Source organism: Odontesthes bonariensis, chromosome 16 (genome assembly GCF_027942865.1).
Source record: "Odontesthes bonariensis isolate fOdoBon6 chromosome 16, fOdoBon6.hap1, whole genome shotgun sequence".
NCBI lineage: Eukaryota > Metazoa > Chordata > Actinopteri > Atheriniformes > Atherinopsidae > Odontesthes > Odontesthes bonariensis.
The window spans coordinates 10,354,705-10,496,076 of record NC_134521.1 but is presented as its reverse complement, the minus strand read 5'-3'; the positions used below and the strand labels follow the sequence as shown (position 1 = coordinate 10,496,076).

The 141,372-nt window shown below is 41.9% G+C and overlaps 5 protein-coding genes and 1 long non-coding RNA gene across 13 annotated transcripts; 3 read left to right on the top strand and 3 right to left on the bottom strand.

Moving 5' to 3' along the window:
* Positions 1-13,539: 13,539 nt before the first annotated feature.
* Positions 13,540-23,613, top strand: il13ra2 (interleukin 13 receptor, alpha 2). Of its 3 annotated transcripts, none has more exons than XM_075487782.1 (10): positions 13,540-13,645; positions 13,762-13,871; positions 14,128-14,279; positions 14,987-15,143; positions 15,255-15,372; positions 15,822-16,042; positions 16,175-16,329; positions 16,638-16,785; positions 21,584-21,704; positions 21,807-23,613. In XM_075487782.1, the coding sequence occupies exons 2-10, from the start codon at positions 13,772-13,774 to the stop codon at positions 21,925-21,927; spliced, it is 1,293 nt and encodes a 430-aa protein (XP_075343897.1). In that variant the 5' UTR covers positions 13,540-13,645; positions 13,762-13,771; the 3' UTR covers positions 21,928-23,613. The 3 variants fall into 3 exon arrangements, with proteins under 3 accessions (XP_075343897.1, XP_075343899.1, XP_075343898.1); XM_075487783.1 differs by having other exon boundaries at positions 13,541-13,645; positions 15,822-16,006; XM_075487784.1 differs by lacking the exons at positions 21,584-21,704; positions 21,807-23,613 and adding an exon at positions 17,713-20,651.
* An 11,157-nt stretch (positions 23,614-34,770) lies between these two features.
* Positions 34,771-45,882, bottom strand: LOC142402218 (transmembrane protein 47-like). Its single transcript, XM_075487781.1, has 3 exons — positions 45,552-45,882; positions 41,600-41,740; positions 34,771-35,593 (listed from the first exon to the last, which is right to left on the bottom strand). The coding sequence occupies exons 1-3, from the start codon at positions 45,766-45,768 to the stop codon at positions 35,412-35,414; spliced, it is 540 nt and encodes a 179-aa protein (XP_075343896.1). The 5' UTR covers positions 45,769-45,882; the 3' UTR covers positions 34,771-35,411.
* Positions 45,883-56,098: 10,216 nt separating this feature from the next.
* LOC142402216 (neuronal migration protein doublecortin-like) lies at positions 56,099-82,796 on the top strand. 2 transcript variants are annotated; one of them, XM_075487779.1, is made up of 7 exons: positions 56,099-56,320; positions 61,003-61,428; positions 65,365-65,705; positions 74,398-74,518; positions 76,642-76,731; positions 79,714-79,811; positions 79,946-82,796. In XM_075487779.1, exons 2-7 carry the CDS (start codon positions 61,065-61,067, stop codon positions 80,000-80,002), a joined length of 1,071 nt encoding a protein of 356 aa, XP_075343894.1. In that variant the 5' UTR covers positions 56,099-56,320; positions 61,003-61,064; the 3' UTR covers positions 80,003-82,796. The 2 variants fall into 2 exon arrangements, with proteins under 2 accessions (XP_075343894.1, XP_075343895.1); XM_075487780.1 differs by having other exon boundaries at positions 56,117-56,320; positions 74,398-74,500.
* LOC142402217 (uncharacterized) lies at positions 82,403-86,945 on the bottom strand. The gene is made up of 5 exons (XR_012773315.1): positions 86,861-86,945; positions 85,561-85,717; positions 85,241-85,453; positions 83,803-83,881; positions 82,403-83,682 (listed from the first exon to the last, which is right to left on the bottom strand). It is a non-coding gene; the product is annotated as an uncharacterized LOC142402217 (long non-coding RNA).
* LOC142402213 (calpain-5-like) lies at positions 85,656-103,796 on the top strand. Of its 2 annotated transcripts, none has more exons than XM_075487773.1 (13): positions 85,656-85,860; positions 88,297-88,485; positions 88,647-88,778; positions 94,656-94,864; positions 95,828-96,020; positions 96,109-96,299; positions 97,478-97,555; positions 97,645-97,840; positions 97,919-98,041; positions 100,519-100,721; positions 101,086-101,207; positions 101,311-101,447; positions 102,996-103,796. In XM_075487773.1, the coding sequence occupies exons 2-13, from the start codon at positions 88,321-88,323 to the stop codon at positions 103,176-103,178; spliced, it is 1,932 nt and encodes a 643-aa protein (XP_075343888.1). In that variant the 5' UTR covers positions 85,656-85,860; positions 88,297-88,320; the 3' UTR covers positions 103,179-103,796. The 2 variants fall into 2 exon arrangements, with proteins under 2 accessions (XP_075343888.1, XP_075343889.1); XM_075487774.1 differs by lacking the exon at positions 85,656-85,860 and adding an exon at positions 87,057-87,180.
* On the bottom strand, positions 103,613-140,804 carry LOC142402214 (serine/threonine-protein kinase PAK 3). 4 transcript variants are annotated; one of them, XM_075487775.1, is made up of 16 exons: positions 140,601-140,804; positions 123,465-123,658; positions 123,285-123,385; positions 121,339-121,492; positions 121,210-121,247; positions 116,338-116,400; positions 114,293-114,463; positions 114,027-114,201; positions 113,533-113,596; positions 111,962-112,010; positions 111,750-111,862; positions 111,023-111,140; positions 110,076-110,175; positions 109,728-109,924; positions 107,430-107,567; positions 103,613-106,279 (listed from the first exon to the last, which is right to left on the bottom strand). In XM_075487775.1, exons 2-16 carry the CDS (start codon positions 123,634-123,636, stop codon positions 106,190-106,192), a joined length of 1,743 nt encoding a protein of 580 aa, XP_075343890.1. In that variant the 5' UTR covers positions 123,637-123,658; positions 140,601-140,804; the 3' UTR covers positions 103,613-106,189. The 4 variants fall into 4 exon arrangements, with proteins under 4 accessions (XP_075343890.1, XP_075343891.1, XP_075343892.1 ...); XM_075487776.1 differs by having other exon boundaries at positions 114,293-114,448; XM_075487777.1 differs by lacking the exon at positions 116,338-116,400.
* Between the last annotated feature and the right edge of the window lie 568 nt (positions 140,805-141,372).

Below are 141,372 nucleotides of genomic sequence, written 5' to 3'. Positions count from 1 at the left end.
TTTCTGTCCTTTCTTTAAGGAGTCTTCTGGAACAGTTCTCCAGGCTTCTTGAAGGACATCCCAAAGCTCTTCTTTGGATGTGGGCTGCCTTTTGTTCCGTTCTCTGCCAACATGATCCCACACTGCTTCAGTAATGATGAGGTCCGGGCTCTGGGGAGGATTCATCCCTCCATCAGACCTGCTGCCACTGATTTTCAGTCCACTTCTTGTGTCATTTGGCACAGCTCAGCCTTTTCTCCCTGTTTCCCTTCCTTAAGAACGGCTTCTTGACAGCCACCCTTCCATGGAGCCCATTTCTGATGAGGCTTGGGCCAACAGCAGATGGATCAGCTGAAGGTCCAGATGCATCTCTCAGGTCTATGCTGGATTTTTTCCCTCTTTCTTAAGGACATCACTTTCAGTCACTCTTCATCTGGTATTATCACGCTCCGAACTGGAGGACTCAAATGCACGACTCAGACAGACAGATTTCCAAAATCGGTGTCGGTTTAATCAATCCAAGGTCTGGTACACGGGCAGGCAAGAGCATACAAGGCAAAGGTACAAAATCTTTGGTCGTAAAACATGAAAACTAGACTTAAATGCTTGAACAAATGACGAGACGAACACACAACGAACAAGACAAAGGCTGGTGTATAAATGTTGTAAGCAGAGGGGAAGACAATGATGCACAGGTGAAAAGAATTAGGATGACGACAGTAAGACTGTGACAGGAAGTGACTACCAAAATAAAGCAGGAACAAAGAACACAGTAGGCTGTGTTCGAAACCGCATACTACATACTACATACTTTCATACTGCATACAGCATACTCATCGATCAGACAGTATGCAGAGAGTTTACCCACAATGCATTTCGCTCCTGCCCGGGCCGAAATCAGCCGGCCTGAAGCTGATTTCGCTTAAGCTCTAAACTCTGTAAACTTTAGCAACATTTGAAACATTTTCAGGCGAGAAAGTAATCGTTTAGATCCCCAACGTGTTGAAAACCTGACAAAATACCGGATATTTACAATTTTGTTCCCACGAATTGGGCGCTACTAAAGCTAGCCGTAGTGAGCAACGCACTTCCGGTTATTAACACAAAATAAAATACCCGTTGCCTTTTATCATAGGGAAAGCCATTACGATACAATTGGTGCTTTTGTTTTGAAAACAGGAAGTGAACCTACCCTGGTTGTAGCTAGCTTGAAACTGCTGTTTTGACAGGAAATGACGATCGGCGACGTCAAGTTACGTTGCATCTTGGGTAGTTTGAGTATGAGTAGTAACCTCATGATGCATACCCAACATTTCGGCGAATCTAGTATGCATCTGGGAACTTCTCACTTACTAAAACTCGCTTACTAACTCAAAAAGTTAGTGTGAGTAGTAGGAGAAGTATGCTGTTTCGAACACAGCTGTAGACCTGGCATCACAGGTATAGATAGGTTTTTTTTTTTAGCCTTACCACTTAGCTTCCTAATGTACAGAGCATACCATGTGGAGATACCATTTTTATAGATACAATTAAATAAATGGGAACACAGTATGTGTCTTTGCAACAGACTGCTGTACAACACTGATTTATCCCTTCAGTTGGGTGCCTTTTTTCATGTTTAAGTGCTTCATATGTCAGTGTTAAGAGACTCATCTAACAAAAAAATCTAATTGCTCTGAAAATGGTGGGGTCCAAGGACTGGACTAAACATTTGTGAAGAAAGTCTGACGCCTTGATAGAAAGAAATGAGGGGTGGCTCAAGACTTTTTCTAATTGAAGCTTTGGAAAAAGTCCAACATAAGAGATCTAATCTATTACATTCATTCTCTTTCTTGGTGCTTTGGGATTTTCCATAGCTTCACTGCCACTCCCTTTCTTCCCACACTGTTAATGAAATGTGACATCTCTGCTCTGGTCCAATGGTATTCCTGCTATTCTGTGTCTTTTTAATCCTTTTTAAATCTCACTTCTACTGACATCATTGTAGAGTCTGATTGCACTCCTTCACACGTGTTAGGTGGAGCAATCTGCCTCTGAAGAAGCTCTGCGGTTCATTATTCAGACGAATTTTCAGGTACTGGAAAGATGTCATTATCTCAACGTTCCTTTCCTGGATTTGTTCTAGATTTGCATGCAATCCGCTACACATTTTCAGTTTTGTTTTTTCTCCTGCTGTCTCTGACTTCTGGTGCCTTACTTGCAGCTTGTGTTGACTATCCGAAACACGCGGCTTATTTAGGAACTCGAAACTGGAAAACATTCATTTTGCCTGGCTAAAAAGATTCATTGGTTCATTCAAAGAGAGAAAAAGATGTATAGTTCAAACACCGACCTTCTGGTTCAGCTCTAGGCAACTGCTCTTCCCCCTGAGCAACAGCCGGTACATTATGGGAATGCAGTATCTAGAGTCTAAAGTTAGATAGATAACTACAAAGGAGTAGTCAAACCTGCAAAGCAAAACAAAACTGTCTTTCTCTTCGCTTGCAGATGATTTACACTCCAATAATTTAACAAACGCCATGAGAAAATTCTGGAGAACAGACAATCATAAAAGTCATCTCGTAGGACGACTTATTGAAAACATTGTCACTGACGCGTAGCGGCAAGTAATTGTGCCAAAATCTTATCTGGCATGATTCATTGAAGGATGTTGAAACAGCAGAAGAGATTATTTATGACAAAGCAGCTCCAGCAGTTACGACAAGTCAATACTACGGTGGCCGACACGTGCAAACATTTTGCAAACGGCGAAACAAATCCAACAGTAAAACGCTGCAAGAGAAAAATGCGGCAATCACAAAAACGACCGGAGCACACGCGCTGCAACCCCCAAAACACATGCAAGAGAGAAACGCTGCAAACTTCAAAACACATGCAAGAAAAAAACGTGGTGCAAACTTCAAAACACAACGGAAGTTCGCCAGGCCACTAGGCGGTCTCGACCTGTGGGATAGGGGATCGACTTTGGGAGATCTACCATATTATTGAAAGAGAAGAAAGTCAAAAGGTACGTTGTCACTTATGTCTTTTTTAAACACTTGGCCGTAATCTTTTACCTTATTATAGCGACATTACTCCGCTGCTCTTCTATAATAAAGTAAAGGATTACAGCCAAGTGTTTAAAAAAGACATAAATGACAACGTACCTTTTGACTTAATTCTCTTTCATTTATATGGTAGATCTCCCAAAGTCGATCCCCTATCCCACAGGTCGAGACCGCCTAGTGGCCTGGCGAACTTCTGTTGTGTTTTGAAGTTTGCGGCACGTTTTTCTCTTGCATGTGTTTTGGGGTTTGCAGCGTTTCTCTCTTGCATGTGTTTTGGATTTTGCTGCCCGTTTCTCTCTTGCATGTGTTTTGGATTTTGCTGCCCGTTTCTCTCTTGCATGTGTTTTGGGGGGTTGCAGCGCGTGTGCTCCGGTCGTTTTTGTGATTGCCGCATTTTTCTCTTGCAGCGTTTTACTGTTGGATTTGTTTCGGCGTTTGCACGTGTCGGCCACCGTACAATCAGTGTTGGTCAAGCTACTTTTAAAAAGTAATTAGTTATAGTTTCAGTTACTGCTCCCAAAAAGTAATTGAGTTAGTAACTCAGTTACCACATTGTAAAAGTAATTAGTTACTCAGCAAAGTAACTGTGGCGTTATTTTTTGTGTTCTATAACGCTATTATGTTCTATAACATCTTTAACATCAAATATGTTTATATTAACTGATTGAATTCATTCAAGGTAAACACAAGAAACTTGTGCTAAAGGAAAAAAAAATAAATGGACCAGACTTAGTGAATATTTCCCTATACTCCCTATATAGAAGATATAAAAACACTAAATACAGTAATTTAGAACATTCGGTATTTATTTTAACTCAATAGATTGCAGCCTGCCATATGATGCATAGAAATAAATTATTAAATAAATTCTGACCCCAAAAATCGGGTGCATTTGGGCTTGGGCTTGGGTTAGCTGCAGAAGCAACAAGTGCTTCATTTTCGCATGGGTTGATGTAAGGTGCTTAATTAGATTTGAGTAACTTGAGGCAGATGTGGATACAGTTTTTTTCTCTGGGCATAGCATGCATATTACATACATATTCTTGCCTTTTATCTCCACGGTGTCACGCCCATGGACTCATGTTTTTAGTTTTATGTTTTAGGTTACGTTTTTGTGCTTCGGTTCACGTCTTGGTTTTCAGTTTTGCCATTGCTTTTCCCCTCACGTCACGTACCAGTTCATTAGTTCATTCACTGCACCTGTTTATTCCCCACCAGCTGCACCTTGTGCCCAATCACTCTCACTATATTTAGTTCTCAGTCCTTTGTGTTTCTTTGTGAGATTCTTACCTTACCTACCTGACCTGCCTGTCTTGCTTCCCGTTGTTACTCATGTTCCCCGTCATCTTCTAGTTAAGGATTTATTCATTTATTGCCATGCCAAGTTCCTTGTTTATTTTTTCCACAGTAGTTTTTTGAAACCGGCTCAGCCGCGCTTTTTGTTTGTACTTTGTTGTTTTTGTTAATAAACCCAGTTTTCTATTTTGAAGTCCGCATCCGTGTCCTACCTTCACCTTCCAGACACACGGGTGAGAAGTAGTGCCAGTAATTCCAGTTAAAAAACGCTACCTGTGAACTTCCCTAGCTTGTCGCCGTTGTCTTGTGCATGTTTAGCGCGTGCAGTGAGACACACAGCCAATCATCATCGCATTTGCAACAGTGTCATCATCCCCACCCCTGCTCTCTACAGGCACCTGATGTGTAGCCTAAAGCCTACAACCAAATTGTAGTAACGCACCACTTTATATTCTCAGTAACGATAACGGCGTTGTAACGATGGGGAAAGTAATTAATTAGATTACTCCGTTACTGGGAAAATAATGCCGTTATCCTTAAACGTCATTACTCCCAACACTGCGTACAATACACTGGAAAAAATGCCCCTACAAAAATAAGTAAGAAAAACAACAAATACAAGACGTTTTTGATTGAGATAAGCAAAGAAAATCTGCCAATGGAACTAATGAAAATCGGCTTGTCAAGATTTCTTTAAATAAGATGTGATATCTAGGACTTTTGAGATAAAAGTGATCTTGAAATTAGCTTAAAAACGTCTTCAAATGTAAAAAAAAAAAGCTTGTTTCATATGATATGTGACTCAAAACAATTTGTTTTAAATACTTTTTCACTTAACAAGATATTCAAGATGTACTGTCTTCAAACAAGTCCCTATATCTGGCTGAAATAGCACTTGTTAGGCAATTGTGTCTTATATTAAGTGTAATGAGATATTTTGACTAGAAATAAGACAAATATACTTGGTGTAGTGGCTATCTTACGTTCTTTTCTTCTTTCTTTGTTTCTTACTCTTAACCACTCTTGAGAAATGACATGAGACCACGTTACTCGTTGAGCTGGCTGTGTGCCGACACAGACGGTAAAACAACTGTGTTGCTCCGCCACATTCTCATTTATTTTTACACATGGTTAACAACAAAACTTCACTTCCTGCGTTCTCTACGTAAACAGCATTCAACGTAAACTGCATTCAGCGTCAACGGAAACACAGATGGCTCTAAATTCAAAGCATACGTGAACTTATTCCTCCAACAACATCAGCACAAATCAGTGCAACTAACGAAACAATAATAAATGGCGCTTACACTTGGTAAGACTTTTTTCCAGTGTACTGTTAAATGAAACAGAGATGAATATCCTCTTTATAGTGATTTTGAATAGGTACAAGACAGATGTGACAGTATGGCAGTGTGCATGGATAGGAGCCTGACGCCTGTGAGAAGAAGTCCAGATCTTGGCCAACCTGCAGTTTTATTTGCAAGAGGTCAAAAATGGGAACTGGTTACCTTAAAGCACTGGAAAAAAATCAAAGTCTTACCAAGTATATTTGTCTCATTTCTAGTCAAAATATCTCATTACACTTAATATAAGACACAACTGCCTAACAAGTACTATTTCAGCTAGATACGGGGACTGGTTTGAAGACAATACATCTTGAACTATAAGCCGGACTATAAGCCGACTCCGCAGACCTGTGACAACACCACATCTATGCTAAATGAACAGAACAAATATTTTGCTCGGTTTGAAGCACATAATAGCACACCTGTACAGAAATATCCCATCTCTCCTGGCGACCAGGCACTGATGCTGTCCACAGACAGTGTGAGGCGATCTTTCAACAAGATCAACGCCCGAAAAGCTCCTGGCCCTGACAACATACCGGGCCGGGTGTTAAAGGACTGTGCAGGGGAACTAGCAGCTGTCTTCACAGACATTTTCAATATCTCGCTGAGTCAGACCATCGTCCCCACCTGTACCGAAGAAGGCATCACCCTCCTCTCTGAATGACTATCGGCCAGTAACACTCACCCCCATCATCATGAAGTGCTTTGAAAGACTAGTCATGCAACACATCAAATCCGTCCTTCCTGCCACTCTGGATCCTTTCCAATTTGCATATCAGCCAAATCGTTCCACCGATGATGCTATCTCAACTACCCTACACACAGCTCTCACTCATTTAGACACTAAGGACTCTTATGTCAGAATGCTATTTATTGATTTCAGCTCGGCATTTAACACTATCATTCCCCAACAACTTATTCAGAGACTGGACAGTCTAGGGCTCAGTGCCTCAATGTGCAACTGGCTGTTAGACTTTCTGACTGGAAGACCACAGGCAGTACGGGTCGGCAGCAACTCATCCAGTACAATCGTGTTAAACACAGGGGCACCCCAAGGATGCGTGTTGAGCCCCCTTCTATTCACTCTGCTGACATATGACTGCACTCCAACAAACAGCTCCAACTTCTTCTTCAAGTTTGCGGACGATACAACTGTGGTGGGTCTCATAAACAAAAACGACGAGACAAACTACAGGAGTGAAGTGAGCCGCCTGGTCCAGTGGTGTGGTCACAACAATCTTTCTCTGAATGTGGAAAAAACAAAGGAGATAGTTGTGGACTTGAGGAAGCTGCCCCCCCAGCATGCTCCTCTAACCATCAACGGTACTGCTGTGGAGAGAGTGAGTAGCACCAGGTTCCTGGGTGCAGACATCTCGGAGGACCTGTTCTGGAATATGAACACTGCATCACCGGCCAAGAAGGCCCACCAGAGCCTCCGAGCCAGAACCAGTAGACTGAGGGACAGCTTCGTTCACCAGGCAGTCAGGAGGATCAACTCCCTCCCTGCTCTGCCTTTCTAACCTCATCTTAAAACACACGTCTGAATCAATGACTCTACATAACTCACAAATTCAACACCGAACTCATTAAGAACTGTTTGCACTGATCTCTGTACAAATCTGAACATTCAATTTGCACTACTGTTATACTTGCACTACTCCAAATCCACTGCTTACCATAATTTTAGTCGTAGAATACATCAAGAACCTTAACATTTACTTTGCACATATATATTTGCACATAAACATACTTATTTTACTTACTTCTACATATGCCACTTTACTTCTGATGTCAATATCAGAGACTTTGTATATATATATATCCACATTGTGCTGTCACTCTTTTTACCGGTTACCATAGTTTATTTCTGCCTTGTATTAAAGTGTTAAGTTAAAGTGACCATCCGGGATTTTGGACACAGGACCTCATTTCCAAGTCAGCAAGGGTGTAAGAAATGTGTCCAGGTGTTTTTTTTTACATTCCATGCAGTCCTTGTGAAATCTCGTGTTCCTGTTGCTAAGCTAGCGCAAGTGAACGGCTATGCTCTAGCCTGCCCCGAAAACACTCTAAACCTATTTATTTAACACTGAAAGCAACTCAATTATCATGGCAGGTTATCGATGCAAATATATGTGTTGATGGGGGCGTTTAGGAAGTTAACCAACCTTGCAATTGTGTTTGATCACCATCAATCTCTCTTGCGGCTCCCTGTTGATGACAGTGTGGTTACATCACAACTGAAGACAGCGAGGTAAAATTCCGCTGACCCCGAGAAAATAGTCCCTCAACATTCTAAAATCCAGGCAGTGCTAGGTCGGTTTTATTTCAAACCTCATTATATGAAGACAAACATTTACATTCGGAGCCTGGCATAATTACGGTTTTGTTTTGAATGTTGTTTAAACTGGATAAGACTGTTTTTGGGACAGGCTAGAGCATAGCCGTTCACTTTCGCTAGCTTAGCAACAGGGATATGGGATTTCACAAGGACTGCATGGAATGCAAAAAAAACGTTCTGGACACATTTCTTACACCCTGGCTGACTCGGAAATGAGGTCCTGTGTCCAAAATCCCGGATGGTCACTTTAAGTTAAAGGTGGTGTATGAGATCTTGGAAAAACGGTTCCTGCAAGCTATATTTTTGAAAAAACACAACCTTGCCTCTCCCTTCAGCCCACCCCTCGAAACCACGCCTTCAAAACACATGAACAAGTCACGAGTCTGTGAACGCGCAGGGGGGAGGGGTGAGGGGGGCTGTCGGTTGATTGGCGTGTCAGAATCCAATAGAAGTAACTCTCATCATTACTTCTATTGGTCAGACATTTCCTCTTGCTACACCCTCTACAATGGACTAAAATATATATATATTTTTTTCAAACATTCTATTTTAGTGGGTGCAATGGGGTTGTGAGGAGGTTTTTACACAATAAGATAAAAAATGCTCCAGAAAACATCTCATACCCCACCTTTAAATGCTACCGCTGCGCTGCACTATTGAGTTTGAGAGAAACGTAATTTCAAGCCTGTGTATGTCCTGTATGTATACAGATTTGACAATAAAGTTTACTTTGACTTGACTTTGAATATCTTGTTAAAAGTCTTGAAAACAAATTGTTTTGAGTCAGATTTCATATGAAAAAACTTTTTTTTTACATTTGAAGAGGTTTTTAAGCTAATTTCAAGATCACTTTGATCTCAAAAGTCCCAAATATAACATCTTATTTCAAGAAATCTTGACAAGCCGATTTTCACTAGTTCCATTGGCAGATTTTTTTCTTTTGCTTATCTCAAGCAAAAACGTCTCGTATTTGCTGTTTTTCTTACTTATTTTTGGAGGGGCATTTTTTCCAGTGAGCCATGTAGGTTGGAGAGGGGTCCCAATCATTTATCAGCACCTCATTACTCTTTGGAAAGGCTTGCCACACCAGCCAGGAGTGCAGCTCATCAGGTGACCCTGATGTGCACATTTCACACCTCAAGCGAGACCTCCAGTGACCTCTTTTCTTTTTTTTTTCAGTGACTTGCTGCAGAAGGAGACAGGTTAGCTCATATTAATCTTACTGTAACTTCAACCCCAACTGCTGGCAGGGCTCATGTTACAACACTAGGTGTGAGTCATCACAATGAACAATACAAGCCAGACAACACAATCCTGGGAAGCACCTGTGTTTATGACACTGGACTCAAACATTTCCAGAGTATACTGATAAGGATCTGTGGGGAAGTCTAAGCACCAGTTGTAATGATATAAGATCCCAAATGACCATGTTTCTAACTAAGTCTGCACATAGCTGCTGGTATTCCTCAGAAGTGCAAATGGAGAACTGATCCAGTTGGTGAATATCAGGAAATCTAGATGTTACTGGGTATGTGCTGGGCCTCCATCAGCATATCATCCAATGACTGTTATGTGTTGAGGTACAGTTGACTTTTCTGGCACTTCTTTTGAATGATGGTGGTGATTCAACCTCATCGTTCCAAGTGAGTTCCAGTTGTTTCTTGAACTAGTGAGTTAATGGATCGGTTAAAAGCGGAGGACAAATTTTGTGTGTATGCATGTTTGCATGACCAATAAATCTAATCTTAATCTTAATCTTAATGCTGGCATTCTCATGCCAACGCCACAGTTGAGAGGAATCCTTTGACATATTGTGCCAGTGATGGAAAAAAGATCAAATAAATAGCTGATTACTTCATGACGAGTTTTTATACCTACCCACTGAACACAACACGTACTAAACACACACACTTTTAATAGCACAATTAAAGGTCTAATTTTTGTCAAAGCAAAAACAAGATTGATGATTCAATTCGATTATGTTTTAATAAGGGCTGGGCAACGATTAAAATTTTAAATTTTTAATCACATGATTTCCCTGATTAATCACGATTAATCGCATTTGTACGCAAAATCCAAAAATTAATTCAAAAGTAGTGTATAGCTTTTAGCATTTAATTTTATTTTAAATGTGCTGCCATATAAATGAAAGTGCCATAACATTTGTTGTGCAAACACACTTTTAACATCAGCATCTTTCTGTAGTTTTTATGTCGAAGCCTCGCTCCACTGTCTGTTTCCTTGAATGACTTGCTGCTATCAGTTGTGTGTTTTGCCTTTAAGTGATATTTTAGACTGGAACTACTACGCTGAGAAGACAATTCAACTTGGCAGTGTTTACAGATGACTTTGGTTCTGTCGACTCTGCCGCCTGGAAGAACTTTAAAATGAAAATGGCCGAGTAAAAGTTCCGTACCCTTCTCCATGTTTGGTGGATCCGCCGATTACTTTCTTTTCCGGTTCCACAGCAGACAGCAACAGACTTTTACAATAATAAAAGCCTGTGAGCAACAGACTTTTACAATAATAAAATAAATAATAAAACAGGGGTGGCTTTTCTGAACTAGTTCAAGTTCAGTTCATACATGCTCAAAGTGAACAGTTCACGTTCAAAGTTCACAATTTTAGTTCTGAACTAGTTCAAAGTTCAGTTCATTTTACTTTTTTCGTGAGACATTCAAATAAATACTTTTTTTCACACTACGAGCTAGAAATCACTCTACGTTCTTTGAAACTGCTCATTGTAGACATTTGCTCATGACACTGCAATTGTGGGTTTCTTACCAGGTGATGAAACTTGCAGCAGTACAGACAAGGTAGACCAGTTCTATACTTAGTGCAATGAAATCTACCAGCATTTAATTAAAAAAGAATATATAATATGAAATGCCGTCGGGGTCTTGGTTTGCAAGAGTGTAAAATTGTTTAAATGTTCAAAAGGAGAATCGGTGTCTGTCTCCGTGCCATCACTTCCACTAGCCTTTTTTTTTTAAATTGCATCTCTCTCTCTCTCTCTCTCTCTCTCTCTCTCTCTCTCGCTCGCTCCTCCAGCCCTCCGCGCTCTCGTCGTTGCCTGCTACGCGGCGTTGTTATGCCTACCCCGCTCTGCTGCAATTCATCACGGGTAAAGTCGTGCGGAAGCCAGTATGTTATTCAACTATTCTCAGCCGGACACTACGTTGCCCGCAATGCATCGCGCACACAATGTCAAAACCATTTCTGTCTGGTGATACATGATTTAAGCGGCACCAGCGAGAAAACAGGAGGGAAGAACTTTCTCTCGTTGCGTTTCAAAAGAGAAAACAGATGTCACTCAGTTTTCAATGGAAAACAAATTCCAACGTTCATTTACAGTGATGTCTGCCGTTCATGACACATAATGTGAACTAATTCACGTTCAAGTTCTTTATTAAAAAATGTGTTGCGTTCAGTTCAACGTTCACGAAAAAATGAGCGTGTTCAATGAACGCGTTCTTTTGAACTCGTTCACGCACAACACTGGTGGCGTAGTGGGTTGAGCAGGCGCCCCATGTACAGAGGCTACAGTCCTCGCTGCAGCTGGCCCCGGTTCGAGTCTCACATCGGACAGCCCTGTGCTGCATGTCATTCCCCCTCTCTCTGCTTCCTGTCTCTCTAAACTTTCCTATCCATTAAAAGCCCCCCAATTAAAAAATAAAAATAAAAAAAAAACCTGCGTTAATGCGCGATAAAACAATTATCGGCGTTAAATACTTAACGAGTTAACGCGATAATAACGAGTTAACTCGCCCAGCCCTAGTTTTAATATATTCATATTTCACACTGTTGGTACCACATTGAAGTGTTTATGATGAGACCAGAGCAGCATCACAAAAAAACAGCCACTGGTAAGAATAAGGTAAAATTCAGTAAGAATTAAGCAGATTATCTAAACTCTTTTGAGCTGAATTAGGCAAACACAGACTATTATTAGCTTTCTTGATGTTGTGCTGCGCCCAAACTAATATCTAAGCCAAAGCCTTTTTGTCCCGCAGCAGACAGCAACACAGTTGGAGAAACTGTGGTGGAAGGGGTGAGACGAAGTCTCGTCAGGGGGAACAATGGTTAAACATATTTACATATTTGCACCAGCAGCAGAGCCACAACAGGACTTCGAGCCAGGTGACTGACCAGGTGTCCATCTGTACTTTTGGAAGGCGGGCCCGTGACCCATCAAGACGATGGTGGAACCATCCCACGATATTCATCCACATGTGCACAACGAGGCACCAAAATGATGGATGGCGAAGCTTAACATTTGAAGAATGTTTTCCACCAAGCAGCCGCCAAACCTTCAACAGTCTATAAGAAAATGTGCCTGAATTCTCTCCTGAACTGTCCTAAAAGGAGATTAATTAGGCAAAAGGGGAGTGTTAAGGAACCCTTCATGGAAGTAAAGTGCTAACAACCTCTTCTTCCAAACTAAATCTGGCAGATCAGACTGTTGACTTGATAAATTGTTGAGAAAATTGTCAGTTCATGACACTTCATGGTATCATGACTGGCCTGTCCCTATCATGTTGGTGAGCTGCTGAACATGTTAGGAAAGGCATGGAGTTGAGATACTGCAGGTGGGCTTCTTTTGAGGCTCCGTCTTGGGCAAGTAGAGAAGTTGGAGTTGGGGAGGAGGCGGGACGTGTATTGCAAGGTCTAGTAGGAGAATGACAGCAGAAGTGAGACTTAAATATAATAAAAGTGATTGGCTTCGTGAGAAATGAGGCAGGACGCAGTGATATCATTATAATGATAACTGGTTCAACAGCATGGGAAAGAAGGGTGTGGCAGGGACACAGTGGGAAAAGCCCAGGCGGAAAGAAAGTGAGATAAGTGGATAAATGATGTCACGGACCACTGCAGGTAGAAAGGGAACAGATCTTTAAAAAAGTCAGGAAATACAGAAACAATCTGATGTTAGTTGAGAGACTTTGTGTCACCATCCGTCTCTGGCTGTCTGTTAAATCTGCTGCATCACTGACTGCCGGTGTCATGCCCAGAAGTGTCTCTAAAATTCAAATAATCAAATTTCATAGTTTTAGGTTCATTTTTATATTATTTAATCTGAGCTATACTGAGTAAAGATTGATATTCATAGAAAATGAACCGTTACTACAAAAGTGTCAATCACGGCCCTTACTTTGGAATATTTGTACAATTATATAATGATAGGTGAAAGATATGCTCTAAACTTAGCACTGTAACTTTATTGGATAAATGTAACAGTCCAAACCTGAACCGATTTACGCGCGCTCCAGCGAATGGGGATGCACTTCTCGGCATAACACCTGTTCAGGCTTGGATCTCTGAGAAAATATCATTCATTTTGAATTCATATTTGTTTCGTTAGAGCTTTATGAGACTGCTAAAGACCGGGTGTCAGCATGTATTAGGTGGAAGTTATTCATCTTTCCACGTGTTCGGACACGAGCTTAACCAACTTTTCTGCACCCATTTGTCCTGCTCTCTCAGATAGCACCAGACTCCTCCCCTTATACAGCACATTGCTCTAAATATTCAAAAGAATGAAAAAAGGAAAAATGTTTAAATTTGGCTGCCCTCCCACGCTGTCTCAGTCTCACAAACTCTATCTGGACCTGAAGGAATACGCCTCTCCGACTGCAGTAAGCATTACATGTTTTGTCGGTTTCGTACAATTAATGATCTTTTCCCCGAATAATAATCCCCCCCTTTTTGATTATTCTAACATCTTATTCTATCCGTATTTTCGTTTTTCCAGTCTTGATTCTATGCTACAGATGGCGAACAAACTCCGACTGTCTTACCCTCGCATAATGATGCTGCTTCTCACAACCTGGAGGGAGAGCTTGCTTTGCAGTGGACTCGAAGGTTGGTGAGGTCACCTTAGTTTATATAAACGAGTTTTTCAGATATGCATCTCTGAATTTGTTCAAACTCCGGTGATCAGAAATGATACTAACAACACAATATGAAATGTGGAAAAGAAGCATAGTCTCCGGTGTTGCGGTGGACTTTAACTGGACTTCACTGTGTGTCCCGTTCAGTTGTATTTTTTATGTACATTCCCCTTTTGTCTCTGTCTCTATATATGTTTTATATATATATTTGTCCTCTTCCTTTGCAGTTCATCCTCCTGAGGACCTTGCAGTATTGGACCCTGGGCATCTTGGACTTCTGGAGATTACTTGGAGCCCCCCGAGGAGCTTAATCAACATGACAGAGTGCATAATAATGTATCATTTGGATTACTACAACACATACAGGGACAAATGGGATGTAAGTGTTGACTGTTTTATTCACATTTTAGACGAAGGCTCTCGACCTGCTTTACCTGTTACCAAAAGCATGAATTAGCTCACGTCATGCTTATGGTGTGATAAACACCACGTTGTGTCATTTTTAACAATGTAGACATAGAATGAAAAGATAATAACTTTAAAAGTTGTATTTTCAGTGATTTAAAATGATTGCCACTTCACTTTTTTTACCCTCATTTGGATTGTGCACAATCCTACAGTTCCTGAAATAGATTAAAAAAAAAAAAAGGCTTCTCAAAGGACTGTAAAATGCTGCAGGCTGTTTCTGCCCTTTGGGAATATTGTAAAACTTGGCAGTTCTTAAGATTTGTTTCAGCTAGACCCCTCACACTAAAGGTGATTCAGTTCATCTCTGTTGTTCAACTTGTAAACATAGATGTTGTTTTTGCATGAAAAAGAGCACAGATTATAGTCGTGTGATGCTGCTGATATCACTTCTGTTTGGAATTATTACAGTTGAGGATTAAACTTGTTCTTTTTTTTGTATAATGAAATATTTTATGAATAAGGCTGGGAAGGAGACATGAGATATGAAAGTCTATCTAGTGTGCAAGCTGTTTGCTTATTCAGATTTTCTTAAACCCTGCTTGTATAACGAGCTCTCTTACAGTTATTAAGTCATTTTGATATTAACGTACAACCACGTGTTTGTGTTTGGTTTGGCAGGCCGTCAGGACAGTTTTCAGGACCTACAGCGCTCAATTTAATCTGATGAAAGATGTTAACGTACGAGTTTACACCGTGCTGGATGGGCCTTGTACCAACAACACGACGATCAAGAGCACAAATTACACCGAACTGATTCAGAAACCTCCCAGCGCAGGTCAGTGCTTATAAGATTTGTGATGGAACCAAAACCAAAATAAAGTATCATCTTAGCTGTTGTGGAAGATGAATGAACATCTGCTGATTGGTTTTATTCACACACATCTAGTTCAGGATACCGCAGTCCTGGATTTTATCTGTGTGTTCCATAACATGGAGTTTATGGAGTGCAAGTGGAAAAGAAGCCCGAAAACACCAGCCAACTCACAGCGAAGCCTATATTTCTGGTAAGCCGCATCTCCAAAGAAGGCTATTTCTATATGCTACGTTGGTCTTAGGCCAAAATATCCTTACAACTGCTAATTTCTCAAACACATTAAAGCTTGTTCTTTTTTCTAGAATACATTTTAATGCATGTGTTATGGAGTAAACTAGAAATCTAAATGCATCTGAACTCTTTGGGAACCCTTTGAGGAAACATCACGCTGACATGCATTAGCTGTTTTTTTAAAGTTTTTAAAGTTTTTTTCTGTCTTGTCACTCAAATGCTTTGATCAATTGCACGAAAAGCGTTTATTTTATTTCAACTCATTATCAGACACTCGTTAAACTTTCGACAAGCTGTTACCATAACAGCGGCTGTCATCTATATTTTTACAAGCTATCATTCTTGAACCAGATATGAGAAACGGTGTCAACAATAATGATATATTTATGTTGTCTGTCTCTTCCCCAGGCATAAATCTCTGGAGCGTGCCGCGGAATGCCCGAAATATATAATGGCGGGTGGAGTCAGGAGCGGCTGCACCTTCTCAGAAAAATCTCTCCCTCTATTCACTGATATCAACTTCTGCGTAAACGGCTCCTCCCTTGAGGGGCACCTGAAGCCAACTTTCATCACCCTGCAGATCCAGAACCATGGTATGTATGTAGAGGGGTACATGCCTGCTCCGTTAGGTTAGTGCTCTGATTTGGACTCCATTATTGTGCTGTTTATTGCTCAGCTGTGACTTCACTGAAACTTGTTTTCCTCCCTTCATCCCGTAACAATCTGTAACCATTTCTTTATGGTTTTTATCGCTTTTCCAGTGAAGGCTGCAGCCACCGAGGTGCTGCATCTGCGAGCAGGTCCTGACAGGCAGCTGGAACTAACCTGGGAGGAACCTGCAGGCAATGTTCCTGGACACTGTCTGGAGTGGGAGGTGGAACACAGTCAGGAGGGACCTGATGGAGAAATAGTCTCGGTATGGTTTTATCTGTCTTGTAATGTTTTCTTAAGACTAAGGGTACCAGGTAAATTAGGTAAAGACGTGAAAAAACATGTCATGTAAATTTTTATGATGAAATATCATGACTCACTCACTCTGTTACCTGATGAAACTTCCACATTTATTGTCCTGCTAAAATAATGGTTTAAGTGAGATTTAATGTGCTGCAAAGTGGCAGGAAAACACACAGATTAACGCTGCTTAACGTCAGTTTAAAACGTTGGACTTTGTCTATTAAGCCTTGATCTTTTAATAACTTTCGCGCTTATTTTTCTTACCAACAGAAGCGAATTACCACCAAACAGACCAGCCTAACTCTGCCCTCCAGCCCAAGGAAAAAGACCAGCTGCTTCAGGGTTCGGTCAAAACTGAACAACTACTGCGTCGATAAAGGCTTTTGGAGCGACTGGAGCCACCAAATATGCTCCCCAGGTAGGGATGTTGCAAAACTGCCATAAAAAGACTGCCTTTTAAGCTGCTGCACATGTGCAGATTGTCAGCGAAGGCTGAAAATATAACCCTGACTCCAAAGAAGTTGGAATGCTTTGTAAAAATGTGAAAACAAGAGTTTTAAATCTCATGAAATATTTTATTAGAACGCAGAAAAATGACATCATCATGTTTTGGCTTCATGAAAAAGCATTAGCTCACCTTGCATTTGAAGGCAGCTTAGCTCATCAGCAGCAACATCTCCAAAAGAAGTTGTGACAGAGCCATGTTTACCAGTGAGAAGCATCTCCTCTTCTTTTGACAGTAGCCTGTAAACATCTGGGAACTAAGGAGACCAGCTGCTGGACCTTTTGAGACAGGGATGTGGGTCCATTCTCGTCTGGTTTAGAATTCGAGCTGCTCAACAGTTCAGTCCAGCACCTGGACTCTTCTACAGCAAAGTCCGGCCGTTGTAATAGATGCAGTATGCAGATTAGCATTTTCTTGCTGAAATATACGGCATATGTTGCTCTAAATACCCTGTGATGGACCGGCGACCTGTCCAGTATGTGCCCTGCCTCTTGCCCAATGACAGCTGGGATAGGCTCCAGCCCCGTCCCCCCCGCAACTCTAAATTGGATTAAGCGGGTCTAGAAAATGCTTTAAACCCTGTATAACCTTTCAGTGTTGATTGTGCCTTTCCTGATGTGCAAGTTTCCAGTTTCAAAGGCATTAATGCACCCGTATACCATTAGAGATGCAGGATTCTACACTTGAGTGCTAATGGTTGCTCTCCTTTTTAGTCTGGAGGATGGCGGTGTTTCTGAAATAATTTTCACACATTGTATTAAATACAGTTTAATAATACTGTATTAAACCATCCATCCATTATCTACCGCTGGTCCGGGGATCGGGTTGCGGGGGCAGCAGCTTGAACAGAGAAGCCCAGACGTCCCTGTCCCCGACACTTCCTCCAGCTCCTCCGGTGGCATCCCGCGGTGTTCCAGGTCCGCAGAGAAACATAGTCTCTCCAACGTGTCCTGGGTCTTCCCCGGGGTCTCCTCCCAGTGGGACGGGCCCGGAACACCTCACCAGGGAGGCGTCCAGGAGGCATCCTAACCAGATGCCCGAGCCACCTCATCTGACTCCTCTCGATGCGGAGGAGCAGCGGTTCTATTCCGAGCCCCTCCCGGATGACCGAGCTTCTCACCCTATCTCTAAGGGAGAGCCCAGACACCCTGCGGAGAAAGCCTTTCGGTCACTACCCACAGCTCGTGACCATAGGTGAGGGTAGGAACATAGATTGACCGGTAAATCGAGAGCTTCGCCTTCTGGCTCAGCTCCTTCTTCACCACGACGGGCCGGTGCAGAGCCCGCATCACTGCAGACGCCGCACCGATCCGCCTGTCAATCTCCTGCTCCATTCGTCCCTCACTCGTGAACAAGACCCCGAGATACTTGAACTCCTCCACTTGGGGAAGATCTCATTCCCAACCCGAAGAGGGCATTCCACCCTTTTCCGGTCGAGGACCATGGTCTCGGATTTGGATGTGCTGATTCTCATCCCAGCCGCTTCACACTCGGCTGCGAACCGCTCCAGTGAGAGCTGAAGGTCACGGCCCGACGACGCTAACAAAACCACATCATCCGCAAAAAGCAGAGACCCGAATCTGAGGTCGCCAAACCCCTTAACGCCCTGGCTGTACCTAGAAATTCTGTCCATAAAAATTGTGAACAGAATCGGTGTCAAAGGGCAGCCCTGACGGAGTCCAACCCTCACCGGAAACATGTCCGACGTACTGCCGGCAATACGGACCAGACTCTGACACCGGTCATACAGAGACCGAACAGCCTCTGTAAAGGGGCCCGGCACTCCATACTCCCGGAGCACCCCCCACAGGACTCCCCGAGGGACACGTTTTCCTTTTCCAAGTCCACAAAACACATGTAGACTGGTTGGGGGGTTCCCATGCACCCTCTAGGACCCTGCTGAGGGTGTAGAGCTGGTCCACTGTTCCACGGCCAGGACGAAACCCACACTGCTCCTCCTGAATACGAGATTCCACTATCCGATGGATCCTCCTCTCCAGTACCCCCGAACAGACCTTACCAGGGAGGCTGAGACTTTATTAAACCCCGATGGGAAATTCTAAAGCTATAGCTTCAATTAAACATCAGTGATTAAGCTTTTTTACACACGTGTGGCTTCTTCTTTGCACGATAGAGCTTTCGCCTGCTGTTGTGGATGGCTCAGTGTTCACTGACAATGATTTCTGAGTGATTTCCACGACAACTGTGTCTGTTTTTAATGCAGTGCTGCACGTTACTGAGCTGTTTCCAATCAACCTCATTAGATGCAACATCTTCTTCCAGCTGTTTCTCTTTAGTACTACTTACTCTTCCAACCTTTTTATTGCCCTTTTTCCTGGTTTTTAAAAACATTTCGCTGCCATCCAATTCAAGATGAGCTAATATTTTTCATGAAATAGTAAAATGTCTCACTTTAGACGATTTCTTCGCTTGCTTTTTAGAGTTTTTATAACATGTCGGGTATAAATTCCTCAGATATTTGTGTTTAGTTTGAATGTGGGACATCAGTTTTAAACAGTTTAAAGTGTATTTCCAGTGGATGAAGAATGTTCAAAACTAAGCATTAAAGCCTCTTTTTTTGTTCAAAGTCAAACCAACAAGTTGTCAAGAGTCGTCATACCAATTTTTTTAGGATTTCCACCTGAAGGCCGAAGGATCATCTTCTGTTCAGGATGTCAAATAAAATGTAGACTTTTAACTAAATGCACTAATGTAACGTTGAATCTAAAATGCGACGTGTAACTTCTCAGGGTAAATTATATGCTAAAATCTTTATTTTACATTTTGTACTTGGATTTAAATGACTAAGTCACTTTATTATGATGTGACTTTCACGTATATTCTGAATTGTTTGCAAAGTTAAGGTGAGAAATGTGTATGAATGCAGCCTGAACCACTGATAGTATTGAATCTGGCCCAGTGGGAAACATTTTGACTTCGAAACGCAGAGATGACTCATAACAGTCATGCAATCCTCAACATTCGGGGTAAATATTGACAGTTGGTCTCCAGGGCTGCAGTGCAGAATCTTTACAACACTTTATTGTGCTTTATGTGTCACTGTGTTATTACAACAGTATTCATTTGACAAAGTCAGTTACACAGACAGTGTTTTATTTTCTTTGGGACTGTATGAGTGTTGATTGATTGCTTTGAGCTGTATGTAAGACACGATGAAGCCGTCGATTTTAGCTGCAGCGTGCACACTGCACTTTATGGATACTTGAAAGCCGCTTTAAGGCCAACGTTTCATTTTTACCTCCCAAAGGGTTAATGGTCACTGATGAGTTTTTCAGTCTTCTCTTAAACTTTTTTACTGAATGTCCATTAACAGCAGCAGCAAAACGTATTGAGGGATGTTTTCATTAGGCTTCTCCAACTACTTTTAGATTTAACTTTTTAATCAGATGGTTTATGAAATGCTTTGTAGTACCCCTTTATTTTGTGACTGAGTACATTTTCTGTTGATTAAAACATTTTCTAAGCTAACATTGCAAAGTCATTATAATATTCTGTATTATGTAAATTAACTGTTTAATCAGAACAGAAAATGCCAAGCTCACGCTGCAAACATATGGCAACATCTATAGAAATCAACAGTGATATATGAAAATGGAAATGCATGCACTGCTTTGCTCATTATCACACAGATAATCATACATTTCTCAAATATGTAGAACATGCTGACAAACTTTACTATACAGTAAAATCCACAGACTGTAATATGATGTAATCCAATCCAACACAGTAAAAAAGCAGTAAATAAAGTATTTAATTAACATTGTGTTATGGAGATGTTCTTCTTATGAGTGCCATTCAAGTCGTACCTATAAAAGTTCAAAGTTTCAACCTTGAAAAATGAACCGGGCTGGTGGATTTCTTTAGATGGATTTCCGGCACCGTGTGTGTCAGAGACACATCTGAGGGGATTCAGTGTGTCACCTGCAAGCAATTTGAACAATATCAGAGTGAAAAAAGCTTTGTTCATCTGAGTTATTTTGTTGTTCAGTTCTTGCAGAATGGATGTCTTCTCAGTACAGGTTGATTAAAAGTCATCTCAGGGTACCTCACATGCCTCTAAGGTCTATATTCTAAGCTAATTTAGCATTTTATACAGTTAATTTATTTAAAAGATCTGGTTGTCTTCTCACTGTAGTTTATTGCTCATTTCTTTTCATTAAAGGGGAACTGCGGTATTTTCAACATTAAGCCTCTTTTCTGAGTCGTCTGCAATGTTTTAGAACCCCCCTCACCGCTTTTTTGATGTTTACTGCTGTCTCCGGTATTTGCCTAATTTTGATTCTTCTCAACCTGCTTCAGAATGGCAAGTCATGTGCATGTCCTAAAAGGTCCGTAAAAGCACAATAAACGTCCGTTTTCAAAATCATCAACTCACCGGAGTGGTTACTGGTGTGCACTGGTAATCCATATCAATTTTTGTTGCGAAAAGTTGCTTCTGTCGTGTTTTATTTGGCAGCTCGTTCATGCTCGCACTATTTTCTTAGCGGTGGCGGAGTAATATCAACGAACATCCAGTACAAAATGTCAAATAATGTTTACAGCAGTAAACATCAAAAAAGCGGTGAGGCGGGTTCTAAAACATTGCAGACGACTCATAAAAGAGGCTTAATGTTGAAAATACCGCAGTTCCCCTTTAAGAGATATGGAAAGCAACTGTAAACTAACCTGATTTTCTTTCTGTGTCTTTTAGTTTCAGAGATTTTCACCACACCTGAGCCAGAACTGGACATGAAACCTCTTTACATCTACATTGCTGTTGCCATCATCACCACACTGGTGCTGTCTCTGTGTGTGTGGTTAGCTGTCAAAATGTGAGTTAATACACACTTATGTATCCACATATACTCAGTTAAAAGAAATAAACATATATATATCCAGTTAATATCTTTCTTCAAACTGTGCTCCTATTGCAGGAGGAACTCGAGACAAGAGAAGAAGCTGTACTCTCTGCTCACGCTGTTCACCAGAAACACAATTCTCTCACACACAGAACCCTGCAAAGGAAAGGAAATGTGCCCTGGCACAATCATCTGAGAGCATTTTACTGTTGCACTGACTCCACCATGCTCATTTTTCAGGGTTTGTGCACAGTCCGTGAGGCTAAAACCACTCGACTGGTCACAGTGTGTTATCTACACAGATATCTAACAACCACTATGTCATTTTTAGCAGTGACGGCTGAGTTCTTCTCAAATTGATTGATTGATTTCTTTTTTAAATTTATTTAGTCATTTTTATCATTATTATTATTAGTTAGTAGTAGTATTTTTATTAGAATTGGTATTATTATTGTTGTTGTTAATATACAATCATTGTAAATATTAATCTTTTTTTTTTAGCTACTTGACTAATTTGAATTTACCCCATTGGGGGATGAATTAAGTATTTTTCTATTCTATTCTATTCTATTCTATTCTATTCTATTCTATTCTATTCCGACATTCTAGACTTGCTGTTTCCTTTTGTATTTACATTCTAGACATTCTACTAATTTGAATTTCCCCCATTGTGGGATGAATTAAGTATTTTTCTATTTCTATTCTAGAATGTAAATACAAAAGGAAACAGCAAGTCTAGAATGTCGGAATAGAATAGAATAGAATAGAATAGAATAGAATAGAATAGAATAGAATAGAATATTTCCCATTGGGGGAAATTCAAATTAGTCAAGTAGCTCAAACAATTATAAATACTTACAATGATTGTATATGAGACAACAACAATAATTATAATAACACTAATACTACTACTAATAATAATAAATGACTAAATAAATAAATTTGAGAAGAACATGTCGGCAGTCGCTGTTAAAAAGCCTCATGGCTGTGGGGACAGATTCTATGCGAATGCTTGAATTTAACTCTTGTGCACACATTACGCGGAACTGTTCTGGAGAAAAGTCCAGCCCTTTTTTTTGGCTGATTGTTTACTTTGTGACGCAGGACTTACCAGCTGATTTCCTCAGCAGAGAGTGCATATTTTTGTTTTTAATGTTTTACAATTTGCCAGATCTCTTGCCAGATGATTCAGTGAAGACGGGTTATATACATGTTGTGCAGTAATAATATGCTATATACAGAATATGGGCTATTTTTTGTTTGATTTGTTTACTTTGTGCCTACTTTGTGCTGTCAGTTCAGATAGCCAAGATTTGTTTTACATGGAAAAGCAGAAGCCAGGTATTACATCATCTTAATATGCGGTTTTGTGACTCACCTATCTAGTATTTCCCTTTGAATTGCCTCATGAACGAATTGTGCTCTACAAATAAACCTGCCTCGCCTATTTCGGCTGCAGCTGAATGTTTTATATGTATAAAAGACAGGAGGTTGTCAGTGTTTTTCATGCCACATCTTTGCCAATTTTTGTTTTGTTGTTTGAAATAAAAGTTAAACAAGGCTAGACAATGTTATGTGCAACAATGTGCAGCTTTTCTGAATCTCAGAATTATTACAAAGTGTGAATAAAACATGTTTTATACATTTATTGACCTTACTTAGTCAATTCTGGTACAGATTAAGAGTGTTCATATTTGCTCTTATACTACCTTTTATGAAGATATAATGTAGAAAATGTACTTTCTGGTGTTCACGGGTGTTTTTTTAGTGTAAGTTGTGTTCATCTCTGTATCTCATAGATGGAATTAGACATGGTTGATAAGTTGTATAATATTATAAGCATCTGACAGCTATAATAAAAACACAATTTGATGAAACTGAACACTTTTTTCTCTGTTGCATATATGCAGAAAGAAATGGAGCGGCACAGCTGTGTGTTAAAATAACCAGAATTGTATTTGTACTGTTGAATACAGCAAGGTAACACACTGGCACATTGGGTGTGCCAAATTTATTGAGAGTTACACCTCCATAAACATTCAAAAGAATGTATCTCTCGAATACAACATCAACACAAAACATATCCACACGTTGTGTGCGTTCTCATCGGTGATAGTCAACATAGTTCACAGCTAAACATTCACACATGTGACGTGCACTCAAATAAATCAATAACAAAGTAATACAAAAAGCACACTTTGTTCTCAAAAAAAACAAAACACAGACACTGCGTGCCCAATGAGATGAACATAGTGAAATATAACACACTCATGCATGTACTCATGCGCTCTCACAGAGCCATAACGTATCCACATTACGCACGATCAACAAAGCTATTTAACCATCTGAACACAAGCAGCAGAGTAAAGAACACAACGATGTTGCTGCTTACCTGTGCGCACTGCGCAGCTCTCAGTTTAAAGGGGAAGACATCGTGGTTTGGCCTTGAATGCATTTATTATTTAATCAGAAATAATGCTTCGCCAGGTTGCCAGGTGCACACCCGTGGCTACGCCATTGAGATAACATCTAGACATATTAGAGGAAAAGACAATGTTTTAGGGCCGCATCGTGGTGAGGTGGTTAGCACCGTCGCAAGATAGAGGGTTCCTGGTTCGAAGCCTTTCTGCATGTTCCCCCCGTGTGTGCATGGCTTCCTCCCACCGTCCAAAAACATGCACGTCGGGTTAATTAGTGACTCTAAATTGACTCTTGGTGTGAGTGTGGATGGTTGTTTGACTCTGTGATGGACTGACCTGTCCAGGGTGGACCCCGCCTGGGATAGCCTCCAGCTTCCAGCCCCCCGCGGTCCTGAGTTGGATTAAGCGGGTATGGAAAATGGATGGAAAGGTGGACTTCAGAACCAGTCTCAATGTTATGTCAAGTTTGTTAAATGTAGTTATGTTCATGTTCAGTGTTTTTATGTTCAAAAACTTCCTGTTTTATTTTGTATTCACCACTTCCCTCTCGTTTCAGGTCACTTGCCCATCCCGCACATGTCACCGGTCTGATGTCTTCCCCTGATTCCTGATTGTTTCCACCTGTTCCCCCTCTGTTTAAATAGTCTGCGTCTCCTTTGGTCTTTGTCAGTTCACCTCTTTCCAAGTCAAGTGTGACCTTCCAGTCTTCAGGATTGATCGTGTTTTCAAGTCAAGTTAGAATTATTATCGCCTCCTTAAGAGCGTCTTTTGTTGTTTTTGGAAATAAATACTTTTGTTGGATTATCTCGTCTCCTGAGTTGTGCAATTGAATCCATCTGGACACTCGATTAATATATGAATCGATAATAGTTAATGAACGAGTGGCCACGGGATGGATAGACGGACTAAGTTTTAGCTTATAGGACCTATAATCAACCATTATTCTGATGTGTAGATGGTTGTTTAATTTTGTGCTCTATTTTTAATGAAGTGTTTAGTTTAAAATCCAGTGAGCTGTTGTATTGCACGTTTTTTTTTTTAATGGCAAGAAAATACATGAAATCACATGTGTACCGCAGCTCATAATATTGTCAAAACTTGCCGCTATATTGCAGAGTTAAATGTCTCCCCAGGGTTTGTTCTGAAGACAAAACAATTAAAGAACTAATTTCCTTTGACTAAGCAGATCTTAATAGTTTAGGATAATTACATCTCAAATGAAAATGTTTATTAAAAAATAGCACATTGTCAGGGTGGGGTGGTGAGGTAGGACACGGACTTTCAAAAAGAAAACTTATTATTTGTTTTATTTCACAAAACAAAAGGACAAAACAAAAGCGCGGCAGAGCCGGATGACAAAAACTAAACTATGACAAAACAAACAAATGGCATGGCATGGAATAAATACTTAGTTTCAGTTCGTGGCATAAAGGGACAAAATCAGGAACAAGTTAGGTGTGTAAGGATCTCACAAAGAAACAGGGGAACCTGGAAACTAAATAGAGGGCTGGGAGTGATTGGAGACAGGGTGCAGCTGGTGACAATGACTAACAGGTGCAGTGAATGAACTCATGACCAAAGTGAGGGGAAAAACAATGACATGACTCTAACTCAAAACAAAGACATGAACTGAAAACCAAAACGTACCTAAAACATAAAACTTAAAACATGGGCAGAGTCCCGTGGGCGTGACACACATTTATGACCTCGTGTGGCTTTATGGTTTTATTTAATCAATTATAAACCAAAATTGATCCATGTTTGTGTAGTTGTGTGGTGCATTAATTTCCAACCAAATAAAAAAGGTGGGGGGGTGGCTCTGTATATCAACTCATCCTTGAGGTGTACAGTTTAGAAGTGGTTGATAACACAATGAAATTATAACTGTGGAAGTAGTAAATGAGAAAACAAAAAATGTACTTGTGAGCTGTGTCTATAGAGCACCAGGATCTAGTGTAGAGACATTTACTGACATCATAACAGAGCTGTTTGATCAAAACCATGCTAAATAAGTGTTTTTATGTGGGGATTTCAACATCGATATGGAAAACTGGTGAACTCAACTGTTTTTACGATTTTACAAATGCAATGTATAGTCTGGGTCTTTTTCCAAGGATGTCTAAGCCAACAAGAATCACATCTCAGAGTGATGACTTCTACCAAGAGGGATGCGATAGACGAACCATGGATGACTAAAGGGTTAAGAAATGCCTGCAAAAAGAAAAACTACTTATAGAAATGTTACTTAAAACTAAGGACAGGGGAAGCTGAAGATAGGTATAAGAAATATAAAAATAAATCAGTAGACATAATAAAAAAGCATAAAAAGGAATATTATGGTAAATTACTTAATGAGAATAGAAAAAAACATGAGAGCAACATGGAGAGTAATTAATAGTGTAATAAATAAACATAAAGAGAAACCAATTATTCCAAATTATTTCGAGAAGGACAATGTAAGTGTTCATGATAATACTAAAATAGTGAACAGCTTTAATGACTTCTTTGTGAATGTGGGACCTAGTTTAGCCGCTAACGTTCCAACAGCAAAGGGTGACGATGCAGATAGAGGTTTAATTATGGACATAGAACCTAGAGAATCTTTGATAGATTCCGATTCAGGTTCTAAGTCAGTGGGAGAAAGCATTCCGACAACAGAATAGCTATTGATGCTAGCGTAGCTGCTATGACTAGCGTCATTGATCATACGTTCTGAACATTTAGATAACAAATATAACACAATGAACATCAGCTGCACTATGTTATAAGCTGCAGGTTTCAAAGCATGAGAAAAAAAATCGCGGGTTATAGCTGGAGATCACAGTATTTGTAATACAATAGTGGTTTTGGGTCTAACATCTGCGAGCATTAGCCAAGATCATGGTAAAGTGACAAACCTGGCTAAATAATTGAGTAAATAATTAAATAAGTAAATGAATGACTTCGCTTTAGGTTCTATCTACTCTGATTCTATCTACGTCAATGCTAGCTCCAGACCAGTCTTAACTCATTCAATGCCTTCGACGGTTGCTTCCGTCAATTGCGTTTTTTAACGGAGCGGGCTGAGGAACAATCTAGCGGAGTTTGTCACTAAATCTTAGGCTTGTAAACACTAAACAGAGAATATACTGGCAAAATTACCCGCAAGGTGGCAGCAGTGCCACTTTGCACAAAAAAAAGCTTGTTTTCTCAATTTTTTGGTCAAAAACAGCTGTTTTTGGTGAAACCAACCTATGTTCTACTGTCTATTACTAAAGGACTGAAAATGGTAGAAACAAACTTTTTTTTCCTGATGAAAGAAGAAAGTCTACTCTTTCTTTTGGTAATTTCGGTGTGTACATAGTCATAAGACACACTTTTCTGTGGGTCTTGGAAAATCAGTCAAAATACTGTAAAACACTTGGCAGTATGGGTCTCTCTGCACTGAAAATGGCTGGCAGCCAATGAGTTAATGAAGAATACCCTGGACTAATAAGTTTAATACATTTTACCTTTCATTCTGCCTAGCCAAAGGGATTTAGGAAAAGTCATAAATGATTAAACTACTAGTCATACCCATCCAGTTGTTCCACTTGTCGACTCCATATTGATCGTCCAAAGCCTCTGTCTTGGACTGCTAGGCACTGCCATTGCCCTGTGCCTTGCACAATGCCATCTGGTGGATGCGCCGTGAATAGAGGGCTGTGCCGCTGTTCACATTCAAATCGGCATGCATTTGTTTGTGCATCTTGCAGCACAGTAGGAGTGTGTCAAAATTACGCCATGGACACGAGAGCAAAAAATGGATCCACAAATGCCAGACTGCACACACAAAGTCAAGCATATTTATTTTAAAATCTCGAAAATATATTTACAAATTGTATGTATATTTATATACATATATACATTTATTTGTGTGTCACATTTTTTTATTTATATTAATTACATATACATTTATAAATTCGTTCATATTTATATTCATTTTTACTCACATATATCTCAATCAATTTGACCCAAAATTTCCCCCATAAACTTAAATCTCAGAGCCCGTAAAGTTGTTCTTTTTGCGCCTTGATGCCATTCTCATGACTCAACACTCAACACTTCCTGGCACAGGAGCGAGGAAGCACAGCCTTATATGGTATAATTTAGGGCGTGGAGTATGCAAATCTACTATCCTCGTGCACGTGAACTTAGATACGCACGAGTGGGATTCATCATTTACGCAGGTCGTTTACACACTTTTTCTTAAGTTAAAGGGATAGTTCGCCTCTTTTGACATGAAGCTGTATGACATCCCATATTAGCAATATCATTTATGAACATTTTCTTACCCCCTGCTGCGTCCTGTGAGCCGAGTTCCAGCCTCATTTTGGCGTCCACGAAGGTAGTCCGTCTAGTTGGCTGGGGCCCTTGATATCAATGCGTCCAATGTAAACTGTGCAGACCGAAGAGCAGACCGAGCACTCCCCTGCTTCCGAGCAGCAAACACCGCAACAGGTGCGGCTATCGCTAAGTGACTTGACGCATTGATATGAAGGGAGGCAAAAATAGTGCCAAGCGATGTGAAGTCTGACTTTTTCATCGAGAACGATTTTGTGATAAAAAATGTATTACTCTTTTGAACGCATATTGTTTTGAGAAGCAAGACGCTTTATTTTTCTAGCCCCAGCCAACTAGCCGGACTACCTTCGTCAACGCCAAAACGAGGTTGGAACTCGGCTCACAGGACGCAGCAGGGGGTAAGAAAATGTTCATAAATGATATTACTAGTATGGGATGTCATACAGCTTCATGTCAAAAGAGGCGAACTATCCCTTTAAGAGCGTTTGTTGAATCTGACGTGGCGTGTTCGTACAAGACCTTCTTACGAAAAAAGTAAGAGAAATTTAGAATAAAAATACGAAAATCGTCTTGCATGAGGCCCATTGTTCTTACCGCCCACAAAGTGCTGGGCTGGTGGAAAGAACAAATGGGACAATCAAACTAAGGCTCAGGAAAACACTGGAGCAAACGGGGAAACCATGGCCAGACTGTTTGACCTAGTCAAGCTGTCCATGCGAATCACACCCACAGGGAACGGTTTAACTCCATTTGAAATAGTCCAAGTCAGACCGTTTCGATTACCTGTGTTTGCAGCAGACGCAGTTATTTCTCCACAGGAACGACATGCCAAACCAAGAGATTGGGTCCTGATAAAAGTCATAAAGCGGAAGTGTTGGTCAAGTCCACGCTGAAAGATAGACGCATGTCACGTTCATGGGGTTTTCCCCATGTTTTTAGTTCTGTGTTTTATCATGTTTTAGGTCATGGCACGCCTTAGTTTTTAAGGCCCCGTTTACACGATAGGAAGACGCAGATATTTTCCTGCGGTTTGGCCTCTCATTTACACCAAAACCCCGTTTTTATCACAGAAAACGATTATTTCTAAAACCTCCGGCCAAAGTGGAGATTTCTGATAACGCCGGTTATGTGTTGCCGTGTCAACTGGGAGAAACTGCGTTTTAGGTTCTTAAATGTCACATTATGCGCCAGAAAATGCTTAACGTCATGCGAGCGCCTTATGTTTACAGTTTGTTTGGCTACTGATCAGGATTATCATGGATGGTGTTAAAGTTCTACAAATTTTTACGTTTGTGCAAACGATTCTGGCCTTATTGCATTTGCAACAACTGCTCTACATGGAGGAGCAGAGGCGAAGGATTGCACGGAGGTTAGCCGCCAATAGGTTTGGCATAGTTATTATGGCGCTTGACGGCGTATTTATGCGGGTTGATGTAAATGACAAGTTTTTTGAAAACTATGTTGTGTGCACGATGTTATTATTGAAAACGGAGGGTGGGAAATATTCGTTTCTCTAAATACCCGGCTATGTGTAAATGTGGCCTTAGTTCATGTTTAGTTAAGTTTCGCCATGTTTTGCCATTGTTTTTTCCTCAGTCCCCATGTTCAGGTCATTAGTTTCATTCACTTCACCTGTCCATTGTCATCAGCTGCACTCACTCACCAATCACCCTCCAGTCCAGTCAAAGTCCAGTCTTTCCTTTGCCATAGTCATGTTTTGTTTCATCACAGTTTAGTTTTGGTATACGACTCAGCCGCGATTTATGTCGCCCTTCTTGTTGGAAATAAACCAAGTTTTGTCCTTGAAGTATCTGCATCCGTATCCTTCCACGCCTTGCACCCACCCTTACCTGACAACGTACAGCCTTAAAAGCTTGTTCAGCCAGTGCAGTGTAATGGCCCCCTTCTGTTACTCTGCTCTGCCTGCTCTTGCACTTTGTCCTTAACCTTTACAAAAAAACGGGGACAACAGTGGTCATCTGAGCAAGGAAAACGGGTTGCAGAGCCTTTAAATAGCCTTCTATGCAGTTGACATGGACATAAAACAGTGAGGACATTAAACAGTCCACAATCCTGGTAGAGCTCTGAGGTCAACAGATCAGTTTTTGCTGGAAGTGCCCAGGTCAGAATCCAAACCCTGGGGTGACCGAGCCTTTTCCGTCGCTGCCCCCAGGCTCTGGAATAAGCTCCCCGTCCAGCTGCGTCTTATTTCTGACCTGGGCCTCTTCAAATCTAGGCTAAAAACCTACTTATTTATGATTGCTTTTAATACCCAGTAGTATGATGGCACTTTTACCTTATTTTATCTCATTTGATTTTGTTATATTTTATTGCTTTCACTGTTCTTTTATTGTTTTTATTTGTTTTTACTTATTCTTCTCTTTATTTATTACCTGCTGTAAAGCACTTTGGTACACCGAAAGGATTGTCTGTAAAGGGCTGTATAAATAAAGTACATTTACATTTACATAAAAGGATCTGTGAACACCAGAACCGGAGCGTTTAGACAAAAGGTTCAGTGCAGGGAGAAGGACATAAAGTTTGATTGAGCTTTTTAAGTGGGTGAAAATAAGACAAGATTGTCATCTTGAGCATATTCTGCAGTCAGACTAGACAAAGACGAATGAATGTGAGTTGGGCGGGTTATGTTTTCTGTGAACGTGATAAGAACAGTGTAGGTGAAGCATAGAAGCGAAGATGTGACAATATGTGGGCAACATGATTGAAGAGGCGTTGAAGAGATCGCATTGATAGATGAAACCACGGGATTACCTGTGGAAATACAAAATACTGACTGACAAGATGGCTACGAGTTAACCTGATTCCACGTTACACAAAGGTGTATTTTAAAGAGAGGGTGTAACGACACAACTCCTCAAACAAAGAGCTGCTGAGGATGAAAAATCCTAAGAATGGCACAGCATGCCTCCAGACATTTGAGCTGTTATCCTTCATGTTGAGTCTGCCTTCAAAAACACACTGACTCACAAGAAAAGCAAATGTTATAAAAGGTTAGCGCTGACTTATCGAGAGGGAGCTGTATTATCTCATACAAAAAAAAAATCTAAAGTTATCTTCATTGTTGCAGAACAGCAAATAGTAAAGTGATAAGCTGTGAAAATGTTGATGTTATTCACTCTTGGAGAGCAGGGTAACCTGCTTGAAAAACAGGGGTTTTGCACCGACTTTTGATGCCCTCTTGTGTCCAGATAATCTACTGCACATCATGAATACAAAGAATGACATTATACATCTGTCTGACAGGATCTCCCACTCCAACATTGTCCAATAAAGTCGCATCAAAACGTTGCAAACGATGCTTGAAGATGATCAGATTCAGGATTCAGCGACTGCTGAACAGCGCGCCCCTTCTCCTTTGCACTCATTACCCTACATTCATTCTATTATGATGTATTTAATGTATGGGAAATGACTAACTCTGCCCCATTACCACACAATAAATATCCAAAAATTAGGATACCGTCTTGTTGGGAAAATGACCATCTGGCTCCGGGGTGACGGCAGCTTTCAGTGTTTGATCTAACACTCATTCACACCTCACAAGGTCAGCCGAGCAGCTGAGTGCTTCCCACACCACGCTGCCAGGTTCGTGCTGTTCATAAGCATGCGCCTATTCTTAGCTGCCTCCTTTTTGTTTAAAGAATTGGCTCAGAGCACTTTCATAAATATTCAGAAAGCCAAAATATACCATATAATCAGATTATGTGTTCCTACAAGCCTGTAGACACACAAAGGAAGTCCTCAATCTGTATAACAGCTGAATGGGTACTGTTCTGCATCTTGACGAAACACGCTGAGGCAAAATGGAAGATAATACATGTTCAGAAATGTGTTCAAGCACAAGTTACTTGACTGATATATTCACACTTTGTGTTCCACAATGATCGGGACGGCGGGCTAAAAGAAACTCGGGGAGCTGCAGGGCTGCAGAGGAGTGATAGTGGAGGAGAAACGAGCAGCGTTTTTGGGTTAATGTGTAATTTTGGTGGAGCCAATCTTGATAGAGGATTGGTAGGAGGGTAATGTATAGCCCAGGTGTTGCACTCCAGTTCATTTATCTGCTGACTCCCATGTGCAGAGGACTTCCACTTGAGGAGCACCAGAACTTGACAACTTCAGGTTTGCACTTTGAATTTCTTGAGTTTTTTATTTAGTACATTTGTGCATAAACTTATCAATGAAACAATCTCTTTTGTTTTTTTTATTCCTCAGGTGCAACGGTGCCAGAGCTTGTGCTTTCCTCTGTCCCCTGGGCTCAGTAACTGGAATCTGTCCCTGCAGAGTGAACGTGTGCAGGGCCTGGCTGGTTACTGCACCCAGGGGTCAGGCTACTCTCCACACACCAGATCATCTTCAAGGCAATCGACTTTAAACAAATGTGATAAAATGTCTGTCCTTGAAACTTGAGGAAAATACTTTGTCTTGCTTTGGTTTTGCTTCATTATCTGACACACTGTAGGAGTCGAGCTTATCTTCTGCTGACAGGGCAAAAGCTGTGGTCACATTCAAAGTATTCAAAGATGAATCCTTAATTTCATCGTACTTTCTATGAGAGATGCAGAGGTAAGCAGTGGTAAGTTAGTCAAATGAGTCTTTGTTCATAATCTATGATGTAGGTTTGATGTAAATCATTACAAACAGTTTGGTTTGGTCGTTTCAGGTCGGTCTCCCTGCACTCTGGTGCTCTTCTTGTGGCAGCGTTAGGGTTAGAATTAAGACAATCTTTGCATCTGCCATGCTTAAACTCGTGTGCCAAGCATTTGTTTTGCAGCATATCTTAATAAAATCAATAATAATAAATCACCATTCTGATAAAACCATGAATATTATGGTTCGTCTGAGAAAGAATCACAACTTCACAGCACATTTTGACCACTAGGGGGAGGAAGATGACCACTAACGAGGCTGTGGTTAAATGAGCCTAACGCGTAAACAGCAGCCACGGCACCGGGGAATTTAGCAACTGCCTCCACCAGAACACCCAAACAATGCCTTTGGGGAGACATTTCATGTAGCTGCTCATATCTCTTTACGAAGCACAAGGATGCAATGCCAGTGGAGATGGAAATGTGCGGGTGGAGTGCTGAGCCCACTGGCATTTCCACATTTGACCTTTGAAACACATCAAAACTAGAGATTGACTATATTCTACAAGCTTCTGCTGAATAAAAGTCGAGAAAAACAAGCTTTGGATAGTAAATATGCATATTATAATGATCATCTAAGACACTATAGCATGTGAATCCCTTCATCTATGAAAAGGTCCTGAGTAAATGTTTTACTTGCTAACTCTCCAAATGCTCTCAATGTGTACTCCTCTAATATTTAACTAAAACAACCTGTCTTACATGTACTGTGTGTGGGACAGAAAGGTAACACGATCCCATCTATGTCATGTTTTAGAAGCTAAACGTGAAGGTGACATTAAAAAAAACCCTTAACCTTTGACTTGTGAGTCACGTTTCAAACATTCCACACAGCTATCATATGATCACTAACCTCGAACATTCAAAATACAACGCCGAACGACTCGCAGAGCCCATTTATCAGGTGCAAATGGAGCAATAATTTGTGTTCTTTTCCCTGGGAGCTGTTTGTTCTGGTGTAAATTCTGTTCACAGCTGCTGAGCTTTCACGCTGCTGCTGCTGTGGGAAATGCTTCTCCCTTCCTGCAGATTCTTTAACCGGCGGCAGCAGCAGCTCCAACTCTGTGGGGCAGAGAAAGCGTAGGAAGACAGACTTAAACCAGCCAACTCCAGCGTGGCAACACCCGTGAATTTCATGCGTACCTTTCAAAATGTCCCACACTTAAACAAAGTGGAAAAACTGAATAAAAGAGGAGTTTTCTTACTTTTTAAATATCACAAAGAGCAGCTGTAATGTTAAACTCATCACTAGTAATTGTGATATATGTGCATTAACAAACGTGACCCCTAATAATATAAACTGTGCAAGCCAACTATCAGACAACTGTAAAATATGACTGCAAAATGCCTCTTGTGGTCACCAACACAATGTTACTCATGTTTCATATAATGCTAGCTGGAAACCTGGAGGTATCCCTTTAAATAGCCTGGCCACGGTCTCCTCTGAGGAATGTGCACTCTGGATAATGAAAGTGGTTTGGATTTTTGTCTCACTGCTGTCCAGTCTAAAGAGGCGGGGGGGGGGGGGGGGGGGGGGGGGGGGGTCCTTTACATTCTGTCAAAGGTCAGTTTATAAGCCACAAACTGCCAAATCCAAGTACCGCAAACAACAATTAACACTCCCAATGCTCCCAAAACTAATGTTATTTATTCTGAAAGGTCCTTCGTGTAGATAGAAATACTTTGTACACATTTACATTGAATTTCCAACCCAGCAACACACTCGATAGCATATATAAAAGTTGGCTAATTTACACTTACTAAATATATTTAAGCTGAAATATAGGGAGTGAGTTCAGGTTTTCAATTGTTCTGAAGCAGAAAATGTTGCTATAAATACGTTAACAACAAGCTGATCATCGTGAAAAAGGTACAAAAACATCGAGAAAAAAAAGGAAATGTGGAGATGGATCAGCCCTGTTAAACATTCAGCCACTGCATGTTCAGGACTGTGCCGCTTCTCACTAACAATAGACCATCCCGGTTGGGTGGAAACGTCCAGCAATGGTGGCTCAAGCCTGTCCAGAAAGCTCTGCGCTTTAGAGCTGCCACCTCGACCCAGATACCAGAAAGGCGGAGGGAAAGGCAGCGGTGAGTGGATGTGGGCAGAGGGAGGAGGGGGCGGACATTCTACTCACATGGCCCTGTCCTAAATAAGGACTTCACAACCTGCCTAAAAATAACTGAGAGAGAGCAAGGCAGCAGGAGAAGCTGAGAAACAGGGTCTGTGTGTTTATGTGTGCACTTCCAGCAGCTGGGCTGGAAACCGACTAGTACATCGCATCCTCGTAAATGTCCGTCCGCAGGCAGAAGAGGATCCCTCCGCCCAACATGAAGATGGTGGCTCCCCAGCCGAGCCCGTAGCCCCAGTTGAACTCATGATACGTCTGCAGCACCGTCCCGTCGATGAACTTGATCGGGTAGAGGACCAGAGCGCAGGCCTGCAGGACCACTGCAAACAGAGAGACAGTATCATGAGAAGCTGATTCTGCATCAGAGACAGAGCTCTGCACTCATATAAACAAAGAACCTGAGACGGGTGTTACTCACTGACCATGTGATTAAATCAGCTGAGGAAATAATCTGCTGAGCAATCAGTGATGAAAGGAATCCACCATAAAAAAACCCCACTTCAGCACCTTTAATACTGTTCATATGTTCAGTCCCACTTTAATAACACAACTGCAGTATTTTAATGAATATTTTTTAACAGTCTAATCTGCTGATTTGAACAAAAACTATGTATGAATACAACTCCTTTCTCTACCAGTGGAGCCAGAAGGTTAGTACACCAGGTAAAATGGAAAAAATACCCAAAGGCAGCCATTTTCCTTCTAAATATTTGGAAATTTAGTACAAACAAAGGGTGAAGCATGTTAAAACTGAGCAATAGTATTGTTTTAAGAGGAAAAAACCAACTTTTTCTTTAAAATTTTGAATATTTCTGAAAACATTACAACATTTAGTGATGATGTGGTTACTCTAAAACTGCAAAGCTTACAATTAAACCTTTAATATAATATATATAATATAAAATTAATATAAAATAAATATTTTTTAATAGTCTATTCTCAACACTTCCTGGCACAGGAGCGAGGAAGCACAGCCTTATATGGTATAATTTAGGGCGTGGAGTCTGCAAATCTACTATCCTCGTGCACGTGAACTTAGATACGCACGAGTGGGATTCATCATTTACGCAGGTCGTTTACACACTTTTTCCGAAGTTAAAGGGATAGTTCGCCTCTTTTGACATGAAGCTGTATGACATCCCATATTAGCCGAGTTCCAGCCTTGTTTTGGCATTGGCTAAGGTAGTCCGGCTAGTTGGCTGGGGTTTAAAAAATAAAGCGTCTTGCTTCTCAAAACAATATGCGTTCAAAAGAGTAATACATTTGCATCACAAAATCGTTCTCCAGGAAAAAGTCAGACCTCACAATCGCTTGGCCCCATTTTCTCTCCCTTCGTATCACTGCGTGCTGCCGACAGCCGCGCCTGTTACGGTGTTTGCTGCTCGGCCTGCACTTCGGTCTTTATTTATTTTTTATATTTATTATTTATTTGATTAGGACAATGCACATTAATCAACATATCAGCAGAGCATCAATGTAAATATGCCAGAATTAGCTCAGTTGCTAAATTTAATTTGTTGTCCTAAGGCAGGTATCATGAAAAAAACATACAGACAATACACCATGACAAATGGATATAACATGCAGAAATCTGACATTAAAAAAACAACGACAACAAAAAAAAAAAACGTCTGCACGGTCTACACAGCAGGCAGTGATACGAAGGGAGAGAAAATAGGGCCAAGCGATTGTGAGGTCTGACTTTTTCCTGGAGAACGATTTTGTGATGCAAATGTATTACTCTTTTGAACGCATATTGTTTTGAGAAGCAAAACGCTTTATTTCTGTGGCCCCAGCCAACTAGCCGGACTACTTTCATCAACGCCAAAACGAGGCTGGAACTCGGCTCACAGGATGCAGCAGGGGGTAAGAAAATGTTCATAAATGATATTGCTAATATGGGATGTCATACAGCTTCATGTCAAAAGAAGCGAACTATCCCTTTAAGAGCATGCATTTGGGCAGCAGCACTTTGTCATCTAGAAGTAAAGCCTGAGCAGCTCTTAAACTGTGTGAAGTTTGGATGAAATGCAAACAGTAGTCATCGTACAAAGAGGGAGGTTTTAATGTTTCCATCCTCTGTGCAGCACCACGAGCTCCTGGAGTGAAAGGATCAAAGGCGTGTTGCAGTCACCTCTCAAGCCAACAGCTTCAGTTCCCTTTTGTGTGTCCAAGCTGACTCTTGAGGAAAGGTCTTTGTGTAAATATGGCTCTACCTTTCCCTTTTTACAGGACGGAGCAGTGGGGCGGGAGGAATGAGTGACGGTAGCCTGAGACTGTGGCTGTGTTGATGGAGGCCAGACGGAGCTCGCTGTCCACTGAGGTCATATTTCTGGACAGAAAATAAATACCATACAGTCACGGTCTCACTGCCAAGGGGCATTTAACAGTCCAGCCCTTCTGCTGCTGCTCCACTGAAGACTGCGAGTCTGCACGGAGACCTTTTTCTTGCAAGGGTCTTAAAGCAATTACACACAGGAAAGGATAACACAGCATTCCCACGCTTCTCAGTAAATGGGTAACAGTCGAAGCCGCAGCCGCTGAGCCGACTACAGAGGTCCTTTGTGGCTGATGTTTTCATTCACAGAACAAGACAAACATTCCTTACAATTTCTCTTAAACATTCTTAAATAGCAGATTGTTACTTAATGCAGATTTTTACAGTAATACAAACTATCTGCACTTTAAAACTGAATGATCCAAACTTTAAGTCTTTCCATGTGCAATGAGCCTGCAACAAAGGGACACAGAACAGGGAATCTACTTGGACTACATTGCTTTGTACAAAGTATACAAAAACTCACTGAATTGAACTCACAGCAGTACAAAAGTAACGTATGAGTTGATGAAACTATACATTTTATTGTTTCTGGGGATATGATGGCACACAAGCTACAAGTTACAAGTCTATACTGAAGGCAGACCGGGACCTGGACTCAGAGCCATGCTATTAAAATTAAAGCAAATTGTGGTTTGAAAATATTCAAATAGGTGAGTTCAGATCAGACCAATAAGTCACAGATCTCACTCAAAATATTACAAAAAAAAAAGTTTGCTATTAGTTAATACATTTCCCAGTATCATAAAAATGATTAAAAGTTTTATTTTGAATAAATTATATATAAATATAAGAAGTACACAGTCCTAATAATCCCATAATAATATATGTTTTACAAGAGAAGGAGTTTTTAAGTACTTATTCCATCCAAATAAATCCTAATATTCAGAAAGAAAAAGCTTTGGCACAGTTAACCCAGTAAGCAGTATTTATAGGACCATACTGCCGAATCAGTTTGCACACCCAGACCTGAACACGTGCACCTGCCCATGCTTTCTAAACCTCTAATAAACCCACACAGCCCTATAGATAGGAGCCTCAATGACAGATAGTGTGCAGCTTCATTCAGTCTCACTTGGTTCCTGTTTATAGTCTGACTCAGGCTCAACAATCACAGAAACACCGAGCTCTGACATCAAGAGCAAACGGAAGAGCGATCTTGCTCTTTCTTTTTAAAACAAAGACAGACAAATACTTTGGGTAGAAATGGTACACTGTCCTTCACCGTGAACGCAGTCGCTCCGAGGGCTGAGCGATTTTATCGATACTGCGATATATATCGACATTTTGTTTCCCGATTTTTCAGCCGTGAGTATCGATACTCTTTTTTTTTTTGTCAAGCTAAAAAAGCTGTCAAAGAATCTTCAGAACAGGCCACTTTCTGCAATTATTAACTCTCCATTGTTCATTGTGGTACTGCACTTTATTTACCTTTCAAAGGCTTGCAAGCTACAGTTTGAACTGTTTAAGTAAATTAAACTAATTTTCTCACCACATCTTTGATTTAGTTTGTCCAGCATTTGCAAGCTGTAGACTGTCCCTTTAAAATCTTCTCAGAAAATTATGTAAGTGTATCGAATCTTATCGAATCATTGGCTGAATATCGTGCATCGTATCGTGACATTCGTGTATCGCTACAGCCCTAATAAACATTGTGAAAGAGCCACAGCGAATGGGAAATGTCCAACATTGGACGGGCTGACCGGCATCGTCATGATGCTCCTCTCAGTCCAGCTAACTAACACTGAGACGTTACTGGGTTTAACAAAAAGGCATCTCAGAGAGGATGATCTCCTTAAAGGGATAGTTCGCCTCTTTTGACATGAAGCTGTATGACATCCCATATTAGCAATATCATTTATGAACATTTTCTTACCCCCCGCTGCGTCCTGTGAGCCGAGTTCCAGCCTCGTTTTGGCGTTGACAAAAGTAGTTTGGCTAGTTGGCTGGGGCTTAAAAAATAAAGCGTTTTGCTCCTTAAAATAATATGCGTTCAAGAGAGTAATACATTTGCATCACAAAATCGTTCGGCTCTATTTTCTCTCCCTTCGTATCACTGCGTGCTGCCGCCTGCTGACAGCCGCGCCTGTTACGGTGTTTGCTGCTTGGAAGCAGGGGACTGCTCGGTCTGCACGGTCTACACAGCAGGCAGTGATACGAAGGGAGAGAAAATAGTGCCAAGCGATTGTGAGGTCTGACTTTTTCCTGGAGAACGATTTTGTGATGCAAATGTATTACTCTTTTGAACGCATATTGTTTTGAGAAGCAAAACGCTTTATTTTTTACACCCCAGCCAACTAGCCGGACTACCTTCGTCAACGCCAAAACGAGGCTGGAACTCGGCTCACAGGACGCAGCAGGGGGTAAGTATTAGCAATATGTTCATAAACAATATTGCTAATATGGGATGTCATACAGCTTCATGTCAAAAGAGGCGAACTATCCCTTTAAAGATATATGCGGGTAAAGGCTTGCTGTAACAGCTCAAAAACCAGCATCTGTTGTGATGTGGGGGAGCATTAGTGCAGATAGCATCTGTGAAGGCACCATTAACAATATACAGAGGTTTTGGAGCAACATCTGCTTTTACATATCTTTTTTAGAGAAGATCTTGGTTGTTTCTACTGTTGTTTTCTGTGTTCTGTTAAAGCTTTGAATGTGTACTGTGAAATGTGGGGTTAACATGATTGGAAAATCCTTATTTTGTCTTATTTTTGTAACATTTTGCAACAGTTGTGTCTCTTTGACATTGCTTTCTGCTAATGAGAGGAGTGATACTATCTGTCTGTTAAACATGTAGCTTGCTTATCTCTGTCTGAAGGTAATCTGCTCACCCTGAACCTCACAAACAGATGTATATATATCCTGTTTTTATTAATCCAGACATAAACATACCAGGAAATATGTCTCTGTTTCAAGTCTTCATGCAGAATAATTTTTTTTTTAAAATCTGGTTTAAAGGCACAGTGCAAAACTGTAGAAGATATTAATTTGTTTTGCACAGGACGTCTGTTTCTCATATAATTACATTTTATTGTGGAAACTGGCAGAACTGTGGCTGAGCGGTTAGTGTTTCATCACTGTTAAAAAAAACAGCAAACATATAATGCCACTACAGTACTTGGAGGAATGTGTCTTGACCATTCAACTTAATTACATGTTTTATAGTTAGATCCTCCCATCTTGGTGTTGAAATTCGGTTTTACCCAAAGGACTTTGTCACAAGGAATTCAAAAGAAGCGTTCCAACTATGAGGCGATGATGGGCGAGGGAGTCTGTGGTGGCTTTTCTTCCCTCTCAGTGATTTCACTAAGTTGGTAAGTCTGCATATTCTGCGGCTGCTTTTTCTTGGCTTGAGAGCCAAGCAGCTTTCCAGATCCACACCACAGAAAAATGAGCTCAACCGGCAGGCCTCATTCAGCCATTTCTGCAATGCATGTACTCACTGAAAAAATCTAAATCTTACCAAGTATATTTGTCTCATTGAGTATCTCCTTACACTTGATATAAGACACAATTGCCTAAGAAGTACCATTTCAGCAAGATATAGGGACTTGTTTTAATACAATACATCTTGAATATCTTCTTAAGTGAAAAAGTCTTGAAAACATCTTGTTTTGAGTCATATTTCACATGAAACAAGCTTTTTTTTTTTCATTTGAAGAGGTTTTTAAACTAATTTCAAGATCACTTTTAACTCAAAAGTCCTAAATATCACATTTTAAGAAATCCTGACAAGCCAATTTTCACTAGTTCCATTGGCAGATTTTTTTGCTTATTTCAAGCAAAAATCGTCTCGTATTTGTTGTTTTTTTTACTTATTTTTGGAGGGGCATTTTTTCCAGTGCTTAATGTGAGCAAAAAAACATGGCCGTGTGGAAACTCTTGTGGTGAACGAGTGAGGCTCTCTGTTTCCATATGTGCTCGTCCACCATGTGCTGCAGCACTGGGATTAAAGGAGGCTGTGGGGGGGGGAAAGGTGACGTACCTGCAGTGAAGAGGAACACAGCCACGACGCGGTAGTGTTGTCTCTGGGTCCCCCTGCACAGGGAAATGAAGGCCACCAAAAAGGCCACCAGAGTTGCGACTGCACCGACCCCCAGCAGCACCAGGGTGGCGATTTGCCAATCTGCGGGACAGGACACGAGCAGGTTAGAGAGGAGCATCCCGCCTCAAAAACACTGAGAAAAGAGCTAATCTTTCACACAGAAGTGAAGGAGAACAAATTCAAGTCTCCTTCATGGAGACGAGTAACAAGAAGCTGCTTTGTGAGAAAGTCCCAGAAATTAGATTAGAAAGGAACTTTGTGCCTGAATACACATTATTGCACAAAGAATCTATACAGTACTGAGCCTCAGCACAAGTTTAAGTATTTAAACTCTATTTTAGTCCTTTTTGTTACTTGTTTCAATGTTTTTTTTTAATCATTCAATGTCTTCCTTTTAGGACTTTGTGAAAAGTTTCAATGTACAGTGCAAAAGTCCCTCGTTTCTTTAGATGTGGGGAGGAAAACAGTAAAACAGGGGCAGCAATTTATTAAAACCCAAAAACATAAATATAAATACAGAATATGAGGCAGAAACAGAGTTTGTTCAGTTCTGAGCAGCTTTAAAGGGAATATCTGCTCTGAGCTCCTTTATTCTCCAACAGCCTGAACCCTCTCAGACGAGTTTTCTGTCCTTTCTTTAAGGAGTCCTCAGGAATAGTTCTCCAGGCTTCTTGAAGGACATCCCAAAGCTCTTCTTTGGATGTGGGCTCCCTTTTGTTCCGTTCTTTGTAAGGATGATCCCACACTGCTTCAGTAATGTTGAGCTCCGGGCTCTGGGGAGGATTCATCCCTCCATCAGACCTGCTGCCACTGATTTTCAGCCCACTTCTTGTGTCCTTTGGCACAGCTCAGCCTTTTCTCCCTGTTTCCCTTCCTTAAGAACGGCTTCTTGACAGCCACCCTTCCATGGAGCCCATTTCTGATGAGGCTTGGGCCAACAGCAGATGGATCAGCTGAAGGTCCAGATGCATCTCTCAGGCCTTTGCTGGATTTTTTCCTCTTAAGGACATCACTTTCAGATCCTGTTCATCTGCTGTAGATAGTTTTTTTTTTTTTTTTAAGGCTGACACTTCTTCCTTTGCCCTCCATTTGTTCAGTTACCTTTTTTCTTAACAACATGGTGCACCCCATGCTAGGATTTGCCCGGCTTTAGGCCAAAAGCTCCACAGGAATAACCTTGCGGCTGTAGAAATACTCCTTTATGTCAAACTGTGCTATCTTTATTCATCTTTCGCAGATAAAACTAAAGAAATGGGACCTGCTAGTAAGCTGCTAGTAACAAACTGTAAAGACCTTTTTTTTTTTTTTTGCTAAGATGATTGTTATGTGTAGGCAGAACACTGGTTCATCCCAAACAAACACCACGGCCGCTGCGTTCTACTGAATAGAGCCTGAATGGTTTCTATTGGAATTTATTGGACAGAACTGAGAATGTGTCACAACAACAACAACAACAAACAAAAAAACATGTTATTGGTTGTAGTTCTGCAAGATCTGAGGAAGATTAAAGAAAGGCCTGCTCATCTCTCGCTGCTCAAACAAAGTGAGTAATAAAGGATGAAGGGTCCTGGTCAGGCCTGTAAGCAGCGTTCCTTTGTGGAGGTGGAAGGACATAACAAAAGGACAAACTTCAATGCAGCACTCCACTAATCAGACCCCAGTGGTGAGGTGGGCCGACAGAAGCCATTTCTCACTAAAAGGCACGGGACATCCTCCTGGGAATGTGCAAAAAAGCCATCTGAATGAAGCAAAACCCTCCGATCTAATGCAACTAAAGACTGTCCTATTTGGCTGTTATTCCCAAAGCTTAAGGGTTACAATGACCCACAGCATACTGCCTAAAAAAAACAGGAGTGCCTTTGGGAAAACTACATAAATGTCTGAGAGTAACCCAGCTTGAGCACAGAAAATGAAAATGTCTGTGTTGTGAAGCTCCATTTCCAGCCTTGTTGAGCTTGTTTCTGCCAACACAAGCATCAGAGGACACACAGCTGTTAGAGGTGCTCTCACCAAGCACAAAGGGGGTCTTTGAATCACTCCAAAAAACTGCTTTGACTTCGTCTCTTTGGAATATTGTGTGTGGATTAATGATCTGAAACATAAAGCTTTCAGTGTCTCTGTGCGGCACACAAACTGCCGGTGCTGAGCTGTTCCATGCGGCGTGGAAATCAACCTGTTTAGCACCGTCTCCCTGAGGGTTCCAGCTCCTGAGGTGTGAGTCTCTAATTGTGACTTTCCAGCTTTTTATTCCATCTTCTTTCAACCACAAGTGGCTTTTCACCACAACATTTACACTGTTTATTCCAAACAAACTGGAAAAGTTAAACTCTTCATTTAACTCGCCTGGAAAGACCTCCACAGTTGTTAAAACGGCATATTTCAAACCTCGATTTAAACAAAGTTCTGTTGATGTTTTGTGCCGGGTGTGTCTGTCTGTGGCGTTCTGGGCTCCTGAAAAAACCATTTCATCACTGATATCTGAGCTCAATTCGATCCAGTCTTCAGGACGTTTCTTTTGTTTGCCATCTTTAGTCCAATCTGTGGTTTTAATTCCACAAAAACAGTGTTGTCACGTTGCAGAAATGTTTTTACAGCACTCTCAGAGGCGGCTGTCGTGATTTTATTACTTCAATTATCTGAACGTTACTCTAAAAATAAACTGGAACTCAAATATCTTTGGATAAGCACAAGAACACGCAGATAATCAGTCTTCTCCCTCGGCTAACTGCACCTTTAACCCTCAACGCCCCCCCTCCGCTGCTGTTTTAATGAGCTCTGCACACACTCAAAGCAATGACCCGCCTCCTATTCACCCCGAAACATTCCACAATATCAGAGAGCGGTCAGCCACCTCACCAGAGCGGCGAAACCCCCCTTTTCAGTTGTGAAAGTGCAAAAAGATAACAAAAAAAAAAATGTTTCACCAAGTGACCATGAATGCTATAAAGTTCTCTTTTATCCTTCAAGTCTCTGAGACTAACTTCAATCTAAAAAAAAAAAACAACCGACTGCACCAATCACTGAGCAAATACTTCCGAATCGGCTGCTTTTCAGGTGGATTTGCTTTGCTGGTGGGGAATATTTTTATATTCTGCTATAATTTCCTAAAAGCAAACGGTAAGATGGTCTTTGGAAAAATGAAACCCACTCACCAGCCCTCTCTGGTTTAAAACAAAGCTCAATCGGCTCATTCCTGCTCTTATGGCAGCTGGCGAGGCTCAGCATCACAATGTACTTTTCTCAGAGTGACTCTATGTCATTTCTCTGGTATGAACAAAGGAAATTTCAGCAGCACAAGAGAGCCTCAGCTGCTGGCCTACAAGCCAACTACAGTAAAACGAATCCCTCCTGTGGGATGAGGATGGCCGGGGGTGCCAGACGGGGTGGGACGCAGCTAAGTGGTTTTACTCCACAATTTGTGCATGAATTATTCCAATTTATGGTGCTCCTTTACAGCAGATGCATGCTAATGCATTAATAATGACAATCCAAGCATAAAAAGACAACAACAGGGCAGCCAGAGGGGCCATTTTTGTCTCTATTTAATACTTTTAATTCTATGCTTTAGGAATATTTTGTCGATTGTATTTACATGTCGGATAAGAGTATTTTTTTAAAGTTTAAGAGTAGTATTTCTTCCACTACTGGCAGCCAGTGGGACGATTATTACAGTTGAATAAACCATTTTCAATGTATTTGAAACCTTAACAGACCCTGAAAAATCCGCCAATCTCAACCTTTTAGTACAGCTGTCCGTGAACCATGTCAGACATCAGCACTGTGCAACAACAGGTCTGAACGCGTGATTCTGTCTCCATCTCTGTGTGTTCAACAACATGAAAATATCAGGACAAACAAGGAGCAAATAAACAAACAAGCCGCCATCTCCTACCAGATGTGAGGGTGGAGAAGCAGCTCCACTGAGCCTCCTCTGTGGGATCCCGAGCCTCGGACTGGCTGCAGGTCTCCCACAGAGACAGGGAGAAGTGTTCGGCGGTGACCCACGCTGGACTCAGCAGAGCCACCACGTCCAAACACAGCGCCAGAAAGACGCACAGCAGAGCGATCAGCTTGAAGGGTCGGAACACGTACACCTCGTTCACGGACATCTTCTCATTACACGGTCCAAGGCTGCGGGTCAGTCACTGTCAGGAGAGCTCGCTGAAGGTCCGACTGCGTCTTCTCCCACCATAACCCTCAATGCTGTGTGTGCGCGCGTGTGCGTGTTCTGCTGGGAGAGGTGAATGAGAGACATCCGGCTGGGTCTGATTTTCAGAATAAGCGCTCTTCTCATGTTGAGCCACAAGCAATGCATGTACTAATATAATATAATATAATATAATATAATATGAGATCAAATAAAATAAAATAAGATAAAATAAAATACAATAAAATAAAATAATTTAATATAATATAATATAATATAATATAATAATATGAGATAAAATAAAATAAAATAAAATAAAATAAAATAAGATCAAATAAAATACAATACAATTAAATTAAATTAAATACAAATAAAATAAAAAAAATAAAATAAAATAAAATAAAATAAAATAAAATAAAATAATTTAATATAGTATAATATAATATAATATAATATAATATAATATAATATAATATAATATAATATAATATAATATGAAATAATCTATGGAGAGGAAATGGGTGGACAACCAATTCGTATGTTGTTCAACATATCATACAATGATTTTTCATACAACTGTTTCTTGCTCCTAAATTCTTGGACTTTGGAGTATTTGGAGTATTAGTCCTACAGAGTAGCCCTCCAAACCATATCCCAGATAACAAATTATTTTTTTTTTTCAGACATTGCCCCCATTTGAGGTTTTCTTTTGGCCCTCATTGTTGACTCGGGGTTAATCTGGCTGCTCATACTCAGCCAGAGATCCAACAAACGTGGCCCAGATCCACATATTCTCATACATGTTGGGTGTTTGTGCTAGTCTGGCCCTCACAACACTTGCTTTTACTTTTGTTAAAGCCAACGTAAGACAGTTGCGCCACATCTGGCAGTTACACACATCTTATAACCAAGTTAGGCCCAGTGCCAAAACTTACCCAAAAGTAGGCCAAATTGGGTGCTTATACTCTGAAAGGAAAGTCAAGGAACCAGATTTGTTTAAACTTTTGGAATATTCCGCATGTTTTCACATGCCTCAGATGCAAGTTAGTCTGCAGACAATATTCCCAAAGACGCATATATGAAGCTGTACATATTAAACCTATTAAAGGATTGAGTAGAAAAAAAATCCAAGATTTAATTTTGGACAAGAATGCAACGCTGGAAGATCAAAGGGCCAGTCCTGATTTTTGGCATGAAGTGTCATGAATTACTCTTTGATGTGTGGGTTGATGTATGGACACGGTCTCATGTCTCATGCTTTAACAGACTCTGTAAATGGAGAATAACCACACTGAAACCACAAGAAAGTAACCACTGCGAGCTCCTGATGATGAAGGCTTGAACACAAACTGTATTGTTGTTATGATCCAGCAGATGGCAGTCATGCGACATTTTTACTCTCCTGTGTATTGACTTATTCCTTCCCCAACACTGTATTATTTGTGGGCTTATTATTTATTAAAGGGTGACATTTTGGGAGGAATATCAGGCTTAGCTGCAGCATATTTTGTGGATAATTTAACACACAAAAAAACTGCCCTCACATTTCAACATTATTGGACTGTCTGTTATCATGCTGGTGTTTACCGTTAATCCGATTTTTGCTTCTCACAAAGCCAGTGAGTGGGCTGAGCTCAGTCACACATTTACCTCTTTTTGAGAAATCACCCTTTTTTATGATCCAATTCTTAATAAATGCTGAGTTTAGTATCAACTATGAACAGCCACAGATTTAATAAATCCCTGAATTTCATTGACAAGTATTAAATTAGACTAGACTTGTACACAGCGTGGTGCTCTCTGTGGTTCTGCTTAGGTTCATGTGTCTTGTGAATTATTTCCATCCTCTGGAGAAACACGTGGCTGCAGGTTATGGCGTTTTTCAGTGAAGGAATTTATCTCTTTTGACTGTGTTGGGAAACTTGTTCGACTTTTGGAAAGTTTTCACAAGCAGCTTTTGCACCACAGTGACAGATTGTGTTTGGAAAAAGTTCAGTAACTGTAGAGAATCAGCAGGATGTGGGACAGAGTAAAACTCCTCCCTATAATCGTGTCTCCAGTTATAGGCCTACGTTTATGCTTATTAACGTTTGTTTGTTACGACTTACGTCAACCACCAACATGCTTAAGAAAATTTCAAGATAGAAAAAAATCTAGTAATTTAGTAGAGATGCTAAACTGCCCTCATATCAAAAGATTTGTAACATTTCATATGATTAAAGAGCTCTTTTATATAGTACATCCGTCTCAGTCGAATCGTATCCTGACAGAAGAGAAGGCTCGTCACAGTGATCTAACTCACGTTTCGCTTTCATTTTTTAATGATAGTTTTTCACCCTGATCCACCGTAAATGAGGCCTTGTCTCACCAGATGTTTTTACTCCCATTTCTTCTCTTTAGATAACAGTTGTTTTGTGGGTAAACAGCATAGAAGTGTGAATCGAACCTGGCCTGCTGCCGTAAAAACCCTGTTTTCTGCGTGCAGAACAGGTGTCTTGGAAACCCGACAGAGGGTTTGTGTTTTATTGTGTGAATCAGAAAAGCAGGGAACACAGAAACCGGCTTTCTATGAAACCACTGTGGTTTATTATTTTAAGTTCTTTTCAACAAGTAAATACTGGTTAGAGTCGTCCATTAAAGTACAAACAAGGCTGACTTGAACACTTTGAATTGCACCTCTGCTGCCTTCTTGCCCAGTCCCCCCCCACCCCCCTTTTTTTTTAATTCTACCCCTATCACTTGGAGCCTGGATTAGAGGTTTTCAGTGTATCTGACATAATGAGAGTTTCAGACTAATGCCACCCTTCTCAGTCCTAATGGTGCTGCCAAGCTGCCAGCAGGGCATCTGAGCAGCAAAAAGGCGTATCTGTGGACAGAGCATTGCTGGTTTCCTTTAAAGGCCCCTCCTCCCCGACAGAACAGGCACAGTGCTCTGTCATCCTCCTCCAAAAGCCCCTCATTAGAAAATCTGCCGAGCAGACAAAGCTACTTGAGACACAATGGTGACTCCCCACATGGTGATTTAAATGAGCATATAAAGGCAATCCAGGTCATGTACTACTTTTTTTTTAGATTCTCTCTCCCTAATTGTGACTTGTCCACTGAGCCATTCTCCGACACGACCCCCTGTTTAGCTTAAATCACGTCTTAAACACAAAGATAATATTATTCAGGCTCCCACATGACAGCATACAGTTCAGTCACGTGGATGGTTGACATGTTTCCTCTTTTATAAAAGCAACAAATCAAATAAACTGAAGAGAACGTAATGGGGTGGACTGCGTATGAAAAAGAGTTTCTGAAAACACGGTGAGCTTCTGTGTGAGCTACCTTTCTCGTGTAACGCTCATCACAGACTTCATGAAGAGTCTACCGTTGATTAGGCTCAGAATAAGCCTCTCCAGATTTTTTTTCCTGCCCATGAATAAGCTGCCATGGCAACTGATGAGGCCTTGTTTAATGATGCTAACATTACAACGGGGGTCTGTCCTGCTCTTCTCTAACACCACCATCACATCGTCAGGAGTCACGCTGCCATCAGGCTCTGCGAGCACGAAACCCCCCCACCGGGATGAGGAAGGTTAACTGCTCTGATTTACTTCAGCCACATGTGATTGTTCTGCTCCGGACTTTTATTTGACTACTTTCCAAAATGTTAAGAGAAGCCAATTTTACTTGTGGAGTCGACCTAAAATCTAAAATCTGAACAGGATGCAGGTGTTTTATGTGAGATGTTTACAGTTTTTCCTGTTATAATTTACTCTGTCAGGATGCTGATATAAAAAGCAATAAGCTGCTCAGGGGGACTGCAGTAAAAAATACAGATGTGGTGATTTGAAAAGGCAATTATATCTGTTACCTATAGGAGCAGAGTCCTTCCAGGATTTTATGTTCCCCATCTCCATGTAATTTTAATGGAAACATAAAAAAAATATGTCCTCTGGCTCTGTATCTGCTTAATATCACATCAGCTGTTGTGAGATGTCATCCAGGAGGTTGGAGTTATGGGTCCATAACAGTTTTAAAGTCACATTCCAATAAAAAAAAGGGACTGTCGTTATAAAATATCTTACATGAGTTGAGTCCAATCTGACAGAAAGGGGAACAAGGGACTCAGTGTGGTTCATTTTTTTTGGTTGTCTTATAACTACAATTCCATTTGCAGGGGGATACAAGCCATTTCTGGACCCTGATGATAGCCATACAGTAAACCACCCTAAACTCACATTCTACACTTATTCACCCAAATACAAACAACAGATGTTTCTGGAGGAATTATAAACAACGAGGACTTACAGTCCTTCCAAAGAAGCCCAAAAAGATTAATAAAACCTCCCCAAGTTATTATTATTTGCATGACATAACACAGAAAACTTGGTTCATTACATGACTTTGGCTTTTCATACTGTGGTATTCCCACTTTTCCTCAATAGAACGGTTCCTCACATTGCCATATGTAAGTGCCATAACATTTGTTGTGCAAACACACTTTTAACATCAGCATCTTTCTGTAGTTTATATGTAGAAGCCTCGCTCCACTGTCTGTTTTCTTGAATGACTTGCTGCTATCAGTTGTGTGTTTTGCCTTTAAGTGATATTTTAGACTGGAACTACTACGCTGAGAAGACAATTCAACTTGGCAGTGTTTACAGATGACTTTAGTTCTGTCGACTCCGCCGTCTGGAAGAACTTTAAAATGAAAATGGCCGAGTAAAAGTTCCGTACCCTTCTCCATGTTTGGTGGATCTGCCGATTACTTTCTTTTCCGGTTCCACAGCAGACAGCAACAGACTTTTACAATAATAAAATAAATGATAAAACGGGTGCTTTGTGGCGTAGTGGGTTGAGCAGGCGCCCCATGTACAAGAGGCTATAGTCCTCGCTGCAGCTGGCCCCGGTTCGAGTCCCACATCAGACGGTCCTGTGCTGCATGTCGTTGCCCCTCTTTCTGCTTCCTGTCTCTCTGAACTTTCTTATCCATTAAAGGCACACAAGCCCCCCAAAAATAAATGAAAAAAACAAACAAAAAAAGAAAAACCTGCATTGACGCGCGATAAAACGTTCATCAGCGTTAAATAATCAACGAGTTAACGCGATAATAACGAGTTAACTCGCCCAGCCCTAGTGTTTAGAGAAAACTTTTAGATACTTAAGTATCAAGCAAGTGATGAACACATAATCAGTTTCATTTCAGATGTGTTAGCTGGACCCACAACACTTCCATAACTGTATTAATACACTGATTGTCCATTTTTTTGATCATTTCATTGATATAAACCCTCAGGTTAACCCTACAAACCCTCATGCAGTGCACACACTGAACCATCTCACTGATCATTGTTTTCTGGACTTCCTGTCACCAGAGCACAAGAATTTTCTCACCTATTGCCCTCGACCTGTCAACCTGTTACAGTGCCCCCCTTTGTCTTGTAGGAGCCAGAAACAGCCTTTGAGGGCATCTCGGAGCAGCTGGGTTTGAAGTGCCTTGCTCAAGGTCATGTTGACAGTTAGTGCAGAGGGACAGCGACGCCGCGTCTCCTTCGCTTCCTGCACTCAGATTTAGCAGCTTACCAGGGGATTTAAAATGATGGCTTTAAAGTTTCAAATAAATTCTTAAGACTTGTCTTGCTGCGCAGACTTTAAAATGACAGTTGCAGATTAGTGAGAACTGCTGAGGGGAAGATTTTCACTGTTTCGCAGCTTCGTCGTGTCACGATTTCAGCCAACTAAGTCTGATCTGAACGATGACTAAGCTGTTCTTCACCACGTGGGTTTAAAACTTTGTGAGACCAACTCGGTTGTTACATGATGTAAGATGGAGTCACGCTTTCTTTTTTTAGTAAAAACGTCCAAACTCTTTACTTTATAGTGACTCCATCAGCTCGACTGGCCGGAATACAAAACCAGTCAAACGGGCCTTATTTATGCTGATTTCCCTGAATTAAACAGGAAAAGATTTGTTGAGGAGAATCTCCGCTGTTTGGGGATCTATATATGGGAAACCCTGCTTGGCTTTGCAGTCTCTCTGCAGCCCCACTGTGTTTCTGGATGTCCACCTGTCTCTCAGTGGCTCGGCCACTTTGGGCCTGTCTGCCAGCTTGTGGACATCTGTTTACTTCCTCCTCCATCAGTCGTCATGGCTGCAAACCCCCCACTATCCCCACTGCAGCCCCTCCTTTTGCCGGCCGGCCCTCCCCGCCCTTCTCTCGTGTTTCCCCCCCAGACACCAGCTGTGAACCACTAATGCTTATCCTGCAGTCCACCTTAGGCAGTCCTGTCATAACCACAGTGAGCAGGCCAATGGTCTAATATTCCCCCGTATGCACTAGTTTGGTGTTACAAAGACTTGAAACTGGGTTTATGTCCAAACCCGTGAATAAAAACAAGATAGCTTCCAGAAATTGTGCATATGTTTGAATGGAGGAGAGATAGGCAAATGCTGCTTCAGATACATCCATTATATTTGACTACCACACTGCTGTACAGCTATTCTTCGAGCTACTAATGACCATTTGATGCAGAGTAATGCAGGAGGTTGCTCTGTACTGCTGCTTCTTGACCTCAGTTCTGCATTTAATACTATAGATTATATCATGTTGGTTGATAGCTTGATCTAACTGAATTAAATTGGGTTTTTTTTGTCTGGTAAGTTATCATATTCTGTTGCATTACTGCAAGAAAACCATCTGAGTAGACAACGAGGGAGGTGCTGTCAGATGTAATCAGTTCCTCTTAACATAGAATTTAATTATGAAGGATGTTGAGTCCCGACACCGGAGTTTGAAACCAGTCTCAGATGTTTATGTTTATGCATTTAGACGCTTTTATCCGAACCGACTTACATATCAGGATATAATATTACAGCTAACATCAAAGCTAACAATAAGCTACATAGAAGGAAAAACCCCAGTCAGGCTCTGTCAGAGGTGACAATGCAGGCATAGAGATTTATATTGTTATCTATTTTCTCTTCACTTGCTGTTTACTTTTGATTTCAGTTGCTGTTTGGTTAGGTTAAGGCAACAAAACGACTTGGTTTGGGTTGGTAAAAAATGATGGTTTGACTTTCAATACAAACATTCACGGCAATAACCCTCTGCACTGATTTTCTTTGCAGTGTCCTAGAATGAGAAGGAGCTTGTTTCTTAATGATATGCCATCCCAAAATCTACACTACTCCGGGTTACAGTTATGTCACAGTACAAGGTGATAAAAGCCCAGGAAAATATTAGAAAAACTGGTTTAAAGGCGCCATTCTTGTTTTGGTTTTTTTAAAGTATTTTTTGGGCTTTTTGGGCCTTTATTAGATAGGACAGTGGAGAGAGACAGGAAGCAGGGGGCAGAGAGAGGGGGAACAACATGCAGCAAAGGGCCGTCCAATTCAGGACTCAAACCGGGGCCAGCTGCAGCGAGGACTATAGCCTCTTGTACACAGGGCGCCTGCTCAACCCACTACGCCACGGACCACCCCGTAGAACAGTGTCTATGCACAAAGTAGGCAAAGAAATCAAAAACCTCCGCTTGTCTTGTACACACGGATACACTGAGACAAACTGAGCCCAACAGTCCTTGATGTTTCAAAGTGACGCTACCTCAAAATGACATTTTGGGATTCAGTAGTTGTTTCTTTACTGATTTTATCTCATCAGTGAAAACAACTCGCTTAAGGTTGGGCCTTTAAAGAACTCCATGAAGGTAAGACATTGAAAACAGCATAGGTGACGCTGCAATAACACATCAGAATATCAACTTCCTGGTTTAATGATCTTTTCGCCAAACCAGACGTCCTACAAGCGGCACAAAAGAAACAAAAGGATTCGTGTTAATTAGCTCAAATACAAAGGTTTTTTGTTTGTAATGTGATCTAAAATGTAAGCCTAACAGGGATTGGGATGAGAACTAATCCTGCAGGAGATGCAGGCCGATGGTGAACAGTCGTTGTTGGTTGGCACATCAAAGGATCAGCCGGATAAATATGAAGAGAACCGGTTTTAGACGGATCTGAAGTCCCTCACCCTGTGGTTTAACCTGAAACCAGACCAGAATTCACCTCAACAGAACACGCAGCAGAGCCCTCACAAAGTGTCACACAATGATTTCCCAACAACAAGGAATTACGTGACCAGATTTAGAGCCGCCGTGTACATCTTCACTCTTGGCATGATGCTCCAAGAAACACAGCACCTTGCCGAGAGCCAAAATCCAAATCTGCTCCTCTCCCATAAACCAGCGCCTGCACTGACACTTTCCTTTCTCTCGCCTCTGTCAGGCTGCTCACAGCGGACAGTGGCTCTCAGAGAGCTCCCTGAGGGAGGTGTGGAGCAGCCAGTGATCAGAGTGAATTAGAGTTATGTGTGACATGCAAAGGAGAGGCTCCAGAATGTGACAACAGCTGAGTTTTAGTGGAGTGTAGATTTTCCGCCTGAGGGGAGTAAAGTAGATGATAAAGAAGCTGCAGCCTGCTGTGAAAAGGCTTCTTTTGTTGCCTCAGCCCTGGTATCCATCGGTCTCTTTTCCTTTAAAGCTGTGGGATTCTCGCTGATGTCAATGATAAGTAAATAACTATATCTAGAAGGTTTAAAGAATACAACAACTCACACGTCCTGAAATCTGTGCCGTTCAGGCCTCATTCAGAAGATGAACTTTCTGGAACTTTACTCATTTACTTCGTGGCTCGGTCTTTGAGGCCCAGAAGTCGTTTCAGCTCAACAATGGAGTTCATTAGCTTTGTGATGTTTTGCCTCGTGTTACGCTTGTTCTTAGCACATTTTAGCAGGATGGGAGTGTCATGTGACACGTCTGAGGTGCTACATCTCACCTTTCCTCTCACCTATTAACCCGACTCAGAGTATCAGTGACACTGATACTGCACCCAGCTTTTTTTTCTCATTAAAACAAACCTCTGCAGGTATGAGGTGACCCAAGTTCTGTGAACTATCCTGACCCAGAGGAGCAGAAAACAAGATGGACGCAGTGTGTAAATCTTTTCAAATTTGTTGCTGTGCTTTCAGAGGGTTGCACTAAAAAGCAAGTCCAACAAAGCCAGGCCTCCTTTTCATCAGAAGGCTCCACTCAGAGGTGCTACTGCTGCGGTTGTGATGTTTTCTTCCTCCTTTGCACGTCCACATATTTTGACTTTGACACAGACGTTAACTTTCAATCCTTTTGGCCCCGATGACATTCAGATGTTGTCTCGTGCTGGTTGTGCTGTCTCAGATATCATCAGGATAATAACTGGTGACAGGATTCATTCCTAAATCCTAGTTAGGTACCTAACTTACTGCACGTACTCTAGCACTAGTTATGCTCTCAGCTGTTTGGTTTTCGAAGGAAATGCACTTATGATTTCTTGTGACCTGAAGTTCTTTTGCCTACCGATGTGGAACACACTTATTGTAAGTCGCTTTGGATAAAAGCGTCTGCAAAATGATCGTAATGTAATGTAATGTAATGTAAACTCTGAGAATAAACCACTCTGACCAAGGTATGAGTCCAGTTTCTGTTACCGTGGTGATCCAGCCAGGTTAACGGCACTTAAAACTCTCTCAGACTGAAAAGTTATGTTGTTTCTAGACGTTTTTTCTAAAATGTAGTCATGCTTTTGGTGTGTATCGTCTCCATAGTGATGCAAAAATCAACCAAACATCAGTTTCATTTTGGTAGCAGTCTACTTTCCCACCATTAGATATTTTATCACTTCCGTTGTCAATTTGTGCAAACATGAAATTACCTTCTGAAAAGTAGAATTCAAGACAGAATACAAGAATGATGCTTTGATGCTGTGGGAATTACTTTCAGACTACAGTGCACGTGTTCTGTCAAAAGAAACAATGAGGAAAGGGGCTGAGCATGTCCCCGTTATTTGAACATGGGTAATCTTGATGTCCTATCCGAGCTTTAACTGGGATGCAACTGATACGGTCCAGTGACAATGAAATGCTGCTTTAAGGGAAAGAGAAAGAAAAGTCAAACACAAGCGCTGAGGTAATCGAGCTTTTATCTGCTCCAAACAAAGAGCTCCGGACTGTGGTTTGTCTGAAAGGAGCACACTCATGATGGTTTTGCCTCAGCCAATGACAGAGTTTCTCACACAGAAAGCCACAATCCTACAGGCTGAAATAAAGTTGGCTGCAGACATCCACACAGAAATCTAAGAAAGGATCATTTACAAACATCTCTTGACAGATAGTCCAGTCTCATTGTCTTTCAGCCATACATCATCTCCTTTAATTCACGCGGGTCTTTGCTGATCAAACAGGCCACCTTTGGTGACCCTGCTATCAGCTCCACCCCGGCCCCGGATGCCTCCCACCCATGCTGCTACAGTGGGCGGGTCCGCTACTCTTTAGGACCCAGTGGCTCCTCAACCGAAGCAGACAGCGACTCGGCTCTCAGACTGAAGCAGACAAAGGCGAGGGGAGAGACGGCGTGCCGCTATCCTGCAGCATCGACTCGCACACACTCTCATCCACTCCCCCACACACACTCCCTTCACTCCGCAAGCAGCGACGCAGGTGAGTCTGCTACTGGCTGTGATTGTGCTCAGATTTACTAATTAGGATGGGCATGAAGTCCGCGTGGCTTTGGCTCTGAGTGGGTAAATTGAGATGTAATTGAGGTTGATGTGTCTTTAGGAGGTGATATTATTATTTTTCTTTAGATTTGCGTTTGGGCAGGTGGGTTGTGAGTAGGTGTGCGCACACCCAACCCACCCTCCCCCCCCCCCACTTTTCTCCCCCCTTTGGAAGAACTTGCATTTTAAACAGTTGCTCTGCCATGTGGCTGCGCTCATCCATCATAAATGAGAAAAGAAACTTTGTATCCCACTTTTGCGGGCAATGGTTTGACACCATCTCTGCGCGGATGGGTGTGAAAGATGAGATTAATTTATAACCTGCATAAGGAAGGCTGGAGAGTCCCACTGCGGTGCTGGTTTGTCTGAAGTGTGTGGTCACCGGGCTGTTGTGTGGGTGGCTCAGTCAGGAGCACAGAACCAGCCAAAAATATCAATGACACCACGCAGTGGTACCGCAGTGCTGCTTAATGGCGCCTTTTACTGTAGTGGGGCTCATTTTCATTAATTGATACCATCGGTCAGCCACACAAAGAGGTGATCTTGTGTGTTTTAAAGGCTGTCCTGCAGTTTAAAACCCGAAACGCCTCGACATGCTCCACTGAGAGGATGCACTTGATGAACAGGAGCCGGAGCCTGAGCCGGCTGCTGCAGGGGCAGCACTGATGGTGATGTCACTCTGAAGGCAGGCACCCTGTTTGAGACAATGGACTGTCCTAGTTGTTACTCCACTGGGGAAGGGTCACTGTTAGCTCTGCCTATTAGTGCAGCAGATGGGCTTAAAACCTGGTCTTTGTCAGCTGAGGAGCACCCTTTGCGCAGAAGTCCCACCCCTCCCAGTTTGCCTGTCATAAAACACCCCAGTCAGCAGCTCAGCCACGGGGCCTGAGTGATCGGAGGGCCCTGCCACATGGATGGGCGGCGACTGCAAATGTCCCCCTGTTTAAGTGTGTAGTCGTCCACACAGTGTTGTATGTTCATATGCATTATATAGGATATTAAACAAGGGGGGAAATTGATGGATTACAGACACCGGGCATTGTGTCATTGATTTGTTTAAGTGGTATACAAAGAGTTAAGAGTATTTTATGTGTTCAAAGCAGGAGCAGATGATGTGTTTGACTTGGTTATCATGGTACCACAATGGATTAAACATGCAATTACTGGCCTTACGGCTTTGTTTTGATGATTATTGTAAAAATTACTCCATAAAACATCAAATCAAATTTATTTGTATAGCACATTTCATGTACAAAACAATTCAAAGTGCTTCACATAAAATAAAAGCATTGCAGCAGGGAGTGTAAGAAGCATTAAAAATACATAAAAGAATATAAAGAGGAACGAATAAAATAATCAAAACATGAGGAGAAAGGTGAGGCTGCAACCCATCAGGTGACTTATTCTCCAACAAGTGTTGGAACTCACTTCAGAGCAGTGAACCGTGTTCTGCTGTTATGCATAAACTTTGAAACAGGAAGTGAAAAAGCTCCACACAATTTTCATATTTTTGTCTCTCATTTCGGCACAGTTCAGATCTGAGGGAAATTTAAAATGGTCATTTGGCCCTCAGTGTCATAGATGGGATTCAGTGGCCTAAAGGGCCAAATGTGGCCTGTAGGGGAGACCATGCACAGTTGAACTTTCTCTCTCAACATTTACTTATTCGTGGGGTGTTGTTCACCCCATGAATAAGGCGATGGGATTTCAAGTGGAGTGGGGTTCCAATCATTGCATGGATAACTTCCTCTTTAATGTGGTGGATGGGTGTGGGTGTTTGATGGGTGTGTGTCAGTGTTTTGGTTTGATCAGCTGGAGGGACATGGGTCAGTGACTTCTTGTGGCTTCTAGGTACTTAAATGTGGTAATAAGGTGGGAGTTGAACATGAAAAGCTTTCATCAAAAGCTGATGCAGACTTTGCATTAGTCCACCTCGCAGCATAGGTGGCTTATTGTTTATTGATGGAACAGGTGCGTCTTTTGCATAATTTCTAGGGAAGAGGGAAGAACCTTCTATCCTTTACCCAAATCTGCACTTAAATGTAGTTTCAAATAATGGGGATGATGAGATAAGTCCTTTTGTCCTAGTAAATATTTAACACTGCTCTGAGATTCCAGTATTTTTTTGCATTTTTCATGTAACTGAGCCCAGAGTGAGATCTGAAACCCCTGGCGTATTACAGACCACACAGCCTTTGCATATTTTACAAAGAGCTGAATATTGACTTAACTACATTTGTTCCAATATGTTGTTCTAAAATGACAATCTCCCAGAAGTTTGTGAAAATGTCAAAGGCAAATTCATGACTTGTGCTCTGGAACATGACTGTTTTTGTTGGTGTACATCAAAATAAATGTTCTGTCTTGTCATATTTTACCAAGCTGGGGGGTTTTGTATTCAATGTTTTCTTTGGCCTTTAAGCTCTGTCTGGTTTGGTTTAAGCACCTAAAAGTCCTTGGTTAGGTTTTGGCATGAACCATCAGAGTAGAAAAAACTACATAGTGTGCATTAGAATAAACTTGTTCACGGCATTGAATGTTAGAAATCTCCTTTTTTGTGCTTAGTTGGTGATGAATGTCACCCCATCTGCAAAAGACACCAATGTGGACTGAAATAAAGGCTCATTTCTTTGAGTCGTGCTGGGTCTATCAGAACAAATGAATTGTTTCTTGTCTCATTCTCATGTTAACAAATGGCCTCAATCAAGGAATAATTTTATGAACCCTTTTGTTTAGTTGTTGGCCATTTGCCAATTACTGAATCATCTGATTAAAACGGTTGTTAACAGCTGCTTGTAGGCGGAATACAGAAGAAGAGACGGTTTCATCATACGTGCTGCCACATGCATCAATTTGGCCAAAACTGATGTAACAATCTGAGATTACATCATTTAAATGGATGTATCCAATGATAATTACATTCTGACAATGTTTATCCCATCTCTGAGTATGATCCCATTTTTAGATGCTTAAATTCACATCACTGGATCCCCCAACTGAATCAAAACTTGATTTAAAACTTTTATTTGACTTTTTTGAGTAAATTAGCTGTTCTCTGGCTACAAACTAGGCGAATCTTATCTTATTTGGGGGAGTCTCTAAAGCTAAACTGATAACACCATTATATTCAAAACAATACGTGTTCACTTATATATTAACTGAAAAGTTTTCCCAGAAAAAAAACATGAACACGTGCACATATGGCACACTCTTTGAAGTGGTTAAGTTTGAGTCACAAGCAGAACTTTGGCTGCAGCCTAAAGGCCTGTGATCTAAACCAGCCCTTTAGTTTGACTGAATATGATTAATTTCCCACCTTTTTAAAGGGGCACTAGGTAGCATTTTCACCTAAAATTATAGCCTTCAGGAGTTTACCAAAGGTTAAACAAGTCAATGGTAAGCGAATGAAGCCTGTCTCGCTCCCAACAGGGGTCTGTATGCTGAAAATCCCATATGTAACTTCGGCAGGAGGGACCCGCTTCTGAAGTGTCGTGATGCGCGAGAAGAGTCGTTTGTGTTTACGGCACTTAGCTAGGTACTGTATGCTAGCTGTAGTTGTAGGCTATGTGTTCGCTTGCGTTGAAGAGCCAACACCAAGCGTTTCATATTCTGCCTTTCACAGACTGAATATGAAACGTTCGATGTTGGCACTTCCCATCTTTGTGAAATTTCTCCAAGCGTGATCTTGTTCATCTACCATAGTGATCTGCGTTTTAGATCGTAAAGAGACAGGTGATGATGGTGCTCTAATTCCTCCTGAGTTCGAGACGTAGCCTAGCTTCAGAAATACACGTACTGACCTGATTAGAATAAGAATAGCGTTTTGATCCGAACAAGAAATGTTATCTACACATGAAAATGGATTCATTTGTTCGGATTGTGATTGTAATCGGAATAGTGTAGAGCTAGTCTGCGTTTATTGCGGCGTGTGTTGGTAGTGCCTGCGCGCATCTGTCTAAGATGTAACTTTTGTATGTGTCTGCTAATACAAAGGAATCACTCCACGAATACACCATGATGAGGGAAGAATCCCATTCAAGATCAGCAACAGTCCATCCATACATCCATTATGTGCCGCTTGTCTGGGGATCGGGTCGCGGGGGCAGCAGCCTGAGCAGAGAAACCCAGACGTCCCTGTCCCCGGCCACTTCCTCCAGCAACAGTATTATAGCATATTATCTTGAGTTCTCTCTTCAGAAAATCTCTGATTATAGTATCTTACGTGGGCAGTCTACACTTGTGAATCAGATGACCTAACTGCACTGACTAAATAACACAACAGCAGCATTCGCCACGATGTTTAGTTAGTGGATGTGTATAATACAAAGGTGGGCATTTTTACGACAGTGTAGAATTTCAGGTTGACCAATAGAGATCGCTATACTGCCGCTAAACTACCTTGTATCCCTTTAACACAGTTAAATCATTACTATCAGAGCAGATTCATGCAGTAATCCAGCCTAAAGTGAAATGAAAAGAACAGTTTCTTTGTATTTGTATTAGAAAATGAGTGATTTCCCTTCTGGTTATTATTTTATTGATGTATTTTGGTTTGTGCCTCTGGGTGAAATGTTCGAATGCTGTGATTGTGCGTTGCTTAAGTAGCTTTCCTTCTCTTCCCAGACTCTCCGGAGCTGGTCCCCACCACCTCACATCTGTCACAACCACCACACCTTTCAGTGATCATGGAGCTAGACTTTGGACATTTTGACGAGCGGGACAAGGCGTCCCGTACTGCGCGGGCTGGACGCATGAATGGACTCCCCAGCCCCACCCACAGTGCCCACTGCAGTTTCTACCGCACACGCACTCTGCAGGCTCTCACCAATGAGAAGAAAGCCAAAAAGGTGCGCTTCTACCGCAACGGGGACCGCTACTTCAAGGGCATCGTGTACGCTATCGCCAACGACCGGTTTCGCACCTTTGACTCTCTGTTGGCCGACCTCACACGCTCGCTCTCCGATCACATCAACTTGCCACAGGGCGTCCGCTTCATCTTCACCATCGATGGATCACGCAAGATCGCATCCTTGGACGAGCTGGAGGAAGGTATGCATGTTTAAGCAGGACACACAACGCATTTTGCATTCCCTTCAGAGTGGAAAGTTAAAACTATGCCATCGTTTCCCAACCCTGGTCCTCGAGGCCCTGCATGTTTTTCCATGATTCCCTGCTCCAGCACACCTGATTCAAATGAATGGGTCGTCCTCAGCCTTCTGCAGAGCTTAACGACCGGACCCAATTATTTGAATCAGGTGTGCTGGAGCAGGGAATCATGGGCTGTGTTCGAAACCGCATACTACATACTTCCATACTGCATACTCATCGATCAGACAGTATGCAGAGCGTTTACCCACAATGCACTTCGCTCCTGCCCGAGCCAAAATATTTACAATTTTGTTCCGACGAATTCGGCACTACTAAAATTAGCCATAGTGAGCAACGCACTTCCGGTTATTTTCACAAAAAAAAATACCCGTTGCCTTTTATCATAGGGAAAGCCATTACGATACAATTGGTGCTTTAGTTTTGAAAACAGAAAGTGAACCTACCCTCGTTGTAGCTAGCTTGAAACTGCCGTTTTGACAGGAAATGACGATCGGCGACGTCACGTTACGTTGCATCTTGGGTAGTTTGAGTATGAGCAGTAACCTCATGATGCATGCCCAACATTTCGGTGAATCTAGTATGCATCCGGGAACTTCTCGCTTACTCAAACTCGCATACTAACTCAAAAGTTAGTAGGAGAATGCGGTTTCGAACACAGCCATGGAAAACATGCAGGGCCTCGAGGACCAGGGTTGGGAAACACTGCACCATGCTGCAATGCAACATACCACACAGGATCAAAAGGGACAAATAGTGTCTTTAGAATAGGCCTCTCATGATTTCCAGTTGGTGGGAAAACTACTGAAGTGCAGAGATATCATGAGACACCATGTTAAAGAGGTTTCTGTGCTCTGAAGATTTAAAATCTGTTAAATGTAGATTCCTCTAAAATCCCAAAGAACCTCGATTCTTTATTCCTCAGCGTGGAGCACTGATCAGTTGAAATGACCACTTATTCTTTTAAAGGAAATCAACTGAAACTAAACCTTTTGGCTTTATTTTTTATTCAAAGTGAAAAACATTTGTTTTGATTCAACTCTCTGAGATCTTTTACACCCAGATAATTTTCGCTCTCTTACTGCTTGGGTATCTTATCGACCGATGGATGCAGTGGTTTAAATGATGGATTGAGCCCCATGAGAAGCAGCCATGCGCTGTTGTGGCCTATATTTGGCATCAGACAGCAAGTTGGAAGAAAAATGGATTTCTTTGGCCCAAATTCAAGCTGTGAAAGTTGTCGGAGATGATTTGTGGTTTTTGAGAAGCATCAGAAACCTTTATATGGACCTGCATGTAGAAACGTCATGTTTCAGTGGAACTATTACTCATATGCAGGGAAATTAAGCTTTTATTAGAAAAGCTAAATAAGAGCTGAAAAGCTTTTATGAGAGCAGAAATATTTATTTAGAAAACTGCTCATTAGTTTACGTGATCTGTAAAGAATTAATTTTGTGGGATGAGCTGGACAAACTAGATAAACTTCAGCTTAACTCGTCTAAAACGAGCTGATCGTCTCCGCTTCTTGAGCTGCTTAGGAAAGATGGGAGTGCGGGTGGGTGGGTTCGGGGCAGCACTGAGCACCGTGGTTGGTGGGAGGGGGCATTTCTTTGTGCTTCCTCTGTAATTAATCGCTCAATCACCTCCTCACAGTGTAATCCAGTTTTGTGCTGCTTTTTTTTTGTCTTTGCTGTAATTTCTTCACATTTGGCTTAATTGTTGCCGTCTGGATGTCCTTTCTTGCCAGTATTACTCTTTCTTTCCTTCCGTCCTCCTGCTGCCTTTGTCTTCAGCATCTACCTGTCAGCACAGAACCGGCGCAGCCTGCAGATAAAACATGATGAATGCGAATGATTACTGAAGTAATAACAACAAAAATGTTTATAAAGATTCAATTTACAATCTGAATGTTGGATGTTTTAATTCACTGAAATAATGACTTCAGTCAGTGGAGTATGTCTTCATGACCAAAGTCTTGAATCTAACAAGGCAGCTGTTGTCAGAACAGCCTTCAGGCTGCGTGCTGATTGTTCTTGTTCTCATTGTGTAAATGTAAGAAAGCCGATGTTAGATGCTTTAAACTGAATCTCTGACAGCGTGAGGATGTCTCTGCTGTGCTGCTTTTACTGTCGGTGCACGTTGGAAAGCAGATATTGTTCAACAACTAGGACTGTGGTCTCATGGGAGAATCTTGAAGTTTCTTTTCATCCCTTCAAGACATGCAGGTGTTATGTGGGGGGGTGTATGTATTAGACATGGATATTTAAAGGATTGTTGGTAAAAGTGAGAAGAAATTCCAGTTTCATACAACAGCTCATTGTCTGTTAGCTGGACGATCGTTTTAATAATCCAAATCTAAGGTTATGTCAATCAAAATGAGCTATTGAAATGCTGAAATGAGCAGCAATCAACTGATTAATCCAAATGTAGCTGTTTGCATCCTGAAGCCATAGTCCACGTAAAACTGATGGCAACGGTCAAATACTGAAAGAAGCCTCAAAATTATTCTGTCAAACGGCAACAAAATCTTTAATCAAATGGGTTTTAACTATTGAGTGAATGCAGCAACTCGATTTAAGCAAATCTTAAATGCAACATTGAGTTTATATCCTTCCAAAACCTGTTTGCACCGTGACCTTTTTAACAGATGCAGCTGTACAAATGAGAGACGAGCCTCACTGAAAACGTCCCAGCGCTCTGACGGTTCTGCAGGAAAGTCGGGCTTGCTCCTAATGTGGTTTGCAGGAACACTCTGTGTCCAAGTGACGACAGCTAGTCAGATCCAGGATGGGTCTCTGGTGTCGGTCAGTCTCACTTCTGCAGCTGGTAACTGGCCTGTTTCCAGTCCATTCTCAACAGAAAAGTACAATGATTGTTGAAAACGTGGTCCTGAACCAGCTATCTCATGCACATAGGTGTTCTGAGTGTCACTGGTCCAATGGGGGTGTCCCGCCGTCCCCTCCTCTCTCTGTACATGCTAGCATGTTAGACGTGAATGTGCTGGCTAATTTAAGGCGTGTCCATATCATGGACAGTAAGGAAAACCATCTGGGTTTCTGTGAATACAGTTCAGCCTCCACAGCAGTGGAGAGCTTCCAGGCAGCGGCTGAAGCACAGCAGAGAGGAAGGTGTAGGGCCTGCAAGTTTTAAAGCCAAATGTACCTTCCTCTAAAAGGAAACCAAGTTATACTTAAACTTGAAGTTGCACATTTTTTAATTACTTTAAAAAAAAACGAACCAAAAATGAAAGCAGGGAAAATCCAAGCTGGACTTGCTCAACGACTAAATGCGTCAACAGGATGAATAAATGGAAGCGTGTTAATATACAGGTAAAAAAAATGGTAAATGTATAACTGAATGCAGCAAAAGTCAGTGATATACATGACTCCTTACACATTTAATGTATAAGTTACCCTTTTTCTTTGGGGTTCAAGAACATGGGTACAATGTGCAAGTCTGGCACATCTTACAAACTAGTTCCGTCATCAGAAGGAAACTTAATATTCATTTGAGTTCACACAGTTTCTTTCTTTTTCCTTGTATCTAACCAACAGAGAGGAGCGCAGTAGTTTCAGTTTTGAGTCCTCTCGGTGCTCCTGCTGCTACCTCCAGTATGAAGGGGATCAGTGGGTTCGGAGAAATCTGCTGGTGCACTTCAAAACTTCAGCAGACAAAACTGACACCAACGGCAGTAAAAGCTGGTTTCATCATGGTGAAACGAATGTTAGCCCATTGAATTAAAGGATGTGATAGTATCCCCACAATTTCTCCCACTGGTCATCGTAGTTTGTTGCAGAGCGGACAGGCACTCTGAGACTCTCCGGTGTCGAATAGCTAAGTGGAATAAAGCGCACTAACCCAATTTTGTTGCCTCCACAGGGGAAAGCTATGTTTGTGCATCGGAGAACTTCTACAAGAAAGTCGACTACACAAAGAACGTCAACCCGAACTGGTCTGTGAATGTAAAGGCCTCGGCCAGCCAGAAGAACATGCAGTCCTTCGCTGCCAAGGCTGCCGGCGAGTCCAGAGAGGGAAAGGACTTTATCCGACCCAAGCTCGTCACGGTGATGCGCAGCGGCGTGAAACCCCGCAAAGCCGTCCGCGTCCTGCTCAACAAGAAAACGGCGCACTCCTTCGAGCAGGTGCTCACGGACATCACGGAGGCCATTAAGCTGGAGAGTGGCGTGGTCAAGAGGATCTACACTCTTGATGGCAAGCAGGTAAGTCCAAAGCCCGAAATATCAGCTGAAAGGCGTCGGACCACGTGTGCTGCTCCAAATCTGAATGATCTGTGTCATGATGTGCATATGGAAACTATGACCTACCAAAATTCAAATGCATCGAGCTCCTGTTGGCTTTTTCTGCATGAATTTGTTTAAGAGGAATAAAGTGGAATAAAGATGTTATAGTGAGGTATGTAAACATGGCTGCACAACAGGAAACTGTGTGGTTGGGCCGAGAACAGTTTGCCATTCATTAAACAGTACACACAGGCAGGTATCATCGCGATGAAGGCCGAGACAAAGTTATTCGCATGGAAATTATTTAAAAAAAAAATAGAGATGAAACCCCCACAGAACAACTACTGTTTGCTTCTGACCTCAGTCAACAGGGATGTGGTATGTCTTTAGTCTGACTTCTTCTCCTGTCATGTGGTTCAGGCCATCAGTGTCCTCTCCGGCAGTCTTTGTTGTGGAGTTAGTGCCATTGGTTTGTCTGATTCCTTTGGTCATTAAAGGCCTCAAAAGTCCTGGGAAATGAAATCTTCTTTTCACTGCCCCGCTTTGTTGTGGGAGATTGTTTTGTCTGCTTTTGTTACTCCTGAGATTTAGTAAAAAAAAATGTGAGAATTCAGAGCAGCTGCTCTGTCGGTGTGAAGGTTTTACACACTGAGGTTTTACACACTTTAACTTTTCTACCGTCGAGGTTTAAAGTACAAACATTTGTTGTTCAGTGAAGCAGAAGCCAAAGAATAAAGGGCAAAATGTCTTAGAAATAAGGAATACTACATGATTGGTCCCTGCATTGTACAGACAGCGCCGATGGTCATATTTGGAGAGAAAATGGATGAATCGAACCTTTAACTTTGGACGCGACTTGCTTTTAACACAGTTAAATGCAGACTGTTGGAGCCGGCATTCGGCTTCTGTCAAGGCAGCTAATTTCTGCTGCTAAAAGTTCACCGAGCTCAGACACGGCTACTGTGAGACTCTTTAGTTTCAGCTGAATTTACAAATGATCCCCATCCAGTAGAGGCGCATGGCTTTAACTTTGCATGAAAATCATCCCCTTGGGAAAGCTATTGTTTATTTAGCACACAGCTAAAACAACGTGATGATTTATTCATGTTCACAATTTCTTACGGTAGTCTCAAAGCACAACGGCAGCCATCGAGCGGGGTCACCCGGCGGGAAGGCTGTGGAAGGTCTGGGAGGTGCAGCGTCAGAATCTCCTGATACTTTCCTGTGCAGCAGTAACCTTTTAATGAATTCTTGTTGCCTCGTTAGATGAAGTCTTGTAGATAAGTTCTCCTGACTATTGTGAATCAATCACGAACAAATGAAGAGAGGCTGGGATGAAGCGCTGGTGGCAGATGTGGACATCTGTTCTTCTTTGATCCGGTTAAACGCTCAAGCATCGGGGAGAACCCGATCCTTTTAGGTGTTGTGCTACTTAATGTTTCTTTTTTATTAATGCTGGAAGCGCATGTGTCTGGGAGGAGGGGAGGTAATCTGAAATGATAGATGGGGGAGAATTTGATTTTAATGCCCTCTCCCGAGGGGGCAGTCTGCTTGCCCCGTGGTCTTAAAATTGGTTTTTCTTCCAAAATCCTTGATTTCAGGTAGTAATCTCTTCATGTCATGTTGTGCTATTTTCTATTCTTTTTTTTTTTTTTTGTCTTTTGGTCATGCATTTTTAATGAAGAGATTCCACAAAGGAAATTTAATCGTCACCACATTACAAATGCTCGTCTTGGAGCACGTTGAGTGAGAAGTCGTCACTGTGTGTTGGAGATAGATCGTTTCCTGACTCACGCTGACTCCTGGTTTCACTGCAATGCACAGAAATGTAAGAAAAATATCCCGGAACAATATTGTGGCGTCTTTGTGTGCAGAGGCACACTGCAGCTGCTCTGTGGTGGAGGTGATATGGTAGAAGCAATATTGATGCAGTGCCTGCCCCTCCCCGACTCTTTTTTTGCCGATCCTCCTCTTCCTCATTCTGCTGTGATAGCTGCTGGGACTGGTTGCTAGGAGACCACATCCCAGGCACAAAGAGAGCCCAGCTGGTGTGGACTGGTCTGTCAGATAGCACATCCTGTAGTGAGTGGGAGAGTTTACTATCAATGCAAAGCCTTTGGTGTTTAAAAGGAGGAAAAAAAAAAAAAAAAAATCATTTTTTTTTTTTTTTTTTTTTACCTGTGTGCATTCCACCACTGGATGTGAATCTGAAGCATTATGGGATGTAGCTCGGGTGTGGGGGAGGGAGGGGTTTGGGATCTGTTTGTCACAGAGATAAAATGGTGATAAGCTGTGTCAGAATTGACTTTCTAGGATTTCTAAAATGGCTACTTTTCATGCGTGCTGCTCTTCTCGGTGCCGCATAGGCAGGCAAACCCTCCTCTCTCAGCCAGAGTTGTGAACAAAATCGTTCCCGTTTTCCTCTCGTGGTTTCAGTTCGGTGGGAGAAGGGTGGGGCCCCTCGATTCAGGATATCCATTCTTACAGCAAATTGGGATCGTTTTATTTTCGCTAATGGGAGTAATTATTCCCCGAGTCTTTAGAAAGCTGCAGAATCTGCTCTTCCTGCCTTTTAAAAGGCTTCTTCTTTAATTGCTCAGCCGTTTTTGTACTTATTCCTCCTTGATTGAGGTGGCTGCAGGGGGAGAATAGCTCAGCTTTTCTTTCTTGTTCATGTAAATTGCACTTCGAAAAAGGGTTTTTCTCCTAATGGAGGAAAATCTAATATCATTAGTGGAACATGTGGAAGTTAAGGAATGTGTGCTGCATCAGACGCTGGTTTTAAAGTAGATGCTGTTTATCAGGACAAAGCCTTGGGAGGTAAAATAAGTGCTCGTGTATCCTTCAGACACAAGGTCACGCTGTTCTTTCCAGAACAAAAGGTTCAGATTCAGCGTTAATAACAGTGGATACAACTTCTTCAGTAAAGAAGGAAACCTGCATGTAGGTTCAGTCTAAAATACATCCGTTAACTGACAAGAAAAGCCTCATTTCCCCCCCCCCTGTTATCAGGGCTTTTGCAGTCTGCCTGCTCCTTGCCATGCTGCAGAAGCGGTTGTCATGGCAATAAGCTCCACCGTGATGTATTCGGTTTGTGACAATGACTTGTAATGCGCTGAGTGTGCTTTTTACAGAGTCTTACCTGCCCTGCCCCCTGTTCCTTATCTGTCAAGAGCCCACTGCCTCCGCATCTGACTCACATATGCACGCCCACACACGTGCACGTCCACACATGCACACAGAGACGCTGAAAAAGGAGGCAGACGATCAGTCTCTCAGAGGGGTGTGGTCCCCCCATGATGAAGCATCTCATGAGGGCATGGAAGCCTGCATGAGATCCTTACTGCCTGAGTCCCTGAACACCACATCAACCAGTGAGCCTGACCTGGAGGAAGCACCATTCAGTGAAGCTGAGGCCACATCAGTCAGCCAAATGGAAAGCTTGCTTCCTTGGTGTTGGGGAGGGAGGGGGGGTTAAACCAGCACCAGGCACCAGCTGCTCGCCATGACTCTGCAGATATCGCTGTCTAAGTGGGTGATCTGTGCCCCAGATGCATAAATGCTCTGCTGCTGTACGGAGGTTATGGATGAGTCACACATGCAACTTTTTTTATTTTTTTTGTCCTGATATTCTATCCATAAATAGAAATATTGCTACAAAAGCAGATTTTTTTTTTTTTTTCTTTTAAAATACACGAAACCTTTAGTTGAAATGAAGAGCGTGGAGACGTTGCTGTTCCTGGAGGAATATTCCGTGCGGTGCACATCACTTCTGTTGATGGAGTCTGTGTTTCTACAGTGAACAGAGCAGTGTGGGTGTATCCCTGTTGGCTGCAAAGCAGGATCTTAACTAGCTCTTTTTTTTTTTCATCGCTTTCCTTTTTAATGCTGGGACTACATGGTACAACACCTCCTACTGTAGCTCAGGTTGTATTTAAAATGCTCTGTGCTCAGAGTAACAAAAAGGAAACGCATTATATTACATCGGTGCTGAAGGGCAGCGTTGAATACCAGTGATGATTCCCAAGAACCAGCATCTTTCTGAGCTGTATGTTAGTGTTTGTAACCTTGTGGTTTGATGGTTAAACCAACTCATGGTTCAACAAGCTCACTCTTACAGAATCATACTATACTCAGGTTTTATACTCAGGTTTTACATGTTTAAGGGACAGTGTTGCATCACCCTGATGAAACACCTGTGGGCCTGTGTGTGATGACCCAGAGTCTGGCCGAAGCAACTCAACTCTGAATAATTTAGCTGGGGTATCGCAGCATATATAGCTGCTGGTGGGTTGGCGTGGTGTTTTTTTTTTTTTTTTTTTTTTTTTTTTTTAAAAGGGGTCATGTGGTTCTGACAGCTGGTGAGGCACAGATTAGGGATAGGCTTGTTGGGACATTGGCTGGTTGGCTCCTGGAGTCTGAAAAGAGCCAGTTTTTCTCTGCCTTCTGAAAGACCCAAATACATACACTAATACGCCTAATCTGTGTATTGCCTCTGCAGTTTAGTGCAGAGGCAATACACAGATTAGGCGTATTTTGATCATCTTAAAGTTTAAAGGCATCAGGACTTCTCATATCGGCCTTCTCACGGATGCCATTGCTCGGTGGATAAAGCCGACCTTTACAGATCGAGAGAGGATGCTTCTTACGCTACATCCAAATTTTCCCAAGCTGGCTTGCTGTTTTCTTCACCCCCGCCGTGTTTCAAAGGGGACTCTGACATTTTACATTTCATCCAGCTGAATGCAAAGCCAAGCTGTTTCCCCACAACATGTCTGCCAACTGAAGACAGGCCAAACCTCACTGATGATTGGTTACTGTTTCTATTGATCCATGCTGGAGAATCCCACAGGAGAGGCAACAAAACAATGCCTGCCGACGTCATCAATCAAGAGATTGATAACATGTAAATGCACTTTACTTTTATAGTGTTTTTCTTGTCTAGTTGAACAATCAAAGCGCTTTTTTTTTAACCGCTAACGGGTTAAATAAAATTTTGGGTAGTGCAGCTACCGGGTTAATTTGTTTAACAAAATAACTGAAATTACACCTTTTTTTTTTTTTTTTTAACTTGAAAACCTTTTTTAAAATGAGCTTTGCAAGCGCTAATTGTTGAGGATGCGCACAAGGAATGCTCCAAACAAAGAGGCAGCCGGGATAAACATGTGTATCCATGAGCAAAAACAGGTATATTTCTGGCCTAAGAATGAATTAATAGAATCCTTGGACAACAAGCAACACTTTGCAGCCCTTTTTTCTAGGTTTACATGAAGCTTGTGACACAGTGAATCCTACAATGTTAAAAGTTATTCAGACCTATTAGTGTAGGACTGTCTGAGGGCTCAATGCTAGGACCACTGCCATTCATCACATATATTCATATGAATTTACTTCAAATAGTCTATTCTCTCTTTTTTGTTACATTTCTCTTGGCTGCGCTGCCTCCCTACATGTCTGTGGATTATCATAAAGAGAGGAGGATGGATTTAGTCTATAAATAAATAATCAGGAACTCTTGTGAGTATTATATATTTTATTTACATATAAATATTAGATGATAAATATATTGCCTCCCATAATTCATTATTAGTAGGCTAATTGATGAACATCCTGCCACTGAATAGGTGTTAAAAAAAAAAATTGGAAGGAAACCTGCAGAAACCTGGTACAGTTTAATTGGCATGAGTGGCAGAAAGTAGGCAGAGAGGGGGAAAACTGCAGCAAAGAGCCCCAGACTGGGACTCAAACCCGGGTCCCTGGCCTCTGTGCACGGGGGGGAACTAGCTCAGCACGCCGAACACGCCATCTTTTAGCTTCTGAATGAGGCTCTTGGCAGATAATATTTTGTTGTAACAACCAGAGAAGCTTAAATCTCGGTGTCATGGGAGAAAGTTTGGATTTGGAAGTGAACAAGTTTCTTTTTGCAACGATACTGACGCTCAGACCTTCTCAATGTTTAAACCTGCACGTCATCTTTGTCTTGAAGTTTACTGCCTGTGTTTAGGTTTTACAATAACTGTTTGACCGACTCATATGTTGCAGCAGTTGTGTGTGTGCAGCTCATCCAGACTCCTAACTTTGATTAGCGATCTGGTTTATAAAGATTAAGGTAGCAGTCTGCTAGATAAACACTTAATACCTTTAATCTGCTCTGTACTTAAAGCTATTAAAACATGAACTACTGTCTGCCCTCCTGCTCCATCCCAGCCCATTTCTGTCTCCTCTCCACCCGCTGGCCCTGGAGGGAAAAGAGCACTTCCCATTGCTTATGATTAACTGCCAGGTGCCCTCGTTACTGCACAACAGTTTAACCCAATGACAGGAACATGTATCTAATCTCATGATGGCAAACGCAAGAATACCCGAACGTATTGCCTGTGAATTAGGCTTCCGGGGGGGGGGGGGACCAATTAGATTTTGATCCCTGGAGACAAAGTAAAATCTCAGCTCCTCAGTGGAGCTCTCAGGCCTGTGTTCAGGGAGTTTTGTAGGGTAAAGAGTCTTCAGGGTACAGCTGTTGGATGCCACGCCAGCGAGTCACCACCGCACACTTTTAGCCCGTCCAGCAGGATTGAGAACCAACATGGCAGCTGCCTGGGGTGGGGTGCTCTCAAATTATCTGCAGCTCATAGTTTGGATGTGCATCACAAAGGAAACCGTGATGCATATTGACTGCACTGGCATGTGTCCCAACGCAAGAGTTATCTATCTGGCTGTGGACCTCTGTCGGACCAGCAGTGGTTTGGTTACAGTAATAGCTCTGTACCGTACAAGTCTTTATCACAGGAGTCGATGCGAAGGAACACATTTCAACAGGTGTTGAAAGGCGAGCTGGATATCTGACTTAGATGCTGCAGCAGAAGGAGCGAAGCAGCTTTCAGCCTGAATGGCTTTAATAGGCACGTCTGAGTTGTATAATGGAGAGCGGAGGAGAAGGTGTGGCCAGAAGACATCTGTCTACTTGGTTGCCCATATTGTTTCAACAGCTGCTACGGAGTGAAAAGACCCTGTGGAAGGAAGTCAACTCGTTTAAACATTGGATTGAAAATGTAGCATTGTTCTGCCTTTTCTGTGTCTTTTGTGTGTGTGTTTTGTTGCATGAGCCTACGGCAGCTAAAGGCATGTTTTCAGGATGAGTAAATGGTGGCAGCTTGCTCCAACACTGAAGCTTTAGACCCTAAGCATTAAGGACATAATGATTTAATTTCTTTTAAATGTAATCAATCTCAGGTTTTGGAGGATATTATTTGTCGAGTTCTCTTTGATATTTATCTGAGGATATTCCAGATGTAATGTTTTGGAGGATATGCTCACGACACGGCAGATGTTGAATGGATTTTTAAGTTTTATACAGAAATTCATGGTTCTTATACAAATTTCTTATTGGTATTTCAGTGATTCCAAACTAGGGTCAGGCTGCTTATACTTTAAAGGGTATGTGGGGGAAACCTATCTAATTTGATCACAATAGTGTTTAAAAACGTGCCAAGTGAGCCGAAAAAGTCTCAATTTAGTTTACAGCTATGATCCAAAGAACTGGAACAACAATTAAAAGAATAAATGGTTGAACATGCTAAAGTGATAAAACGCCGTTCTATGGTGACTGTCCTTTTTGGCTAAGGGTTGAAACGTTTCAAATAATTAAATAAATGTTCGATTTAGATAATTAATAGAAAGCTTAAAATAGAGGATAAATGGTCAGAGCTGTCAAATCAAGTGTTGTGCTTGTAAAGTCTTGACATTTCCGATGAGAATGGTTAAATATTACAGATGTTTAGCGTGTTGATTTTGAAATTGTGCAAAATTCTAGCATCAAGATGATCCTGATGCTTGAATTTAGCACAGGGCACTCTTCGTTTGCTTTCATCCATGCATTCATCTCCAGCAGACTCGATTACTGTAACGCTCTTTTAACTGGACTTCCCAAAAAGAGCATTAAACATCTGCAGCTCATCCAGAACGCTGCTGCTAGAGTTTTAACCCGGACTAAGAGATGTTAACACATCACACCAGTTTTAAAATCTTTACTCTGGCTTCCAGTCAGTCACAGAATAGATTTTAAAAGCCTGCTGATGGTTTACAATCTGTGATCTGTTCAGAGAATATAAACCCAGCAGAGCTCTTAGATCCAAGGACTCAGGTCAGCTGGTCCAGTCCAGAGTCCAGACTAAACATGGAGAAGCAGCATTTAGCTGTTATGCTGCAAATAAGTGGAACAAACTGCCAGTGGAGATTCAACTTTCACCAAATGGAGACATTTTTAAATCCAGGTTAAAAACATTTCTTTTCTCATGTGTCTATGCATGAAATATCTTTTAAATTATCTAGACTGTTGCCTGATTTTAAATTCATTTAAATGATTTTATTTGTTTCTCTTTATATTATTTTATGTATTTTTAATGCTTCTTCCACTCCCTGCTGCAATGCTTTTATTTTATGTGAAGCACTTTGAACTGTTTGTACATGAAATGTGCTACATAAATAAATTTGATTTGATTTACTTTTGGAAATGTAGGAAGAGTACATTCCAAATCCAACTTGATTTGATCTGATTCTCTATTTGATGTAATGCCTTTTGAAAGTAAATGAGAGGCGAGATCATTAATGCCTGAATCCTGTCTTATTGCAGCAGTATGATGTCACATTGAATTGAAGTGTTTTGTCTTCTCAGGTAACCTGCCTTCAAGATTTCTTTGGCGACGACGACGTCTTCATCGCATGTGGACCAGAGAAATTCCGCTATGCACAGGATGACTTCTCTCTGGATGAGAATGGTGGGCTTGACAGTATTGGTCAGTCATTTACAAAGTAAACATTAAGTACAACACCGCTGCTGTAGATCCAGTAATTTATCCTGACGTCTGAGAAACTGAGCATAAAGGAGCGCTTTTGAACGGCTCAAATGTTGATGTATAAGACTGAGTGACAGGAAAATGTACCTGTGCACGAAGAGAGGCGGACAAAAGAAGCTGTGAAAGATGGAGTTAGAAGTCTGTTATCAGCAGCCGGCAGCAGGGAAAGAAGAAGGTGGAAGTGGAAGAGCCATTAATCTGTCCAGTTACAGGTTTAGGCCAGCTGATCTGTTGGTGCTGATACTGCTGAGAAGTCGGGGAGAGGAATTGTAAAGCTGGCCCACTCCCTGAGTCTCCCAGCTCCCTATAAACCTATTTTTAACAACCCACTTTCATCGAAAGTCCTCTCTTTAAAAACACGCAGTATTTTCTACGTCTTTCAGTCCGAACACGGCATTGAAGCAGGGCCGAGTCGTCATTACGTCCCCTCTGTTCTTTGTCTTTGCCACGGGGATGCCAGTAACTTTATAATGATGTGCATCCTTTCCCCTTCTGCATGCTCCCCCATGGACCGAAGCTAAATTGTTTCATTCAGTCTGTAATAACCTCGGGGGCCTTTGCCAAATGAAATGTCTGAGTCTGGAGCATCCCCACATCTCTCAGCTGGACTCGGTGTAACTGAGGACGGAGCTTTTACCTGCGGTACATCAAATGGACGTCGGTTCGACTGTGTATGATGCGTGATCAATAATTCAGAATCTTATTTCCTGAGTTTTTGTGTATTAATATGCCTTTATTCAACTGTGCTACAGGTCTGTCTAAAGCTGAATCTTTTCCAACCAGCTTTTAATTAATAAAAAAAAAAAAAATTCACCCATTTAGAGCAAATTTAGAAAGTAAGGACACAAATCTGGAAGATTTTCTAAATTGAGTGTTAGAATTGCTATTTGGGTGAATATAATCTGGGATTCCCATGAGTGTCTTTAAACTTAAATAAGCCTAAAATTTAAAGAGCAGTTAGCCTGTTAGCATCTTCTTCAGCCTCTGACATCAAATGACGTAAACCAGCTTCTGTTAGTGTTTGTTTGCCATGAAACGCAGTACTTTTCAGGTGCTTATTCCAACTCTACAGTAAGTCCTAGACAAAACAACGTGAGGAATTTCTTTGATTTCTAGAGAAACGGTGACTGTGGCTCCTCTACAGCTGAGTGTTTGGACTTTTAAACACTGGCTGCACCGTTTATATTTTACTTGACTGATCTTAAGATTCCCAGAAAATGGGGCTTGTTGATTTCTCTGTTTTAGGGTGAGTTTTAAAGTGTTGGAAGGGCCTGTGTTTCCCTTTATCTGGTCAGTGATGTAACGGTGAAGCTTTATCTGCAACACGCATTGATCTGGCTGAGCTGTGGTCAAATTCAAAGTGTGTGAAAGATGAGTTGAAACATAAACCCATGGTGTGTTTTTAAGGAGTTGAGATTTTACATGGACAGAAAAAAGACGTTTTCACTGTGGTTCTTCTGTCTGGATGGAGAAAAACATCGATATCTTCCTTGCTCTGAAGTTTGTTTCAGATTTAAAGTGTTATTTGAGGGCAAGAAAGAATCTGCTGGCTATTTCCAGGCCACAGAGTAGACCGGATAGACTGCCAGACTCGAGTGTCGTCAAAGGAGCGGCGGTGGCATAACATGCAAACAATGGCGCGAGACTGTACGTCCGTATCTATCAGTGTGTGAAGGTTATAGAGACGAGAGGGAAATGGTGCGATCCCAGGAGATGGAGGGAGGACAGAAAGTATAATTAGCATCTAAAGAGGCAGAGGGGGGAGGGATGGGGAGGCAGGAGAGAGCCTGACGGTACAAACAGAAGGGAAGATGCAGAGGGAGGAGCTGCAGTGTCTGGAGTCTGTCGACTCTGATTAATACGCTGACCCAGAATGTGCAACACACAGAAAAGTCCTGTTCTTATCTTGCCTTGTTCCTTTTATATGGAGCTTTGCCACACTGCGTTCTGTAGTCAGACTTCCTGATCAATGTTTCACTCGTAATTGACATGATTTGACATTTGCAGTTTGTAGAAAAAGAGGTTTTTACGATTTCTAACTTTCTTTGTGCATTTTTCTACAGAATGCAGGGTGATGAAGGCCCCCAAAGCCCAGCGTGGCTTAGTAAAGAGTCCTGGTCCGATCAAGCGCAGCAAGTCTCCTGCCGAATCAAGTGAGTCTGTTGTCGATTAACCTACTTTGTTGCCTCTCCTTGTGTTGCTGTGAACCAACTAAAGTACAACAGAAAGATGACGGCAGAGGGATGCAGCCCAACTCGACCTTTAACCTGAGGGGGGATGGTTGTCTTTTAGGATCAATAATGTATGATGGAGGGTGGCTACCCGACGAGCTAAAGGAAAATGACAGTTTTTTGTTTTGTTAGAGGTTAGTGTCCGGTTTTATTAAACTAACTACTTTAATCTAATAACTCCCACCGTAAAGGGTTTTTCTGAACTCATGAAACGGTGTCACACTCGAGCTCAGACCTCCGATCACTATATTTTTCGTGGTTTATGTTTGTATAAGCATTTATGCTTTACATGCTATGCTGACTAGCACCTATACAGTAACCGTGCCGTTTGCCAGGTAATCAACTGAAAATGACACAAGTATAAAACAAAAGCACAACATTAATTACACGGACATATTATCCACTGTATAATCTGCATACATAAACATATTTATGGTATTTAACGCAAGTTTTAATCATTTTTTTATAAAGATATCTGAACTCACCAGCTCAGCTTCACCAGTCAAAACAACGACATCCATAAAAAGGAAGATCTGGCAAGTTACTGCATCTGCCCCAAATAAAAACGGGGGTAAATTCTAACACAAGAGGTCACTATGAAATCACCACAAAAGTAACAAATGGTAGAAAATAAACCAACATGTTTGAAAAATGGGAGAAGTTCACACAGTTAGTCTGACTGAAGTTAACACGTGTTGCTTAAAGTCGGCCATATTTTCCATATTTTCATATTATCCCTGCGTGGTCTCAGTAAAACACATGAAAACCTTTCTCTCTGACAAATGGAGACGGTTCAAATCAAGCCTTCGTTTGATTATGGATAGTAATCTGGGGTTCGGTGTTTAACAATCGGGCTGTTTAACATTTGATAATATCCAGGAGTCGACGAAACCGTTTGAGATTCCGCCGATGCTTTAAAATATCTTTTCTACATATTTTTAAAACGGCTTGGAAAAAAAACCGTGCCGTGATTGGATTGCTTATCTGAGTTTACACAGCGAAGGGAAAAAGAAACTTCTGTTTTCACAACAGCTTTGAACATGGAGGACGAGACGCAGCAGGACCATCCCTCTAATTCCATTTCCCTGAATGCGCCCACTCGATATTCCCCCACTCGACACCTCTTTGCTTCTTAGTTTCTCCCACCAGAGATTTTGCTTCAATGCGTCATTTTAAACCAGAATGGACTAAATCTGCCATGGGACCCAGCTGCAATGGCTCATCATTGGTTGATTGAAGCCTGCCACTTTGATTACTTCTGTTAGAAGAGCCTCACATCTGTGCCATGCCCTCTTCAGATGTCGCAGGTGCAAATTAAAATGCAGTGTCGGGTGTTTCCTCGCTCACACGTCCTCCGACATGCCTCCTTTCTCCTCAATCTCCTCGCATTTTAGGACATCCTTCACTTATCTTATTTGTGATTTCCGGGTCACAGGCAGGAGGACGCTGGAGTGAGAAGATGAGGAGGCTAAAATTAGCCGAAAAAGACCCAGCAGGGGTAAATGAAGAGGGATGATGCTCTCAGATCTGGTGATTACACGTGAACTGTGTCCTACATGCACAGTAGGGCACAGTTCACATGTAATGCAACTTTGGAACAGCACACAACAGGCTGGGTAGTCTCCTGGCATCTTTAGTTTTTCATGAATTTGATCACTGATTATGGAGGAGGCTCCTGGCCTCTAAGGCAGCAGAAGGTCAGCCAAATATACCGGAGAGGCGCCTGTTTGTTGAGCGTTAACTACCTCTGTGGAAGCCGAGAGGTCAGCAGGGAGATAAAGGGGTCGCAGCACAGGAAATGTGTGCGACACGCCCGTGTTTACCTGCTGCCGCTTAATAAATAATACTGATGCGTGATCAATAATTCAGAATCTTATTTCCTGAGTTTTTGTGTATTAATATGCCTTTATTCAGCTGTGCTACGGGTCCGTCTAAAGCTGCATCTTTTCCAACCAGCTTTTAATTAATAAAAAAGAAATGAATTTAACACATTTAGAGCATATTTAGAAAGTAAGGACACAAATCTGGAAGATCGTCTACATTGAGTGTTAGAATTGCTATTTAGGTGAATATAATCTGAGTTTCCCATGAGATTTATTTAAACTTAAATAAGCCTAAAATTTAAAGAGCAATTAGCCTGTTAGCATCTTCTTCAGCCTCTGACATCAAATGACGTAAACCAGCTTCTTAGTGTTTGTTTGCCATGAAACGCTGTACTTTTCAGGTGCTTATTCCAACTCTACAGTAAGTTCGAGACAACAACGTGAGGAATTTCTTTGATTTCTAGAGAAACGGTGACTGTGGCTCCTCTACGGCTGAGTTTTTGGACTTTTAAACACTGGCTGCACCGTTTATATTTTATTTGACTGATCTTAAGATTCCCAGAAAATGGGGCTTGTTGATTTCTCTGTTTTAGGGTGAGTTTTAAAGTGTTGGAAAGGCCTGTATTTCCCTTTTTTATCTGGTCAGTGATGTAACAGTGAAGCTTTATCCACTTTTATTTTACTCTCATTGGCTTAAACTTTACACTGGCCATCTGGTTTATAGTCTTCAGAATTCCTTTCATCTCATATAGACAAAAAACTCTTTTAAACCACTTAAGGCACACAGCTACATCAGCTCACACTGCTCTAAGATGTAAACACAATGTTCCACACAGAGGGAATCCTAGCAACGTGGCTAGATGCAGAGCCAGTGAATAAAATGTCATCTAACAAAAACAGAATTCATCAGCCTCGTAGACCTCGGACTAACAGTGTTGCCTCTGCGCTGGAGCCAAGGAAGGCCCCAGTTTTACAGAGTTGCACACCGTCTAATCCACACTCCTGTTTACCTCTTTCACTCCTGTTTCCCTCCTCCTTCCTCATCCCTGTTTTGTCTCCTCCGCTCTGCTTGCAACCTCAGCCAACGGGACCGGCTCCAGCAGCCAGCTCTCCACCCCAATTTCCAAGCATTCCCCCACCTCCACCCCTACCAGCCCAGGCCTGAACAGCAAGCAGAAGGTACCCAAACCTTTCTTCCTGCTCTGAACTTGTTGCCCCTTGTCTTTTCTTTTCTTTTTTTCTTTCTTCTCCCAACAGTTTTATCCTCCTGAGTGTGAGTTTGCAGATGTAACCGAGCTGCTCTGTGTTTGCAGGATCTCTACCTGCCCTTATCTCTGGATGATGACGACTCTCTCGGCGAGTCGATGTAGGCTCCTCCCCACCCTGCGGCCAGGCTCCCTCCTGGCCTGAAACACGGAGGTTTTACACCTCTCCTGCTTTCCTCCTTCGGTCTAGGTGCCACCTCTTGAGGAGATCCACTCTTTATCTCTTTTTAAGGCCTTGACACCATTTGCTGCTTGAGAATAACACGAACGGTTTTGAATTCTGCTTCAACCACCTTAACTATCTCACTGATGTTCAGATGTGTTTCTATGTGGAGGATGGACGTTCTTTTTTTTTTTTTTTTTTTCTAAATAGGGTGCACAGTTCACCGATAAAGATTTCATGGGGAAAAAACACTTTTGTTTAAAACATTTTGATAAAGCATGCACTCTCAATTTGATATTTCACTCACAGAATTCCAAGCAGCAAATGGATATTTTTAGGGGCTTTAGCCAAACTGACTCAACTTTTTTATCACTTACCGTATTTGTGAAGTTCCTCCATGTCCTACTGTCCTTCTGCCCGGTAGTTAAAGGTGTGAAAGGTAATGGTTCTTTGTGAGGGGAAGTCTACTAAGCCACATTAAGTCTTTCTAACCCGCTGTAAATACTGTGTATGGCCTTCCACTCCCAACATCTCTGCTCAGTGTCCATTGCTGTGCTTCCATAATGTCACTACAATGTCTAACATTTGCTCAACATGATACAGGGTACGGTCAAAGTAAAAGGAAAATGCCAAATGAAGCCTCTAAAGGGTTAGGATGTGTGGGATGCAGCATCTGACTGAGGAGCATTATTAGTCACAGGAGTATTGCATAAAACTGCCTGTCAAAAATATCCTTACAGACCTTTTAGTCCATGTGGTAGAAATAATCGGCATTGATCTTGTCTCAGATTCCAGGAAATTATTTTTGAAGAAAAGCATCCCACGACTCTTTCTGTTGGCGTTTCCTCTGCTTTGACCCTCCACATCAACAGTAGGCTATCGGTGGCACATACCCTCCGTGTTTTCATAAACTGCAGTGCATGATGTCGATGAATCATAATGAAACTTTTTGTCTTGTAAAAAGCTGAACTGAAGGACTTAACGGTGCAAAAAAAAGCAAAAAAAAGAAGGCAACCAAAGGAAAAACAAATAGGCCCTTTTTGTTTTAAAAAACTAAAGCAACACATATTCAGTATACAGTTTTTTATCGACTCCCTTTTAAGCCCATTTTTCACCAACTCCCTTCTATCCATTATCGGTGGTGATGTCACCACAACTTGTGGTGATACTTTATAGTCTATGAGATTAGTTTCTCAAAGCCAAAGTATGTTTTTGACCAAGAATGACGTTAAGAGGGTGGGGTGGGGGTGGGGGTGTAAATTGTATTAGTTATGAACATTCTGGACGAGGCACACATGGAGTTTTATGCATGTCACTTTTACCATCAAGCTAATATCGAGATTAAATCATCTTCATCTGAGACGGTTAGTTGTCATGGCGATAAACAGTAGTGGGATTTCTCCTCTTTTGCATGGCTTGGCATAGTTTTGCGATATGGGGGGGTGGTGATGAAAACTTAACTTTTGCCTAAATCTATGTGTGGGTTTTAAATTTTTATAAAGTTTATTAATTTATATTCTTTTATAGTTGAACTACTTTTAAAACACAAGCTCTAAACACTTTTTTTTTTTTTTCCAAGCTTCTGTGCAACTTTGTAATCCTTGTATTCCTTTTTTCTAGCCTCACGACTTGCATCGTGTCTCTAACGAATCTACTGATGGGAGTTTTCTCAGATTTTTCTTTTTTTTTTTTTTTTTCTCAGGGATTCGACCCTGAGAAGTCTCTGAATTTGACACTGAAGCACATAGCAGGGAGCTATTTATTCAGACACTTTACCGTCTACTTGCCAGCATTACGATGCGTGACCACAATTAATTTCCCAATGTACTGATACGACGCTGCACATGTGGCGTTCTTTAAATTAAGATCTATGCATTTGGATTGTTTTTTTTTCTGTAGGAATGGCCTTTTTGAACCCGATAACTTGTCTAGCATGACTAGAAAGAAGCTCCAAGTGAAATATTCATGCAGTTATTCCATTGTGATGAAGTGTCGGTGTGAAAGTTGTGCGTCTTTTAGAATGATGAGGTGTGCCCCCTCGCTTTGAACAGCTGTGTTCGCTCAGCCACTTCATGCTCAAGACAACCCATCACAAATGATCTGGTGCTGTGAGCTCCATCCTTATCCAGCAGGGGTCGCTGTTACACCAGCACAGCAGCAGGGACACTTAACCCACCATTTTGTAGAGGGAAGAAAAAAAAAATCCATTTTCTGTCTTTCAAACAGCCACTTCTGTAAAACCTTACACACTTATAATGTCGTTTAAAAAAAAAATAAATCTACAGCTTATTAGTGCTGCAGTATATAAAACAGGAAACGTTGGTTGTCTTGTGTACCCCTGCTGCCGCCACATATGATGGATGGTGCGATTCATCACCTTTCTTTTAGATTACCGTCTTTTGATAAGAAAAACAAACATGAAATGGGTCCTTAAAGGTTTGCTCTTTGTTAATGGCTGTTTGTAATACATTTTTTTAATGTCCTGAACGATGAGGCTCCCCAACACACACACTTTGTTTTGTAGAGATACAGGATACTTTGTCACGGTGTAAATACGCCCCTCCGTCCTGTCTTCTTTCATTTGTATGCCTTTCTAATCGAATGAATGACTTTTTATTTCTCTGAAATTTACGATGTCCTTTTTAGTGGAATTTTTGCAATGTCACAGTGGCTTGTTTTAGTGCTTCATTCAGTGTATTAACCGGTATCCTTTTGCAATTAAACAATTGTATTTCACCTCTGATCTTGAGTTTATTGTGTTATCCACTTAAAGATTGTCCTCTACACCAGCAGATCCGACCAGAATGACTAATCTAAGCGAGTAAAGAGTCTTAAATTGGTTCCGAAAGAAATATTGGGACCAAAAACAAAGAGAATAAAGGATGAATAAAGCAGAGAACTGCTTATTCATCACATTTGTGGTTCAAGAAGCTGATAAATGGGTTGCTTAAAAGTTATGGCAGGTTAAAATGATTAGAAAATCCTCATTTTGGAGAGAAGAAACTATATGCCAATGATGGATAAATAGATTGTGAAGAACCTAAATGTTTGGAGTTGCTATAAATAATTCCTAATTGGTTAAAATGGTTCAAGTAGCTGAATGTGGTCCATAAATGGGTGTGAAGTTGAAGAGGCCAGTTTCTGCCTTTTACAAGTGTGGAACGGTTGGAGCCACAGGAGTCGGCCCCTGAGAGTTTTTGATAATTAAATTAGGATTATGAACAGTAGGCTGCTGGATGTCTGACAGGGGAGCTGACGACAACTCAGGGTGAGCACAAAAGAGCAAGTTCTCACCATCTAAGATGACTCAAACCTGGAACATTTAAAAGCAGCTTAAACCGACGCTGTTCAGTGGAATTTTCACAGGGACTTTACTTTGTCTCCAATGTCTCAACGGAAGAAAACCACCCATCTTGCTGTGCGTCACTGCCAGCATGGTCATGATGTAAGGCTCCGCTGTCTGTGTGTATTCCCGGTAGTCCTAAACTGCACAGTCATCCGAGTATTTCTGGAGAAGACGGGACTCTGAGGTGTACAAAGGGAAGAGAAGTGGGAAGATTACAGTCCCCTGGGGTGCTCCGGTGCTGCTGACCACCTTCTCACCAGCTATGAGTCGGTACAACTGAGCAAAAAGCACAAAACACTTCATCATTATTTTACAGTAACCTTGAAAAACGTATTGAATACAAATGAATCCATGTGTGATTCATGGCAGCACTTCCTCTCTGCAGCATAAAAACACCTTTTCATTGTTTCTGTTGTGGGAAGTCTCCTCCTCTGAGTTCTGTTGCATCGTATCTGTGAGCTCTCTGCTGCAGGACCTGGGAATATAAAGATGCTGCTTTACCAAAGACGCTGTTTATAAAGTGTAAGTGTATGGACGTTGTGCCCCCTGCTGGCTGTAGTGTGCATGTGCTGCAACTTGCCACTTCTCCTAAAGACCCAAGAAAGAGTTGAAGGGGTGCTCCACTAAAATCTCTACTATTAAAAATGACTTTGTGAATGTTTAACTCTATGAAGAATGTCGTTCTTTGTTTGCCAAGTATTCCAGGATGACGTAAAGTCCTTCGACTGTTTGTAGAAAAGTCGAGATGTTATAAACATCAGCTGTGAAAAGTCATCTTCTGTAACTGCTGATCTCAAGAGGTCTGGTTATTGTCTGCATTGCTTAAATTGCTCAGTCTGAACAAAGAAAGAAAGAAATCTCCATTTAAGTAGCTTATTCGGCCTTTTATAAACAAATGATACGACCATATAAACTGATATACTTGTGTAAAATAGAGTATTTTTGGAGGAGGTAGCATCATGGGGGGGGGAGCTTATATTCAAAGTACTGAGAACAGCTTCAATAATGAGTCTAAGGAAATCTGACACAGAAGATCATATTTGTGAAGTTTTAATATCTATATTAGTTCACATCGATGTCAGGTGTTTCATTTTGTTCCCATCAGATTCAAACGCAGCAGCTGATATACACCACTGGTTTTTCAATATAATAAGTCATTAAATTAAGCCACTTATATACAATAACTCTTAATAACACAGTGTGCTGACTGACATCTGACTTAAGTTGTAAAGTAAAAGTCAAAGATGTCTTATTATCTTCAGGAGGCAGTTTGATGCTCAGCAAGCAGCTGAAAACAAACAGAATACGTCTGATATCTAAGAGGCTGATGGCAGTCTGTGTGTCAGAAGAAGGCGTCGGCTGTCAGACAGGAGCAGCAAGACCTCGGCTGGGTTCGTCCACAATGGACCGGGCCCTTTTAAATCCCCGCATCTAATCAGGCCCATCAAATTACTCAGTAATTAAGCAGCACCCTTTGACCAAGCCCTGCAACCTGTTCCAGTTTTTAATGGCTTCTTAGTTGTATTTTCCAAGTAGAAATTCAGATTTAATGGACCAAACCAAGAACCACAAAAGAAAAACATGATAAAAAATGTTCCAAAATAGAGGACCCTCTAACAGGCGGGCGGTTTTCTGACGAACTGATCAAAGCAGGAAACATTCTTAATAGTGGTGACCTCATGCACCATCAGACACTTCACACAGCAGTTCAGTGACTCAGGAAAATGTTGCATTAAGCCTTCCTGTTGCAGGGAATGCTGCTGTCTCATACTGTACAGCTGAAACTCACTTTTTCTCATGTTTTTGCTTCTGCTTAACTCCTGCGTGGATTTACCTGGATCATTGTTGGCTCTCTAAAAACATTCTTCCTCGGTTCTCTGGTTTGTCTTTCACGCAGGAGTTAGCTGAGGTTCTGTTAGTGTTGTGCTTCTGTGTTCTCCAACAGCTAAGCCCAGACCTCTGAGTGCTTGCCAACTCCTCTTCTTCCCACAGTTCACTGACTTTGAGAGGATGTGCCTTATTAGCTGTATGCATTCAGTGTGATGGACTGCTGGTGCAAACATGACAAAGTGACACAATGTGAGCATTAAATTTCAGTTTTCATGGTGACAAAAGAAATGTGGGCAGGAAGGACAGGTTTTTAACTTGTTTCACCTCTGAAGGTGTTCAGTTTCAGCCTCCCCTTCCCTCCCTGCCTGCAGTGACCATATCAGCCTCTGCACAACACCTCCTGCTGCAGGGACCAGCTCGTCAGACCGGTTTTTAGGGCCGTGTCTGTGTGTTGATGTTTGGGGAAGCCCTCGCAGCCGAGCTGTGACACAGGAGAAACGGCATTTGGCTCTGAGCAAAAGTGTGGTGAACACGCTGTGGATCATTTTCACACACTTTACACGAGCTTAACAGGACTTTGAATGAGTTTGAGCTCATCCCTACAGAGTTGAGACATCTTGCCAGGTGAGTGCTGCCTTTAACATTTCATGATCTTTGCTTGTAACATTCAGACACGTGTTGCTTCACTTTGGTTTCATTTCCTTGTGAATTTACAATAACTTAATGACAATGACCTCATTAGTTTTATAAGCAACACTCCTGCTCTCTGTGGTCATTTAATGTTGTGATTTCTCAGCTTCTGGTAAGCATAAACCTTCCTATGAGCAGGTAGATCAGAACACTATAAACAGCCTCTAACATCACTGTCATGTAAGAGCATGTATGCTGGAAATTTGGGGAATGTTATCTGCCATCACCTTTACGCATGCTGCACAGATCAGAGAATATAAAGAGGGTACAAACATTTTACAGGCCTGAATTATGCTTGTTATTATAAACACTGAAACCCTACACTGGAAAAAATGCCCCTACAAAAATAAGTAAGAAAAACAACAAATACAAGACGTTTTTGCTTGAAATAAGCAAAAAAATCTGCCAATGGAACTAGTGAAAATCGGCTTGTCCAGATTTCTTTAAATAAGATGCGATATTTAGGACTTTTGAGATAAAAGTGATCTTGAAATTAGCTTAAAAACCTCTTCAAATGTAAAAAAAAGCTTGTTTCATATGAAATCTTACTCAAAACAATTTGTTTTCAAGACTTTTTCATTTAACAAGATATTAAAGATGTATTGTCTTCAAACAAGTCCCTATATCTGGCTGAAATAGTACTTGTTAGGCAGTTGTGTCTTATATTAAGTGTAATGAGATATTTTGACAAGAAATGAGACAAATATACTCGGTAAGACTTTGATTTTTTCCAGTGCAGAGAATATAAAGAGGGTACAAACATTTTACAGGCCTGAATTATGCTTTTACTTCATTAATGTAACTCAGTCTTGTTTCAAAGAGAACATTAAAGCACAAGTGATGTAAATATATTATATTCCAATTAAAAAACCCTGACTAAAAGTAACCTATCTGACTCATCTCAAAGAAAAACACTGAAACCCTAAACACAAACCTTGCCCACAGCCAGATGATAGTTTGCTTTCTCACAGACGTAATCTGGTCGCCATGCAACCGTTCAGGTATTCAGATGTTACTGTGACAGGGAGCTGAGGACGAATGCAGACGGGGTGTGGCTGTAAAAGGTGCACATGTAAAAGTAGGCCACTGGTGTGTGAGAGGGCGAGGCGAGCAGGTACAAGACCTGGAAACTTCCTTATTGTGGAGCAACAGGGAAGAGGTGTCCTACGGCTGCCTGAGAGGCTGAGACTTTCCTTCTTTCCTCATGTTTTTGAGTGACCGTTCCTCTCTATGAGCTCGTTCTGTCTGCGCTTTGTACGTATAAAGTTCTTCACTTTTAATCTTGATGCTTTCACTAAACGCTTGACTTCCAAATGAATAGACTTACGTGTTGGTTTCTTCCTGTAAATTACATTAGATGTGACCTGATGTGTTGTTCTGGGCTAAAACTAAAAACATCAGGATGTATCCAAAATGATTGTGTTGGCTCAAACTGTCCAAACAGAGTCTCAGTGTGACGGGACTCAAAGTTTGAGTTACTCCCCAGAGAAAACTGCTGTGTTGCTCATCATGGCTTTTTATCACAATTACAGTGAAAACCCTTTAAAAAATAACCTAAACATTAATCAATTTACTCTTTCAAAAACAATGCTCTCACACTGTGTTGCCTGCTGTAAATTGTAAAGAAAATGACTTTTTTATACGTTTTCTACATGTAAAAGGATAGTCAGTTAGAAAATGGCTGCACACAGTCTGTGTGATATTTAGCTATTTTAAGAGAGGCTGTTTCCATTAAACAGTAAGCAGCAGCGGTTTTCAGAGTGAGACTGCGGCTTCATCTGAAACAAAGTGTGGAAAAGGACTCCCCCTCACTCCCCCTCACTCCCCCTTCAGATTACTTGCTTAATTTCTGGATGCCTGTGGGATCATTATTCTCTTTGACTCCGAGCAGCTGAGCCATGTCTGACGTATGTTTAGATCCCACTAAATACATAACATAGTCCAAAAGTGTTCATTACTTTACACATTACATGTTACATTTCCAGAAAACATACAGTATCAACGTCTTTTTTTACACCAAATCCTATTAAATCAGGTGTTTCTCAGAGTTTCTGTAATAACTCCTCTGTAACATAACTTTTAACCTAACTCTGAAAAACCTCGTGGACACAATGTTTACAGCTAAATTTGGGTGAGGATGGATGCTTCATTCATTTCTCAAACCCCCTGTATGCTCGTCAGTGACCACAGACTCTCCAGAGGAGCTCTGGGTCACAGGTCAGTCTGCTGTGATGTGGAAATGAAGCAGAGCGGAGATTTACAGCGAACTCATTAGCGGATTGTTCCCAAATAATGGTCAGAGTTTGGACGGAAAAGCCTGTGCGTGGATATAAAAGCTGAACTGGTCTGCTGCCTGTCTCTAATCTGCAGCTGTGAGGCTTCAGCGACCCGACCATGTTTTCCTCGGCTGTTCCGTACAAAAACCAACACTATGATGACCTGAAGAAGAACTGCGTCAAGGACAAGACGCTGTTTGAGGATCCAGAGTTCCCAGCCATCAATTCATCTCTGTTTTTCAGGAAGCCGCCTCCTGGTTTGGTGGAATGGAAACGACCTGGGGTGAGTGGCACTCCATCAGGGAATCGAATCACTGGCAAAATACGAACGTAGTGACATCATACCCTACACGCGCATTTAGATCCTGACAAAACTCTCTCATTTCATCAGAAATGTAATTGTGTTTTTAATTTTTCTGTGATGACTTCTTTGCCGTGTTGTAGGAAATAAGTGAATCCCCTCAGCTGTTTGTGGAAGGCATCAGTTCCCACGATTTGAACCAGGGCAGTGTGGGAAACTGCTGGTTCGTTGCCGCCTGCTCCTGCTTGGCATTAAAGCCGAACCTCTGGCAGAAGGTGAGTCTGTTGGTCTTCCTCGTCTGAATCTGTAAATGTTCTACTCGGTCTTGATAACGACATTTTTTTGGGCCGCAGCTCAAATACAAATAAAACGATTGGCACGCTGAAGTATCAGCGTAAACGTTAAAGAATCCAGTAAAACGTACAGTCAAACTCAACAACAAAGCTGCTTCGTTAGTCTTAGAATAAAGATGCAAATCATAGGAAATCATTTAACATGTTACAAACACTGCAAAATATATCAGACAGACGAGTTTTATTGAACAACTTGTTCACAGTTTTGTAAATGTATTTGTAAATGTAAATGTATTTTATTTATACAGCCCTTTACAGACAATCCTTACAATGTACCAAAGTGCTTTACAGCAGGTAATAAACAAAGAGAAGAATAAGTAAAAACAAATAAAAACAATAAAAGAACAGTGAAAGCAATAAAATACAACAAAATCGAATAAGATAAAATAAGATAAAAGTGCCATCATACTACTGGGTATTAAAAGCAATCCTAAATAAGTAGGTTTTTAGCCTAGATTTGAAGAGGCCCAGGTCAGAAATAAGACGCAGCTGGACGGGGAGCTTATTCCAGAGCCTGGGGGCAGCGGCGGAAAAGGCTCGGTCACCCCAAGGTTTGTATTCTGACCTGGGCACTTCCAGCAGAAACTGATCTGAATCAGTTTCACATCAGAATCAGAATCTCTTTATTCGCCAAATGTACAGTGTACACAGGAATTTGACCTGGTGGAACATTGAATAAAAGTTAACACAGCAGGGACAAGGAAGAAAATATATACAGTTGAGGTGGGATGTGTACAGAATGATGCGACTGGGTGAGAGTGCTGCTGTCTTTGGGAAAGGTGGAGGGGGTGAAGGCCTGTTCAGGTGTCTGGTGGTTTTGGTCTTGATGGACCTGAACCTGCAGCCTGATGGGAGGTTTGTAAACAGGGAGTGAGCTGGGTGTGATGGGTCCCCCGGTATCTGGGGATCTGCCATCGTGCAGAACAGACGGGCTCCTGTTTAAGGCCCGTTAGACGGCTGGTTGTTCGCACGATGTGCTCCGGTCTGTTCTTGGTGTGGGCGGAGGTTGCAGGATACCCAGGGGTGGAGCAGTGATTTTAAATGTGGGGGTGTTACAGGGGAGGCACATGAGCGCCACATCAAGCGCATAGACACGACGCTGAAGTTGGCATCCGATTCGCCAGCCTCCGATTCGCGAATTAAATGGATGGGCATAAAGGGCCATTTCACTGCATTTTTTGCATTTTGATCGCCCTAAACTAGGTCCTGTATGGAAACTACAATAGTTACACTGCTCAAATCTGGATAGAATTATTCTAAAGAGGCTATAGATTCATTGAAACCTTGTTTGGGGTATGTGAAACCTTTTTCTGATTTGTAAAAATGCAGAACAGGGCCATTTTACTGCATTTCTTTTGCATTTTGATCGCCCTAAACTAGATCCTGAATGGAAACTACAATAGTTACACTGCTCAAATCTGGATAGAATTGTTCTCAAGAGGCTACAGAGTCTTTAAAACACATTCTATGATTTGTTAAAACTTTAATTGGTCATTGAAAATTCAAAAAGGTGAAATCATCTTGCTGTAAAAGTGGGGGTGTCGAAACAACCCCGTCCCCCATGGGTGCGACGCCCATGAGGGTACCACACAGTTATGGAGGAGGTGAGGACACTTTGGACGGTGGCTCTGTAGGGAGACGTTCATCTTGCGAACCCTTGAACCTTCCCTTGTTTCAGAAAACTGCTATCTCACGAAAAGCCTTGGTGTAAATTTGACAAGCAACTTGGATCTGTAGTCAAAAGTGCCTTTTTCCAGCTGCGACTTCTGGCCAGGGTATAACTTTACCTCTCTCCTAGTGACCTGGAGAAGGTGATTCATGCTTTTGTTTTTTTCAGACTGGATTATTGCAACTCGTTGTATGTAGGTTTAGACCAGCTTGTGCAAAACGCTGCTGCTCGGCTTTTAACATTACATTGCATTACACTTAGCTGACGCTTTTTATCCAAAGCGACTTACAGCTATTTAGATACAGGGTATTGGTTACAGCCCCTGGAGCAATGTGGGGTTAGGTGCCTTGCTCAAGGGCACTTCAGCCATGGATAGAGGTGTAGGGAAAGGTAATGGCGGGATTTGAACTTGCAACCCTCTTTTAACAGCTACAAAGAGACGGGAACATAAAACCCCAGTTCTGGCCTCTCTGCAATGGCTTCCTGTCCGCTTCAGAATTGATTTTAAGATCCTGATGTTTGTTTTAAAAATTTTGAACGGTCTGGCCGTTCACAGACCAATCAGAGCTCTGAGGTCTGCAAACAAACAATACCTGGATGTGTCTAAATGCAGGCTAAAAACTAAAGGCCATCGAGCTTTTGCAGTGGTTGCCCCTAAACTGTGGAATGGGTTACCATGGTTACTGCTGCATATCTGTTGGTCAGAAACTCTGGAAATTTTTTAAAACTTCTCTTAAAACTAGGGCTGGGCGAGTTAACTCGTTATTATCGCGTTAACTCGTTAATTATTTAAGGGCGATAAATATTTTATCGCGCATTAACGCAGGTTTTATTCATTTATTTAAAAAAATATATTTAATTTCCACAATGCCACGGACCACCCCTGTTTTATTGTTTATTTTATTATAGTAAAAGTCTGTTGCTCACAGGCTTTTATTTTGTAAAAGTCTGTTGCTGTCTGCTGCGGAACCGGAAAAGAAAGTAATCGGCGGATCCACCAAACATGGAGAAGGGTACGGAACTTTTACTCGGCCATTTTCATTTTAAAGTTCTTCCAGATGGCGGAGTCGACAGAACCAAAGTCATCTGTAAACACTGCCAAGTTGAATTGTCTTCTCAGCGTAGTAGTTCCAGTCTAAAATATCACAGCAAGTCATTCAAGGAAACAGACAGTGGAGCGAGGCTTCTACATAAAAACTACAGAAAGATGCTGATGTTAAAAGTGTGTTTGCACAACAAATGTTTCATTCATATTCAATTCAAATTCAAATTCAAAAATACTTTATTTATCCCAGAGGGAAATTAAATGTTGATGTAGCTCAATTAAATCAAGGAGTTATTATAGATGCTGATGGCTGTGGGCAGGAAAGATTTCCTGTAGCGGTCCGTTTTGCATCCAAACTGAAGAAGCCTTTGACTGAAGAGACTCTGTTTTCCGATAACAGTCTCATGGAGAGGATGTTCAGGGTTGTCCATAATTCTCTGGATTTTATGCAAAATCCTTCTTTGCATTATTGTCTCCAGAGGTTCCACGGTCGTCCCAAGAACAGAACCAGCCTTCTTTATCAGGTTGTTGAGTCTTTTTAGGTCCCTGGTTCTGATGCTACTGCCCCAACAGATGACGCAAGAGGAAATGACGCTCTCAACAACAGACTTGTAGAAGATCTGCAACATCTTGTTGCAAACCTTGAAGGACCTTAGCTTTCTCAAGAAGTACAGTCTGCTCTGTCCTTTCTTGTAGATTGCTTCACTGTTGTGTCTCCAGTCCAGTCTGTTGTCCACATGAACACCAAGGTATTTATATTCCTCAACCACCTCCACTTCTTCTCCCATGATGGAAACAGGGTTTGATCTGACCGCGTTTCTCCTGAAATCTACAATCATCTCCTTTGTTTTGTTAACATTCAAGATGATTGTTCCCACACCATGCCACAAAGCGGTCCACCAGCTCTCTGTACTCAGCTTCTTGTCCATCTCTGATACACCCGACAACTGCAGAGTCATCTGAATATTTCTGTAGATGACAGGAGTCTGACTTGTACTGGAAGTCTGAAGTGTACAGAGTGAAAAGGAATGGTGAGAGTACAGTCCCCTGTGGTGCTCCTGTGCTGCTGATCACCTGGTTAGACACACAATTCTTCAGTCTGACAAACTGTGGTCTGTTTGTCAGGTAGTCATTAATCCAGGTGATTGTTGAGGCCTCCACCTGAGTCTTCTGGAGTTTCAGACGAAGCAGATCAGGCTGGATTGTGTTAAATGCACTGGAGAAATCAAAGAACATGATCCTCACAGTGCTGCCTGCTTTGTCCAGATGACAGTGGGTTTGTTGAAGCAGGTGTATGATAGCGTCTTCAACTCCAACTCCATGGCGATAAGCAAACTGCAGGGGGTCCTGATATGTGCTGGTTTGCTTACACAGGTGGGTCAACAGGAGTCTCTCCAGGACCTTCATGATGTGGGATGTCAGGGCAACAGGTCTGTAGTCATTGATGTCTGAAGGGTGAGTTTTCTTTGGTACCGGAACCAGACAGGATGCCTTCCACAACAGTGGTACCTTCTCTTGGGTCAAGCTAAGGTTGAAAAGGTGTTGCAGAATCCCACAGAGCTGCTCTGCACAGGCCTTCAGGACTCGGGGGCTGACACCATCTGGACCTGCAGCCTTGTTCCGGTTCAGTCTCTCCAACTGCCTCTTCACCTGACTTCTAGAAACAGAAAAGTGGGAGGGGGAGGCAAAGGGGACAGCAGCATCTCCTGATTGGGTTGAAGACAAACTAGTGGAAGCAGAAGAATCCATGACTGAGGTGGAGGTGGATATGTTACAGGAAAGCTGTGAGTCAGAGGAGGGTGGGATGTCTCTTTGGCTGGGAACAGGAGGGGAGGATGGTGAGCTTGTTCCTGAACTGAACCTGTTGAAGAATGTGTTCAGCTCATTTGCTCTGTCCAGACTTCCATCCATCCGATCCTCCCTCTGCTTGAGGCCTGTGATCTTCTTCATTCCTGACCACACATCTCTGATATTGTTCCTCTGCAGTTTACTCTCAAGCTTCTTTCTATACACCTCCTTGCTCTCTCTGATCTTGACTTTGAGCTGCTTCTGTATACTCCTCAGTAACTCCCTGTCTCGCTCCCTAAAGGCTCTTTTTTTCTTGTTCAATAGTTCCTTTAGCTCACTGGTGATCCAGGGTTTGTTATTAGGGAAGCATCTCACTGTTCTGGTGGGGATGGTGTTGTCCACACAGACGTTTATATAGTCAGTCACACACTCAGTCATGGCATTAATGTCCTCTCCATGTGGCTTACAAAGAGAAATCCAATCGGTTGCATCAAAACAACCCTGTAAGGCTTCTTCAGCTTCATGTGACCACTTTCTAACAGTCTTTTTTGTGACAGGTAGTCTCTGGACAAGTGGTTTATATGCTAAACAGAGAAAAACAAGGTTGTGATCTGATTTACTCAGGGGAGGTCTTGATTTGGAAATGTATGAATCCTTGACATTTGTGTAAAACAAATCCAATGTCTTGTTTTCTCTGGTAGAGCAGCTGACAAACTGTTGAAAAGTTGGCAGTGTAGCAGAGAGTGAGGCATGATTATGGCATGATATGGCAGCACATTTAAAATAAAACTAAATGCTAAAAGCTATACACTACTTTTGAGTTCATTTTTGGATTTTGCGTACAAATGCGATTAATCGTGATTAAAACCCACCTTTTCTCCCAGGCTTTCGGACCTGGGTGAGACGAATGTTGTCCTTTTGTGTCGATTGTTTTTATCTTTTGCCGAATTTCTTTGTTAAATTTATCTGTTGGATTTTATTGTTATTTATTTATGTAAAGCACTTTGCTCAACCCAGGTTGTTATAAGGTGCTCTATAAATAAACGTGACCTCGCGGAGCAGCCTGAGGAAGAACGTCCCTGCCCAATCCTTCATTACATTGGTGTGAATGTAGGCAAGGAAACCATCTATGCATGCTGTTCCTGCCACGGATTAGATTTTCTTGTATGTTGATAGAATTAAAATAAATATCTGATCTGAGGTCTGAATAGCCAAACTTGAAATGGTTTTGCTCACTGCTCCTTTGTACCGTCGTGTGACATCATGTTTGTGTGTTTGTGTGTTTGTGTGTTTCCAGGTCATTCCTGACTGGAAGGAGCAGGAATGGGATCCCAGTCACCCAGAAAAGTACGCTGGGATCTTCCACTTTCAGTTCTGGATCTTTGGTGAGTGGGTAGACGTGGTTGTGGACGACCGACTGCCAACCATCCATGGAGAACTCATCTACTGCCACTCAAAACACAACAATGAATTCTGGAGTGCTCTTCTGGAGAAGGCCTACGCCAAGTCAGTAAACTCAAACTTTATTCCCCCTCGTGCACAAAGTCTTTTTCAACTGTTTTGTTGTACTTTTTGGAGTTGATATGAAAATGTTTCTTCAATATACAGCAACTTAGAGCAAAAACTAATGCTGGAATTACAAATGAATATAATTCTACCATCTTGTATTCTAGTAATAATGATTATATTATCATAATATTTTGTAAAATCCATGTAATAATGTTTTAGAACATTTAACCCTCCTGTTGTCTTGCGGGTCAAAAGTGAATCACTACCATATTTAGCTGTAGAAAAAATACCTTAAACTATCTTTTTCCAACTTGAAATGTTATGACTTTTCCTAAAGGGACCCCATCATTAGAAAAAGTCATACTTTATTTTTGTTTATGTTTCCATGTGGGCCGTACACCACTAGGGTACAAAGATGGTCTTATGGGTCATTTTTGACCCGTGAATTATAAAAACATTTAAACACCAGAAAAAAGTTCACTTTTTTTTCCCTTTCAATATTATTAATTCAGAAGTAATTACTTCACATTTATATAATAGCAATAATAAACCTTTATTATGTTAAACAAAACTGAGAAAACAAGAAAACTGTTGGTCCAACTGACAGTTGGTTTGTGGTAAAAAAAAAACAACAAGTGTAATCCTGAAAACTGGTGATTGTCTTTTTGTATTGTGTAACAAAAAATACATGATAAAAAATGTATTGAATTGAGTTGAATAGATAAATAACAGGTGGTTTCATCATACAAAATAGATTTTGGATTTAAAATTCAATTAAGTTGCTTTATTTTGGGGCTTTGGTAGGGCGGGTCATTTTTGACCCATAGGACAAGGGGGAGTAAACAGAATGTCAAGAAGTTAAAGTTAAAGATGGTATGTGTTCGTCCATATTGTTTTTCTTAGTAATTAAAGGTACATTTTGTACATTTTAAGTGAACTTGTGACTCCCCTGTGTACCAGGCTATCCGGCTGCTACGAGTCCCTGGAGGGTGGAAACACCGGAGATGCTGTCGTTGACTTCAGTGGAGCTGTGGCTGAACCCATCAACCTGGAGGTGGAGGCTTTCTACAAAGACCAAAAAAGACAAGACCAGCTGTTTGAGGATCTGCTCAAGGTGTGGGATCGTGGAGGAATCATCAGCTGCTCCATTAAGGTCTGTGCTGCTTCTGCCTGCCTGCCTCTCCGTCTGATCTGCAGACACGCCGGTTATTGTACTAAACGTTGCCAAATGTTGTTCTTAGGCAGATCCTCATGAAATTGAGCTCAAGATGGAAAACGGGCTGGTGAAAGGCCACGCATACTCAGTGACTGCAGTGAAGCAAGTGCGCCTGGGTCACGGGCTGCTGGCCTACTTCAGAAATGAGACCATCGCCCTGATCCGCATGAGAAACCCCTGGGGCAAGACGGAGTGGAAGGGAGCCTGGAGTGACAGGTGAGGAGGAGCCATTTTTATTCCCTGGCTTTTAACCCAGCATGAGACTCTGTTTCTGTTATTGTTTTATTGTTTTTATTGTTTTAATATTGTTGTTGTTTTTATTGTTTTTACATTGTTCTTATGTTTTATGCCTTATATTTCGTGTTGTTACTCATGTACAGCACTTTGTTTCAGCCAAGGCTGTTTTAAAGGGCTTTATAAATAAAGCTGAGTAGAGTTGAGTTGAGTGTGTTCAGCAGCGCCTCATTCAAAGGGCCGTGCACGAGACTGACACTTTTCACAGGCGCAGAGGAGTCAAAAATGTTCCGAACTGATATACTTTAAAATCCTCAAGGCTGCTGAACTGTGATCAAAGATTAAAGACTTCGAGTTAAATAAAATAAAGGCAACCAAGTGGACAAACTGTTGTCTTTTGGTTTGTACGGAAGCCCAGAGCAGACGTGGTACGTACAAACTTTTTTTTGATGGTTTTCTCGAGATAACGAGTTAGTTTACCGATGGTTTTCGAGGCCACTTTTTCTCCCCAGTCCGCCCCTGTTTATATGTGTTTATATGTATTTCTGGCAAAGGTTTTTACCATTTTTTACCCCCGTTTCATTGAAAACTGAATAAAGTAGCCTATGAATCAAGCATGGAATGTGGAGCGTTTGTGTAACGATTCTGCTGTGAAAAAGCACAAAGCAAATCCCGCTGGTGTGACGAGCATTTAGTTTTCTCGAGATATCGAGTTATTTATCTCGTTATCTCGAGAAAACGATAACGGCACCTCTCGTGCATCATTCGGTAACCATGGAGACGGCCTGGTCCCCTCAGCTGGTCACTGATGAAGTCGACTACATCAGCAGGATCACTGAGGTGTAAACGCCTGTTGAGCTGCAGTCGAGCCAGCCGTCTCCTTAAATGAGGCGGGCTGATATGAAAGTTATCTCTGCAAGACAAACACATTGCGAACACATAAAACACATATAAACAGGGGCGGACTGGGGAGAAAAAGTGGCTTCGAAAACCATCGGTAGCCTAAATGAACTCGTTATCTCGAGAAAACCATCAAAAAAAAGTTTGTACGTACCACGTCCGCTCTGGGCTTCCGTAGATTTGTTATTCTGTTTTTATGGCATTTTAAACACACCGTCGACATTAGAACACCCATGATCTTTATTTTCCCTGTTTCTTAGCTCTGAGGAATGGTCAAAAGTCGGCGACACAGAGAGGGGCAACCTTGGCATCACCGTGGAGGACGATGGAGAGTTCTGGTAACCTCACATCCCTTCACTCCATTTGGAGCACGTGACTCCTCTTTAAGAGCGTTCAGTCATGTCTTATCGTCTGCTCGTGTCCACAGGATGTCATTCACAGACTGGTGCAAGTTCTTCACAGATGCGGACGTTTGCCGTCTGATCAACACTTCCCTGATCAGCATCCATAAGACGTGGCACGAGGTCGTGCACTTTGGGAGCTGGACCAAAAACTCGGAGCCGCTGCTGAACCGCTGCGGCGGCTGTGCCAACCACAAGCAGACGTTCCTCCAGAATCCACAGGTGCTGCGGACTCGGTTTGTTTTCCCACCACCTGCTCTCACTGTTCATATCCTGACTCCTTCTCCACCTCTTCCACAGTACCTGTTTGACGTTACAAAGGAGGCGGATGAGGTCCTCATCTCCTTGCAACAGAGAGACATGAAGATCCACAGAAGATTCGGTCAAGGAGAAAATTTAACCGTTGGCTTCAGCGTCTTCAAGGTATTCACATTCAAGATTAAAAACAACACACCAGCTCCGATGCAGTAAAGGATTCTGTTCTGAATACCTTTCAATACAAGGAGCTGATTTGATGTCATATTTAGATCTGATGAATCTTATAGATTTGTGTTTGGAAACTCTGGATGGAGGCAGATGGAAGACTGGCAGCTTTTAATACTTTAAAATCCTCAAGGCTGCTGAACTGTGATCAAAGATGAAAGACTTCGAGTTAAAGGGATAGTTCGCCTCTTTTGACATGAAGCTGTGTGACATCCCATATTAGCAATATCGTTTATGAACATTTTCTTACCCCCTGCTGCGTCCTGTGAGCCGAGTTCCAGCTGAGTTTTGGCGTTGACGAAAGTAGTCCCGGCTAGTTGGCTGGGGCTTAAAAAATAAAGCGTTTTGCTTCTCAAAACAATATGTGTTCAAAAGAGTAATACATTTGCATCACAAAATCATTCTCCAGGAAAAAGTCAGACCTCACAATCGCTTGGCGCTATTTTTGGCTCCCTTCTTACTTTCTTCTTACTTTCTGGAAGTATAACAGCAAAGACAAGGGGCGGCTTGGAAAGTGACAAATAGCAGGTGTGCAGGGTAGGCGTTTATGACAAGAAGGGTTTGAGGTGTGCTCCCGTTCCCTTAGAAAGAATTTACCTCCATATTTGGTATCTAATGGAAAACTACTGAAACAGTGAAATATTTGTAAGGTTTTCACTGTCGGACTGAGTGGGAAACGATGTTTGTTTGGGCTGAAAATGTCAATTAAGGGTCAGTTTATTTTCCAAAAAGAAAAAAACAGCCATTTCACCACATATTGGCGTTCATTTCGGTGAAAGAATTTGGATTGGCTTCAGTTTTCTCCTCATTTGTTAAACAGTTTGAAATTATTAATGACAAGCAGACCTTACTGCAGACCTTTATCTGAAAACAAAACAGACCTTTTTGGGCTGGAGACTAAACCATACATGATTGAACACAAAGAATACACATGCTTCTGAAATTGTTTCAAGCTGGAGAGCAGAGTGGGAACAGCAACAAGTTCTTGTTATCCACCAAGAAGGTGCAGACACTTCAGATGCCTGTGGACCAGCTCAGTGTCTGTGCTCTCAGTATTTGAATGTAACGATGAAATCACGAGAAACTTCTAAAAAATCTAACTGTATGATGGGTTGGATTATAAAACGGAGAAGATTTAGCACATCTGAGTGAATTCTGATAATCAAGCTGCAGAGTAGATGCAGTGATCTTACATACTGCGATTAGATTGTCACATTCAAATGAGGCCACGCGGCCACATGCTGCCAAACTGATGTCATATTCCCCACGAGGGAATTCGCTTGTCAGAGATCTGGCTCAGTTCAGACACACATCATGCACTCTTATCGCGCTGGCAGGGGTGCTGCTGAAGGGGGTACATTCTGGACAGCAATAAAAGCTGGTGACATCAAGAGCCTGAGATTGAAAAAAATAAAACAAGCTGTGTGCTCATGAGCTGTCAAAATGTTAACCTCGATTGAACCCTTGACTTCTATGGTCAGCGTAAAAGGGACGTATCCTCCTCCTCCTTCATCTGACAGACTCCAGACGCCGCTTTCCTTTCCCCGAAGTTCCAGCCATGTCTCTTTAAATCAAAACAAAAGAGAGTCTCAGTCCTTGTGATGGAGTTTGAGGACTATGAATTTCATTGCAAGTCACACGAGATCCATTACAACCCTTGAGTCTGCTTATAAGCTTTTTTTCCAATAAAATAAGAGAAGCACAACATTCGTTTTATTTCATTGTTCTGCCACCAGGGGGTAGAATATTCTTTATGTAAAACAAACAGCAACATTAGATTAGATTAGATTGTACTTTTTTTTATCCCACTACGGGGAAATTCACTTGTCATGTTGTCAGTTGGTGTTGGACACAGTTAAGAAGCATTTAGATTCTTGCTTTATTTAGCTTAAATGTACCTTTAAAAAAAAGCACAACCTAATGTACCAGAGCAAGAAAATTTGGAAGCTTTATTATATCAGCCCTTGAGTCTGCTTATTAGCTTTTTTCCCACTAAAATAAGAGAAGCACGACATTCATTTTATTTCATTATTCTACCACCAGGGGGCAGAAGATTCTTTATGTAAAACAAACAGCAACATATTATCAGTTACTGTTGGACAAGCATTTATTTAGCTTAAATGTACCTTTAAAAAAAAAAACACAATCTAATGTACCAGAGCAGGAAAATTTGGAAGCTTTATTATATCATGATATCATAGTTTTTTAGTTAGAACTGCTGGTTAAAGCAGCACAGATACAGTTGTTTTGGGTTGTGCTACTACTGTGTTTTATTCTTTAACAACATCTAAAGTTACAGGTACATTATACATACATACATATGTGTGTAATGGAGTAAAAACCACAATGATTGCCTTTAAAATGTGAAGGATTAGAAGAGGAAAGGACAGATTAAACGTATCAAACGTATTTTCCAGGTGGAACTGAACAGGAAGTATCGAATGCACGACATCCTGACTCAACAGTGCTTGGTGACCTCCACCTACATCAACGCTCGAACCGTGTTCATGAGGTGCACGCTGACTCAAGGCCGATACGTCATCATCCCCTCCACCTTCAAGCCTCAGATACTGGGGGATTACATGCTGAGACTTTTCACCGATGTGGACTCAGGCTGCAGGTATGACGGCATGATGACGTTGGAGAGTCTGTGTGAATCAGAAGTGTAACTGTTCTTTAAGATTCATTTCAGACACTAACGGGTAGTTTCCAAGAATAATACAATCAGGATTGTATTATTGGGAATAAAGATATTCCCATAAAATCTTTTATGAAGTAATGTCCCTCTCCTCCAGATATTTCCGGGCAGATTTAGTTTTCTTTGGCAGACCGAACACAACCGAGTCATATTTGGTCACATATTTACAATGAACTGTCTCGCCAAAACGCTGACGGGTCTGTGAGAAAGTGACACCTCTTTGGTTTTCGCTGTGCTGATGAGAGGATTGTGTCTGTCCCTGTCCTCCCATCTCCTCCTTCCACAGGGAACTGACGGAGGACAAGCCAAAGATAAAGTGCTGGAGTTCATTCCTCGGATACCCTCAAGCTGTTACTCACATCTATGTCCACGCAGCTGATGGGCTGCAGAACCAGGACAGCACAGGAGGTCAGAGGAGTTTTTCCAATAGCAAGACTTGCTACCACACACTTACAATTCAGTAGAGCTGTGAGTCTAAACCACCGAAATGACTCTCTGTATTTACATCCAGGTGCCGACCCCTACGTGATCATTTACTGCGAGGGCAGGTCGGTCAGGTCCCCCATCAATAAGGACACTTTGCAGCCAGAGTTTGCCACCAGCGGCGTTTTCTACAGGAAAAAGCCCAGGAAGCCCATAACTGTGGAGGTAAGCTCTGAACTCATGTGACGACAGTTCATCTCGGGGACTGAATTACTGGGATTCCTTTGTTTAAAGCTCAGAGAAGGTGACGTCATTCAGTGTGCTCCAAAGAAGCTTTACAGGCTATTAAGAGATGTAAAGCTTCAATTTAATTAGAAAACATTCATATCTGGAAACTAGATTTATGAGAAAACTAGGGCTGGGCAACCAATAAAATGTTTAATCTAATTATTCACATGATTTCCCTGATTGATCACGATTAATAGCATTTGTACGCAAAATCAAAAATGAATTCAAAAGTAATGTATAGTTTTTATAGCATTTAGTTTTATTTTAAATGTGCTGCCATATGAATGAAAGTGCCATAACATTTGTTGTGCAAACACACTTTTAACATCAGCATCTTTCTGTAGTTTTTATGTAGAAGCCTCGCTCCACTGTCTGTTTCCTTGAATGACTTGCTGCTATCAGTTGTGTGTTTTGCCTTTAAGTGATATTTTAGACTGGAACTACTACGCTGAGAAGACAATTCAACTTGGCAGTGTTTACAGATGACTTTGGTTCTGTCGACTCCGCCGTGAAAATGAAAATGGCCGAGTAAAAGTTCCGTACCCTTCTCCATGTTTGGTGGATCCGCCTATTGCTTTCTTTTCCGGTTCCGCAGCAGCAGACTTTTACAAAATAAAAGCCTGTGAGCAACAGACTTTTACATTAATAAAATAAATAATAAAACAGGGGTGGTCCGTGGCGTAGTGGGTTGAGCAGGCGCCCCATGTTCAAGAGGCTATAGTCCTCGCTGCAGCTGGCCCCGGTTCGAGTCCTGCATCGGACGGCCCTGTGCTGCATGTCGTTCCCCCTCTCTCTGCCCCCTGCTTCCTGTCTCTCTGAACTTTCCTATCCATTAAAGGCACAAAAGCCCCAATAAATAATACAAAATAAAAAAAATGCATTAATGCGCAATAAAATATTTATCGGCGTTAAATAATCAACGAGTTAACTCGCCCAGCCCTAGAGAAAACACACCATATTTAATCAGTTTTCATACACAACTGACTCTATGCTATAAGCACACTTCTCTATCATATCATACGCACATGCTCATTGTCTCATGGGAGTCATTTTGGGGTAAAGCAATTTGCCAAAAGACACTTTGACATGCAGAGCGGAGACCTGGCCTCAGTGGAAGACCCTCTCGTCCTGCTGGACCACAGGTGCTCCGTTTCATCGTAACTGAGGGCACAGCACAACCTCTTCGCCTGATTATCATTCAACCTCATTAAATCTGACTCACTGTACTGGGGCTGGTTTATTATATGCGGCATTAAAATTCTCACAGATATGTTTAATGCTCTCTCTCGCTGCCATAAAAGAGGGTAATTACAAAGTTATAAGTTCACCAAATGGCAGCTTTTTTTTGTCTCCCCAGTTGAAAAATCGAGATTCTCTCGATGAATATTCACAGATTTTTTTTTTAGAAAAATATCTCCAGAATCCATTATCTACTCCTGTCAGAGCTGACCGGGGCGAGTATTAATTCTCAAACGTCTCCCTCAGGTGTGGAACAGCAATGCGGTGAAGGACGAATTTATGGGCCAAGTGGTGTTGTCGGCGGCGGTAAAGGACGCCACCAACCCTCAGAGGCTTCAGCTGAGGAAGAAAGGCCGGCAGATGGCCGATGAGATGCCCGGCAGCATCAGTGTGAGGGTCTTCACCGCAAGTCAGCTGACTGCCATTTGACCTCATCTTATGACCTGGGACGGGGCGTTATATTAACAATCTGTAAAGCTTATCTGACACCATCAAAGCACCAAAAACCAACCGCAGCAGCGACTGTTTGCTGTTAGTTAAACGTTGGGGAATCATGTGAACTGTTCCGGACAAAATGAATGTCACTTTCTTATGTTTACTTGTCATCAAAGTGTTTTTATCTTCCCTTTATCCATCCTGAAATAATTTTTAACTGTGTAACTTGAGGTAAACTTTTTTATACGTATGATATTATAAATGTCTTATTCCGTGAAACTACACTGTGAGTAACAAACCGTCAGTGATATAAACACAGTCATTATCATTCAGAAGTACCTGCTATGTGAACATATCATTCGTATCATAACCGTGTTTCATTCTAACGATTATCAACCTAAGAGGAATAAAGAACATTTTAAAAACCAACAAACCTCCACAACTCTGCTTTTCATCCTCTTTTTTATTTCAGTCCAGTTCCCAAACTGCAATATTTTTTTTTTTTTTTTTTTTTTTTTTTTTTTTTACACTCAAGACACAGCCATGCACAATTCAAAGTTCAAAAAGTCTATTGCTTCAACCACAATTAAAAATATTTTATCCAAAACTTCATTTCCTCGTCACGTGTTTGTCCTTTTCCGAAGATGGGGAAAGGCCTGCTGAGGTATGCCAGATGGATCAGCAGTTTTACAAAGCTAGACAATAGTAAGAGTAATAATAATAATAATAATAAAGATAATGATAATTTAAAAAGTAACATTTTTTGTCTTTGTTCCATTCTCTTGATACACATTAATAGAGGAAATTTCACACCACGTGTACAGGTTTACACATTCAGAAGATAGGAATGTACAGGAGCAACCACAGAAAAAGGGGCACGTCAGCGGCGTCTCTTGTCCCGAAATTCACCTTTTTGTGCTCATAGTTCGGACCTGTACATGTGTGGGAGGCCGAATGTCCCGGGGCCTGCGAAGCCTCCTGGCAGGCCACAGACATCTAACGCGCGCACACACACCCCAACACTCAGGACAGCAGTGGTACTCGGACCGGACAGACTGTGTGGGCCCGCACACAGAGTGCTGCATCCACCGGCTCTCTGTCCAGATGAAGGAGCATCCCATAAAGCCCATCCAGAAGTGCAGAGACAGCGTGTGAGTGTCGACTTTTCTCTTCATCAATTTCCAGGGTGCAAAACATTTATTGATACATACCATCAAGCAACCTGAATATTGTCATTTTAAGTTACATAGTTTTGAAAAAATGGGGGGGGGGGCGGGGGGTTTCCTGTCTATTTACATACATACATACATATCCTAACAATCTTAACCTATTGAAGATGAGATACAGTGTATAGTTTGTTTTACATGCATGAAATCTGTTGCTTCCTCCTATCTATTATCGCTCCTTCATCTTTTTGCACATTTGCTGTACAATGGAGGTACAGTGGGACTGAGCAGCTACCCTGCACCTCGGAGTTAAAGTGGAAAACATGAGTGAGGCACCTTCCAGTGCAGTCCGAGGTAGCCCTCCAACACACAAACACGCCCACTTACACACGGAGGGATGCTACGTGGGGAACGCCTGATGAAGCTACCAAACACTGACACAAAAGAGAAGGGTTTCGACTTTAAAGCAGGTATGAGGGGAATGTTGGCAAATGTGAACCTCCAGGGGACGGTACAATCATGAAACGACACTCAGCGGGTAACGCTCTCCTTCTAACATCTGCCACACGTCCAAAAATTCACTACAAAACGTACAGACTCGTGAGTAAAGTCGTATAAGACACCATTTAAAGCAAGATTAAAACTGAAGCTTGAATGAGCAGCAAAGTCGGGGGGTCGGGGGTCGGTGATGGTTCTCGCCTTATTGGGCTTATACATGTTTTTCATAATTTCCCCTGAACACGTGGCATCTAACCCAAAGCGTGTGATTCATTCACCTGTGAGGGGTGATGAATTTTATTTCCCCTCCACTTCGAGTTGTAGTTTGAACTTTTTTCCGACCGATGAACGCCATTTTCCTGCTCGCGGTTTAAGGGCGCAGGGGAAGCTCGGGGCACTGCGGCTGCGACAAAGCGTGGCACTGGACCTCCAACTCACTACAGCTAAACGGCTTTCTGTATGTATCCCCTTCTTTATACCGGGTTACACTTAAAAAGAAAAGGCTCATCCAGTTTTTATTAATTTACAGCAAGTTTAAAACTCAAATGAAAACAAATCTACACGCGCTTATGTGTGAATTATATCGTTTGAAATGCTACAGTCATCAAAGCTCTTGGTAATGTCGCCAACCTGACGTCCAGGACTACTGTAAGGTGTTTAAAGCTGTCATGTGAAAACTATTCCTGACTTTTTCCCCCAGTAACTGCACCCCTAAACACACACACACCGAACACCAACAAAGATGCACCACCTTGAGATGTGACAATTTGTGGAGGATTAGTCTGGAGCCACTCGTCTGGTTGCTGCAGGTGCAGGTGAGGCCTGATGCTCCACGAAGGGACGAAGGGGAGTAAAAGGGAAGAAATCTTTGTTTCTTTACTTCTGTAGTGATTTCTTGAGATTCAGCAAGTTTCCTTTTCAAACCTTTTTCCTTTTTTTTGTTAATGTTTGGACTGACTACCTTCCAAACAAAACGTGACGCAAACAGATGTGCACAGGTTGTTTGCGCACACACACACACACACACACACACACACACACGCTCACACATAATTGTGATGGACTTTTCTACATGTACAGAGTGCTGGAGAAGTAAACAAGGAGACAAGGTCTTTTTCAGCAGCATGGGCTGAGAGGCTGCAAGGCCAGATGTCCGTCCTGCACACGAGACCCGGGGGTCTTTTGTCCTTGTGCTGTCGCTTTAAGTCACACAAACCCCTCCTTGTGCTGTCACTGTCACGCCACCCACCACCCACCACCCATACACCCAAGCCCCTGCCGCCGTGAACCCACACATCACAGGCAGGGCTCCAGCCTCGGGCGCGGACAGAGAGCCCATCCTTAACGACTGCTGTTCTTTATGGCTTCCTTCGCAGCTACAATCAGAGGCGTCAGGCTGGAGAGAGGCTTCGCCAGCTTGAGGAAGGAATGCTGCGAACAGAAAAGAAGGAAATGAATGCACGTATGAAGCCGAAGAGAGGGGCTTAAAGAGGCAAAGGTTTGTGTTTGTCCACAGGAGTTACGTTTTATCAACAGTGTAATTACATGTCTGTCATTTTGTCCTCTGGATCAAGGACATAATACCGAGCTTAGATGGAGAGGTGCAGCATGGACTAAAGATCATCTTTATCAGGCCCTTCTCTTGTTGAATAAGCTACCAGTAAAGGTCCGGGAAGCAGACACTCTTTCCACTTTTAAGACCAGGCTTAAAACTTTCCTTTTTGATAAAGCTTATAGTTAGGGATGGCTCAGGTGATCCTGAAACATCCCATAGTTAAGCTGCTATAGGCCCAGCCTGCTGGGGGAGCTCATCTGTCACACCTTTCCTCTCTTTACTCTCTTTTTCCCCCGTTTAATTTCTCAAATGATATTATGTACATGTGACATTATTGTGGTCATTAACTTGTGTTTCCCTGTTCCAACAGATATCCTTTGAATGGTGTCACAGTGGTTTTTTTCCCCTCTTTTCTCTCCTCTCAGCCCCCAGCTGGTGGAGGCGGATGGCCACCCTTCCTGGTTCTGGTTCTGCCAGAGGTTTCTTCCTGTTCAAAGGGAGTTGTTCCTCTCCACAGTCGCCTCAGGCACGCTCAGGACGGGAGATTGGACTGAAGACAAGTTTCGTTGCAATCTGTTGGTTTCCTTAGCTAGGGAATTGTTTTTGAATTGGCTCTATATGAATGAACTGGATTATTTTGTAAATAATTATGATTACAATGAATTGAATTCCAATTGGCTTGAATTGGACTTTATTTAAGTGCCTTGAGATGACATTTGTTGTATTTGGCGCTATATAAATAAAACTGAATTGAATTGAATTGAATCTTTGGAGTAGATCCAGATCATTGGATGGATTTCTGTACCTGGAATTGTGAAGTCAGAATACCTGTTTCTGTGGCTAAAGCCACATCACAATCCCCCTCATCTCATGGATGTTGGATATTTGTAGATGTACAAGATTTAAAATAGTCAAAAGTTTTTGAAAACGCTCAAAAATAACTTAAACTGAGCTAGGATTTAATCCCAGTTTTCGAAAGCACTCAAAAATAACTCAAACTGAGCCAGGATTTGATCCCAGTCTTACCTGAAGCAGCTCCTTGGCAGAGCCTCTGCGGTCCACGTCCATCTCCAGGCAGCGGTTGAGGAAGTCTCTGAACACGGACGACAGCTTTTCTGGGTTCTGCAGCTCCGGAGTGCCGTTGGTTGCTATCAGGTAAAGTGCCTGCAAAGACGAGCATCGTTTTTCAGTTTGCTTGAATCCTTAGTTAACAGACAAAAGTACAGAGAACTTTTATTTTAGTGTCTTCACTGACCAACTTCACTGTATTTAATGTGAGAGGCATGAAGGGGCAAAGCAGAAGGGTGGAGGACACCAAACTCTTCAGTGAGGTGCTGATCACTGGCAACAAAGCATTAGCGTTAGCACACTCCAGTTCCACGTGCATCCAAGCTGACTGATTTCAACCCTCCTTAACATCAGACTGGACTGATTGAGCTAATCTTGAGGAAGATATTTATAAAAATGAGTCTAAACCAGACTTAGAAAGACTAATTCATGCATTTGTCTTGATGTGAGACAGGCCTGAGCTCTGACAATGTTTAAATACAGGCTGAAAACAGTTCTATTTAGCTGTGCATATGAAAACTGAAAGTATTTTATCTGCACTCTTCACTTTTAAATTAATTAACCAATGATTATTTTTTCATGTATTTATGGAATGATTTTATTGCCTTCTTGTGATTTTATGTAGCTGTAAAGTCAAAACAACAGTTTTTCATAGATTCTCTGTTCAGGATTCCCCAACAAACAGTGAGATTGAGTATATAAGGTGAGCAAGAGAAGATTAAACAGCTCTCCTCTGATGTATTAGCCTTGGGCTAGCTGCTAGCAAGCTTCTTCTGCATTCATCATGGAAATGCATCTTCATTGGATGCCAAAAACTGGTGTATCCGCTTAAAATGTAGGGAGTGAAGGGAGGGACAATGAGTACAACAAAAGCTGGATCAGTTTTGTGAGGGATGAAGCTGAAATGTGGCACCACTGCAGATGTGGCAACACTCCAGCAGCGTCAGCAGGGAGCGTCGCCACGGAGGTTTGAGGGCAGCACATCTACTGAGAAAGCTGAAGTTTCAGGGGTAACTACGGTCGCTGGATTCAGTTTGTTCAGAGCTGCAGTGGAAGTGAGTTCAGGATCACTGCCAACACCTGATTCATTATTCAGCAGGTAGCTTTAGAAACTTTCACTGGAGACAGTTGGGACACGCCGCTGCAGCTGGAGCGCTCAGGCAGCGCACGTGCATCCCTGGCTCATTTGTCATTTGTCATTTTGTCTTATTTCTGAACTGGGCCTCTTCGAATCTAGGCTAAAAACCTACTTATTTAGGATTGCTTTTAATACCCAGTAGTATGATGACACTTTTATCTTATTTTATCTTATTAGATTTTGTTGTATTTTATTGCTTTCGCTGTTCTTTTATTATTTTTTTTATTTGTTTTTACTTATTCTTCTCTTTATTTATTACCTGCTGTAAAGCACTTTGGTACATTGTAAGGATTTTCTGTAAAGGGCTGTATAAATAAAGTACATTTACATTTGTCTGTGATTTGGAGACTTAATGTAATTTACTTCACAATTGTTTTAATCGTTCATGTTTGGTCGGGTGGTTTTACAACCCATAACGTATTTATTCCTGCTTTACTCAGACTTTAGCATCAAGGTTTATGTGGACAGTTTAAAGCTTTCCAAAAGAAGAAACTCTGGTTTAAGAGGATTGTTTTACACAAAGCCGTGTGTTGTGGCCATTTATGTTCGCAAATCATAAGTTCTATTAATTTAGTTTTCTTTGGGCAGTTAGAATATACTTTAGTTAGTTTGGAATCAAAATCTGTAATTCATTTTTATATTTGAAATTGTTTAGATTATTTTGTTAACTTTTAGACCCTCCCATTAATTAGACAGATTAAGAACACACCGGGGAGCTCTTTTTGTTTGTCAAATGTCCGCTGTGAAGACGGGAGGTTTTGGTAAAATGATTTTTTTGACCACTTTTTGAGCCTGTAAAATCAGATTAAGTTAGCTTTCATTTTTGTTGTTGTAGGAGTTGTAGGAGATTTTTAGTTATTGTTTTGTTCATATTTTTTGTTGAAAATAAACTACATATATTTTTTAAACAATCAAGTCTGAAGTGCGTGCAAGAATCAAACCACCTGTTGCCACCCACGGCCTTTCTTAGAAAATATAGTTTGGAAACTTAAAAGGCCGCGACACGGTGGGTTCCGAATGTGTTTCATAAAGGTTTAAATGAATTAATAACAGACTTGACAGACATTTCTCACAGCAAAGAGTCTAAGTCCTGACTGCTGTGTGGTGGCTATGTTTACCCTGAGTGGATTCTCATTCAGATAGGGTGGCTCTCCTTCCACCATCTCTATCGCCATGATTCCCAAAGACCAGATATCCACTTTTGGGCCATAGGCCTTCCGAGTCACCACTTCTGGCGCCATCCAGTAGGGTGTTCCCACCATGGTGCTGCGCTTGTTCTGCTCTGGAGTGATCTGAGCGCAGAAGCCGAAGTCGGCTGCAGATGCAGGCAAAGGGAAAGAAAGAGACACTCAGTCATTCGTATGTTAACTGTATCCAACACGTCTCCTAAAGGGAACCTTTTCTCCTCTAATCGGTGGCGTTTTTCCACATTAATTCTAACATACTAAATGGAAAAATAGACTCACTGAGCTTGACCGATCCGTCCATTCCCAAGAGGATGTTGTCACTTTTTATATCTCTATGGATCACCTGGTTGGAGTGCAGAAATTCCAAGGCTTGAAGACACTATGAAAGCAGAGACAAAAACATTTATAAGGGAAGCCTGAGCTGAACAGAAATCTGCACGGTCTTTTCTTCTGGTTGGGTGAAACGTTTCTCCGGCTGTGTTTGAAACCGCATACTACATACTTGCAAACTGCATACTTCCATTCTGCATACTGCATACTGATCGATCAGACAGTATGCAGAGCGTTTACCCACAATGCACTTTGCTCCTGCCCGTGCCGAAATCAGCCGGCCTGAAGCTGATTTCACTTAAGCTCTAAACTCTGTAAACTTTGGCAACATTTGAAACATTTTCAGGCGAGAAAGTAGTCGTTTAGATCCCCAACGTGTTGAAAACCTGACAAAATACCGGCTATTTACAATTTTGTTCCCACGAATTCGGCGCTACTAAAGGTAGCCGCAGTGAGCAACGCACTTCCGGTTATTTTCACAAAAATAAAATACCCGTTGCCTTTTATCATAGGGAAAGCCATTACGATACAATTGGTACTTTTGTTTTGAAAACAGGAAGTGAACCTACCCTCGTTGTAGCTAGCTTGAAACTGCCGTTTTAACAGGAAATGACGATCGGCGACGTCACGTTACGTTGCATCTTGGGTAGTTTTAGTATGAGTAGTAACCTCATGATGCATACCCAATATTTCGGCGAATCTAGTATGCATCCGGGAACTTCTCACTTACTCAAACTCGCATACTAACTCAAAAAGTTAGTATGAGTAGTAGGAGAACTATGCGGTTTCGAACACAGCCATTGTGTTTGTATCTGTCCACCTGAAAGCAGGGGTCATACTGTCACGGCCACAGCTGTAGCGGGGGCTTTTTCTGGTGTCTAAACTTGGCGTCCTACCTCTCTGCAGACTGCAGCGATCTGGCCCTCGTCCATGCAGGTCTCAGTCACTACATCTGTCAACGAGCCTCCAGCCAAATATTCCATCACCACCCAAAGCTCGTCTCCTACCAAGTAACTAACAAAAGAATGAGAGAACAAACGCGGAGATCAGAAGTTGCAACAAACGAGATGACGGTTCAGTCGTTGCTTTGAGAGTTTAACGTCTGTGGCGTCCCAAAAAAAGCTGCTCAGGAGTGTTAAAGAACAAAGCGGTTGCACATACAGAAAGGCAAACAGAGTGAAACCAGAGCTGAGAGTTTTTGTTTTAAAACACCAGGGCGCAGTGTTGCACCTAAGTATGAGCTCAGCCCACCATTAAAAGGAGGGAGAAGAAAAAAACTGCAGCAGAAGCAGAAGAAGAAGAAGAAGGAGGAGGCTCAGAAAGTCCCTCAATGTCATTATGACTGCACATTAAACTGAAACCGGTGCACACTCCAGCACCATCATGAATACAAACATTGTACTTAGGATAATTGCATTAGAGCCATTTTAGAAAGAGAGACTAATTATTTCATTTGCTGCTGTATAAATAATTATTTCTGTTCCATATTTTTCTTAATATGTGCAGTGAATGTATACGATTAAGCCCGCTTAAAAGTCATAAGCTCCCAAACCTTAAAATCCCAACAGGGTTTATACAGTCACAGCATGTTTTTACTGGGTCTGTCTGCATGAGAAAACTCACCTGTCCAGGTAGTTCACTATGTTAGAGTTTTTGTTTTCCCTCATTACCAAAATCTCATTGATGATCAACTCTTTCTTAGGTTGCTGCTGCAGGTTCATCTGCTTGATGGCCACCTGAGACAAGCAGACGAGATATTTGCAACAAGTTGCTGAGATGACTTAGCGAGTCAGAAATGTGAATGCTGTAAAAATGTGAAGTGAAGTCTGACTTACCTCTTGGCCCGTTGCTATGTCGATGGCAGTGTAGACGGTGCCGGATGCTCTGACAAAACACAAAATCAAAATCACATAAGTGAGTTTTTCATTAATTCAGCCTAGAATCTATTCAAAAACTACAAAAACTAAATGGTTTTATCAAATGATTACTCTATTGTCCTATTGAGCAGTTTAAGATAAGAGAGTGCCTTTTTTTATATATAATCCACTTACTGCACATTTCTATGACAAGTAACTGCCTGTTAGAACTCAACAGGAGGAATAAAGTGGTAAAAAGGGATAATTTTATTCAAATAACTCGTAGGTGCATTGCTGCATCTGCACAGCTTGACTCCTGCTACACAAAGACATAAAAACCTCAAATTAAATTCAGTTCATGAGTTACTACAGTAAAAAATAGCCTGAACTTCATGCGGTTGAAGTTGCTTTTAGACTCTTCATTAATAAAGCGGATCAACAGATGCTCAAATGAATGGTGTGCATTCAATTAGGCCTTATGTGGGTCTGAGTGAGGATATTAAATAGCCTGGGTGCCAGCCGAACTTAGCCCCGCCCATACAATTTTTGGTCGGGAAGTTCGGTCTGGCTCTGCTCAGTTGGGAAATCTCTATGCTCGACATCAAAACAGTCGACCCAATCAGATTGCCAGGGCGGGCTTTATACGATGATGGACAGATGATCAACAGGGACATTATCGACTACGTCACTAAAGAGCGCTTGGTTTGACTTCGTTTGAAACAAACAAGGCTGCCGCTGGAGAGCTAGGGTGTGTAGATTCTGCCATCGAGTCTGTTCTACAGGATCTCCACATTGCATTCATTTTGAAAGACGAACAGAGGAACGCGATAAAGGCTTTTATCGATAGAAAAGATGTTTTTGCCGTCCTTCCTACAACAAGTGTGTGTTGCTTAATCTACGTCACATACTACGTTGCTTTGATTGGTTGTAGGTCTATCCAATTGAGCGAAGAGGCATTTTTTCTCCTGGTTCGGTTGAAACACACCCCATACTCAAAACTCTATCGAGCGGTATCAGACTCACATTCTGACTAGAATCGTGAGTATGACGTAGTCAAGCTAGATATTAAAGCCTTTCCTCTGTGAATTCTAGCCTCTGGTTGTTCCTCTTTCTCTTCAGCTGCTGTCACAGGCTATGAATAATGAAGCACAGTTCCTGGTAATAAGTTCAAGATAACCTGACGGAGAGTAAACAGCTATCCACTGTTTAAAATGGAGACTTCCTGATCAAATATGGAAATAGCGTGTGATAACCGCGCCGTGCACAGACAAACTGGTAGAAAGGCTTTAAAAAACACACACACACACACACACACACACACACACACACACACACACACACACACAAAGACGGAGCTGAAGGGAGGAAGATGGTTGAGCCAATCTGGCTCTTGGCCTTTTTGGGATACAGTTCTCATTTCCTGTCTTCTTAGTTTTCTCTATCATTCAACCCTAATCCCGTCTCTGTCTCTGAAACTGCGCTTCTACATCTCCTGCAGAGACTGACCGCTCCTAAATTTGCTCTTTTTGCAGAGGATCACAGAGACTTACCCTTGTCCTATTTTCTCGAAGCGTGTATACTTCTTTTTGGGATCTCCCACACTCACAATGCTCCCTGAGAGAGAAAAACAGATGTATAATGATTGTCCTCGTTGAATGTGCCTTTCCAGCTCAGTGCACAAATCTGTCCATCGCACTGCATTCTGGTCATTTGGGCTGAGGTTACATCACAGAGATCAGTGGGCTGGGAAAGGCCACAGTCAATAGAAAAGGGACTTTTTTTTGTGGTCAAAACTCATATTAGTGCTCCTTGTTTTTTTTTCCTTTTGCACGATTCCTCTAAATGCACAGAAATGCTGCACAGGAAATCAAACGGCATATTGAATAATTCACATCACACACACAAACAGATATTGACACATATATAGATATCAGGGTATTAGCTCGGGACACACTTGTTATGTAATCTGTTAAAATATGTGGATTCTAACCTCTGAGGAGTTTGCATTCAATAAAAACCGACATTCATCTTTTAGGACACATACTGAGTCTCTCCAGGATCTCCTCATCCGTCATTTTGGACTTCTTCCTCTGCCGATCGGTGTGGCGATACATTGTGTTGGAGGTATCCTCTGGTTGCACCTGCGACTCTGGTGGAGTCGGCACCTCCTTCACCATGCTGGGAGGCTTCGTTGGTTCCAAGACAGAGCGTGTGTAGATCTGCACGATCAGAGGGGAGGATAAACAGGACCTGAAGGGTTCTGCGATCACAGTGGGAAGGATTTCACCAATTGTTGCCACACAAACTCACAGATTTGGTGTGTTCGGGTCTGGGGGCGATGACCGGGGGCAGCTCGTCGTCGTCCTCCTCCTCTTCTTCCTCCTCTTCCTCTTCCTCCTCCTCCTCGTCATCCTCTTCCGACACAGGCGGAGCAATGGGGGGTTCTGTTGATGACGTTTTGGCACCCTGAATGGTGGAGATCTAAGTAAGTATGGATGAATGTGCCATGTCATGAAACCATGGAGTCAAAAGAGAATGTGCAAATTCCTCAAAATTTCAAACACTGTCGTCACCATCGGGTGTAAACGGCCTGCGAACCCCAAACCAACCATGTGCACGGCCTGAGATCTGGCCAGTGGAGGTCTAAAGATATTTTTGTGTAACATGCATAAAAGTGTGTTTGTATAAACCATCATTTAAAAGTGGCTGCAAATCAGTAGCGACTAATATAAAATAAAATGTTCAAAGAGGAAAAACACAAAAAATGGTCAGGGTTAAAAAAGTCAGGAAAAAGACTGTTATTAGCAAAGGAAGCATTATGAGTCATGTGAGCACTAAAGAGACACGAGAGAGGCTGCATTCAGTGCACTTTATCTGAGGGAGTTTGATATGTGAAGTCTGGTGAGGTGCGTCATGAACCAATGATGAGAATGAATTTTTAACCAAGAAAATATTACATATTTAAACTGTGCTGTAGGAGATAACATGCTGCGACACTGCGGTATCATAGGGAAGTGTAGACACTGTGAAATAAGAATAAAAACGCTTATATTTATTTTGCCAACTGTGTCATCTTTTTTCTTCCACTTGCCTCAATTTTTTCTTCCTCTCATGAGATGGAAACACTTCATTTCCAGTCTGGTGATGCATAAATGAAGCAGTGCAGCTTAGTTCTGGTGTTTTAAAGGGAAAGGGTCTGTCTGGAGGAAAGTCCCAGTCATTCAGTCAGACATATTGGGTCTCTGACTGGCCCAAGACTGCAGTGCAGAAATGAGTGCATGGGTTTTTCTCCTATAGAGCCATGCAGTAATGGCTAAAATGGTGATGAAGTTACAGGCACATTATTGGCAATGTGGATCAAATTGTTAAGGGGTATAAGCTCATACATGCAGTTTGACAGTCATCACAACCCTCTGTGGCGTGCGCCACTATTGTGCCTGTTAAAGGGGAAGTTCGTCCTTATTTCTGGCATAAAATGCGTTCATCTACTCACCGATAACAGTTTGGTGAAAGTCGGCATCCTTTGGAAGATATTTAGATCACTGGAGATCCTCGTACATCCATATAACGGGAGAGAACAGGGCAGAGACAATACAGCCTCTAAATAAGGCATTATCTGTCTTTATTTCACCAATACTTTACTGCCGTGTTGTTGTTATCGGGGGCTATCTACTGGGATGACGTCATCGACACGCGCCACCGCAGCAGCATTTTTACACGGAATTTGCTAGTGCTGCTGGTAACATGGTTCGTTATTGCGTATTTCCAAATTTCCAATTGCACAAAACTAGCAGAAGCAAACTCTGTGTAAAGATAAGCCTATAAGCCCCCCGATAGCCCCCGATAACAACAACACGGCAGCTCTGAGCTAACAGTGCAATAGTACGCGTTCATTCATTGGTCTTAAAGTATTGGTGAAATAAAGACAGATAATGCCTTATTTAGAGGCTGTATTGTCTCTGCCCTGTTCTCTCCCGTTATATGGATATACGCGGATCTCCAGTGATCTAAATATCTTCCGAAGGACGCCGACTTTCACCAAACTGTTATCGGTGAGTAGATGAAGGTATTTTATGCCATAAATAAGGTCCAGGTTTAAAAAAAAACGAACTCCCCCTTTAAATAACACGACTGAATAACGTGTTCTAATAATAAAATACATGTATAATATCAAACAGATCCAAACGTTCGCCCATTAAATACCAACACAGAGAGTGATGATGCCTCTGGCAGATATGTGTGTATATTGTGCAGTAGCCAGATGGCATAATCAATATTTGGTAATCAAATCGTTGAATTTAGCTTCAAGGCCAATGCAGAGATACATCATATGTAAAGTAATATGGAGGAGTTACCTTGTCAAATAATGCGCTGCAGGTTCTAAGGCTGACAGGAGGCCCAGAAGACAGCAGTCGGTTCTGAATGTGAAGGTTGAAAACGGGAGGATTTACTCAAAACAAACCGACACAGTGTGTAAGACTAACTGAACTTCAGAGGAGGGTGAGGGGGCTGGGGGGGTTGGGGGGTTGGACACTGTGTCATCCCCTAACACACAGCATGAGGGTACGATAGCAGCACATCATCCCACCTCCACAATTGATCGAGAACCTCTTCTCTTCGGGACTTTTCATCTGATTTGAACTTGAAACTTGATTTTAACTCAGCGTCAGTAGTAAACAAACTACCAGAATCAGATTATTGTCTCAATGCTGTGAAAGTTTACACACAAGCAGGTGTGTGTCTGTAACGTGCTGTATGGTGACATCACTTTGCTTTAGCTGGTCGGACGGCATTGCTGTTGAAACCAGTGTTAGTGCAAAAGTGGCACCGGGTAGAGAAGCAGAGTCATAGTTTCACTGTTGATGCATGAGTACAGTCACTTAATTTCTCATAACAGTTAAGCTTCGGCTCTCATTGATATTTCATTACAGCTTTTTCATTGAAAATAATAACTGCGGTCACGTAACTTGTATTGATGGCCGACGTTGGACCACGTGGATCTTTTGTTTATCTGATCATTGGATTGATTTTTCCCTTTATGAGCACTTCTGTTCAGTTGTGGTCAGGATCTCTCTCGGATTTTGACAGTAATCAATTTGTCAAAAGGCACAAAACACAGAATAAGCTAAGTTTAAGATGAGCTTGACGTGTAATATTCTGAAGATGATGCGGTAACAGTGTTATTTATTTTAGTAATCCTAAAGTGGATAATTGGATAAGTGACATCCCTAATTCTAAGGTTTTATGCATCTGGTCCTTATCAGGTTTTGCATGCAGAAGCAGTGTGTGAAATACTAAGTGCACCCCTCCATTCAACAGCTTGCAGAACCTCTTTTGACAGAAATTAATCTAAGGATTTTATTTTCTGTATGATGTCTCCCATCGTTGTAGAGACAGTTCATTGAGGTTTGCAGGAGATCATTTACACACAGCTCTCTTAAGGTCCAACCACAGCATTTCAGCTGGTTTGAGGTCTGGATTTGGTCTGGCATGTTGTAGATTTGCTGCTGTTTTTGGGGGATCATTGTCCTGCTGCATGAACCAACCTTTCAGCCAAGCTTTAGCTTGTTGGCCTCACATCCAGCTCCAAAATACTTTAGTATACAGAGGAGTTCATGGTGGACTGCTCAAAACAAGGTTCGGTCCTGGGTCCTCTTCTTTTCTCCCTCTACACATCATCTCTTGGTTCTGTCATCCACTCCCATAACTTTTCCTACCACTGCTATGCAGACGACACCCAGCTGATTCTGTCTTTTCCCCCTTCTGACACCCAAGTGGAAGCACGCATTGCTGCGTGCCTGGCAGACATCTCGGGGTGGATGTCGATGCACCACCTTAAGCTCAACCTGGACAAGACTGAGCTGGTGTTTCTCCCGGGGAAGGGCTGCCCATTCAGAGACCTGGCCATCACCATGGATGACTCTGTGGTGACATCAACCCGGACCGCGAGGAATCTGGGTGTGACCCTGGACGACGAACTGTCGTTCTCGCCAAACATCGCATCAGTGACCCGTTCCTGCCGATTCCTCCTCTACAACATCCGGAGGATTCGCCCCTTCCTCACCGACAAGGCAGCACAGGTGCTCATCCAGGCTCTTGTCATCTCCCGCCTGGACTACTGCAACTCCCTCCTTGCTGGCGCCCCGGCTTCTGCCATCAGACCTCTGGAGCTGGTTCAGAAAGCTGCTGCTCGTCTGGTGTTCAACCTCCCCAAGTTCTCCCACACCACTCCCCTTCTCCGCTCTCTACACTGGCTCCCTGTAGCTGCTCGCATCCAGTTTAAGACTCTGGTGCTGGCCTACAGGGCAGTGGAAGGAACAGCTCCTTCATACCTCAAGGCTATGGTCAAGCCCTACACCCCCGCCCGACCACTTCGCTCTGCGGCCACCAGGCGCCTGGCTGCCCCGTCACTCAGGGGTCCCTGCGCACGATCGACACGGTCACGGCTTTTCTCTGTTCTGGCACCCCGATGGTGGAACGATCTCCCGACTGATATCAGGACAGCTGAGTCGCTGCCCATCTTTCGCCGTTGGCTGAAAACCCACCTCTTCAGGAAAAACTACCCTGATCCGCCCTCTTAGGACAGCATCTGCGCCGTCCTAGTTCCTTACGCACTTATTGTTTCCTCCACCACTGGCACCCTCTATATTTTCATTACCCCCTACCCGAACCAGGGTTTGAATCCCAGTCCTGCTTTTCTTACCTCTTTTATGTCTTCCCCTACCCGAACCAGGGTTTGCATCCCCACCCCGCTGTGACTGGTGTGCAGTTGGTGAGAGGCTGGTTGGTTATCGCACTTACTCTAGCACTAGTTTTGCTCTTAGCTGTTTGGTATTAGAAGGAAATGCACTTATGATTTCTTGTGACCTGAAGTTCTTTTGCCTACCGATGTTGAACGAACTTATTGTAAGTCGCTTTGGTTAAAAGCGTCTGCAAAATGACCGTAATGTAATGTAATGTAATGTAATGTAAAAACAAACCATACTTGTTAAACATTTTCGAAGTTAACTGAGGCCTGCAGAGTCTGAGATGTTTTGATGTTTCTCTGAGCATCGTATGGTTTGAAGTGGACTGGCTATGATGTCCAAACTCTCTTGAATATATTCCACTTGAGAAAAACTGTTCTCACTGTGGAACGATGGACGCATTCCACACAAATTATTTAGAAATGGTATTAAATTATAATCCTTCTTATATTGGTGAGCAGCAACAGGATAGTTTTCCATGTCTTTCCTCTTTGGCATCGTGTTCAAACACACCTGAATGCTGCAGACCAGCAAACTGACAAAACTTCTGCTTTTTGGGAGGAGCTCACGCTTGATGATGATCAATAAATCAAGTACAAGTTCTATCAATTCCTATCAAAGCAGAAAGGGTGGACGTAGTTTGTCACACTTCTGTAGTTTTTCTCAGATAATTAATAAAGCAGCGTAATAAGCCACGTTTTGTTGTTCACCAAAGGTTGTATTTACCTAAATCTAAGACCTGCTAAGGACCAGATTCTTTTCTTTCATGTCCTGATGTACAAAAACCCAGAGCTGAACGAGTGTACAGTTCTTTTAACACAACTGTAAATTTGCTTTGCGCACAGGGCCTAAAACTGCGTGACAGTTTTTCTCCTAAAATCCATCATGAGAAATGATTAATCTTAGAAAAGAGGCATAAACCAGCCATGCTGGAGTCTGCTTCTCTGTATAGTTAAACAGCAACATTGTCGACACGCAAGGGATTAAAGATTGAGTGCAATTTGAGGTGGAATCCACATTCTCTGATGTAACTACTGTAAATGCTGCGTGTTTGGTAATGTGAAGGGTGGCCGTGCTCTGTGGGACTGGCTGCCTCACAGCTGTGGTCAGAGGTTTGCATCCACTCACAACTGTGTGTGTGATGAGATACAGGGGAAACTTTTTAAGTGCTGCAAGTTGTGAGTCGGTCACAGAAAGAACAAAGATGCAGCAGAGCACTGCTCGTATCTCCTGCTTTCAAATTCTTTGTTTATTATATGGAAAAAAGCAGAAAAAAAAGTCTAGTAGAGGCAGAATCTGGCTTCTTTATGTAATTTCTTAACCCGTAAACGGATATTTTGGTCTATCCAAAGCCTGAATTAATGCAGTACAGTATCCCCTATCTCCTGTTAGAGATCTCATTCATGAAAGAAATCAAATATAATTCTGAGATTTTGCAGTATGATAAGTATTAATTATGCATTTATTCCAGCAGGATAGACACAGCTGTTTAAAATCACCTGTCAGGTTGTGTGAGTATCGTTATGATGGACTGATGTCTGCTTCTTTAGGGCCGGTGTTATTGGGATATCTTTATTAGTTCTGTTTGCTGAATGAGCACATCCCAGTCTGAGGTGCTCCTGAATACTCTCTCTGGACTTGCACAATCTCTCAGACCGACTGCCACACCCATTTGCCCTTCTCTCCCTGCGAGCCCTTCAAGGGAAGAGAAGCCAGCGGCAAATCCCACCGATTCCACTTTCTTTTTCTTCTTCACGCAATGTGCACGGGCCAAGGCATTCAGAGCATAGATTACTCTGGTCAAAGGCAGGAATGAGGTCAGCACAGCGGGAGTCCGTCTAGATGCAGCTGAGCCTCCAGTGAAGCTTGTCTATGAGCATTTCCAAATATAATTGAAGTAGATTGGAAATATAAACAATGAGCAGCAGCAGCAGGGCTCGTGGCAGCCACCGTTTCTGTGCAGGAGCTGCAAAACTGCTTTGCATGTGTGCAAAATTCAGGGAATCATCCCACATAGTGGAAGGGAGCACGCACACTTTGCCCGTCAGAGGGTGAAGTCTGTGAGAAAGCGACACGTTTGGAAGCGACACGGTCTATTCCAGAAATCCCCAGAGAGACTCGGTAAAAACAGAGTGAGAAAGATTTACTGTGGTGTAGTTGGCGAGGCGTAGCTGCTCTGAGGCTGAAGACAAATAAATAAAGCCATATAATGTCACAACTTACCTGTTAAATCTTTGTCCTGTTCTATTAATCAGCATGATATGTGGTGTTTTTACCTCAGTGCATTACTCTGAGGCTTTCCAAAGCAATAAAATGCAGCAGGCATAGCTGCTCTGGGTAAGATCCAGAGATTATGTTGATTTGTAACAGCGCTACAATAACCAGGAAGTTCAGGGACGTGACGTTAGCAACAAAGTTCCTATTTCAGAGGTTTTGGGGATAATAAAACGTGAGCAAATAACCAACATTAACTGAACTCACCAGAGTGTTTGCAGCTATGTAGCCATGTGCCGACTTATCTGAAATGAAAAGAAAACATTCATGCTAAAGATCTTCTGTATCAGAAGCAACAATGAATTTAAGATGCGCGACTCCCCCTGTGAGCATTACCTCCCGAGGTGAAGCTCATGTATTTCTGATTGTTGACGGTCTCTTTGGAGTCGTAGAACTTTAACACGTCTAACACGGCCTGTGGGTTCTTCTTCTGCTCCAGCTTGGTGATGTTTGAGGTTTGCAGGAGCCGCGCCCACTGCTCTGGGATACCCTGCACAGACGGAGAAAGCTCATTTTTTAAAAAGTTCTGAAGAGAAATGTAAACCAGCGATGCAATAAGTGTCGGGGTTCAATCATACATGGAGGTAAATGCATTTCTATGGCCACACACAGATCACAGCAGCTTCCGGGTCAACAAGCTGAGACGCCTTAATTTAGACTAATTCTACGTCCTCTTTACCCTCCACATCCTGCACACATTTGCACTACAACATATCCTCCTATTCTTCTGCAGAAGAACAGTTAAAGCACAGTTAAATGTACAATTGGGTCGGGCTATAATTACAGCTGGACTTGTCCGCTTTATACATGCACTGGAGCGAAATCTGTGGGGTCACCGACATGTTAGCATAGCCCAATTCACCGCACACACTTCTGTAAGTTACCTGAATGGTAATGGAAAGAAAAATAAGAATATGTCAATGAGAGCAGCTTATCGGGGGGGGGGGGGGGGGGGGGTTTGGAGTACTTTGGAGTATCTACAGAACACCTAGGCCCATTTGAGTCTAGTAACATACCTGGGGGCACAGAAAAAAGATTACACTAGGCTCAAGCTGGGACAAATCAGCAGTAATACAGTCAAAATAAACAAAAGCAAAGTGCTCGCTGTGCGCCTCCAACACAGGACTCTACAAACGAACAAGGAACTATGTGTCAGTGATGTCATCAACAGCAGAGACCAAACATTTGGAAGTCAAATTGAACAGGACAAATTACCCTCAGTGTGAAGGTTGTTTCATAGGGAGGAGAAAGTAAGAGCTGTCAGGATGTGGTTTTGTTTATGCGTAAAGCTTCGTGTTTTAGAACACAGAGATGGCTGGAGAAACCCTGTTTTAATATTTCTGACATATAAGGGAAGCTCTTTCTGTAGCAAAGTAAGCATCAGGATGCTCAGATGAGCAAAATCAAGGCTACACATAGACTTCGACCATTTAGGAAATCATATTCACTGCGCTATATAAGCAAGAAAGTACGTTTTTGACATGAACTGTTGGACAAGAATTGATGACAATCACGTGTCTGTAAAAAAGACTTCTATCTCTTGTGTTGTAAACTTTAGGTTTTTAGCTTTATGTTTGTCCTTTTTGTCACCTTATGAACGGAATAACACTTTATGAACATCCGCTCAACGCTTTTCCCATCAGAAATGATTTAATCAATGATATTCAACAAGCATTTACGAGGTGTTCAAAACAAATTTTACACAGTGAAACGCAATTCCCCTCGTAAAGCATCCATTATTTGTTCTAGTCCTTAATGACCCATCACCACTAACAGGGACACGTAGCTGAATAAAGGTCTATACGGAAACAAAACCTTTAAAGGTTTTATAAGCTCTGTATTGGAACTTCAGTGCTTTAGACTCTTCTACACAGAAGCACTCACAAGATCATCCCAAACACGTAAGTCTGGTGGGATCAGTGCATTTCTTGCCAGTGTGTCTTGTTAGAGTACCAGATGGCAGCATTAAAACGAGTAATACCCTTTTGTATTCAGTTATTTGTAAAATATACTAATCTTAAAGGAGACTCTCCTCCCTGGCATCGCACATTTAAACTCAGATAAGCACAGAGCACTTTAGGAATCCTGAGCAGGTTTCATCGGATGGGTAAACAGCGTGACTGTCATCAAGTCTTTTGTGTTAACAAAACTATTGTGGAGCAAAATAGTTTATTACATAACTGCGACCACGGGGAGTAGTGATCTTAGAAGTGGGCAGTGTGTTTTAGAACCACATCGGTCCCTGTTTGGGAACCCGATTGTCAGGTGAAAGGGATACTCACTGTGAATTCTCCTGTTACAGCATCAAAGCCAACGTGAATGGTGTGTTCAAAGTCTGAGGGAAGGGAGATCTCAGGACGTTCCTTCTCCTTCTTCTTGTTCGCTACAGAGAGAAAAGGTTGTTTTTAATCACCTGAAACTAAGTGTAACTGTGTGAATCGATGTATGGTAGCGATACTCACTCTTGTCTCCCCCTGGGAAGATGGAGCGCAGGCGGACCTTCTTGTTTTTCTCTTCAGGAGCCATTGGAAGCGGTTTAGATGCGTGATTCACTGATGAAGAGTCTCGGGAACCACTGTTCATTCTCAAGGGGGGGGCTGGTGGTTTCTCTTCAATATCGACACTATCAGACATCTTTGGTGGCACTCACAATGTCCTGGGGGAACGAGGGGAAGAAAGAGATGCAGGAGCTCGGTTTGAAAAAGGTCAGAAGGGATTCAAAGCTGCAGGTGGGGAAGGTTACGCACACATCTTAAAAGCCTCGGATTTCACAAAATGTGAAGCTTGATAAGTTACAAGTTTGTCAAAGAAGGCTGCAGGTGATGGATCTCCCGCTGAGTTCTATTTTTGGGACGTTGTTTGCTTTTCTTTGATTAATTTGAGCAACTATACGATAGCCTATACAATGCACAATGGTGTGAAACTGACCACCTCCACAAATTCTCATAAAATACAGCACATTGACAAATTTTCTGCTCACACAGCAGATACTTGGCACAGCCGATTTGGATAGAAAACACTGGCCCTTGCTGTGTGTGTGGGGGAGAACTGGAGCCGAGGTGGAGTCTGTTCAGCTGTGAAAACAGTAACCAGGAGGTGAATCTAAGAGAATCTGGCACCAGGAAACGCCTCCATCACTCTCATCTTCCATCCACCCATCCCACCACCCTCATAGACCTCTTCACTCCCTCACCCCGAGGCCAATCCCATCATGTGATGTGCACAGCCATCCCAGAAATCAGGATATCCAGGCTGCCCCCTCAGTGAAGACCTACATTAGCAAACAAAGACACACTACTCTGCTCTTACACGCTGCGTGCCGTCTCTGACAAATTACACATGTGCCTCCACCGTGCCCTTTGGGATTATACGTAACAGACCAAAAATCTGACGGGTTACAACTTAACTTTCCAAAATAACTGGTTTTGAATGAGAAAATAAGATTAGCAGAAAAGATGCAACATGATAAGAAGCTGTAATCTAATCAAATGTATCTCCGGTAACAGCTTTATTGCTCAAGCCTTCTGTGCATCTCCTGCATTTCAGAAAGAGATGTATATATATGCCAGTAACGAGCAGTTTCCTCACAAACCTGTTTGGGCAGGACAACAGAGCAGATACCGGAGGATCTCGTTGTCTTTCTAACTGTGTAGCTGCTCTATGATGCGTGTCTGATAAAGAGAAACCACAAATTACTGCCCACAGTTCACATAAATTAGTTTGGATTCTGTCCTTTCCTCACAAAAGGAATATTACCTCCAGTTCTGATGTTTTATTCATACAGACCAGAGTGACAATATCTGTAAATTAAGTTGATTTGGAATATTTTTCAAGATCAAATAAATATCTAAAATAAACAGTCTGGTTGTTTCTGAATCAATTTTATTTGACTTTGTAAATAATGTTGCACTTTGAATCTCCCAGTTTGGGTAATCTGCTCAATAATGAGCAAAGGAAGTTATTAGGTTAATGTCGGCCCATAAACTGCTGGCCTCCGAAACTGACAGAGTGACTTATCTGAGTTAAGAGGCAATAAATGGTGGATGTGAGTGATGCACTGAAAGGCAAAAAGGGTGACAAGCCAGAAACGTGGATCATGATGGATGAATACAGAAAAAAATCCCTCCTGTATCTTTTTTAGATAGTGGTTACATCAGCTGTTCTCCTGAGTCACCATTACCCACGACGGATTCATGGAAAAAGTGACTCACGTCTGACCAAAGTTGCATTTAGATCCTGCTTAGATGGAGGGCATCCGGGATACTGAAACACCCAGGCAGCTACAGAGGAACTGCCTGATTATTCACTGGCTTATTCCCAAGATGCACCGGTGGCGGGGTGGACTGTGCAGGCGGTTTCTGCTGCTCTGGGTGACTTCCAGGTGAGACGCAGAAAACAGGTTCTGTCAGGTTGGAGTTTGGGCGTGTCGCTGACAGCAAAACTTGTGTTTACAAAAGAGTGTCGCAATGATGACACAATAAAGCAACAATGAGTGGGGGACGAAACCGATGTCGAGACGACAAGAAAGACGCGGTGGGAGGCCGTGTGCGCCATCTGCATGATAAAAAGTGTGATTAAAGCTGAATGTTGGAGCACCAGAACTCAGGGAATTCATGCTGAACTGAGCATTTAAAGGGATAGTTCGCCTCTTTTGACATGAAGCTGTATGACATCCCATATTAGCAATATAATTTATGAACATTTTCTTACCCCCTGCTGCGTCCTGTGAGCCGAGTTCCAGCCTCATTTTGGCGTTGACAAAAGTAGTCCGGCTAGTTGGCTGGGGCCACAGAAATAAAGCGTTTTGCTTCTCAAAACAATATGCTTTCAAAAGAGTAATACATTTGCATCTTAAAATCGTTCTCCAGGAAAAAGTCAGACCTCACAATCGCTTGGCTCAATTTTCTCTCCCTTCGTATCACTGCGTGCTGCTGCCTGCCGACAGCCGCACCTGTTACGATGTTTGCTGCTCGGAAGCAGGGGACTGCTCGGTCTGCACAGCAGGCAGTGATACGAAGGGAGAGAAAATATCGCCAAGTGATTGTGAGGTCTGACTTTTTCCTGGAGAACGATTTTGTGATGGAAATGTATTACTCTTTTGAACGCATATTGTTTTGAGAAGCAAAGCACTTTATTTTTTAAACCCCAGCCAACTAGCCGGACTACTTTTGTCAACGCCAAAACGAGGCTGGAACTCGGCTCACAGGACGCAGCAGGGGGTAAGAAGATGTTCATAAATGATATTGCTAGTATGGGATGTCATACAGCTTCATGTCAAAAGAGGCGAACTATCCCTTTAAGGTGAGACACGACGAGGATCATGTTCCGCTAGAAGATAAACTGTTGCATTTTATCATAAATGCAAATAAGGGGGTGCATGAATGTTCATCACATGAACTCTGGATGAAGCCAGGTTATAATTTCCTGTTTCATCTGTTTATCCCATTAGTGTCATTTTTAAAAATATCTCTTAAGAACAAAGTATCACCACCGAAGCAGCTCGTGTTTTCTACATAGACTGATGCAGCTGTGTTTTGTATTAAAGGTGTTTGTCACGTCTGCATCATTTCCTCACTTCCCTCAGCCTCTCTTCTGTCCAGTCATCAGCTCCACTCACTTCACCTGTTTCTTCCCTCAGCTGCCTTCACTCACTAATCGCCCTCCTCTGCATTTAAACTCCCAGCATTCATTGTCAGATCCTCACCGTCACCGATGTTGCTTTTGTTATGATCCAAGTGGTTTTTCATGGTCATAGTTAGGTGGTTTTTTTTGTCTGTTCTTAAAGTTTTTGATATAGTTTTCATTTCTAAATCTGCATTCGGGTCGTCTCTTCTCACCTGACTGGACCTGGACTAAGGCCCAGATTTACTGAGGCTGTGCACTACTGCAAAGCTTCTTTTGGTGTTAATTTGCTACTGTATGTATTAGCCTAGCGTCTGAAATGTGTGGATACAATGGAGACAGCCATTTGATAACAACAGCACATAAAAAAATGAATTTACACGGCTTTTTTCAAGGTTTTTCTGGGGCGTGCACTTACACCCAATGCAGACTCTGTTATGTAGCCTGTGAACAAGACGTAAAACGATTGTTTCACAACATCAGGGGAGAATCATTTGAGTGAGTTTTGGGGTAGATATACAGAATTTAAGTAACTATGTATTTGAGATTTTAGTGGTGGTGTGTGAGGGGGAACTGCTGAAATAGATGAATGAATAACTGATATTTGGGATTTCTGGGGACTTTGGGCTGCACGAGTGGTTTGAATGATAAATCTAATGGAAGTTTAGCCGGCCTGGTTGTATCATTATTTTATTAAGACTGCTCCATTAATCCAGGTTATTGTCAACGTTGTATTAATGTTTCAAGATTTTGGGGTAATACGTTTATCCTTTTTCCAAGAAAACAAGTTTTATTTTACTCCGCTTTAGCCTGGATTTACCACGTGTGAGTGTCCGGTTCTGGAGGTCGGGGAAACTGCGCTGACCCACTAATTCAGACACAACCATTCGATTTCAGTCACAACCAAACCAGGCTACGAGGAGCCGAGTGAAGAAGCGCTGTGTTGCAAACAAGCAGACCTTTTGCTGCTTTTTATTTACCAGCAACACCAGCACAGTTTGTTTCTTGTGACAACACAGAACACACAACCATGAGCTTCATAAACCAGAAATATTTAAGATGAACTCTTTGGCTTAGATCAGAAAAGGTTTAGTGAGTCTATTAAGATCAATAAATTCCTCCATGAGCGTCACAAGTCTTTACTCTGCTGTTTGATTTTGAATTCAAAGCAAAATGAAAGTAATTCAGTTCAGTGAAATAACATTTCTCAAATATTTCTACAACATGTTCTCACAGGTGATTGTTGAATCATTTCAATTGAGCTGGCTCTGCCTGGTCTTTCACGTACTGACGTCACCTCACTCGAGACTATAAGAGGTTTTATGCGATACAACTTTCATCAAAAGATACAAACTCGAATAACAGAGCCGACACGAGCAACGTGGATCTAATCCATCAAATCGTGGTCTGCTCAGAAAAAATAGGGCCACAGCATCAAGTGATGATTCAAAGCGTTTCAACATGCTAAACACAGGATTTATTCATTTCTCGAGGTCACTACAGTGAGTCATTCTGTACAGCTTTCCCTTAGCATGCAACACAGAGCACGCTTACATAAAAGGTTAAAGCGGGCTGTGAACAGCAAATTTCAGTGGTCAACTTGGAGAGCCACGTTGCTGAATGATATGAGCTAAATAGCTAATTAGTGTCCGACTGTTATAGCTTCTCTGTCAGCCAACAATGAGAATTCAACACCTAAAAAAGCTAAAAGTCTTTAATCGCAAATCTGAGGACCTAAAGGCAGCAAGGCTGTGAGGCCGTCTACCTGCCTGCTGACTACTGCTCCAGCTCTGCTGTGAAGTTCAAAGGCTAAAAATGGCAGATTGGTGAATGCCTGGACGTTACCGATTCTTCACTCACATAAAACACTGACCTATTTCCTGTGCAGGCAGGCGATCTGTGAACGCTGTGTCCCTAAAACAAGCAGCTCTTCTTTCTGAAACGCACACAAGGCTCGGCTCCGAACATTAAAAATCAACCGGAGATGTGACTTTTATCTGCCTGAAACTGAGAACAACACAAGTGTACAACAGCAAATCCGCACAGATTTCTCTGAAATTACGCCACCGAGTGACATAAGAAAGTGTCTAAAAAAAAAGCAGAAAAGCACCACAAACACATGAGCTCGGCTCAGATATTACTGTGCATGTTTTCACATTTCTCTTCCATAAAATATTTAAACTATCCATGAAGAGCAGGCGTTTTTCTCCCCTCTTTCAAACATTAATGCTGAATTTGAATGGCTAACACAGGAAGAGGCTCTAATCTTGAGCCCATGGCAGCCCAGTAATGGCCCCACAGTGGGGGGAGGGTTCCATAAGCTCGGCTCTCCATGCCCCTGATTAGGACTTACTCTCAGTTTTACTTGGCTTTAGCTTTGGCTGTGCTTCTTTGAAGGATGCTGATTACTTGGACGGGATAGACAGTTCGAGGACATCCAAAGTATATGGAAGAGGGAGGGATACTCCATTGTCATCTCCTTTTGCTCGGTGATGTCTGTCCATGTCTGTGGAGGTTTTTCAGCACACGCAGGCAACTCAAGCTTCTAACAGACAGACAAATCAACTCAGAGTAAAGCAGAAAGACACAACAAAAAAGACATTAAAACAGCTCCGAGTGAGGAAACACAGACGTCAAGATGTCACTGCTCTCTCAAGTGGTTGGCCTCTCAAGGTCAGAAAAGAAATACCCAGAGCCGCAGAGCAGACGGCGTGCTACTCCATTTAATTTGAAATACAGGCCGGGTGAGGGGGAGTCTGTAAAACTCGGTGAAAGAAGACTCCCTTTTAAGGTAAATTAGGAGAATTAATGTAACATGATCCAAACCTTATGTGGCCAATCATGCAACACTATCTTCTGGAAAATTGTGTCATTTAGTTTGGAGTTGAAGTGCCTGATGTTTGGTTGCTTTCATTACGTGGATACCTCACACCGACTTGTCAATAACACCGTCATCGTTTGACATTTTGACATTTTGAGCCACTTATATCTTTACTTTTTTGCAGGAAGTTTTATGAGAACACTGGTGCAACTTTCCTTATGATAAAACTGCTGTCTGCAGACAGTCGTCCTGCAGTGCTCAGTTTGGGTCATAAGCCTGGTCTGAAAGCTACTTTTTGATGGTCTTACCTTGAAACCAACAGTATTTTCTCTCTGCAATGTCTCAGTTAGACAGAGAGGATTTCATTTCTTAATCATTTTTCAATGCAATTACTCAGATTTCTGAATCATAGGGTGGATATTACCACCTCATGCTTGTTTGTTTGCATTATTCACTAGAAAGATGCATCCATGTCTGTGCAGACTCTCAAAAATGATGTATTGAAGAAATCTTAATAAAAGATGTTAAATGCATTTATGCCTCAGATTGTGATAGAACAAAAAGTTGCAGGCGTGACAGTACATGCTGCTTAAATTATGGATTTTGCTCAAATTTAAAAGATTTGTAGAATCAAAATAACTTGAAGGTGACAACAAAGATTCACCACAGTCTCGCTTCAGAATGTGTTGCAGTTACGTTACTCTGCAGTTTCACAATAAAGGCTGAAATACGTATACTGTATGTTCAAATAATGCCATGGTAACATTTTCTGTGCTTGAAAGCACATACTTGGGTGTCTGAATTAACTTCCAACTCGATAAAGCTTTTGAAAAAGCTCAGCCATGGCCAAAATATGTCCCTAAAGAGGACGGTTTCCATTTGTGGAGGATCTTTATGTGGCTCAACATCTCTATCTCCACCCAACTTCAGCTTCAAATCACGCTGCATTCGCTGTACGTCGGAAACGGGACGATGAAGCAGATTCGTATTAACGGCAGATTCTCATCAGCTGTTCCATGAACTTGAGAAAGGAATGAGCTAATAAAGCTCCATCAGTAACTTGTCTGATGATTTATTTCTCAACTAGGAAATCTAACTTCTAAAAGGCATTCATAGTTTTTCTCACGGTCAGAAGCTGGAAATTGTGATTTGTGCTTTGTCATTGAACGCGTCGCACAAAAAAAGGAATATTGCTTAAAGGTAGGAAACATGAGCAACAAATCTTAAGATTAGCGGCTAAAACTTAAACTAAATTGACAAGCAGGTAAGCCTGTTTTTTTTTTTTTTTTTAATGATTTTTTGGGGGGGCTTTTATGCTTTTAATGGGCAGGATAGTTGAAGAGAGACAGGAATCAGGGGGCAGAGAGGGGGAATGACATCGCAGAAGAAGAAGAGGTTACATGAAGGAGCTCAGCCCTTCCCAAGTCAAAGGTTCGCCCTCTCAAACGATTTTTAGTTTGCATTTTCTTTTCCCCCACACAGGCTGAGGAATAAAAGCCCTTTTCACACTGCAAGGTGTCACTTTTGTTGCACTTCGCTGTCCTGTTTGTAAGGCGTGGAGGAGAAATTAGTCGTCTAAGCTGATCGTGACAGAGCACAGTTCACTCAGCTGATTTCAGCTGATTCATCGACTTATCAACCATGTTTCATTACACCACTGGCAATCGTGTCATTACCTCTCCTCTTTTGTCTCTGTTCTCCTCACCCAGTCTTCTCCCTTTCCCTTTTCTCTAATCTGGCTTAAGAAGATAGTTGTTGTGGATTCACCTGACACTAACGAGTTTCTGGCTTCCACTTAAACTATTGTGGCTCAAATAGAGGAAGAGTGATATGAAGCAACCATAGCCAGTGGTCACCAAACTTTATTGAATTGTTTTTTTTTTTTGCTAACAGACAACAAACGAGTGCCTTGATGCGCAATGTCCACAGATTTTCACAAGGGGTCGGCCTCAAGACAATCAGACTCATATTCAAATGCAGCAAATTATTTTATGAACTACTGAGTTAATACATTTTCCCCAGAAGTTAGGCCTCAGTCAGCGGGTCTACATGATGAGAGTAATTCGATTATAGCTAAAGTTGGACTATGCTCCTTATGTGAGCAAGGGTAATTCTCCTTGGATATATGGCGATGAATGAATCGAATCATTGGCACAAAGCGTGTCATACCCCGGTATGATAGGTGGCGCTGTACCCATTCCAACTATTGCTAATAGAGCCACTTCCTGTTGACCCCTTCACCACCAACAACAACAACAAACCCAGGTATTGGAGAAAGATGGCGAACGAAGAGCAAGATGAAGCTACGTCCCTCTGCATCAGGGGTCTCAAACTGATTAGTGAAAGGGCCGGTGTGAACTGAACTGAACTGGTTAAGACCTTCAGTGCAGACAGTTCAGTTAATTGAATGAAACAAGTCAGCTGTTCTGCTGCGGGGTTGGAACAGAAACCTGCAGCCACACCGGCCCTTTCACAGATCAGTGTGAGACCCCTGCTCTACATTTGGTCTGTGATGAGCTGCTTGTTGCACAAACGCGATGCACAACGGAGCATTCTCCATCGCGTTGTTTGTTTCTTTCTGACGGCGACAACAACAGTAATATCGTCTCCTTCGACTTCTGGCGCAGAACGCAAAGTCTAATTCACCACGAGCTTCATCATCTAGAAGCAGGTTTAATTTGACTTTCAACCGAGTTATCTCGGGGTCTCAATCCGATCGCGAGTAACCCGATCCGATCCAATTTCTTGTCTGATTAAAGGGATAGTTCGCCTCTTTTGACATGAAGCTGTATGCCACCTGCCAACAGCCGCGCCTGTTACGGTGTTTGCTGCTCGGAAGCAGGGGACTGCTCGGTCTGCACGGTCTACACAGCAGGCAGTGATACGAAGGGAGAGAAAATAGTGCCAAGCGATTGTGAGGTCTGACTTTTTCCTGAAAAACGATTTTGTGATGCAAATGTATTACTCTTTTGACCGCATATTGTTTTGAGAATCAAAACGCTTTATTTTTTAAACCCCAGCCAACTAGCCGGACTACTTTTGTCAATGCCAAAACGAGGCTGGAACTCAGGACGGAGCAGGGGGTAAGAAAATGTTCATAAATGATATTGCTAATATTGGATGTATACAGCTTCATATCAAAAGAGGCGAACTATCCCTTTAATAACTCAGTCTTATTGTAATTTAGCCCTTAATCCGATTTTTACAGTGCCATGTAACCCCACTGACTTATAAATGTTTTTGTGCAATCTGGTTTAAGGCATCACCCTCCAGCATTATGGCTAAAAAAAAAAAAAAGACGGCGACACCAAACTCAAGGCTTCAAAATGTCCGTTGACAAACCAATGGGTGACCTCAGAGTGGTGACTTCACTTCTTTTATACAGTCCATGTTTCCTGCAGCAGAAGATGGCCTGAGGATTTGTGATCCCTTTTTTTTTTAAATGCACAGTTAAAATGGAAACAGTTTCAGGGACAATTCTGCCACATCCAGGGACTTTTGCCTTTTGCCATCCTACTCTGAACCAAGGGGATAAAGATAATAAATTACCCTGTGTTGTTATTTAGTTATTATGCCAATTAGATGTAAACTATCCTGTTTCATATGTAACCAATAAGTTGGCTCATCTCTGATTTGAAATGCTCTTTCATTGTTATCTGCTGCCTCCCCTTTGCAAGTGCTCCAAGAAAGTGACCAAAGGATCAGGATATGTGAGCCAAATATTCTGCAAAAATCAACGGTCTAACTAAACCTCGAAGAATTCATCGGGAAACAAAGTCCATATGTAAAGATGGCACAAATTTCATCACACTGTACCCGTATAACCTCCTGTAGGCTGTATGTTTCTGCATGTTCTCCATCTGTTTACCACCTGGCGCACAATTTAGTTCACATATATTTAAGGATCCAGAGTAGTTACAGTATTAGCCGTTGTCAGTTCTGACATAATATTTCCAATAAAAGAAGACTGTTATTCCGGTGTTATGGTAAGAAACTGGTCAGATAAAGACCATATCAGTACTTATTTGTTGCCATTGCTCTGTATTTGACACATTTGTGTTCAGTTATGATACTTTAAATTCTACAAATCTTCTTTACCTGGTTCTTTAACCCTTGTTTTGATCTCAATTAATTCTGGTTTTGGTCACGACCTGGCCTCAGTTTAGGGGATCACAATACTAACTGACAGCCTGTTGTAGCACAAGCACTGTAACAACTATGCTACCCCAGTCCAAAGAATTTCTACCGTTGTTTTTGCCTTTGTTTACGCTGCAATATGCAGTTTTTGCTTCGTTAAAGGTACAAAAAAACAATATTATGCAGCTAACACACAAAAAGTGGCAAAGATATCACAAAGACATTCTCATCAGGTTTCTGTTGCACATCAGCTGATGAAAACATTTGTGATATCAGATTTTGTCAAATGTTGCAACACCTTTTTAACTCGTTCCCCCTTCTGCAAAAAAACTGCCAAAACTCGGGTGATAAAAGGAACGAGCGAGTTTAGCTGTAAAAGGATGCAAGTGAAAGAGGAAGAGTCACAACTTACTGTAAGCTCATGTTTCAAAATTCATCGAGGAACTCTGATAGTAGGAGGATTAAAACACATCTAAACACAGTTTTTCAAACAAATAAAAAAATCAGTTGTCATCCATTATATAGGGATAGTTTATTTATTTCTCATTTCTTCTCGTGACTACAGTCACATGCTTTATGCAACAAATAATCCAAATTTAAAAAACATGTTTCAACTTCTATTTTTAGGAGATCCACATGCCTTAGAGGGTGGGTCTCCAACGCGTCGCTCGCGAGCTACCAGTAGCTCGCCGCCCCTTTCCAAGTAGCTCGCCAAAGGGCCAATGAATCATACATTAATTTGAAAACTTGATTGGTCCCTCGGCAAATCTACTTAAATTTATGTCCAATCAAAATTCACAGTGTCCCGCCCCTTCCAACACTCCCAATACTTATTTGCCAAAAAAAGTTTAATTTACCAGCTTTCTCCGTTGGTGTGACGACGCTCTGATTGGTTGTTGCGCCATCCTATTGCGTGGCGTTGAGTGCAGAGGCAACAGTGATTCTTGGTTTGTAGAAATTGTAAGTGATCCATAATAACATTTCATTTTCAGATGTCTTGGTGCATGTAAATAGTTTTGTGAAGTGTGATACAGTGACATGGACATATATAACAAGGATAAATGAATAAGTAACAATATCTGTATTTGTAGTAATGATAATAATATTTTTTTGTGATGTTTTAATACAGAATGTGAGATGTGGACAGTAACATATTGTAAATGTTCAGGAAAAGAAGGCTTATTGAGTTTGTTTGTTCAAAATGAGCGATGATAATAAATGTTACAAAACACGAGTAGCTCTCGGCCATTTTTATTTTGTTAAAGTAGCTCTCAGAGGGAAAAAGGTTGGAGACCCCTGCCTTAGAGGATAACGTCTTTTAATCGTGTGGGTATGAAAGCCCTACGCCCATTAATAACATGCCAACTAGAGCATGATTACACGATATCAAAGGCAAACCTAAATAAATGAATTAGGCGTTCTTCCCCTTTAAAGTGTCCATTCACGCTGACCCACTAGATCCCTCAGAAAATCAGGAGATTCCAGTTTCACACTCTTTCTTATTAAGTTTATTTGTCTTCTATGATATTACTGAATCATATTGTATTTCACACACAGCACAGTGCGTGAACATCTCTAATCATAAAGCAGTGATCTCCTAAACTCCCCATATCAAACATTTCTGCAGTAATATAAATCACTATAAATACACTTTTAGTTTGCTCGTTAAGGCTCCACATATTGATCTTGTCCGGTGCCGATCAAATAGCACAGAACTAATGAGATCGGTAAGGCATGCTGACAATAACCGGCCTTAATTTCTCATCAGTAGCTGATTACTCTCAAATAATCAAAGGATTCAGCAGTCTCGCCACACGACTTTTTTTTTTCTATCGAATGATCCCCATATTTAAAACAAAGCTAAAAAAAAAACAGCTTAGTCCACACACTCAAGACCTATTTAATCCCCAAAGCCTACACTCTGCACTGACTCTCATTTTACCAGGCATCATCCCATCCATTCCTGAACTCCCCTGCTGGGGAGGCTTGAGAGCACGCTCTGTCATTCAATATTTAGTTCTGGCAAACCTGCTCCATTGCTGCTCTCTAATGCACACACACACACACACACACACACACACACACACACACACACACACACACACACACACACACACACGTGCACACACATATTGTCAGTTCTTATTTCCAGATTTTTCTATTAACATCGGAACGCTGCAAATTGCATTAAAGTGAATAATATCACTTTAATGATAAATTGCTGAATGCTCAGAGGTGATAAAAAAGCTGCCCCTTGTGTTCTGACAGTTTGAGCTCCTCCCCCTGCAACAGCTACCATTGAGGCAGTTTATTTTATCAGGTGGTAAAACTCTATCAGAATGTATTATGGGTAATAAATAAAACAACACAGTAGCTCATTCTGCCAAGCAAAAGGCAAAAAGCAACCAACATTCACCTCATTACTAAGCCTTCTGGCTCTTTATGGGGACATTGTTCCTTAGTCCTTAGTGTCAAAAAGACCTGATTTTACCCCAAAGCACAATTTTATAGCCGTCTAACCTCTCTGAAAGAGCAAGATTCCTCATTTTCAAAAACATTTCTCAGTCCAACTTGAAATATTTCAGCTCCTCTTCAAGAAAAAGTTATTTGCCGATTTGAACTTCCCTTAGCACCGCTTGCATTGCTTCTACAGACAGTTGGAAACCTTTTGCAGTGCTCACCTGAAATCTGAATTAAAGCTGCAATATGGTACCTGGAAAAACCAACATGTGTTGCACTAGAGCAACAAAACAAAGAGACTCCAAAGAAGGTGTGAAAGCTTTGTGAAGGGAAGTGAAAGCTAACCTTTCCAGCAGCTTATAGATGAGAGCGAAGCTGACTCTGATGTGATCCTTCTCTTTAACAGAGGCTTTTAAGCTGAAGAACGTGGTTTTCTGAGAGGCTGATAAATGTGGATGTTTGCCTGCACCAAACACCAAATCTGGGACTTATTGTCATTTTGCAAATAGGTTCAAATATCTTGAATATAACTTTTAAAGGCCCTAATACACGAAGAAGACCTGTGAGGAGTAAAATATGGAGACAACACGCCAGAGAACAATGCAAAAGACATTATCCATGCATCTTTTTTAAAGATCTTTTTTTTTTTTTTTTTAAATGGAGAAACCCTGCACCTTGGCACTGAAGTTACGTGTAAAGGTTTATTCAATAGTTGCTGGTGGAGTCTTTAGGGAACCAGAAGGAGAATCCAACCAAGGAAGTTGTTTTTATACCGTTAATAAGGACCAATTGACCCAAGTCGGCCTAAAAGTGTCATAAAAGAGGTCTTAAATCATCTGGCTCGTTGCTTTATTGTCCAGCAGAAATAAAAATCTCCCACTTTTATCATATTCATTACAGACCGAGAAGTTTTAACACATTGAAAACAGTCATGAAATCAATGGAAGAAAAAAAAGGTTAGAATATGAAGTTATTGTCCCATGCGTCACCTTTCATGTAACATCTACAAGTCTTTGAATATTCTGAAACTCTTTCCACCTGATGGCCTTCAACATTTTAAATCCCTCAGTATTCTTCTCTTCTTCTTTCTGCAACACTCTGCAAACTATCGACCGAGAGAAAATGTTTAATCTCTGAGCCCATTTCCTCCTCTGCAACATTTCATCCCTTTATTCTCCACAGTCTTTAAGCATCTGGAATATCCATCTTATTGTAAAGGCTTAAACACGTCACACTGTCTGTGATCTTGAATCCTCCCCAGGCATTTCTCTTGACTATCCCGAAGCCGTATTTGTAGTTTGTGCTTTACATGCTGGAAACAGTAGAAGTCCTTGGGATTATCTGTATGTGTAGTGTCCACAGACGGACAACTAATAAACACTGATAGTCACGCATGCAAGTAAACCTGCTCTAAGTAGCAACAGACATCAAGTAGGGAGATTACAGAGGGAGCTGTGTCAATGTGTCAGTGTGTGAGTGTTTCCTCTGTCTCTCTTGCTAACTCCCCCTCCCCTTTCTGAGACAAAATGGCCAGATGGCTTCCAATCCTACATGCTAATCCACAACACACAGACTGTAGCTGCAACACACCTACTGCAAGACTGCTGCTCCGTTCTGTGCCCTTAAATACACACACACACACGCACACGAGCAACCCTTACATGGGGCCACCGTGCACAAACGGCCAGCACGAGTGCAAATGATAACTCCACTTAACAATAGCAGCATAACTCACCCAGACTGAGTCCTCAACAGATGGAGGCCTCCTTATATGCGTTTTGTGGGTCCAACTATCATATTTCAGGCAGGCCGGTTAGCAGGCTACAGGCCAAGATGAGGCTCTATGTCTGCTGCTTTTGTTAACTGAGGTGGGGTAAGACAAGCTGCATGTGTTGGGTTACACTGACCAGTGGAAAAATAGGGAAGCCCAGAACGGCACGCTAAGACTGGTGGAGACAAACAGACTGGCATGCTGAAAATAAGAAATACTTTACGCTGCCTCGGTGCACAAATGAGGCGCTGCCTCCATCATTTGTGGTCTGCAATCACGTTTATAAAAATGCAGCCAAATTTAGGCCAGGCAAGCTAGATAGTTCCTTATGTATTATCACAGATAATGGTGTTATAAACATAACTAGTTATTGGTTAAGTAGTTTTTAGTTGCTGGTGTGGTTGCATCTGCTGGAATAAAAGCATTTATCATTTACAGGAAGCACAAAACTTATTTATTACAGTATAACAAATCATTCAAGCCATCATCTCCTTCACAAGATAATCTACCAAATGACTTTCTCTTTGTTTTATGCTACATTCCTCCCTGTCAATTCAAAATAAAATAGTTTCTCCCAATAATCATGTGACTCATAAACATAAGAGTCACTTTGCTTATTTACAAATCAAGGCACGAAAAGCTGCCTGAACAATTCAGCAACACCACGCCGATGTTGCAATTTTATTTTCACTTTTAGCAGCACAGAATATGCAAAAAGTCAGATTTTAAGACTTTGGCTTGGTCCCTGTCTGAGTTCTTTGTATCTACATGAGAAAACACCATTTAACCTACACACAGACAACAGCTGACATATATATCGACAATGTCTATTGATGGTAAGTAGCCCAACATCAGTCGAGACAGAGATGCAAACTGTGCAGCCATTAAATGTCAATTTGCCCTGGTTGGGCTGCTGTAGATAAAGGTGTAATGAATATATGATCCATGTGGCATGTGGATCATGGCAGGACCAGTGTGATGCACAGCAGAAGAGCAATGGAGACTGATAATCCATCGACAGCTACACAAATCTGCCAAACAGCAGGACTTTTAAGCACTAAACACTTTTGCTCTAATGGTGTATCACAGCAACTCAGAGTGGCTGGCTGGCTGCCGTCTAAATGTGACACATTAGATGACTTCTGTAGCTGTAGCTCTTTCCTGTGGAAGCAGACGTGGCGCTCGGAGGGCACAGAGTTGAAGGTTTTTGACAGATAGATTATATGTAAATGGATGGGCGAGTATCACATCTAAATCAATACAACAGGCCAGCGCTCACAGGGAGTAGCACCTTCAGTAACCCATCCCCCAGTCCCCATCTACAATCATCCAACCCTCCCTCAATCACTGACATAACTCCCTAACATCCCTCCTCCACGCCAGACAACAGGTTTCCCATCAAGCCCTGCTTCTCGCAGGATGACTGCGCTTCCTGGGAGAGGAATCTCCCGCTCCCTCTACGCCGGCTCTGACACAACGACAATGCCCCTCCAAAAATAAGTAAAAAAACAACAAATACAAGATGTTTTTGCTTGAAATAAGCAAAAAAATCTGCCAATGGAACTAGTGAAAATTTGCTTGTCAAGATGTCTTGAAATAAAATGTGATATTTAGGACTTTTGAGTTAAAAGAGATCTTGAAATTAGCTTAAAAACCCTTTTAAAAGCTTTTTTCATGTGAAATATGACTCAAAACAACAACTTTTTCACTTAACAAGATATTCAAGATGTATTGTATTAAAACAAGTCCCTATATCTATATGTTAGGCAATTGAATCTTATATCAAGTGTAATGAGATACTCAATGAGACAAATATACTTGGTATGATTTAGATTTTTTCCAGTGCAACGGGCAGAGAAGACGTGGAGATGCAGATTCAGCTTGTTCTGCAGTCAGTTCTTCTGACGGCTGTGGAAGAATCCGAGGAAGAACAGCTCAGCTTTCAGAGAACCGGCCCCCACCCCCACTCCGATCCCCAATGAAGTCAGGTGACCAGATGTTGTACGTCTCCCTCTGACTACAGCCGCCATGAAGCTGCTGCACACAACCGTGTTGAAGCTGGGACACGGGGGATCACGTCTCTGTCGTGTGTGATTACTGAAAGACATTTCTTCACGATGCCCACTTTAGAGAGGCCATACGTTAGGCGGTGCAGAGATAACAAAAGAGCATCCATCAGCACATTAACCATCCATCACCCTCCCATCCACAGCACGTACAGCTCAAAAACGTCCGGCTGCTCAAGCTTTACAACCCCAAAATAGCTCTGCTTCTCTTTTGCTTCAGTGTTGCCACTGCAGCAGCTGCATTTCTCCAGGACTGAAACACACACGCACACACACACACACACACACACACACACACACACACACACACACACACACACACACACACACACACACACACACACACACACACACACACACACACACACCAGGCCCATACAAATGCCACCATTGATTCTAACAGCTCCCCATCAAAAGGATGCTGTTTGCGAGGCACAGGGGAGTGTACACACAGATGATGTGATGCAGGGGGATGGAATATGATGATATAAAACACGTTCCAGCAAATCTGATGCAGGCATCCATTTCCATTTCGCTCTGGCCGACAGACTGCTGATGAAACAGCTGCCTCCTTAGCAGAGCAGAATGCAGAGTGGAGGAAGAAAAAAAAGGCTACAAAGCACCCCTACATACACAGCCTCCCCCTCCTCCTCCTCTCCTCTCCTCCTTCCTCTGCCTCCCCCTCCACATCCCTTATTGCCTTACACAGAGAGGGAATTACCTGAAATATGTCTTCACATTCTCTTGCTCAGTGGTTCGCCTTTGGGTCTGGAGTCCTGGTGGATTCATCGCCAGCCGTACAGTCCTACTGACAGTTTAAAGGCAGGATTGCCATTCTCTTGTCAGACCAGTTCCTGACCCTAAAAGCAAGCTTGTTCGGCAGGCTGGATGCTTCACTGGCTGCTCACTGTTCCCTAGTCCATGATGTCATCCACCCTGCTCTGCTGATTGGCTGAGGGGTTGAATATTAATGCAGGCAGCATGTCCAGGGGAGGAGGCAGCCGACGGGCAGACGTGGTTGGTTTTCTGTTTAACAGACCAAACCTGCAGAAGAAGAAGGAGGACAGCATTACATGTGCAGCTCAGCTTTTCTCTCAAAGCCTTGCTCTGCTGCTCTCGAAGCTAAATAAGTTCAATCAAATGTCTGATAAAACGTTTCAGGGACAGAATCTCATGGACTCCTCAGCTGTATTTGCATTATTACTGTGTTTTTTTTAGCATGGCAGCGGTTCACAGCAGGAGGAATACAAAATACATTTCTTTCTGAAGTCAAATATTTAGTCAAACACCAGCTGTTTCTCTTCTGAGCGCATAAAAGTGACGCTGGCTTTGTAGAGGCGGAGACAACAACCAAAATACTAATTTGCCTATGATGTCATCTTTTTCCTCTACCTCACCTGTGATTGGCTGACTGTTCCAGCATCTGCTAAGTCTCATGGGGCTAGGGCTTCTAGCCCAAGGTGGAGGCCTATCTGAGGCTCCGTGAATCATGG

Excerpts from the sequence above, each read along its gene's own strand:
- il13ra2 (XM_075487782.1), top strand. The coding sequence starts at position 13,772 with ATGCTACAGATGGCGAACAAACTCCGACTGTCTTACCCTCGCATAATG. Across the intron at positions 16,786-21,583 it reads CCACCAAATATGCTCCCCAG|TTTCAGAGATTTTCACCACA; the intron begins GTAGGGATGTTG and ends TGTGTCTTTTAG. Across the intron at positions 21,705-21,806 it reads GTGTGGTTAGCTGTCAAAAT|GAGGAACTCGAGACAAGAGA; the intron begins GTGAGTTAATAC and ends CTCCTATTGCAG.
- LOC142402218 (XM_075487781.1), bottom strand. The coding sequence starts at position 45,768 with ATGTCCGTGAACGAGGTGTACGTGTTCCGACCCTTCAAGCTGATCGCT. Across the intron at positions 41,741-45,551 it reads CTTCTCCACCCTCACATCTG|ATTGGCAAATCGCCACCCTG; the intron begins GTAGGAGATGGC and ends CCTGTCCCGCAG. Across the intron at positions 35,594-41,599 it reads TGTGTTCCTCTTCACTGCAG|TGGTCCTGCAGGCCTGCGCT; the intron begins GTACGTCACCTT and ends CTCTGTTTGCAG.
- LOC142402216 (XM_075487779.1), top strand. The coding sequence starts at position 61,065 with ATGGAGCTAGACTTTGGACATTTTGACGAGCGGGACAAGGCGTCCCGT. Across the intron at positions 61,429-65,364 it reads CTTGGACGAGCTGGAGGAAG|GGGAAAGCTATGTTTGTGCA; the intron begins GTATGCATGTTT and ends TTGCCTCCACAG. Across the intron at positions 65,706-74,397 it reads ACACTCTTGATGGCAAGCAG|GTAACCTGCCTTCAAGATTT; the intron begins GTAAGTCCAAAG and ends TTGTCTTCTCAG.
- LOC142402213 (XM_075487773.1), top strand. The coding sequence starts at position 88,321 with ATGTTTTCCTCGGCTGTTCCGTACAAAAACCAACACTATGATGACCTG. Across the intron at positions 96,300-97,477 it reads AAGGGAGCCTGGAGTGACAG|CTCTGAGGAATGGTCAAAAG; the intron begins GTGAGGAGGAGC and ends CCTGTTTCTTAG. Across the intron at positions 97,841-97,918 it reads CGTTCCTCCAGAATCCACAG|TACCTGTTTGACGTTACAAA; the intron begins GTGCTGCGGACT and ends CCTCTTCCACAG.
- LOC142402214 (XM_075487775.1), bottom strand. The coding sequence starts at position 123,636 with ATGTCTGATAGTGTCGATATTGAAGAGAAACCACCAGCCCCCCCCTTG. Across the intron at positions 116,401-121,209 it reads ACATAGCTGCAAACACTCTG|AACCGACTGCTGTCTTCTGG; the intron begins GTGAGTTCAGTT and ends CTTCACATTCAG. Across the intron at positions 114,202-114,292 it reads GACCCGAACACACCAAATCT|ATCTACACACGCTCTGTCTT; the intron begins GTGAGTTTGTGT and ends CTGATCGTGCAG.